Genomic DNA, 144,179 nt, shown 5'->3' with positions numbered 1-144,179 from the left:
GTTTTACAACAAATTTTATATGTAGGCCCACAATATAAACAGGACAGAGTACGACTAAAGAACCGTAGTGCTACTTTAAAAATTGAAATATTACATTTCTATAATAAGCGATTAAGAAACAAAGCAGAGCTAGTTAATGATTTTGCTCAAATCAAACCAAGGTACTACCCATTATTACATTAGTGATTTTTACGTATATTGCGGATCTTTAGGAAAATTAATAACTTTTCTGTTTATGACTTATAGCTTTAGGACTTAGTAGGCCTACTTACATGTTTCATGTACATTAATGCTTAAAAATGCCATTTGAGAGTGCCTAAAAGAGCCTATTTTGACATTTTTGCCTATTTCAAACTAAGCAGCGAAATTTTATTTTCTTTTCTCCTATTTTGAAGTACTATTTAAAAAAAATCGAATTCTACATTATAGGAGTTACAAGAGTGAGTTTTCTCTTTTTCTATTTCTCTCTCTTTTCCTCTCTATCTTTATCTCTGTGTGAGTAAAGAAACGTTTCTATTACTGATTGTTTAAATCTAGCTAACTTTACTGACAAAAATGGGCTCAACCAACAGCTTGGAAATTTAAATACTCTAAGGATTTCGAAATTCAGTAGGCGTATTCAACTGTATGTAACAGTTTTTTCTTTAGTTGAGTTCAGTTTTCATGTCAGTGCAGTGGTAACAATGTCAAAAGTAGCGAGTTTCAAAGCAAACCTTATAAGGCAGTGGCTTCAAACAATTTCCGAAGTTTTCGACAGATGGAAAAATTATATTCTGCCAAGCAATGACAAAGAGGTTATAGTGAGGATCACATAAAAACAGTTCCTAAACAGCAAATATTGCCGTCTTGTCAGTGTTGCCAACTATTACCAGATATCACCATATGAAGTAAAATCACGATTCTACGTGCTGAATGATTTATTTACTTACCATACTTTACCATTATGTTGGAAGGATATTCTAAGTAATTCAATGATTTGTAACATATTTTCGTAAGCAAACTATACGAGAAGATCAAAATGTTAGGTATTTTGTCTGTCAATATGAAATTCATTGGTTTGACTAAACAATTGATTCACGAGACCTAACCTAAAAATGTATTTTGTTTGACCACATGAAATTATTAGTACTAACTCCGAAAACCAAATATAACCATGAAATGTAAGCTTCAAATACTTACTCCTAATTATTTTGCTATTCCAGTTATAGTTGCTGTCTCTGTGAGCATAATTTTATTTCTTCTTCATTATCTTCTTTCGGTTAAATCTGAAAAAAAAAAAACAGAACGCCAGTAGGGGAAGTATCCCCACTCTCACAGCACGCTTTACGCTTTCTTGGTGAAGTCGCCATGCTTTTCCTCTTTTTGACATTATTGTAATAAAAATCTAAACGCGAAAGAAATTCATTAAAATGTGAAATGGTATTTCTATCGATTACCCACCTGCATTATCACACCCAAGTATTTTATATTTACTTATACTAACCTGACTATAGTTTTGAATTGTAACCACAATCAACACAAAATAACTGTCTTGTATCAATATTAATACTGATATTAATTAATTGTTAGTAAGTTGAAATTTCACTAGCTTCCAGTAACTAGCTCAGAAATCTAGTACAATTTTAATTTCATGGAACTATAGTCTGTCTCAGCTGCCAACATTAATAGTTATAAAATTACTACCATTTGTAGTATTTGTCAGTATCGAAATTCGAAACGAAGTTGGCAAAAGAAAATTCAACCTGCAAACTAGAAAATCACCACAATGCACTATTATATGTAGTAATGAGGGAAAAATTGTTGGGTTTCCCCCTTACGGCATGAAGTAAGCTGACCCGGACTATAGTTATGTTCTATTTTTTTCTAGTTATTTCTTTACCTTTTTTCAGAGTTACGATATTCTTTTCACGACATTATTAGATGAATGTGTTAAGCCTAATATTAAAGTAAACAAATACCAAAGCGATGATATTAATTTCAAATTATCTTAATTAATTATCAAATAGTTTGCTATCTGCACTCTACATATGAGCCTATTTTTTAGGTTTCGAATTATAAAAGTCCTATTTAATTCAGCATGCAGAAAGAACATTATATGAGGCAAATGTCGACCACAAATCTAAACTTCAGCAAACTCTTTTGACACAATCGTCTGAAGAATATAGTATAAGGAATCAGTTTTAAAGCGACTTATGTCATGTCGTTGTGACAGCTAACATTCCATTCTGGAAACTAGAAAAATCAACATTCCAAGCGTTTCTTGAAAAATATTGCCACCAATCTGTTCCTTGAGACTCTCCAGTGCGCAAAAATTACTTGAATTCAACCTACAATGACGCAATGAATCGAATCCGACAAGTTATTGGAGACTCACATATCTGGATATCAAACGACTGACGCTCTTGACCGATACATTGCGAATTTAGTTGTCCAGATGCGCCATCCCAAGCTTACCTGATATGCACAAAGCAACTTCCAAAGACCAATCAAGAAACAATAACACAATAAGTACTACAGCGAAACCTCTCATTTACAGATATCGAAGGGACGTAACAATCTGTTCGCATCAGGGAGGTGTCCTTAATTGGGAGGGAGGCTCCCCAATCTAACAATAAATTTATAATATGCATTGTGTATCCCTTCACGTTTTAAATGAAATGTATTACTGTAGTTTAATTTTAAATACAATCTACTGTACTACAGTAAATTCTTTGCAACTTTGAACTACAGTAGATAAGACCGAAAAAGGAAAATTTTATTCTAGGTCTACAGTTATGCAGTACTGTAATTTAGAGTTTTCAAATTAACCTTTACGTTCGGGTGCCCTGTCTCTCGAAACAGTACAACTGATTGAAGTGAAAAGAATAATCCCATTAACCCTATCATGTGTCGAATACAATTTCACGATCGCGGAAACCTTAGACCCATCAGACAGGTTAAATTTTATGATTTCGTTTATCCACCCGCTTCCAGCTAACGAGGGGTAGCCGGCTGAGCTAGTGGTAGCCTACGAGACCTTTATTGTCTTCTTTCATGTTAAAGAATTTCTGTACAGTTCTCAAAACTAAATTTTCCATTTTTGTAACACATTAGGTCTTGAAATCCAAGTTTTGTCCGTAGTCAGGAGGTAAAGCAAGCTTTAGTACTTTGAAAAAGCTGTTCGTGTCCGTGTCTGTGTCTGAGAGTGTCCGTAAACAAGAGTTAAATTCATCATTATTTCTATATTATTTCAGTTGGGACATAAAAATCTGTCCGTATATGAGGAGTGTCCGTATCTTGGGGGTGTTCGTAAGGAGAGGTTTCACTGTATATCTAAATAATGTTGACGAAAACTAAGTGCAGCTTTCCTCACAGATGCAGTGGCATACATGGTTGCTTCAATTGTTTTTCTTAGCGTGTTCTACTCTTTTGTTACACGTGACGTGTCTTTCCCATTGTACGAACCATAGACAAATAAATAGAGGTATGAACAGCGTAGCACAGTGATCACCTACTCTACTCGGATGAAAGCGGGCACGGACGCTCATTACCTCATCCTTGGCATTATGCAACCCTACCTACCGTTATGTAGCGCTCTTGGCAGAATCAAGCCGCAATGTTGAATAGAAGTAGCCTACTGTAGTATTTTTTTATATAATTACAGCATGCCCCATTACCTAAGTAATACTACATGCTTTCACTTTCTATATATATATATATATATATATATATATATACAATATTTACAATTTGTCATCCTAATTAACTTAGAATGTCTATGTATGTATGGTCCTTGTGTTCTGTCACATATTTTTAACACTGTAGTAGTGCCTGTTCATGTCACACATTTCTAAACTCACTGTTAGTTGCTGTTTTATCACACATTTTTGTTTTACACTATATTAGTTGCTGTTTTGTCACAAGTTTATAGATTTTATAAATTGATTAAACACTTTGCGGTAACTGTTCACAAGCTGTTGGCAAGCCACTGGCCAATCTCCTCCATTCATCCTGATGTCTCTCATGAGCGATGTCCTCTGCTTTGTGGTGTCTGCACATTCATAAATAAGATGATTCACTGTTTGCTGTCCTCTGCCACATGTACATGTTGGGTCGTCTATGATGTGGAATCTGTGAAGGTATGACTTGGTCCTGCCGTGTCCTGTGATAACTGCTGTGAATTCTGGAGTTGAAGGTATTTGTAATTTTAGTCTCTGCTTAATTGACGGGAAGAAGGACTTCATTGTTGCACCTTTGGTTGTTTTATTCCATCTATCTTGCCATTTCTGTATTCCTATTTCATTTATTTCTGTAGCTATTGTGGATTTTGGGGTTTTTCTGTAAATGATTTCTATAGTGTCGTCGCTAGCAGCTTGCTTTGCTAAATTATCTGCCATTTCATTGCCGGCTCTGCCTATATGGGCTTTAACCCAGCTGAAATGGATTAACCACATGTTTTGTTGAAGGGTACGAACTGTTTTTAGGATGTCAGCTATTAACGTGTTTTGTTTCTTATTGTCATTTACTAAACACAGAGTTATTTTACTGTTTGTGTAGTCTGCTACTCTTTTTTCCGCATTTATACTGTCCTGTATTGCTTCAAGCTCCTGCAAAGCTCTAAGAATTGCTATTTGCTCCGCTTGATTGTTAGAGCATTTTTCATCCAATCGGTATTTAAGCTGGCGAATTGGAGTTTCTTCTATGAATATAGCCGCTGCCGCTCCCACCTTATTTCCCATTTTACTTCCATCGCTGTATATTTTTATGGGATATTCTATGGTTTCGTCTGTTTCTTTAATGTCAACATCTTCTGCTGGGTGAGTCCACTTTGAAGGGTCCAAGGGTGCGTCGTATTGTAGTCCACCGTGCGTTGCGTTAAATGGTTTGATTTTCCGATTATTGTTAGATCTATCGGTTGTATCCCGGCTATAATGCATGATGCATCATATGACACTGTTCTGTAGGCTTTAGCGATTTTAATATTGCACAGCCTTTGAACTCTCTGTAATTTTTCTCTATTTTGTCTGTTCTTTACTGCTTCTTCCCATATTGGTGCTCCGTATGTTAATATTGGTTCTATTGCCCCCTTATATATAGTGCTTAGAGCTTTGTTGCCAAGTCCCCAGTTGAGCTTTGCAGACTTTGATAGAGAGTGTATATGTATCTCAACGGTCGTCGTCTCCATCGGAAGAAATTTCAAGACTTGAACATGTGGAGATTCAAGATTTTCTTAGCCTAGTGTTGGGAAAAGTCGTTCTTTTGCAGGAACATTTCCGAGTATTCCGATTCCAAGAAAGTAGTAATTCCAAAGAACAGTTCCGAAATAATAGCAAGCGTCTGACACAACGTGATAATCACCAAAATATTATATTGTTTCGAAACTAGTTCCGTTTCCAAAAATCTCAGACCATGATGCAATTCGAATGACAGCTGTTATGGCCATGTGTAAGTGCACTAATTTATACAAACTATAAAACATCACAATGGTTTGATTATTCCTTCTGCTAAATAATGGATATTACTAGAGTACTCCGCCTCTGATTGAGGTTCTGGCTGATGTGTAGGCCTACATTTATTATCAGGCAGTACATCTCACTTGACGATATGTATCAGAAGAAGAACAATTGTTTGTATGCATCTGAAATCTGATTAGTGTAATATGTAGCTAATTAGCGATGTATGCAATGGAGAGGGAAAGGAACAGACCACCCTACCACACTATCTCCTGGCCTAGTTGCCTCATAATTGATACCTTCTTTGTATCACTTGTGAGGTTCAGATCTGTTTTCGGACAGTTGGCTAAACAACAACTACAGTACTACGTGATATTAGTCTCTATTAAAGTTTCATTATTTTATTTGTAATAAACATTGAGGTTAGTTTAACACATATTGACATAATTATAATACGAGAAGAAACATATTATTTCATTTTACAGAATCCAAAAGTTCAACGGCTGTTGGTATGAAACATGGCTTCAACTACGGCTTAAAACTTTACAACAAATTAATTTCTCAGTACCCTGTTTTAGCTAACGTAAGTACGATTAAATTTAAACTAAAAATTAAAGAAATTATTAAGGGAACTTAACATAGAGTTAGATAATTAATAATTGCTAAATATTGGTCATATAGTATCATACTTGTGAAACATTTTCAATTGTGATTTTTCTTTATCATATAGGGTCTTGTTTTTGTAATCTGTACTATTTTATTGCTTATATTAGGCATAATTTATTTTGTCTTCTTCTTTCTGCTTATCTACAGTGCAGTTTGAACTCCCGACCACGAGCGTTTGCTCACACGGGGGTAAATTCTTTAATTTGTATTTCTATTTCATATATATATATATATATATATATATATAGTTTTTTAATGTATCTTTGTAAGTTGAGCTACATTTTCACTGTTATGTTACCATAACTTATGCAAATTCTATAACACAGTGCAATACGCTACAAAAATTTGTATAATTTTTCCTTCATTGGATACAATAAAACAGTGACTTTGGAATAATAATAATAATAATAATAATAATAATAATAATAGTAATAATAATAATAATAATAATAGACACAATCTTACAATTTGATTTTTTTATTCTTGTTGCCATATTAATAGAAAACATTACTGAAGCTGATTGGCCAATCAAACTGATTGTTTAATATTGAAACGCGCCCTACAAATTTATTGGAGTTAAATATTTCGCGCTTTCCCCCCATCTTATTCGCCTGTGAAGAAACTACTGTACATCCAAGAAGAACTCTTTGGCTGGAACTGTTTTGGTCTCTGAGAAAGTATCTGGTGTTTTCCAGACAAGATGTTTGACGGTATGTTATACAGTACTCCAATTCCTATGTCAAAAATTGCTACTGTTATTTTTGGAACAGTGAGTTCAGACCTACAGTTCTTTATTTGGAACTGATATTTTCTCGGAACTGTTCCGAAAGTACTACTCCCTCTGTCTCATAATAATTGTGCGGTACGCCGAAATGGTATTACAGTAATTACAGACGACGGGGCAAATGAGAAGTGCACGCATGAGGAGAAGCGCAGTACATCAGTGCACAAGATTATGCAGAGCAATAACGTGATCTTATTGAGACAAGCAACACACTCCACCCCGAAGATTACCGAAAGTGGGTATTGGTTTTCAACTCACCGGTGTGGCACTATATACAAACCAGTGTAGCAAAGCAAGCTGGAAATCGTTAGTAGAGCATACTCCTGCAATGAGTACGTACTTTTGAGCAGACATGGGCATCCTGGGAACACAACTGGCGGTAGTGAGTGACAGGGGTAGCAAGAACCTTACAGACAGTGAACGGCAGGCGGTATAGGAGTTTTTGTTGAAAAACACTATGGCTGACGTAGTGAAGAAAGGTGCATAACAGGTGCGGCCGAGAAATTTCATGTCAGTAAAAGAACAGCACGCTGGATTTGGCAACGGGGGCGGCAATCTTTGGAAAGTGGATCCATGCTCATCACCCCAAATTAATCCCAGCAATAAATGCAAAATGGCCTCCTGGACCGCGCACAGGGAGTATTCAGGTGTCAGTTCAGCAGGACAATGCGCATCCGCATATCGATCCCAATGACCGCACCTGGATGGACGCTGCAGTAGCCAGTGGAATCACTTTGGAACTCGTGTACAAACTGCCAAACCGTCCGGATATGAATGTTTTGGATCTGGGCTTCTTCCGGGGAACTCAGTCTCTCCAGCATCAGTCAGCTCCACAAACTATTGATGAGTTGATCGCCGCCATTGAAACTGCTTCCTCTCAGCTGACACGCGACAAGCTCAACAACGTCTTCCTCACTTTGCAGTCCAATCTCATTGAAATAATGAAAGTCAATGACGGGAACAACAAGATTCCCCATATGCAAAAGGCGCACCTGGACCACCTCAACATCCTGCCATCTCGCTTAGAGTGTCCTCGTGAACATTTAAGGCGAGGTTACAGTAGCACTGCAGCAATAGATCTGTGGTTCTAGGCAAATTGTTAGAATGACAACATTCCCGGTCTAACTAGCAGTTTTTTCGTCTTTACTCGTAGGAGAATGTTTTTCTTTGTTTCACTTCTTGGTCAATTTGTACTACTCCTGGAGTTAATAAAGTTGCACTCCTAGGAGTATTTATTTTCGGCTCAATGACTAGCCAATCTGTACTGATCCTGGAGTCATAAAGTTGTACAAGTAGTATTCATGTTCTTTTTTTGGCTCAATGATTGGCCAATTTATAGAGATCCCGGACTAATATATATATTTTTTTTTTTTTTGCTAATTGAGTGACAATTTTGTGCTGATTCTGGAGTAATAGAGTTTTATTACTCATTCATGTGTTTCATTTTGCTTCTATGTAAACGTCAGTGTAAAATTATGGACGTCGGACAATTATTATGGGACAAGAAATAAAAGCGTACCGGACAATTATTATGGGACAGAGGGAGTATTATGTTATTTTTCCCTATCTCTATCATAAACCGTCGGCCTGGGTAGCGTAATCAGTATAGCGCTGGCCTTCTGTGCTTGAGGTTGCGGGTTCGGTCCCGGCCAAGGTCGATGGCATTTAAGTGTGCTTAAATCGATAGGCTCATGTCAGTAGATTTACTGACGTGTAAAAGAATTCCTGCGGGACAAAATTCCGGCACAACGGCGACGCTGATATAACTTCGGCAGTTGCGAGCGTCGTTAAATAAACCATAATTTAATTTTCTATCGTAGATCCATTCACTGTGGATGTAGAAGGTGCTCCAGTGAGCTTCAGCTAAAAATTACAGACTTTCATTGTGCTAGTGAACTGAAGGTACAATATAAAGTAGGAAAAAGTTTCTGTGATTTTTATTCACATCTTCCACGTGTCGGATTTTTCAGGCTTCATCAGTACGCTTTCAGAATTTGTACTTAAATAGCTTTTGTTGTGCTTAATAGTTTACATACAAAATAAATACAAATTAATTATAATTTTTTACTGCGAATATTTTATGTAATTGAGAATCAACACATGTCCATGAAATTTAGGGCATTCTGGCGCCCTCTAGTATAATTAAAGGTGCTCTAAAATATTTAAAAAATATTGTAATTCAAAGGAAAAATTCACTCTAAAAATCGAGCCCTATGAATAAAACAAGGATTTCCTTCGAAGCAAGAGGTTGAAGTATAAGGTTATGCTTCTAATTGTAAGAATAACCTCTACCTTATCCTTCAACCTTCTGCTTTGTGACGTTTCATGTTGCAATACTGTGTATTTGTCGGCGCTCTTTGTCAACTGAGTGCGGGTGTTCGGTTTCATAAAGGAACGCGATAAGCAGCAACGGTAGGCCTCCCAATGACTCAGCAATTTTCCTTCTGATGCTAATAAACCACACTCATTTCAATCACAACTAGATAAAGATTCCGCGTGGTTAAAACTGTATCTTCTGATTCAGACGACTGTAGCTATGCGCCCCTTGAAAGTACAATGATATTTTTACATTTTTACATTTTTATATTGTAGCTGTACATCCCGGAATATTAGAAAAAAAGTCACAAGTTCCAGAAGTGCAAAGGAAAAGAAAGAGACAGCATTTCATAAAATGATAAAATATTTCGAAGAAAATTCGGCATACTAATAAATTCCTCCTAACATCCCTCTTTGCAGTGGTCATACTAGTATTATTAAATACAATTGCGCCTACTATGAGTGTGAGAAATAATGATAGTTAATTAAAGTTTCTGCATTAACCTGTGTGCATAAATGAAATACGAGTCGAAAAATTATATCAATGCAGTGACGTGAATAGATTTGAAGTCCTTCCAGTGGAAGGTTCCTCTGGTTCTAAAGTATTTTCATCTTCATTTAAATCTTGTATATTTTCTGTAAGTCATAGTCATGATCATGTAGGTACTTCGCTAGCCTACATTGTGCAACACAAAGCAACAAACAATGATTGTTGGGACGTTTGAGGCAGCAATTGTACAGGCGTATTGTAGAATAGAAAACCTACTTCTTGTTGGCCAAATGAAAGTTCTATTATAAAATAACACTCTCTTTATTTTAAAATCCGATTTCGATATGATACCATGAGCCATGCTTCCAAGCCGTCACCCAATAGGACAGTATTTTTAAATCCACTTAACGCTTCACGAACTGGTGAATTTTTCCTTATTCTACAGTCATAAACGGACCCTGACCAACTAGCTGTAACACTCTTAAAGCGTTCTTTTGCATTGCATGTAACCTGAAACATGCTCATCATTTCATGATCATACCAGCATGCTGTGTAGGTTTAGGAATACACACGAGTCCAGTCTAATACACTAATAGCATTCGGAAAATTAAATTTCTATAACATTCAGTTATTGCAACAGTTGTACGTATCTTCTAATGTTGTTGACAGCTTGAGCCAAATGTTCGGTTTTTCCGTTATTTTTTTAGATACACTAATAACAGGTCCAGCGCCGTGTCGTCTTGGTCTAAGGCATCCTGCCTAGGACTCGCGTTATGGAATGCGAGCTGGTTCGAGTCCTCATGGGGAAAGAAATTTTCTCATGAAATTTCGGCCAGTGTATGGAACTGGTGCCCACCCAGTATCGTGATGCACTTGGAGAGCTACGATAGATAGGGAAAATTCGGTTTCGCAAACCAGCTAACCACACGATATCTCCATTCTGGTTGAATGATCGTCCACCTCTGCTTCGGCATGTGGACGTGAGGCCAGCAGCCGGCTGGTCGGTCTTGGCCCTTCATGGGCTGTAGCGCCATGGATTTAGTTTTTACTTTCACTTTTACACTAATAACAGTATTACTCATGATCAGGGAAAGGATTTATATGTAAATACATATTTACTTATAAAGCTAATATAATTTATATTTTGCATTATCTTTATGTTTCACAATGTGTAGGGTTGAAAAATCCTACTTTTATTTTCCATATTTTTCCATATTTTAGAGTTTAGTACATATTTTCGTTAATTTCCATATATTTTCCATATTTCATATAAAACAGTCCATATTATATTAGGTTTAACAATAAAACAAAACAAAATTCCATTAACTTTTAAAAATACATTTCAACAATAGAGATTTAAACACATGTTCAGTAATCCCTTTAACATCAGAGTTATTTGAAAATTAGCAGTCCTATCAACAATGGGAAAGTAAGTTACAAAACTGTATTAATTTAATTTAAAATTTTTAACAGACTTCAGTTGTGCAGCTCAACAGTTAAATGCCAGTCAGAGTACACATAGGTTCAGTTTTGTAAATCATACTATAAAGACGGTAAATATGCCAAAAGTACGTCATTCAGTCAATTTAAAATCAAAACTAACAAGTTACATTTCAGAATTTAAAGAAGATGGTTTATCAACTGACAATAAAATATTATTTTGTAATTTGTGTCAGTGTGCAGTATCATCTACACAAAAGTTCCTGGTGCAACAACACATTACAACTAGTAAACATCAGGCCAACAAACAACTAAATTCCAAGCAGAGACAATTGTTTTTAACACAACCAACAACATCGAATGTAAGATCTGAGTTTAACATCGACCTGTGCCGTTCTCTCATCTCTGCTGATATTCCTCTCTACAAACTAAAGAATAAGGTCTTCAGGGAATTCCTTGAAAAATATACTCAACATACAATCCCGGATGAGTCAACACTTAGGAAGACGTATGCTCCATCCATCTACGATGAGACAATACAGAAGATAAGAGATGAAATTAAAGATAGTTCAATTTGGGTTTCCATTGATGAGACTCCCGACAAAGAAGGTAGACTTGTTGGTAATGTAGTTATCGGTTTGTTAAGTGAACAATATTCTGAACGAATTCTTTTACATTGTGATGTTCTAGAAAAGTGCAATAACAAAACTATAGTTAAACTGTTCAACGAAGCTATGGGTATCCTGTGGCCAAAGGGTATTATGTACGATAATGTGTTATTCTTTATTAGCGATGCTGCCCCTTATATGGTCAAAGCTGGACAAGCATTATCTGTTGTATATCCTAAATTGACTCATTTTACTTGTGTGGCGCATGCATTTCATCGTGTGGCAGAAGTGGTCAGAGACAATTTCCCTAAAGTAGATTTGTTGATTTCATCAGTGAAAAAAGTATTTCTCAAAGCTCCCAGTAGAGTTAACGTGTTGAAAGAAATGTACCCTGAAATTCCATTGCCACCAAAGCCAATTTTAACTAGATGGGGTACATGGCTAGAAGCAGTTGAATATTATGCCGAACATATAGACTCTATTAACAATGTTCTCCTTGCATTGGACTCTGAAGATGCAGTCTCAATTGATACTGCGAAAACAGTTACCTGTGACATAAGTGTGAAGAATGACTTAGCTCACATTCAGCATACATTTTCATGCATCATAAAAACGCTCAAAAGTCTCCAAAATAGGCACCTTTCACTATCTGAAAGTTTTGAAATTATAAATAGTACTGTGGAACAACTGAATCGTGGTAGAGGTAAAGTTGCAGATGCAGTAAGAGCTAAGGTGGACACTGTACTTTCAAAAAACCCTGGATATGAAGAACTACAAAAGGTTGTTGCTGTGATGAGTGGTGAATCAACAGTGAAGATTAACTTGGACTTATCCCCAGCAGACATTGTGAAATTGAATTATGTACCAGTTACTTCTTGTGACGTCGAACGCTCTTTTAGTCAGTATAAATCTATCCTCAGAGACAATAGAAGAAGATTCACTTTTCAGCACTTGAAAGAAATGTTTGTAACCTATTGTTATGGTAACAGACAATAAAAATTGTGTTTTGTTGAAACTACATTGGAAGATAAGGTACGTCCATTATATTTTTTGTTTAGTTTGATTAAAATGTACCAATATTTAACGTACATAGTCATTTTTTTATAATTTTAAGTCCATATTTAATTCCATATTTTGGTAAAAATCCATATTTAATTCCATATTTTGGTAAAAATAACTACATATATATTTACATATTTCATATATTTTTAGTCCATATAAATCCGTTCCCTGCTCATGATGATGCCATGTATATCCATCTCTTCTGCAATATCTGATTAGAATCTCGGATCGACCATAAACTGAAAAAAAAAAAACTAAATAATAAAATAAAATCATCACCTTCATTTCCGAGGATGTGTGGCTGGCTTTAAGAGGGCTGCATTCGATACAAGTCCGTACACTTAGGGACGGTTTGGTCCACTGTGAGCTCTATAGGCCTATATTCGATAATTGTCCAAGTCCGACGGTGGCTTCGGTGGCATCCGTGAATCCGACGCTGATAAATTGGCCACGACGAGTAGCCTGATAAACCCCAGGAGCTACAGCCCCAAGCCCTTCCTATATCAGCATCGGAAACTCCCAAGACTTTACACTGAAAACAGCAGCTAGCACTTGGGCTAAAGAGGTGGCTATTTCCGAGAATGCCCCTCTTCTTCTCGCCTGTGTTTCTTCCAGAAAATGGGATTAATCCATTGGACATTTTCTAAGTGTACATAACCTCTTATGATACTCCCTAACAGCACACCAACATAATTTGTAGTACTTTTCCCGTCGTAATACGACTGGTAATTCAACCATCACAGAGCTGAGTCTGCTCCTGACCAGACTTCACTTTTTAGAAGGATATGCTTCTGAATCGAAGGATATGCTTCACTTTATTCATACATTTTTTTCTAATTTTGAAGCAAGAGGTTGCGCTCCAAGCAAATGCTTCTTCCTGTGAAGCAAGTGCTCTTTTCCTATTGCGTCATCAGGAGTAGAAGGTTGTGCTCTGCATTTTATTATTAAAATCTGAAGCACATCCTTCAAAATAGTAGAGTAAAAGGATATGCTCACCTTTATTCTTACGGCCCAACGTAACTTATACCCAATATAGAGATAAGCTACAGAGTTTTTACGGTTTTCTCAAAATTTGTAGCAAAACGACATGTGTGACTTCTCACATAAACGATTCATTTGGTACCTTAATTAAACTTTTCGTTGTATCGACAGTGACATATTTTAAAACTATTTATTACTTAATAATAGGCCTACATGGATATATTGAAGATAAGCATTCTTCTTATTAGGAAATGTTACATGAGCCTCTAATAGTAAAAAACATTGGAAGTCGCATTTCTTCGTAAACTTTCTTTCTTTTGCAGCCTAACTTGCATTGAGAAAAACGTGTAGGGTAAGGTTGCTATCAATGGTCCACTTAAAATAAATCTTATATAATATCCTCGGATAAAGTAATATTTATTTCCTTTTTCAAGCAAACTTAAATATTTTCTTCTGTATTTCACTGCGCTACAAATAGATTTTTTTTTTATTTTAGTAGGTTATTTTACGACGCTTTATCAACAGCTTAGGTTATTTAGCGTCTGAATGAGATGAAGGTGATAATGCCGGTGAAATGAGTCCGGGGTCCAGCACCGAAAGTTACCCAGCATTTGCTCATATTGGGTTGAGGGAAAACCCCTGAAAAAACCTCAACCAGGTAACTTGCCCCGACCGGGAATCGAACCTGGGCCACCTGGTTTCGCGGCTAGACGCGCTAACCGTTACTCCACAGGTGTGGACACTACAAATAGAAGTTATAAGTATTCGATGATAATGAAATATTTAGAAAACGAAAATAGAATCGTCGGCCCAATGAAGGAGACTCGTTTCCTTCATTGGGCCAGGTTGTTTCCATGAATGGGCTGCAGAATAATATTGTTAAATAACAACCCACATCTAAATAAATGTCTATACACAATATCTTCGGCATTAATAGGAATACTGTGTTGTCATGTGGAACGACAGAACGTGTTTTCGAACCCAGATAAGACCACTAGTGCAGTTAAAACATCTTCAGATATTTCATTAACACAAGAAAACGAAATAATCATTGTTAGTTTGTAATCAGGCTAAGACCTCCAGCATTTCTATCTTAAATGATTTACGATCTTCCAGAAATAAAAAGAAAAAACTTTAGACCCTATTTGGTCTTGTATACTGTAATTAAACAGAACGAAAACATTTCAGAATAACAAAAGTTTAAGGGCTAATCAAACAAAACAACAATTTATATACACTGAAAGCAAAACTTATCAAGACAATTGAAGTATTAGACTATAAATTCCATTACTTATTGTTAAGTCAATTAAACACTATCCTTCTTCTCTCTTTGCCTGACCAAATAAAAAACTGAAAAAAAAACTAAAAAAAAAGAACGTGCAATGAAAACCATGAATTCAGTTTTGTTTATAGCAGCTAAGATGAGACAAAAACAAAGCTTCTATAAACTATTGTCATACTTTAGTCACAGTTTTCGCAATAGAACACTTTGGCTCCTTTTGTAACACCAGCACAATTCTCATGAACCCACTAGTTACATGACAGTTAGTGAATGATATCTTCTTCTATGTAATTGCAACAGATGCCACAATACCATGATTCCTTGTTAGAATTACACCTCGTTGAACCATTTGAAGAAAACGAGAGTTCCAGTCTGTGCTTGTACGGACTACTCGTGATCACTATCATTTTCTGAGCTTTATTTCACTTCTTTCGAGAGAATGGTATAGGAGAGATTTAACCCAAGGAAACTTGGAATTTTGGTGCCAATGTTGCTGCATCAGCTGGAAGAGATTCTAAACTATCTTGACTTCCAGATGCTATTGCTCCTTTTTCTGGAATCACGGTATTAGACCTATTTGGTTCTTGAATTTCCTCATTGACAGGCTCAATTGTAGAAGCTTGCATAACGGGAACATCATCTGTCTCAAATTGCATCGTTGACACAAAATGACAATCATGGAAGACATCCCTCTTAACTGGCCAAACTCCGGTTTTTGCAAATTCATTCACTGCAGTCCCTATTGTTGCCGCCAGACCATACGCTTAACTAAACAATCGTGGAGTATGAAATTGGGTAACAACTTCAGGTTTGCGTACTCAAATGCTTAAAAAACGACACGTCCAGTGGCTGCAACATATGAGTAATGTGTCCTGGAAGTGCTAGCATGATGACTCCACTCTCTCGGGGAATATCTAGGGCATCGAGATTTCTGGTGTGAGTTAAATGCCCATCGAGAAGAAGCAAGACTTCTCTTTCCTTTGAAGGACGGACAGTGTCGATGCAATGCCTTAACAACCTCACAAAATTTTTTTGTTAATGTATCCACTTTCAGGATTAAAAGCAAAAATTGTTCCCGGTGGAGCTCCATCTTCTAACCCTACCGCAGAACGCGAAAGTTTGTAGATGATCAGTGGTGGAACATACTAACACGCAGCACTTGTGCAGCAAACTGGAGTAGTAGTGGAACTTCTTTCTCCACTGGCTGTCGAACCTACTGCTCTTTCACCTTTCTAGGTTTCTTTTACACAGTTGATAAACCAGTCTCATCAACGCTGAATACTCGCGTTGAATCGAGCTGGTTTTCATCAACAATTTTCTGAAAGGTGTCAAAAAGTGACTTACGTTTTCTTTATTAAACCCCTTAGCTCGAGCGAAAGAGGTCGACTCTGGTTGACGCAAGTTAAGTTCGGGATGTCTTCTCATAAATGCATAATACCATTTCTTTCCGCGATTCTCTTTTCTTTACTGATTCACTGAGGGATTTCGTTTCTTTATGCTATATCAAAAACTAGCAAGCGTAGTTCCCTTGTTGTAATACTAACATAAAAAGTCTGAGAATATGAGCATCAAGTTCATTTTCCACTTCTGCGGGAAGATTACCTATGCTATCTATAATTTTTTTATGTTCAACAGCAAAACAATTCTTGCCCGCTAAATATTTTTGTAATGCTACCCTGGGCACACTATATGTTCTGGCAGCCTCAATGACAGCCTTGTCACCATTTCGTACTGCAGGTAAAGCACGACTTATGTCTTCTTCCTGCCAGTAACCATATTTCATTTTTGACGACATCTAGGAAAGAAAACATACATATTTATAATATATGCATTTATAACTAATCATTCGTTTACATTATACATGTATTAAATCAGCTAGCACGGCTCTTTATTAACTAATTCGAAACAGTAATAACGAAAGTGCGTGCGGGTACGGTTTCCATCATTGGGCCACTAGCCCATTCATAGCAACTCGGAGTGGCTCATTGAAGGCAACTAGCACTGCATCGTTTAACATGTCCCTATCTCCGTCGACAGTAACTAAATTTATAATGTAAATAAGACTAAATAATGAGAATTCATCTTACTTTCAGACACTGCCTGTAGAAATTTTTAAAGGATTAATATTTGACAGAAATGCTTCCTTCATTACATTAGTAAATTGGAATAAAAACGTAAAAATCGTACTTTCTTTCACTACTGCTTTGTGTCTGCGTCGAGTAACTCACAACTAATATGGCGACAGTTTGACAACCCGAAGTACACTGAACAGCCACCATAGTGTGGATATTGTCAATACCTATGGATAAATTGAGCCGGCCCATCGAAGGAACCGGCCCGTTGATAGCAACCTTACCTTACAGCAATTTTTCTTCCGTTATTAAATAAAACAATTTTAAAAATGTGTTTTGGATATTCATATATTTCATCACTGGCATATAAAGTAAAATGGATTTTCTACGTGGTGGGAGGTTTTTAGGTAATGACATCTCGCGTTTCAAATATACATATCTGCCGCATCACCCGGCAAACGTAAGGATGTGGGACAAGCTGCTACTTGGATCTCTTACTACACTAATGAGGGCAGCATTTGGCACCATACGCATATCCTCTTCTCTGCCTTCCTTTCAAGATAAAGCCAATTTATAACTGCGAAACATTGCATGTTCGTAAATCTATGACGCTGTACAAATACTGAGAAATCTCTTATCACGCTGAACGACGCGATAATATCATAAACAGTTCGACTTAGTGCATTTCGTCACTAGTAAACATGGTTTTTGGTACAGGTACACAGAATGTTGATTATTACCAAGTCTGATTACGAATATAGTCAGATTTTGTCCACCATGTCAGGTTTCTGAGTACTTCAATGACCTTATATTTTATCAATAGCCATATAGGATAAAGGCTGGTAATATTGCGATACTTATGATAGTTCTTTTTGAGAATTTTTTACAATTTTACTGAGCGAGAGAAAGATCGGTTTTTTGCGTCAACGTATTAAGGGAATGTTCGTGGACAAGTTTCTGCACAAAACCGGTCCTTCTTTCGCTCAGTAAAATTGTGAAAATTTCTCAAAAAGTACTATCATAATATTATTAGTATCACAATTTACCAGCCTTTGCCCTATACATACAGCGCTTCTTTGGTTTCTATCCATTATATCAAGAATCTCTCCACTTGACTTACCTGATTTGCAGTTGTTGACATCGCAAAAGTTAAGATGATGACTGGTAATGAAAAATAATGCATTCTGTCTGCATTTTGTTCCGTTGGGATTCTGAGTTCGATAGTAATATGAGCTGTTCTGTGTGAAATTATGAAGAAACAAAGGCGTAGGTGTAAGATCTCTCCGAATACATTTTTATTATACACGTGTCACAAAAGTCATGATGGGATTTCAGAGGATTCTATTTTTTGAAGGAATAGAGGTAAAGATGTAATATTGGTGCCAGATGAAAATAAAACTCTCAAAGTTTTTTGTCTGTAATTTTGAGGCACTGACGGTAACAATCGAACAAATGCAATAATTTTCATTGGTATTACTAATTACACAAAATGGATGTCCAATGTGTTTTGTGAATGCCAAAATTTGAATCTGTGAGTCTTGTAAGACGTGATTTTCATGGCGTATTTAACGAAGAACCAGTGAGAATAACATTCATAAGGAATAAATTTAATAAAAAGTAGAATATTACTAAACGAAAATGTGAGCATGGAAAAGAATGTTGTAACTGTAATTGATATTGATTTACGTAATTAATATGACAAGTATGTTTACACGTATGATGCAAGATGTATAAATAAGCAAATAACTTGCTGACAAGCATGTAGCAGGAATTTAGACTGACCTACTGTACTCACTGAGAAATACCGATTCAGTTATTGCAGTGTGCTGGCTATATGTCAACAACTGCTAACCTGGCTGCAGTATGACGACATGGAAGAATTAGTTAATAGGCATAAGTGAACCTATAATTAAACATAAATATGAAAGTTGTAGAATAAATTTAATGTTTAAAATAAAAAAATAGAAATTAATTTTAAAATGTTCATGGTAGAAAATTATGAAAAGGAGCAGATAAATAAGTTTTAAAGTTTTAATAGTTATCACGATTGGTTTAAACATGCACTAAAACTAGACTGCGATAAATTAATTAGTTTAGGAAATTGTATATTTATTATGTATAACTACTTTTGTATATAGATCATTTTTTTTAATTATTAAGTTTGTACTTTTGTGAACTAATATCAATAAATCTATCACTATCACTAACATTCATAGTGCTTTAAAGAAACGTCTTCGTCTGACTCCTTTATAAATTTCAATTGTTACATGCACTTCATTCAGATGATTATCACACAAGGTATGAGTTTGCTCTATGAACTGTTGTTTCCGGATGTCCTAATTGTTGGGCATATTTACGATCTTATTTCTTTGGACTCTGAATAAATGCTCTTCGGATGGCTTCTACTGTTTCATCATTTGTCGATGATCTTCTAGTACGCTTTTTCTCTAATACGCCTCCAGTTTCTTTTAACTGTCTATCCCAACGACGAATCTTATTTTCGTGTGGTTCTTCGTTAAATACGCCTCGAAATTCACGTCGTACAAGAGCAGTGTTGCCAACCTTGAGACTTGACTGGACCGCACATTTGGTTCCAAATTATCGTACTTTTGGAGGATCGTACACTACATACAAAATAGGCCTATATTGATTATTTTACCTAAACTTCCTCCACAGTGTTTTATTTAAACGATTTTTTAAAATTCTTACAAGAAAATAATTGTTAAAAATTAAATATCAGCGTATAAAATGATTTTTAAACATTTTGTTGTCTCCATACCTTGGGAGGATCCTCAGAAGAATCAACAACAGCAGGAACAGAAGAGCCAGAACCTACATCTAGCTATTTTACGGTTTGTTTAATCAGATTAAAAACAAGTTTTAAATTTTGGAATTGTTTACCATAGTTTTCTACAATTTTGTTTCAGTTCTGTACATTTAAGTACACCGAATATAGACTTTTTGGGAGTAGGACCTACTAGGAACACTATCACTATCTTCTCATTCCATGGCCACTATTTCACGACAGAATCTATGACGCAAGATTTCTTACTGCCCATGTACTACCACGAAACACCCCTGGCACAAGCAAGTAGGGTCTACTATAACAGGCTGTTCCTTGTTCCTTTGTAGGACAAAATAGGCCCAAAATATGTTTAGTTCCTTTTTCTGTTGTGAGGTTCTTAAAACATTATATCCAACTTATTAGTTATTACGTGCTTACGTGGCAACAGTAATTATGTTTAGACTATTGAGAGGATTGGAGAGACCATTTCTCTGAGACATTTGGAAATAAACAAAGGAATGTTAATCGGTATCATTTTTGAATAGCCACAAGTAATGGACACTACGTGATTTCTTGTCGCTATAATAATGTTTGCCAAAATCGAGCTGTCATGTCGCCTGGACCTGGAGACATGGGGAACAATGTTTGTAGAAATATGTTTTCGAAAGTCGATTGTATAATACTTGTAACGCAGAAGTGCTACATGCAGAAACTACTATACATGTATAAGTGAAATATACTCGTAATACTGCAGAAATGTACATATATAAAATTTCAAATGCCCTAAATTGTAATAGATGTTTAAAATCCTCTCTTTTTAACATGTTTTACCATATTTGTCGACAGGATCGTACATTTTGCGTACTATCCGCGGGTTGGATCTACGATGGTAGCCTACATGATACCAAAATATCGCATTTGTACGATCCAGATCGTACGGTTGGCAACACTGTACAAGAGTCACAGATTCAACATTTGCCACACAATGCATTTTTTTTCACATCCATCTTTTATAGTAACGATGAACATTATTGAATTTGTTAGATTGTTACAGTCTTTTGTTTCCTTCAGTGCTTCAAAATTATATACGAAAAACTTTGAGAGTTTTATTTCCATCTAGCACCAATATTACAATTCTGCTCTATCCATTCAAAAAATCGAATCCTCTGAAACCCCACCATGACTTTTGGGGCACAGTGTATATGTGGCGAGCCTACTACGAAATTTCAGAGGCGGCCAAATTTTCGGACTCTTAAAACAGCCTATAGATTTTATTTCAGTTTCGGTCTTAGGGAACAGGACCGTTTCTGGACGCCTTATGTAAGTTGTACAAGATGTAATGCAAGACTGTAGATCAGTGATCAACTCGATGCCCTGTGACGTCACCTCAGCTTGCCCTGTTGACCATTGCACTCTTGTTTCGCTTCAGCGGGCAGACTCTCGGAGGTTTGCAGTGGCAGCTCCTTTTTATGATATTCTTTCTCATATTGATCAAATTAAACTTAAATTAATGTGAATGCCTAATACTGGTATTTACGTGTATGAAATCAATTGACTGATAGGTTAGGGATGAAATGAAGGTTGAATAAATCTGAATACTGCATTTTAGATTTCTACTTTTTCCTTTCAGTTTGTTATGTTATAAAATATAATACACCTTAACTTTAGTTAATGTACGAGTATTTACACACATGTGTTTCAGTGCAAAATATTTCGTGGAAAAGTTCCAAACATAACTGAAAACGTTACAGTGAATTGTACTGCGTCTTCCATTAAATGAGGGCTGGGCACATTACGTGATTCTGAGAAATGAGCGCTGTGTGCTTTAAAGAGCGCGTCTTGCGAGCGCTGTGACATAAGCATACTGTACGTCATTCAGTGTCGGTGCAGTGGTGACTCTGCAGTATGAGACGAACTTTGAAGACGGAGCTTCCGCTCATACACTAAAGCGGCCCGCTACTCCCAATGGTTTTAATGCATCATGGGAGGAGGAGTTCTTTTTGGTAGAGAGCAGTGGATTAGCAAAGTGTTTAATTTGGCATAAAACACTCCAACCGATTAAGAAGTTCAATATCCAACGACATTATTCTTTACAGTATGCTACTGAATATGACAAATATGTTGGTAATGAACGCCATAAATTAATACAACTTAAAGAAAATGTTTCTCAGGTACATTATATTAGAGTATCTATTTGATATTTACATTGCATTATAAGTTATTATACATTTAGTAATATAATATAATATAATATAATATAATATAATATAATTTTAAATTATACAAGTATATTATATATATTACTAAATGTACTATAACAATTTATAATGCAATATAAATATCGAATAGATACTCTAATATAATGTACCTGAGAAACATGCTTTTTAAGTTGTATTAATTTATGGTCATATCATATCATATCATATCATATCATATCATATCATATCATATCATATCATATCATATCATATCCTATCACATCATATCACATCATATCATACCATATATTATATTATATTATATTATATTATATATTATGTATTAACAGGATGACAATAATGCACTTAGTGAATCGGCTATGAGAATTAGCTACAAAATTTGCAACGAAATTGCAAAGGAATTGAAAACATTCAACGAAGGTGAATTCATCAAGCGATGTTTAATTATATTGGCAGATGAACTCAGTCCACAGCAAGTAGGGGAAGTGGAAGCCAAACGCCTGTCTCGTAGAACCGTGGTGAGGAGATTGCAGTATGTGCGTATGTGTTATGTAAATAAGCCTAATGATTTGTGTGTGCATAGAGCGAAGTTTATTTCATTAAATTAATGAGTGTTATAAATTCTGTAATGTACAATGGATTGATGTAATATTCTTATACTCTATTATGTACTGACAGACTGAATGAATAGAACAACCGTGGCTCTTGTTATATTAATGCAGGGAAGGTAGCTGTAATGTGAGTCCGCCACTGCGTGAGCGTTCTGCTCTGGCTTGGAATTGAAGTGCCTTGCGGAGCGAGAGCAGCTCTGGCCGGCTAGACTGAGCCTCTCTCATGCCCGGCCCTGCATTAAATTATATTAACTTAGTACTTAAAATGAAACAGACTCAAATGAATTAATTAACAATTAGTGACAATATTTAATCATCTGCTGTAATATTATTTTACGGGATTACCTATCTATCTATCTATCTGCCTGTCTGTCTGTGTCTATTTATTTATCTATTTTTGACTGGTGGAGTTAAGACCAACAGGCCTTCTCTTCCACACCACCAGCAGTGCGATACAACTACATGCAAGAAAAATTAAACTGCAATGCAATTAATCTACTGTAATAACGAGTCACCTTTCTTGAGTAAGTTACTAATTGCCCAATATTATACACTAAGATCTGGGCAGTGCATGAAACTTTGCAGATTTTAGCCAGATGAATTACATCTGTGATTGAATTTATTTATTTTCATAACTTTAATTGCATCCCCACCGCTACAGTACCCACTGATAGCTCGTTGCCCTGTCCACGCTGTCCTGATAGTCGATACTTGCCCTGACGTCATTTCGTTTCTTAATGACGGATGCTGCTGTAGATGTAATCCCTTGATGTAGAAGGCTGCATATCATCAGATGACTTTTGTCAGATTCCGATTCTTCTTGCCATGTAGCAGGTGGGATGGGAAAAGGTAAATTTTCTCTAATAGCTATAGGTCTTAGAGCTAAAGGAAGATTAGGATACTCACTGACTCAATTTTTTTTACAAAATCCTATTACATTAGTTAGGTAGAAATAACAGTCATCTTCATGGTTTCTTGTTCACGCCACACCACTGGCACACTGAAAAGGAAGTAATCTTGCTCGCTCTTTAACCACTAAGAAAGGATGCTACAACACGTAAGAGACAAAACGTTTTAAAGTAATTCCTGCCTTCTATTACGTAAATATAAAGTAGCCATTTATGAAGAACATTTCATTTCCAGCTTTAACACCATTATAATATTTAAGCATTTTATATTAGATATCAACAATATGAAACAGTTTCGTTAGTATCAAAATTTTCATAAGTGTAATAAGTGCAATAACTGAAAATCTGAGGGTGCTTCTGAAAAATGGGTTACACTTTCGAATTCTCACTTACTTACAAATGGCTTTTAAGGAACCCGAAGTTCATTGCCGCCCTCACATAAGTCTGCCATCGGTCCCTATCCTGTGCAAGATTAATCCACTCTCTATCATCATAACCCATCTCCCTCAAATCCATTTTAATATTATCCTCCCATCTACGTGTCGGCCTCCCCAAAGGTCTTATTCCCTCCGGGCTTCCAACTAACATTCTATATGCATTTCTGGATTCGCCCATACGTGCTACATGCCCTGCCCATCTCAAACGTCTGGATTTAATGTTCCTAATTATGTCAGGTGAAGAATACAATGCGTGAAGTTCTGTGTTGTGTAACTTTCTCCATTCTCCTGTAACTTCATCCCTCTTAGCCCCAAATATTTTCCTAAGAACCTTATTCTCGAACACCCTTAATCTCTCATTTTCGAATTCAGCATGGCAAATATATGGATAATCACAATGTTTCATTTCTGTACTATTTAAAAGTTTTATTTTGTTGGCTAGTGTAATCATTATTGCGATTTGCCTACAGTGATGTGAAGGACAGACGTACTGTGATGTTCAAATTAGCATAGCTTACTAACATTTTATAATGTTTATATCTAGTCCACATTTAAGTTGACATCCTTCCAAGTAAAATTCTTCTCTGCATAAATGTTTCGAAACCTAAGTCGTAAAAAAATGAAATGCTTGTAAGAAACTGACATAACATTGTTAACCTATTTACAGATTTCGGATTTTACCTCTACCGGTGAATGGCAATTGGGATTCGAGCGCTTGTCATGATTGAGGGTGTTGAGTACTAGTACAGCAAAACAAGACATCTGATCGCTTTGCTTCCAACAAAATTGTTTTCCTGTTAGTAATGTATGTGTCGGAAATCAGTTCGAGTCTGCATAATTTGCCAGAGTTACAGTTATTTATTAATAATAATAATAATAATAATAATAATATATTTTATTATTATTATTATTATTATTGTTACAAAAGTCTAGCTTATAGTAGTCAGTGCTTTAGTTTCGTAATTACTAATAGTTCAGATGTTATAAACTGTGTACTAGTAGTCATTTTCATTTTCAATTTTTCACTGATCATGTCCAAAGTTAAAAACAAAAAACTGAATGATCAAAGTCGGGAGCTGGTGGCGAATGTATTAAAGTTTATGAAGAATTAAACAGATCATAGTGAATTCAGTATTCCTGTCGCTAAATCACAAGAGAGGACAGCGGCTGCCACAGGCATATCAGAGAGAACGGTGCGTGAGATAAAACAAGAACTATCCGCCACTGAGAAAGGAGAAGCTAGTTCGTTCACAACACCAGATAAAAATCGCGAACGTTGTAAGATTGTTACGAATTTGAACGAAGAGCAAGAGAGTGATGGTGAGGATGGAGTTGAACGTTTGCAATAATCCTGAAAGGAGACGTACAGGTATGCTTCACTCCAATTTATTTATTTAGTAGGCCTACAATGAGTAATTTTCATATTGCGAAAACCATAATAATGCTTCGTAACACTGAGCTTATACAGTTAATGTTAAAACAATTGTAAAAATACTTAGGTACTCAGGGTTAAGCACTTGGGCGAACTTTTTTTCACAGACTAGTACAACCGCTGCTTTCCCTCTACCTCTCTGCCACAAACTATGACGTCGCCCACCGACAGAGATAAAATCCGAGATCTGTAACATACGAATATGATTTTTTTCCCAGAGGAGTTCAATTCGTGTTATCACTTTGTATTACGTATGTCCTGGATTTTACTTGGGCTTCACTAATTCAAATTTAACAAAGTAAACAATGTTCGCCACTAAAATGGACACTTTTAAGGTAACGTCCACGTAACACTGATACTTCATTAGTTACGAAGCTTCAGATAGTTTGTTGGCAGACTTGAAGTAAGGTGGCGAACCGTAGTGTGAATGGATTAGACACTGCTGGACATATAAATGCTACAAATTAGAGGTGGGATATAACAGTATTTTGTCGTCACAGCTCTAAACTGTGACAGCTCCGAAAAAATCACTGTGATAGATAATAGCGATTTTGTCACAGTGTGATTTTGTGTTCGGATGATTCTTGGCGATTGCGAATGTTGTAACGCTCTGCCATTCAGAATCATTTATTAAAGATGATGGCAGGTATAGCTCGCGCAAGGAACGATTACCGAAAAGCAATGGTGGCGTTGCTCTCTGTTTTGACGTGTGTATGTAGGCACGCCGAGGGGCGAGAGGTGCGGGCCAATGGAAGTACTGTCTCTATCAAGAAGATGAACAGACATCGCTGTGGAAATAAAGAACGTAGCAAGAGAAAAATTTGAAGCTAATTAAACATGCAACATATGTTTACGAATGAAATAATAATACCGTGCGATACAGGACACGTATTCACATGCAGTGGAACAAACCAAAGTCGTAATGTAACTATCACAACGCAAGACTGATTCCATCGATGTCATTTCTCTTCCGACTGTACTCTTGAATATCAATCATTCAAGTTATGTCGTGACCTTTCCTGTCGCCCGCTCTTCCTTATCACATTGTTTCATTCGCATTCCTTCTGTCGGTATTTCCTGCTTGCGAGATCTATAATACATGCCACATTCCAACGGGAATGTCGTCATCAGTCGTAGAAGTTTGTTGTTGCTGCAAGTCCCAGCTTGTCTGGGTTCTTCAAATCTTCAATTTCGCGGTCATTTTACAAAATTAAGGAATAGGCCCTATAACTGTTCTTTACAAAGGGGTATTTATATCGGAACAAAACCGGAGTGAATCAGAACATTACGATCAAAAGGCATAGTAGGGCCTACAGCCCGTAATGTACCGAACACGAATCTTCCTTTTGAGACCCAAACCATTACTTCTAACTTGTGACCAGTGATGTGATCAGTATTCTATTTCACATAGTCTATTTCATAACATTCAATTATTGAGATTTTACAGATATCAGTAATGAACGTTTTAAATTGTTAAATTCATCTAAATTAATCGCCTTTAGCAATATGGACTATAAATTAGGATTATACTTAATCAAAACATTTCAAAACATAACTCAATTTCAGAACATACACTATTTGACTCCACATTATACTACAAAAACGCACCTCCAAAGGAAACGGAAACAGAAGGCGCGAAAGCTACTCAGTTCTGAAGATGGTCCCCCAGGCCGAAACTAGTCAACACGGTAACCTAGTTAATTAACACGAGAAAGTATATACACACACGGTGATTCCAAAAGAACTATACAACTTTGTAAGCTTAACTTATAGAAATTTATTTAGAAAACAGATTTGGTTTTAATGCCATGTAATAGCAAAACTCACCGAGTTTTCACTCATTGTGGTTTATTGTGGCTTCCGTTGGTCATGCGGCAGAATTCCACCTGAACTCAATTTCTTGTCAAACTCCCTCAGCATATTCGGCCGGAGTCAGTAACTCAACTGCGGCGGTGATTCGGTTTCTGAGCTCAGCGACATTGGCTGGTAAGGGTGGAACGTACTCTTGATTTTTAAGGAACCCCCAGAAGAAGAAATCAAGCGGTGTCAAGTTGGGTGACCGAGGTGGTCATGACGTCGGTCCTCCACGACCAATCCACCGACCAGGAAACCTCAAGTCGAGAAAATCGCGGACGTTTTGTAGGTAGTGTGGAGGTGCATCATCCTGCTGAAATTGAATTTCCCCTTCTTGATCATCATCCATCTGCGGGATGAGAAAATTTTGTAGCACATCCAGATAGACAAAACCATTGATAGTTTTTTCCTGGAAGAAGGGGCCGTACACTTTAGTTTCACTTAAGGCACAAACACATTCACTTTTGGGCTGTCACGAACATGTTGCAGATGGAGATGTGGAGGTTCAGAGCCCCAAATCCTCCAGTTATGGGTATTTACTTTACCAGTGATGTGGAATGTCGACTCGTCGCTAAAGATCACGTGGTTCAATCCTACCAAGAATTTCTACACAGAAATCCGGTCGACTCATCTTACCTTCTTCAGTAATGTGTTGCACCGTCGTAAATCGGTATGGTTTTAAGTGCAAACGTCTCCTTAAAATGCGCTGAACGGTTGCTAGGTACTACAAAGCTACTATCAGTGAAAACTTTATGAGTTTTGCTATCAGATGGCATTGCAACCAGCTTCGTATGTTTTCTAAATACATTTCTATAAGCTTACAGAGCTGCAGTCCTTTTGGAATCATCATGTATCCAAATCATTTCAATATTTCCCATCACGAGCTGAGATATATTCATGTCCATCGTTCTTCTGCGAATTTAATTTGATATAGCCTACCTCTGCTATGTCGTAATATCAACAATAGTGATAAATGCGGCGAGTACACTAAAAACAAAAACAAAAAAAACACACTGACTTGCGTTACCACGATGCGTCCCAAGAATGTTTACGAAGGTGAGTCATTACAGCTACAGTGTCAAAGGGTTGCCTGTGTTAACCTCTGGAGTGAGACGATAGTTTAACCTTCTGACTTGCAACTGTCTGGAATCTGGAACTGTCATATACGTACATCAATCGCCATAGCTATGAATCACATATCGCTCGGAGATGATTTCCTGGAGCTACGGACCAAGTTTTCGAGCAGGCAACCCCACTCCTCCCAGGGACAGCCCCTTCCTTGCGTCGCCAGCCAGTGTTCGGGGAATACTATGGCATGATGGCAGAATGGAGAGATTTTAACGGAATGTAGATTTCTAATTTGTGGAAACGGTAGAATTCCGATAAAAAAAAATGCAACTTCGACCTTGTCCGCCGCATGAGTCACTGTGGATCTTTAATGAAAAACATCCAAGACCAGACCGGGACTCGAAACGGACACCCGCGTGACAGAAGTCTTAAGGAAAAAGGTTTAACTGCACACGAAAATGTCTTTGGCATCTCACAAGAGGTACCCTGTTGACAAATTGACATGCTTGCCATTGGACCAGGCTCTACATCCGCCTAAATTATCGACTTGGGACTCTGGTTCGAGGGACAGGAGCAGAACCCCACAGAAGTTCACGCAAAAAAAAAATGCAGTATTTATGAGCCCAAATTCCCTTGCTATTTCGAGAAGTATCACCTCACCTCCATTGAATTTGTCTGTTTATTTACTATGTTTATTTTATTTTATTGCATTTCCTGTTCTTCATTTCACTTCTTTTTTCTTATATTTATTTGTTGTGAACTTTCCTTTTTCCTTCTTTTACTTTCGCGTTTATTATGCAATGTTTTGTCCAATGGGACATTTCCGTAGTTGGGAAAACTGAAAGTATTACTTTCTAAATAATAAAATAGACTAATAAAAATGTTTAATTGGTTAATTTACGACGCTTTTTCAACTGCTATGGTTATTTAGCGTCTATTTGAGATGAAGGTGATAAGGGCTAAGGTGAAATGAGTAAAGGGTCCATCGCCGAAAGTTACTCAGTATTTGCTCTTAATGGGTTGAGTAAAAATTCCGTTTATCTTAAAATTTTACTGTTTAACAGTCACTACTCTTTTTGAAATGTTTAAGCATATATTACAACAATTTTGATGTGAAATTTTAACTTAAAATGCCACAGAAAATATCTAAACGAGGTAACTTGCCTCATCTAGAGTTTGAAACCTTTCACGTTCAGATATCTAACCGTTACTTCACAGCACCACAGCAGTGGACAATAATAATGTTCAAAAGAATTGAAGTTTAAAAAAAGGAACCATAGTCTAAAAAATGCAAATATGAGATATTAAGCATGTGGTGAGCGCATTGTAGCGGCCATCTACTGAATTTGCTGTTAGGAGAGAAAACACCATAAGCCTATGTTATAGGAGTGAAAATTTTCAGTGGTTTTCATAAAACAACCATAGTCCAAAAACATTTTTTAACAGCTATTGTCCAGCTAGGACGATGGTAGCATTTACAAATATCCCATTCATATCATCTTGAAACATTTATTCATACAATTTTAAACTGTAGTAGATTGGTAGTACTGCTTCTTACGTACGCGGCAAAAACCACCTCAGAGAAAAATATTTTAGCACGTGAATTGTTGCATTAGTTATGGAGCCATCCTTAAGTGCTGAAGTAACCCATGGAAGAAACTTACGCAACGAAAGGACAAGAAGCAGGATATAATAAATAAAAAGAAGATTAAAAGAAAGGCACACTTCAGCCACAACAGAGTATTTTTTTCTTAAAACAACCATTGTCCACAGTTACCTACATTTACACATGCATTTCTATCAGCCATTTCAAGTTATAAATGTACTTCAGGTTTCACACGTTTCTACAACACCTTAAGAAATGGCATGATGAATTTTATATTTGAAGTGTCAAGAACACCCACGCCAGATAGTTTTTTGTTTCTCCCGAAAATTAAGAGCCTTAGCAGTGAAGTAATTATCGTATATATATTTTGCTACCAATATCAAGAAAATAACTATTGCGAATATATCTAAAAATATTTACTCAAAATCATTATCTTTATCACAATTATCAGTACCAACACCAATATCATCGGATGTCTTCGTCTGTCTTGACACTTTTAAGGTATAGGCTACTTATATTCTAATAAGCCGTTAAAATAATTGCACTTGCTGGGATTAATCATTATTGACATTTTTGGTGTATTTGAAACTGCTATGTGAAAATTATTTCATTCTAAAACTTTGAGAAGATTGCAGGAATTTTCTCTGTAATTTTCTGCAGTAGTTGTACCTTAGAGTTACGTGTTGTACAGGGTGTAAGGGGTATAAGTGCCATTATTTTAGCTATGATTATTTATGTCATAAGGAAGAAAAGGTGTAATTACCATTTTTCTTTCTAATTGCAATATTTAACAAATTATTGAAGTTTACAATATTAGACGTTTAGCAACATTGCTGGATGGGAAGGAGGGAGTTTAAGTCCACAGTACAGCTCAAGCGGGGAGGAGGGGGTTTAGAAAACGAGCCGCAAATAAAAACTTTCAATCCCATTAATAGAACATTTTGGTAATTTACATTTTATGTAACAATATTGCTCCATTTTTATTGTACGTCTAAAAAATAAATGATAATGGTTTTCAACACAAAATCACACGAACTTTCTTTTTAATGCAACATTTTAATCCCTCCCGCTTCCGTAATGTAGTATCATTTTTAAACAAATTTCTGGTTGTGTGATTTTCGAAACGGGGTAAAAGACTTCTAGTTTCTAATAATCGTTGAGAAAATGCTGTAAAGTTAGTCGATTAGGTGACCTTCTTTGAGGAAAACGTTGACGGTACATCCTTCTTGCCTCACTTGAATTGCGACGACATTCTCCATAAATTAAGAACATATGGTATTCCTAAACTCAGAATGACATTGTCAGTTGTTTATCGAATACCCTATACTGAACTGCCATCCGCACGGCAGGAGAGGAGCTTGAACTCAGCTAATTCGTACTTACGTCTGTGCAGAGTACTGTCTGCTGAACGTTGCCACGTTTCTCATGCCAAAATATTAACAAATTTAAGCATGCATTTTTATTTAATTTCACGAAAACGTAATAGAACACACAAATATTTATTTACACTAATATTAATTCTTTGCTTGATATATCTATTGATGTACCGACAATTGTTTTCGTAATTTTACTAACGGTATAAGCAGTATAACGCAAATAAAATAAGAAAATAATTTTTTCTGGGAAAACTATCGAGTTTTGACCCTATGTTGTATGGACATTTTTTGATCATGTAGACCATCCCCGACAACTGTTAAAAGGACGGCACTTACACCCCTTACACCTTGTATAATGCTTCTTTGTCGTCAGTTTCCGAAATGGAGTTTAGTTTAAATAGAAACGGGAATCTGTACTGATTATCCCAAATAGGGTAAGTGGTGGTATTAACGCCATCAAATCAAAAAATGAGTTACAACTAACCAGAAATACGGAAATAATATTGAGCTTTTAGATATTAGCTTTTAGATAGTAATCACTTGCAGCCTTTCCTATGGAATGCACATTTCAAAAGTTGTAATTGTGACAAGGTTTTACAACAGTAAAAGTTGGTTCCAGATGTTAGGAAAGGTTCCTCTAAACACCATATTTCTCTGACTAGGGCTGTTAACGCAGATTTTCACGTAACTAATTATAAAATATTAGATGGCGTTATAACCTGGATGGCGTTAATACATACCTTCACTTATCCTACTTTCTGAAAAAATCTATGAAGGTCAAAGAAATATAAAAATATTTCGAAGATAAAATGCCCCATATAGTAGAAGATATAGGCCTATTCTTCGCTCTGCAAAGGAAGTTTAGAATCCAAAACACTCTGACGACACTGTAAAGGAGAGAGGCAGATACGTAGACCTAGGGACTCTGAACGCCTCCTATGTGCGTCTGTGAAAGGGATGGGGAGACAACGAGAAATGTAAACATAAAACAAACAATTGTGTTTAAAGACAGTTATTGAAATTTTATTTCTTGTGTGTAAGTTTACTCTGACAAATGAAACACGTTTCAACTTAACTCCTCACCGAACCGCTTCTCTTCGGTTTGACCCTCGCTCACTTGCTCTTCTGGGCAGCAAAGTATCGACGTATCATTGCAACAAGAATTCTGGTCGAATGCTCTGTGTCTCCAGAAGTGCCTGCTGCTGAGGGTCCCGGTTTACAGGGAGATATAAATTCCTTGTAGAGACACACCCTCCCCCACATTCTACCTTCTTCTGCATCTGAATCCTCTTCCGAAGAACTTTCTGGCGCTTGGTATTTAGAGGCTGCAGTTTCTCTAATAACGGGGCCGGAATTTACGACTGCCTTTGGTGATATATCTGTGGCAAAATAATTGATTCAGTGTTCAAATACATACAATACAACGTAACCATATTAACATCACATTATGTGATAAAGATTATTATTATTATTATTATTATTATTATTATTATTATTAATTTTACTTGAATCAAGTAAAGCGATAGGTTTGGAAGTAAATCCCGAAAAGACAAAGAATATGATTATGTCTCGTGGCCAGAATATTGTACGAAATGGAAACATAAAAATTGGAGATTTATCTTTCGAAGAGGTTGAAAAATTCAAATATCTCGGACCAACAGTAACAAATATAAATGACACTGGGGAGGAAATTAAATGCAGGATAAATATGGGAAATGCGTGTTATTATTCGGTTGAGAAGCTCTTGTCATCTAGTCTGCTGTCAAAAAATCTGCAAGTTACAATTTATAAAACAGTTACATTACCGGTTGTTCTGTATGGTTGTGAAACTTGGACTCTCACTTTGAGAAAGGAACAGAGATGAAAGGTGTTTGAAATTAAGGTTCTTAGGAAAATGTTTGGGACTAAATGGGATGAAGTTAAAGGAGAATGGAGATAGTTACACAACGCAGAACTTCACGCATTGTATTCTTCACCTGACTTAATTAGGAATATTAAATCCAGACGTTTGAGATGGGCAGGGCATGTAACACGTATGGGCAAATCCAGAAATGCATATAGAGTGTTAGTTGGGAGACAGGAGAGAAAAAAACTTTTGGGAGGCGGAGACGTAGATGGGAGGATAATATTAAAATGCATTTGAGGAGGTGGGATATGATGATAGAGACTGGATTAATCTTGCACAGAATAGGGACCGATGGCGGGCTTATGTGAGGTCGCCAATGAACCTGCGGGTTCCTTAAAACACATTTGTAAGTAAGTATTGTTATTACTTCGTCGTATTTTAAACCTAACGAAAGGAAGTTTTGATATACTAACAGAGATCTGCAGAACTCGTAAGTAAGGAGAATATTAAGAAAGTAGTGGTGGTGGTGGTGGTGGTGGTATTGGTATTGGTGGTGGTATCGGTATTGGTGGTGGTGGTATTGGTAGTAACAACTTCTTCTTGGTAGTGGTGTTGGCGACGGTACCTTTCATGTTTGCTGCGGCGACATTTGTTGAGGTGGAGATGTCGATTTACAATACACTTAAAAGATTCTCCAGCAATATTCTTCAGTTAAGTTTTAACTACTAGTACATGTTTATCTAAATTGAGATAACACCTATAAGAAAAAGTAATAATTTATGAGCTAATGTAATTCAATTCAGACTATATACAATATGTATACTTACTTACTGGCTTTTAAGGAACCCAGAGGTTCATTGCCGCCCTCACATAAGCCCGCCGTTGGTCCCTATCCTGAGCAAGATTAATCCATTCTCTATCATAATATCCCACCTCCCTCAAATCCATTTTAATATTATTTTCCCATCTACGTCTCGGCCTCCCTAAATGTCTTTTTCCCTCCGGCCTCCCAACTAACACTCTATATGGATTTCTGGATTCACCCATACGTGCTACATGCCCTGCCCATCTCAAACGACTGGATTTAATGTTCCTAATTATGTCAGGTGAAGAATGCAATGCGTGCAGTTCTGTGTTGTGTAACTTTCTCCATTCTCCTGTAACTTCATCCCTCTTAGCCCCAAATATTTTCCTAAACACCTTATTCTCAAACACTCTTAACCTATGTTCCTCTCTCATTCAATATGTATATAATTGTAAATAAGTTGTGAGATAGCTAGTTGGTTAAAATGATGAGAACTAATTTAATAGAAGTTTACTAGATTTACGTTATAGGGAGCAAGATATAAATCTAAAACATATTAATATAATGAGAATACTAGTGTCATGAGATTTTGCTATTAAAAGTTTTGTATTATAATTAGAGAAATTAATTGAGAGTCGGAATCCAAGAGGGGCCCAATATTTAATCACTTTCAAAATTTATTTCTCATGCAAAATAATTAGTAGGAGCTTGTTGCCATGGTTATATGAAAAGATGTAATGGAGATGTACTTACGAAACAAAAAATAATTAGTCAGAGGCATTTTGTAGCAACAGCAAACATTTTTTTTTTCAATTTCCCAAAAGTTTGATGTAATGGACTTGGGCCCCTCTTGGATTCCCGGTCTCAATTGTAATAATAAGAACGGACAGATGTTAGTTTCATTATAAGTAACAAATATTAATCAGTAATTAATCTGTTGAGTAAGAATTTATGTCATTTTGACCTAAATGAAGTTATTGTCCAACAACCCCTTACATCACTCGGAAGCGAGTTCCAATTTCTAGCAACTGAAACTGTGTAGGATGAAGAATATAAAGATGTCTTGTGTTAAGGTATAATGAGTAAATTGTTATGATGAGACCTGGTACTTAGCTGATGATACGCGGATAAATTTTGAAAACGAAAAGTCAAATAGATTTGGGTAGCGGTGCGCAGAATTTGAAATAAGAGAATAAGAGAATGCAGGGCTCGTCGATCGCTTAGTCTTAGCCAAGACAGCTTGTTAACAATTACTTTTGTAAATTTATACCCCGAATGTAATAGAGAAAACCTTTATGTATAATTTTCAGCGATCACCGAAGAAAAACCTTACATACTTGACTAGGTATATTTTCTTTACTAAGTATTGTTGGTAGTGGTGGTATTGGTATTGGTATTGGTGGTAGTGGTGGTATTGGTAGTAGCAATAATAGTAGTTTTGTTAGTAGTAACATTTTCTTGGTAGTGGTGTTGGCGACGGTACCTTTCATGATTCCTGCAGCAACATTTGTGGAGGTGGAGATGTCGCCTGAAGCATCTGTGGCACTGGAGTTTGTGGCAGTTCCATCTGAGGCCGTGGGGGTGACAGCAGCGTCTCCTATCGTGATAATCAATCGAAAATTGTGAAGCCTCATTTGACATGAAATCATATATTAGGTTATAGTTTGGGCTCATTACAACAAAAAGTAAACACTGATACTAAGTGAATAAATGGAATGAATGAAATTAATTAAATATCTATTACAGTTATATTTTAAAGTACAGGGGAGAGAGGGGCAAAGCGAAAGACATCACTAAGTCGTAAATGACAGCTTGTTAATAATTGCTTTGTAAATTTCTAACCCGAATGTAGTAGAGGAAACCTTTCTTTATAATTTGCAGCGATCACCCCAGAAAAACCTTATATACTTGACTAGGTATATTTGCTTTACCAAGTATTCGTGGTAGTGCTATTGGTGTTAGTGGTGGTATTGGCATTGGTGGTAGTGGTGGTATTGGTAGCGGTATTGGTATTGTTAGTAGCAACAGTATTGGTTTTGTTAGTAGCAACATTTTCTTGGTAGTGGTGTTAGCGACGGTACCTTTCACGGTTGCTGCAGCGACATTTGTAGAGTTGGAGATGTCGACGGAGGCATCTGTCGCACTGGAGTTTGTGGCGGTACCATCTGAGGCCGTGGCGGTGCCAGCAGCGTCTCCTATCGTGATAAGCAATAGAAACTTATGAAGCCTCATTTTACATGAAATCTTATATTAGGCTGTAGTTTAGACTAATTGCAACAAAAAATAAACACGGCTCATATAGACGTACATTCATTAGATATAATAATAATAATAATAATAATAATAATAATAATAATAATAATTTTATTTATTTATTTACTTATATTTAATGTGCTGTACAACAGCCAGAGGCCAATTACAGTTCAGCACAAACAATATATCAAAAAGATTAGCAATAATTTACAATAAAAGTACAAAGAAATAATTAAATTAATGGCAATTAATTAAAATGATAATTACAAATGAAATAATGGAATCCTAAATTAAGAATGGAATAATAATAATAATAATAATAATAACAATAATAATAATAATAATAATAATAATAATTTTGTAACACTCCATCCAATTAGTAGCAATCCTCAAATAAATTATCAGTGGGAGAAAAACTGAAATTATTAACGAAAAAGCATGCAAATTTGGTTTCATTCTTGCGCCGAATTCTCTTGCCAACAATCCAGTAACAATAAACCACAATCACAAAATGAATAGAAATAAACGCGAGATCAATATTTTTAACATATCTAGACAATAAAATATGTTTTCCAGAATTGTACATATCAGCTTCTGCCACAACATAACAGTATTATTTGCAATTACTTGCGAGGAAATAATTTGTATACACGGTCGAACTGAAACTACAATTTTTCAACTTTCACTTACACAGCCCATTTTTGGGGTACATCCAGTTGTTGGGCGTACCTCATAGTAACACAGATATTGCATCACTTCAAACCAGTGGTACATATTAATGTTCACAGAAAATCTAAATTTATTTTTTTTCGAAATAATACGGAATAGCAGAAGCTATTGTAATAGTAAATAAACTTTATTCTACCAATCTTCATAAGTGACTTTTCTAAATTTATGTTTCATGAGCAATTTAAGGCGGGATGTAAGTTACAGTTTCGAAGTTATATAACTGTATAGACTGAAGGGACAATAGAATATACAGTGTTAAAGTAAAACCCCGTTACGCCGTTATGCGTTTTGTAATTATAAGCATGGTTAATGAGAAGATTAGGATGAAATTCTGCGTAGTTTTTAGACAGAGCATCGCCAGCTCACCTACGAATACAGATACAAACTCAGGTCTGAATAGCTGCATTCCATCCGATAGTCACAGCAGCAAGGTTGTCAGACTTCCTAATGGCAGGGGAAAATGATTAGACCTGAATTGACCAACGTCCCAAGTACACAGAAGTACATATTTCAGGAGAGACGTTAACGTCTGCCAGTGCGGTAGCCTTCTTCTCAAGAGTAAAGACAGTGACATCGGGAGCGACTGTAAATGGATGCATAGATCGAGACGTATTGGACAGATTTCGAGATACTCTCCAGATATCTGATACGTTTCTGCTGTCCATCGTCTCAACCTTGGATTTCCAAGCAATATTATTATTATTATTATTATTATTATTATTATTATTAGTATTATTATTATTATTATTATTATTATTATGGTAAAAACGTAATACGGCGAACGCTAAGCTCCGCCCACGACCCCTTTCCACTTTTCCCCTACAAGCTCACCACACACTCTACGTGATAGGCTAGTGTTGTGTCGAATGCACATTTCATGTGGGTGGGGATAACTTCCCCTATTGGCGTTCGCCGTATTACGTTTTCGTCATTATTATTATTATTATTGTTATTATTATTATTATAAAAGAAAGCTATATTTAACAATTTATACGAAGCAGAGTACGTGATTTTCTATAAACTACATGATTATTAGATGGAATCTAATACTTTCAAATGAATCGTTTGTTTCAGAAACAACACTTCTCCACTGTTTGACGGTATATGAGTTGTTAGCACAATCGCAATTACCGACTGAAATGCTACAGTTTTGTGCAGAAACAACACTTATCCTGGAGAGGTGCTGTTTCTGTTCTCCACAAGGAGAACTGCTAGTTTCCTCCAATAGTACTATTCCAACATGGCGTCTAGTAGTGATGAGGGAGCTGTTTTGTCCGTAGTGGAAAAACGAAAGAGAGGATTTAGAAGTGTTGAATACAAACGAGGACATGTGAAAAGAGGAAGAGTAAAGGGGTTAGAACATATCAACTATGCTTCTAAGGTGGTCGCAAAGAAGAAAATTGGAAATGATTGCAAGTGAGTATGCCACAGTATTAATGTTTACCTGTTCAATAGCGTTGCTGTTGGTATGAAAATCATACATTGCAATGTAACATGATTCATAATATGTTGAATCCATATTTACTCCTGTTATACTTTTCGTCACATAACATAATCTCTCTTTCCTTCAGGTGTAAATTGAAGTGCTTTGGAAGATTATTGGAGGGGGATCGAGAAGAAATATTTACAAACTTTTATGCCAAAGAAACTAAAGACGAACAGGATTCGTATTTACAAGCATTAGTGGAAGTAGTGCAAGTTAAAAGGAGACGTCCGCAGGGAGATGAACCAAAGAAGCCACGTTCGCGTAATTTCAAGTATTATGTGACATATAGTTCTGGACGACAACAAGTGTGTGCCAAAGCATTTCTAAACTTGCATGGTGTGACAAAGGGTCGCATTCGTGTCGTCTAACATCTTTGTTACTGCTTAGAAGATCTCCAAAGGATTTGAGGAGTAAAAACACTTCTGGAAATGAAAATTCTGGGGAAGTGTGTATATTAGTGGAAGATCACATACGCTCATATCCAACCAAAAATCTCACTACTCATCAAGAGAAATAGAATATATGAGCGAGAGGTTAAATTAATATCACATTAATGCATGCCTCCTTTATGGAGAAGTATCCTGACCAACAGGTATCCTACTGGTTATACCGCAAAATTTTTAAGGAGCGATTCAGTCTATCATTTGGGAAGCCACAAATGGATACCTACTGTACATGCGAACAACTATCGGTAAGGATGAAAAGTCCATCGCTGAATGATAACGCCAAACGTGTAGCAGGAGCAGAGTTTATTGTCCATAAAAGAAGAGCCAACAAGTTCACCAAAAAAATGGAATACTGTTCTAATCTCTGCAAAGAAGACAATGAAACTTCTTCAATATGTATAGATTATAAGCAGAATTTGCATCTGCCAGAGATACCTGTGCAGGAAGCATTCTATCTCAGGCAACTTAATGTTAATGTATTTAATATACATAACTTGAGGGATAACACAGCAAAATTGTACATATATCACGAGGCACTGGTTAAAAAAGGTCCAGATCAAGTCTGTTCATTTATCTTAGGTTACATAAGCAACGAGTTACCAAACACAACAAAGTACCTACACATCTTCTCTGATAGCTGCCCAGGTCAGAATAGGAATAACACAGTTGTTCGATTTCTCCAAACTCTTGTTACTACTGGCAGATTAAAAAAAATATACCATTATTTTCCGATTCGTGGGCATTCCTTCATGCCCTGTGATCGAGATTTTGGTGTTATAAAGAGGAAGATTCGCATATCAGACAGAATCTATTCAATAAAAGAATACATAGAGTTAATAGTTGCATCAAATAAGAACAACAGATTCTCTGTTCAAATGATACAAACTGCAGGCATTTTGGACTTTAACCATTGGTGGAAGACCTATTTCAAGAAGTCTGTTCTGTCCATTGAGTCCATGGGAAGAGGAGTGAAAAGAGATCAGAAAGTAACGTTTCATGTGAATGACTTTATGGAGTTCCAATATGAAGTGGATCATATCTCAGGAAGGAACTTTATTGATGGACTGACTGTTCATACTTTCAAGCACACTTCCTATGCTGCCCAGTGTTCCTGCTTATCCACATGGCTATTATCAGACATTAAGAAATTGGAACCATACATTCCAACAGAATATCATGATTTTTATAATGAACTATATACTTGGCCAACGACATCAACTGATGACTAATCATGGTGATGCAAGAAAACATACTAAGGAAGAGTAATGTTGTGTGTATGCTTTGATGCCATCATGAATTTATTATTGACATAATTAAAAATGTCCTGTTTGACAGAAACTTAGTGAACTTCTTTTTCTTTGCAAGTAACATTTTCTGCATTTTAAGTTGTGATTATTAGGCAGGTTATGCTGTGAAGTTTGAATGAATGGGTTTAAAACATGTTCTCTAACTTATATTAGCATTTCTATATTAATTTAAGTTTATTAACATTGAGAATCTACTTGTTGTTCTTGTTATTCCTACTGTTTGTTTCAGAAACAGCACATCTCCTCCAAATTAAACAAATTCTGTAGTTGTGGGTATTGAACTCATTCAAATAAGCAAGATGTCAGGATGTTTGTATTTAGTAAATGATCAAATGAAAAAAATACCACAAGTGTGAACAATAAAATATGCCTTACAGAACGTTTTTTCAATTTCCTGAAAAATGTTACTGGAGGGAGAAGTGCTGTTTCTGAAACAAATGATTCAAATGTAGAGATCTAAAAGCACTTTTCCTACGCAATGGTACATAGATGGGAAAGTTTTTCTTATTTGTGTTCGAAATAAATACCTCAGTTTAATGTTCCAGAATTCTTCGACTCAAAGCTAAAAATATATTAAACATAAACAATAATGGTGGCGCGCGATTAAAGTGTGACGCTGCAAGCCGGAAGGTCCTGGGTTCGATTCCCAATAGAGTCATAGATTTTCCATTGATCCAAATTTTCCGGTAGAATTTTGACCCTGTGGGTCTACTCATAATCTGACAAAATAGTACCAGGAGCATTTTGTTCGGTTTAAAGGCGGCAGGCAAGTAGGTTCGACACACCTACAGCTATTAAATCACGATTGGAAAGATGAAAGCCTCAAACGCGCCAATTTCGGGGCTAATTTGGCTGTCATGTAGCTGGTTATATCTTTACATTTGTACACATACTATTCTTTTCTTACTCTTCTGCACAGAATTCTCGAGACACAAATCACATATTCTATAATCCATCATCATAATATGGACAGCAAGTGGCGGGAAACCATTGCATCCTAAAAATCTTCGCCCACAATTGTAGCTATTAATACACACGATAACATATAAGTCGCACACGTCACTGAACTTAAAATTCTCAAACTCTCAACACTGCGATGAAAAACAGAAAACTAAATTTTGGTCATTTATGAGTTACATAACACCTTCCAACAGACGACATAAACTTAATCAATGTTAAAACTGAATTTTTCCAAATAGCCTCACGAAAGTGCAATTTAATTTCTTACCGCATACGAGTTACTAAAGGCGAATAAATAAGCAGCTTCAAATGCAGGTGTACGATCGCCCAATTCATGAACTTCACCAGTTTCCAACGTTGATATTTCACTTAGAAAGACAACGGAAATTAAACCTGCCTCATGAATCATTTATTACATGTCGCAGATTAAATTCCCGTCGCCTGCCCCAGAAACATCTGCAACACTTGATTCCATCAATGTTTTCTGATTGATTAGTCTTCATTTCCCTTAAATTATCTCTAAATTATTCTTTGTCATTTGAAAAATCTGAAATTATGAAATAATATTCACGTTGATTTCACTTCCTTTTCTTGTCACCAGTCCAATACTTACTTTTAAACCACTACCATATTATGAAGAGAAACATACAAGGAACCATTGCATACTAGGATAGTTTAGGAAGAGGTCAATAATTCATAGAATGCTACAAATCCTCCTCCAAGGGAGTAGATGTTATAAACCATGAATCGCTTAAGTCTGTCGTCTGAACTTGTAAATATCATAGAAAATGCCTAGGAACTTGTTGAAATAAGAAATGTCCATGTGTTGAAGGAGACTAAATTCTTTTGCAACAAACCAATATTATTCTATAATCCACAAACATGATATGAATAGATATGAATGAGGAAAATCATTACATTCTGATACAGTTACGGAATAGTTAAACAGCTAGACAGCCTGATACGAAATCTTACCATAGAAGATATAGTATTAAAAGACAATGCAAGCCAAAAATCGTCTACATATGTCACATGAACTTGTAATATCATTGAATTTAGTCAGTTAGTTAGTTAGTTAGTTAGTTGGGTTTAAATTGGGTGCGTCAGTTACTATGGCTATTTACGTCCTTATCAGCCTCGGAATGGGACTGATTTTCTGGCATAACCACAGCATAGAAATAATGTTATGTAATTTGGTACGTGGAACATAACTAGTCTTTATAGCACAGGAGGGGTAACATTAGTAAGAAAAGAACTAGCTAGATATAGTATAGACTTACTGGGAGTCAAGTGGTTAGGTTAGATGAGAATGGCATATCACAAATAGGAGATTACTTGTTGTATTACGGGGAACGAAACAATAAACCCCAATTAGGAACAGGATTCTTTTTTTTTATATAAGAATAAAATCAGCAGTAAAAAAAGGTCGAATTTATCAGTGACAGGTTATCATATTTAGTACTTAAGGGTAGATGGAGTTATATCATAGTTATAAATTCTCACGCCCCTACAGAAGAGAAAGAGGATGTCATAGCATCAATAGAAGTCAAGAACTTAAAAAAAAAAAAAAAATACGGACTACACCAGCCCACCTCTGTCTTCACTCTCAGACATGTTCTTCTAACTATAAGACAAAATTGTTTAATATTTAATACATTTTATGCATTCTGAAGCACTTCACTTTAGAACGAAGACTTTAACCATTATTCAGAATATATTATTTAGTCATTCTGTTGTGTTTAAAGCCATCAGATCCTCTCTTTCACACCACCAGAAATAATACCTATACTTTCTTATGGCTTTTAGAGAACCCGGAGGTTCACTGCCGCCCTCACATAATCCAACTATTGGTCCCTATCCTGAGCAAGATTAATCCAGTTTCTACCATCATATCCCACCTCCCTCAAATCCATTTTAGTATTATCATTCCATCTACGTCTCGGGTCCACACCTGTGGAGTAACGGTTAGCGCGTCTGGCCGCGAAACCAGGTGGCCCGGGTTCGATTCCCGGTCGGGGCAAGTTACCTGGTTGAGGTTTTTCCGGGATTTTAACTAAACCCTATATGAGCAAATGCTGGGTAACTTTCGGTGTTGGACCCCGGACTCATTTCACTGGCATTACCACCATCATCTAATTCAGACGCTAAATAACGCTGTTGAAAGCGTCGTAAAATAACCTACTAAAATAAATCTACGTCTCGGTCTCCCCAGAGGTCTTCTTACCTCCGGCCTCAAAACTAACAATCTATCCGGATTCGCGCATTCGTGCTACATGCCCTGCCTACCAGAAATACATATGCAACATAATCAAACTATAAACAAAATACAGTATAAACAGCATGGATTTAATTAATTTATTATACAGGCTACTATCACATAAATATTAAATGACTGAAGCAAAACTTTTAAGTGTCGTAATTATATTCTAGTTAATCTTGTAGTGTACTCTTTCACGGCAGGAGTCTATAGATGTAGATTCATTGTCAGTTGCCTCAGGTACGCCGAGAAGAGTCTTGCGACCTCGGATACCACTCCACTGAAGATGTCTGCTGCAGTTGCAGACGAAACGTCTGGTATAAAACCAATCAATAGACCACGGCCTCTCAGCCCGGGAAATGAATCTACATCTGTATTCTAGTTAATTAAATAGGCTAAAATATTAAACTTGCAGTGTTACACGCAGTGAAGAAATGTAAATCAACATATTTACCAATACTTTAAAATAACTGAATAAGACAAATTATTGCAATTTAATTTTCAATTCCGATAATATCCTGACGTCAGTTTGTATAAATTCCATATGCGAGTTATTTCTACAGACGCACCCAGGAAAATAATTGGAAGGAAGGTGTTACATGGTCAAATTTACGAGTAATGCAGATGAATTGTATGCACATATTATGAACACGTTGTAGTCTCTCTCAGATAAGTTCAGAGTGAACTTGAATTGGTTAACAAGGAATAACAAAAATCTACATCTGAACAAAACTCTTCTTTACACTAAATTGTACAATTTCTTTCATACGAATATGAAACGGGGTGGATTGGAGAAAAAATTTTTTGCAAGTGTCTTACCCGAGTGTTTCAATTTAGATCGCTGTCGGTAAGAATATCAAGGTTTCTAATCGTTTCACTGTATTGAACAAAAATACTAATTAATTATTTATCTGGTATAGTACCATTACCAATAGTGCTACTGGACGATTATGCCCCAATAGGATTGCGTGCGATTTCTTTGGATATAGGGGAGAGTCGGGTAGTATCGGATATCGGGTAGTATCGGACAGTGCGTTTCTTTCATCTACCACCATATGGTAGTACCTGAATGACATGGTTACGTTTCTCTATGCGACATCACAGAAACGTAACCATGTCAATCAGGTACTATCATCGTGTGGTAGATGAAAGAAACTCACTCTCCGATATTACCCGATGTCCGATACTACCCGACTCTCCCCTAAGCTTAATGCAAATTTATGCATCCACAGTGTAATCTACTTCAAGGCTTCATGCAATTTATTTACTGCGTTACTGGGTTGGTCAAGATGAAAATGAAAATAAATGTGATGGTCGACAGCATTGGCAACTTTGTATGTTATCTGCAACACTAAGAAAAGGTGCCAGAGTAATACGATGTGACTATTAATAAATCTACGATGATCAATATTCTCGTGGTTAAAATACATCCGTGTCTACGCAGGGGTCGCTGGTTCGTATCCGGCTGAGGAGGTTACAATTAGAGACTCATCTTTCCAAAGGGAAGCGCTAAAGACAACATTGTGGGTTATTTATTAAACACACGCTGCCAAATGCAAGTTGAGATACTTCAGACATTACATTTGGAACACGAATGAGTCACTTGCAGTTGAGCTACGTCACAGCCCATTTAGTATGGTATTCTCATATAGAAAAATGTTATGTATTATTTAACGACGCTCGCAACTGCCGAGGTTATAACAGCGTCGCCAGTGTGCAGGAATTTTGTCCCGCCGGAGTTGTTTTACATGCCAGTAAATCTACTGAAATGAGCATGTCGCATTTAAACAGACTTAAATGCCATCGACCTGGCCCGGGATCGAACCCGCAACCTCGGACATAAAAGGCCAGCGCTATACCAACTATGCCAACCAGGCCGTATTCTCATACAGATGTACTTAAGTACTTACAAATAGCTTTTAAGGAACCCGCATGTTCACTACCGCCCTCACATAAGCCCGCCATCGGTCCCTATCCTGAGAAAGATTAATCCAGTCTCTATCACCATCATCGTCATCATCATCATATCCCACCTCCTTCAAATCCATTTTAATATTATCCTCCCATCTACATCTCGGCCTCCCCAAAGTTCTTTTTCCCTCCGGTCTCTAGTGTAAGGTTGCGTATATCGCACCACTTTAGCATTTATAATTTTTATTGAACAATACAGTTTTTATTTTCTGCATTCCTTTACAGAAATACATTCCCAGAACATTTACCTTTCATGTAAAAAATAATCCTTGAATTTGATTTAATATTTTTGAAGTAGAATGACATTTTCGAAACACTTGTCAGTGGTGCCATTTAGGCAACTAGTTTCCTAAATAGCACCTGCGGTTCCTTAAATCGCACCTCTTTAACTACAGGAAACAGGATGAAGGAAAGCTTTTAATATTGAACATATTGAACAGTATTTAATATGAATAATGTAATAAATGCAAATTACAAGTTTATTGAAATTAATGTAAGAGAGTAACGCATCTTCAAATGAAATTGAAAAATTAGAGCATAAATTACGTAACATTTAAACTTCCTGAATGCGTATTTTATTGTTACACATTTGCCATGTTCTTCACCAGGCAGTTCAGACTATAAACTGCGTCACCTTTTCTCCACGATTATCTCGAAGCCACCTAAGAACTGCTTCATGATTTAGCTGTCTGAAATGATTTGAAGATAGAAACATCTAAAGGCTGGGCCTCTGAGTATTATGACGAGGAAGCTGAAATAGGAGCACATCATTTTCCTGAGATAATCTAGCTTCTAAATTTTTGGAATGGTTCGTATAGGTGGACATACAGAAGCAGCACTTTTTTCTATGGTAGGTATGAGTGGCAAATAAAATGTTTAAGCTATTCGACAAATAGTTCACTGTTGATGTAACCTGAATCAGAGCAAACAAATAACGATCCTGGAAGAACACCTGCTGATAATGTAGGATGCACTGTTTGACGTTTAAAAATTTTCATAGGTGGCACAAAATATCTGGTGCGCTTGTACAACACACACTTGTTGTATTAACGCCCTTTTTACCACTTGATATTGCACCCACCTGATGCATTCCTCGTTCAGTTAAAATTTTTTGGCCTTCTTTTGTACGGCTAGAATTGCTACGGTTGCTCATATCGCACCGGTGCGAATTAGGCACCTACAAATTGGTGCGAATTAAGAAACTACGTCATAAGTAATTATTTCCTTCATTCTAATCTATAATCACCACATGTTCGAAAATCGTACTAAGTTAAATGTTCTTTAATATTTCTTTTAACCAATAACATCTTAAGATTATGGATTCCTTTGCATACAAATCCGTTATTTAGTTACAAAATGTTAGCTAAATATACATCCACCGGAGCGATTATATTAAATACTCCATCACCACGTTGCTAGCACAAAGAAGTGGCAAAAATCAAGTGACATGGTGGTAGTTCATATGGTAGATTGTAACAATACCACTAGATGCTACACTACTAAAGTAACTTGTTTTAAACTAGCAGTGGTGCCATTTAGGAAGCGGTGCGATTTATGCTACTCTACCCTATATGCATTTCTGAATTCGCCCATACGTACTACAGAGCGTTCACCTATGGTTGGGGCCAAGAAAGCGTCATGTGCTGATACGCCGCTTTGTGCGCGCAGTTGTTGATTCACGTCGACAATCAAGGTCGACAAGTTATCAGTTATGAGCCAGCTGTTGCAGTGTTTTTACGTACAGTGCAGTTTCTTAACACAGTTGCTTAAATTGTGTGTAAAATTTGTGAACAATGCAAAACGCAAAATTCACGCTTGAACAGAGAGTTTTTATGTATGATGCATATGTGAAAACAGAGTCATGCAGAGAGGTGCGTAGGCAATTTGAAGTGAAATATCCGGGTGCTCCAATTCCGGGTAGAGAAACTGTTAGACGTCTTGTTAACAAATTAAGGACAAGAGGGTCGCTAAATGCTACAATTCCTAAGCGAAAACGAGGAGTATTGACGGAAGAAAAAATTGATGAAATCAGATGAATTGAAGGCGAATATAACAAGAGAGATTAGGAAAATTACCGAAGACGAGCTGATTCATGTGAATGATAATTTTATTAAAAGATGCCAGAAATGTGTGGATTCAGATGACATCACTTCCAACATCGCTTATAACAAAGTTAGTACTACGTAGAAAATTTCTTGTGTGCATGCTATTAGTATAGAAAGCGGAAGCTTACTGATAGACGATTACCGCAAGCGACACCGCAGGCAGTCCGCTTTCCTGGCCCCACCTGTAGGCGAACGCTCTGTACATGCCCAGCCCAGCCCATCTCAAACGTCTGGATTTAATGTTCCTAATTATGTTGGGTGAAGAATACATTGCGTGTAGTTCTGCTTTGTGTAACTTTCTCCATTCTCCTGTAACTTCATCCCTCTTAGCCCCAAATATTTTCCTAAGAACCTTATTCTCAAACACCCTTAATATCTGTTTCTCTCTCAAACTGAGTCCAAATTTCACACCCATACAGAACAACCAGTAATATAACTATTTTCAAAATTATAACTTTAAAGTTTTTTACAGCAGTGGCTACGGACTGGAAGGTCCGGGGTTCGATCCCAGGTGGTGACAGGATTTTTTTCTCGTTGCCAAACTTTCAGAACGGCCCCGAGGTTCACTCAGCCTCCTATAAAATTGAGTACCGGGTCGTTCCCGGGGGTAAAAGGCGGTCAGAGCGTGGTGCCGACCACACCACCTCATTCTAGTGCCGAGGTCATGGAAAGCATAGGGCTCTACCTCCATGCCCCCCAAGTGCCTTCATGGCATGTTATGGGGATACCTTTTTACTATATGACAAAAGCTTCTCAACTGAATAATAACAGGCATTTCCCATATTTATTCTGCGTTTAATTTCCTCCCTAGTGTCATATGAGCCGTTCAGAGCAGAATTGGTGTAAGTCAAAAATGGGTAATGAGAGTTAAAGTGAACATTATCTTATTTTACAGGATTTTTACTTTAAACCTCATTACCCAATTTTAACTTACAACACTTCTGCTCTGGACGGTTCATATAGATGTACATTCATTAGAATGTATACAATTAAATTTAATGTCTTTGCACTTAACCTCGTTGGAAAGAAAATTCAATTTAAAGGCGGCTTAAATAGGGATGGACTGAATCCGGACGATATGTGTCCTAGACTTATTTAACTTGTCTGAAATCATACAGTATATATTTGAGAGAGAAAGTAAATCAGAGTATTTAATCTTCATATTCAGGAATTTGCATTAAAACGAAAAACTCTTCATAAAACTTCAGCAATTACCCTCAAATGGACTCTCTTATATACAGCAGCACAGCTGGAGGGATAGCATCTTGCTGTTAGTTTTAACAGTTTGGTTCTACTTTAGTTTTAATTCTACTTATTGTACATATTACAAATAATCACATAAAGACATTAAGCCACTCTCATCATGAAGAGTGTCCCGAAAATGCAGTCTCATGAGAATCCCTCATGTTAAAAGACAATATTAAGAAATTAGTGGTGGTGGTATTGTTTGTGGTGTTGGTATTGGTTGTGGTATTGGTAGTGAGGTGGTATTGGTGTTGGTAGTAGCAACAGTAGTAGTTTTGGTAGTAGTAACATTTTCTTGGTAGTAGTGTTGGCGACGGTATCTTTCATGGTTGCTGCGGCGACATTTGTGGAGGTGGAGATGTCGACGGAGGCATCTGTGGCACTGGAGCTTGTGGCGGTACCATCTGAGGCCGTGGCGATGACAGCAGCGTCCCCTATCGTGGTAATCAATCGAAACTTATGAAGCCTTATTTTACATGAAATCCTATGAAGCCTCATTTTACATTAACTCCTATATTAGGCTACAGTTTCGACTAATTGCAACAAAAAATAAACACGGCTCATATAGATCCACAGCTGGGGGGGGGGGGGGGAAATGGCCGCACTCGTGAACAGCGAATATTTTCTAATAGAAGTATTCCATATCTGCTTCTCGTAGACCAGCGGTAGGGTCTTGCTTAATGATTCTAAGGTTGTTGGTTCCGGCCTTTTTCAAGGTTTCATTTTATTTTTTAATCCTTCTTTAGCGATATAAATTATACTCAAATTATCATTTATATTCTGTTATCGTTCTTTATCGATATCAAGTTATTTATATTTTGTTATCGTTCTTTTAGCGATACAAATAATATTCAAGTTATAATTTTTTGTATTCTTTTATCGTTCTTTAGAGATATAAATAAATATTTCAAGCCATCATTTTTATTCTGTTATCGTTTTTTACGATATGAATAATATTCACGTTTTTATATTCTGTTATCGTTTTTTAGCGATATAAATAATATTCAATTTATCATTTATATTCTGTTTTCGTTGTTTAGCGTCATAAATAATATGGAAGATATTTACTTTCCGTTATTGTTCTTTCGCGATGTAAATAATCTGTATTTTATGTAAGTAATTATTAAAATAGGCCCTACCAATAACCATTTTTATTTGTAAAATAGGTTACTTTACTTAAATAATTAAATATATATTATATAATATCTCATATTTATTAAACAAACCGATATTTATCATTTATATTCTGTTATTGTTCTTTAGTGATACTGTATAAATAATATTCAAGTTATTTATATTGTTATCGTTCTTTAGCGACATAAATAATATTCAATTCATAATTGAGGAGCGTTTTTGCAAAAGTCGATAGATGCAGAAATTAATATTTTACAAAAATTACACTAAGTGACAGGATCTATCGAGTTTTGAAAAAATCCTGGACGGTTTGGTAGTCTCTACACACGGTATGAATCAAGTTTTGGTAAATCTGATTTCATAGATCGATTCCGGAGGTAGAAAACATACAATATCCATATGTAACTCACTTTCGAAAATTTCTGCATCTATCGACTTTTGCAAAAATGTTCCTCAATTTATATTCAGTTATCGTTTTTAGCGATATAAATAACATAAATTTAATATTAGGTTTGGAACAATACAGTTGCATAATACTGGTGTTAGTTTTTCTTTTTATATTATTACATTATACTATCTTGAACCACAATAAAATGAAAAGGAGTTACGAGGAATTGATCCTGGGACGTTGACATTTAATTCCGACGTTTTTCCGCCGAGTTACGAAGGCACAAGTGTGGAAACATTTGCGGAAAAATTGGCCCAATCTCCCGCCAAGATTTTCTGATGATTTGTAGAAGCTAGCCCAGGATGCGGGGGGGGGGGGCAAAGGCTAATTGGGATTTCCCGGTCTCTGGTCGGGTCAAACATCCTGATAGAACTAATATTTAACCCTTGCGGTGAATTTCGATGAAGTCCGGAGGGCCCAATTAGTCAAATCCACTCTTCTCATTTCCATGCTTGGGCCCCCTGGGATCTAATAAGATGCGAAAGAAACAGTGGTTTGCGGAAAGCAAAGGGAAGTTACAGCATTTATCCTTCCCAAGAAAAACTGCAAACATGAGCAAAGGAAGCTTTTAATAGAAAAAGGAGCACCTTCTGCGGACATCTGGATAAAGAACTAAGGAAGAGACTAGTGAAGTGCTTTGTGTGGAGTGTGGCATTGTATGGGGAAGAACCATGGACATTACGACGAAATGAAGAGAAACGAATAGAAGCATTTGAAATTTGGATGTGGAGAACGAAGCGTGTGAAGTGGACAGACAGAATAAGAAATGAAGTTGTGTTGGAAAAAATGGGTGAAGAATGGTGCTGAAACTGATTAGAAAGAGAAAAAGGAATTTGTTGGGTCTCTGGTTGAGAAGAATAGACGACATTAGGATATGTGGATCATATGCGCGGACTTAGAGGAAGGCAGAAAATAGAAAAGATTGGAAAATGCTGGGTTTGCAATGAAAGACCTGGCCATGGGCAGAACACTTATGTATGTTCAGAATGCCTGGAATGTCGTGTCTAAGAACAGTCGTTATTTGCAAAGACTAGTCGATTCCATGCCCACTTGACTGCAAGATGTGATCGAGATAAGGGGAAGATAGACTAAATATTGAATCGTGACTTTTCGTTTTGTTTTTTGAACGCTTAATTGTTTGAATGTTCTAAGGCAGACGCCAGTAAGTTTGTTTTGCTTATGCCACGAAAAATATTTTTGTTGAGAATAAAATCTTTTCTCTTTCCATTTGCAGCCACAATGTCGTAATGATAAAGCCATGGCATAATACATTAATAAACCTGATGTTAATTAGTAAAATAATCGTAGAAGAGAAAGGAGCAATTATGTATATTTTGTCTCTCTCTTAAAAACAAAACAAAAAGAACATAAAAAGTACGAGGTTGTTTTCCAACGCAGGACATCATGAATAAGAGGCAGGAACACTACCATTACGCAATCATTTAACACACAAAACACTTTAATTATAACTGTAGATATCAGGCAACGTGATCCAACAACATGTAACATCGCCTGTCTCCGAATTGTAGCGAAGATACCAGAAGGGAACTTTGCTTCAAGATTGCGGCCACTTTTTCTTTTGACAACTGTACATTCATTAGAAATAATAATAATAATAATAATAATAATAATAATAATAATAATAATAATAATAATTTTGTAACATATTTCAACCAATTAGTAGAAATCCTCAAATATCAGTGGGAGGAAAACTGAAATTATTAACGAAAAAGCATGTTAATTTGGCTTCATTCTTGCACCGAATTCTCTTGCCAACAATCCAGTAACAATAACCCACAATCACAAAATGAACAGAAATAAATGCGAGATCAATATTTTTAACACATGTACACAATAAAATATTTTTTTCCAGAATTGTACAGTAGTGGCAAAAAAAAACCGGACCGACCCTTGTAGCTGATTTCAGAGCCTTGTTCACTCCAGAGCGTGATAGACTGGTAACTAAGACTTTCGTGGTTCGAATCCTGCCTGGCAAGGAAACTTTTTTTGTTCCTTATTCAAATTCATTCCCAATACTTTTCGATTGCAGCGATATTTTACCAGAACATGCATTTTACCAGCTTATTTTCTAATGGCTTTCGAAATGGACTACATCAGCAGTCGAAAATACAATAATTTCAATAGATTACTCGCTATCTTGTGAATGCGGGCGTGGCAAGCGCAGTGGATAATTTCGGGCATTTTGATTATTCCGTCGGTCCGGTTTTTTTGCCACTACTCTACATATCACCTTATGCCATAACACTACAGTATAATTTGCAGTTACTGCAAGGAAATAATACACTGTCGAACTAAAACTACAATTTTTCAACTTTCATTTACACAGCCTGTTTTTGGGGTACTACCACTTGATGGGCCTACCTGATAGTAACATAGATAATGCATCACTTCAAAGCCCTGGTACATGTTAATATTCACAACAAATCTATTTTTTTTTCGAAATAATACGGAATAGTAGAATCTATTGTAATAGTAAATAAACTTTATTTTACCAATTTTCATAAGTGACTTTTCGAAATATAGGTTTCATGAGCAATTTAAGGTGGAATGTAAGTTACAAGTTCGAAGTTATACAGAGTGTTTCCGAGGTGGTGTTACAAACTTTCAGGGGTGATGGCGAAGGGTACATGTATCAATTTGAGATAAGGAACCATGGTCCGGAAATGACTGAGTCGAAAGTTACAATAAAAAATAGTTGTGTGAAAATGGAATTATAATTTGGCACCACGTGCCCTTCTTCCCTTAACCTTTGGAACGGTCGTGGAAAGATGGTATGGGCCGGATATCTCCTACTTGGATACTTGGCCCGGTACAATCTGTGAGCTTGTCTAATGTTCCCATTGGCTCATCCGTATTCGAAAATCAGGTCTGCATATTCAGCTCACGTGTACTCCTCCATTTTACTAGAACTGGTTAACTGGACACTGCAACTTGTACACATACACTGCTGTCAACAGACGTGCATATCAGGACCGACCATGTCCGTTACACATTACGCTATCTGCATTCATTTAGTGTAGTTTTCTGTCCCCATCTCTCAGACAGCGCACTGAATGGAATACTGTAAGTAGACAACGTAAACAACGTCAGATGAAAACAGTATGTGTAAGATGTACAGAATACACATAAATAAGGTGTACAGAGGAATAATATTATTTCATTTCCACAGAACTATTGTTGCTTCTAACTTTCGACTCGGTCATTTCCGGACCAGGGTTCCTTATCTCAAATTGATACATGTGCCCTTCGCCATCATCCCCGAAAGTTTGTAACACCACCTCGGAAACACCCTGTATAACTGTATAGACTGAAGTAACAATAGGATATACAGTATTAAAGTAAAAACCCCTTATTCCTTTTGTAATTATATGCATGGTTGATGAGAAAATTAGAACGAAATTCTGCGTAGTTTTTATACAGAGCATCGCCAGCTCAAATACGAATACACATATACAAACTCAGGTCTGAATAGCTGCATTCCATCCGATAGCCACAGCAGCATGGTTGTCAGACTTCCTAATGACAGGGAAAAATGATTAGACCTGAATTGACCAACGATCCAAGTACACAGAAGTAAACAATTCAGGAGAGAAAGAAAACTATATAGGCCAGGAGCACGTAGAAGAGCATTGAAATGAATATTTGTATGATTCAAGAATATGGCTTAAGGATCCGATTTGAGATATTCTATTTTTACAGGATGCCACCCTATGCAAAACACAACGTGTGTCAGGAAAAGGTCAAATTCGGTCAACATTTTCGACTTAGGAAACCTGTCAATTTACGTATTCAATTTAAATTCTTCTGATTTTCGTGTACGACCAGTTAATCCTGATACTGAAATAATTAGTGTATCATTTCTAACCACTACTAACTTAACTCTTAACACTCCCTGTCAATGCAAAATATTTTTTTTCGCAATCGATAACAAATATTATAATATTTTAATAGTAGTAATAATAATAATATTAATAATAATAAAAATAATAATAATATCCTGTGATTGAAGTTGTGACCTATTGTAGACATATTATCAGGCAGTACACCTCATTCACAGTATGTGTCAGACGAAGAACAATAATTCTTTGTATACATCTGATGTTTGATTATAGTGAATGTCACTAGTCTCGACGATGTACTGTATGCTATGGAGTGGAAAAGAACTGGCCACCATACCCCATTATCTCCTAGCCTATTTGCCTCATAAGTGGTGTCTTCTTGGTATCACATATTAGGTTCAGACTTGTTTTGGGAAGTTGATAAATCAATAATAATAATAATAATAATAATAATAATAATAATAATACAAGAAAAGTATATTTAGCACTTTATACACAGCAGAGTACGTCATTTTCTATTAACTACATGATTATTAGATAGGGCAGAATACTTTAAAAAGTAGAGATCTAAAAGCACTTTTCCTACACAATGGTACATAGATGGGAAAGATTTTGAGTTCGAAATAAATACCTGAGTTTAATTCCCTAAATCCTTCGACTCAAAGCTAAAAAAATAAACATAAACAATAATTTTGGCACGCGATTATAGCATGACGCTGCAAGCCGGAAGGTCCTGGGTTCGATTCCCAATGGGGACATAGATTTTCCATTGATCCAAATCTTCCGGTAGAATTTTGACTCTGTGGGTCTACTCATAATCTGACAAAATAGTACCAGGAGCATTTCCTTCGGGTTAAAGGCGGCGGACAAGTAGGATCGACACACTTACTGCTATTAAATGTCGATTGGAAAGATGAAAGCCTCAAACTCGCCAATTTCGGGGCTAATTTGGCTGTCATGTAGCTGGTTATATCTTTACATTTGTACACATACTATTCTTTTCTTACTCTTCTGCACAGAATTCTCGAGACACAAATCACATATTCTATAATCCATTATCATAATATGGACAGCAATTGGCGGGAAACCATTACATCCTAAAAATCTTCGCCCACAATTGTAGCTATTAATACACACGATAACATATAAGTCGCACACGTCACTGAACTTAAAATTCTCAAACTCTCAACACTGCGATGAAAAACAGAAAACTAAATTTTGGTCATTTATGAGTTACATAACACCTTCCAACAGACGACATAAACTTAATCAATGTTAAAACTGAATTTTTCCAAATAGCCTCACGAAAGTGCAATTTAATTTCTTACCGCATACGAGTTACTAAAGGCGAATAAATAAGCAGCTTCAAATGCAGGTGTACGATCGCCCAATTCATGAACTTCACCAGTTTCCAACGTTGATATTTCACTTAGAAAGACAACGGAAATTAAACCTGCCTCATGAATCATGTATTACATGTCGCAGATTAAATTCCCGTCGCCTGCCCCAGAAACATCTGCAACACTTGATTCCATCAATGTTTTCTGATTGATTAGTCTTCATTTCCCTTAAATTCTCTCTAAATTCTTCTTTTTCATTTGAAAAACCTGAAATTATGAAATAATCTTCACGTTGATTACACTTCGTTTTCTTGTCACCAGTCCAATACTTACTTTTAAACCATTACCATATTATGAAGAGAAAGATACAAGAAACCATTGCATACTAGGATAGTTTAGGAAGAGGTCAATAATTCATAGAATGCTACAAATCCTCCTCCAAGGGAGTAGCTATTATAAACCATGAAACTCTTAAGTCTGTCGTCTGAACTTGTAAATATCACAGACAATGCCTAGGAACTTGTTGAAATAAGAAATGTACATGTGTCGAAGGAGACTAAATTCTTTTGAAACAAGCCAATACTATTTTATAATCCACAAACCTAATATGAACAGGTATGAATGGGGAAAATCATTACATTCTGACACGGTTACACAATGGTTAAACAGCTAGGCAGCCTGAGACGAAATCTTAACACGAAAGATATATTATTAAAAGACAATGCAAGCCTTAAATCGTCTACATATGTCACATGAACGTCTAATCTCATTGAAGTAAGTAAGTTAGTTAGTTTAAAGTTGGTGCGTCAGTTACTAGTTGTGTCCTTATCAGCATCGGAATGGGACTGATTCTCTGGCACGACAGGAGCAAAGAAATAAGGTTATGAGATTTGGTACGTGGAACGTAACTAGTCTCTAAAAAACAGGAGGAGTAACATTAGTAGCAAGAGAACAAGCTAGATATAGAATAGAATTAGTGGGAATACAAGAGGTTAGGTTAGATGAGAATGGCATAGGTTAAACTAGGGTCTGTTGAACAGTCGGGCATGTTGGACACTCCGTAATTAGCGTGTTATAGGGAAGACCAGGTAACTTGATACCCTAAGGGTGAAACCTAACCATTTTTCCCCCATTACTACAAATGCTAGTGGATTATGGTGATTTTCTAGTTTGAAGGTTGAATTTTCTTTTGCCAACTTCGTTTCGAATTTCGATACTGACAAATACTATAAATGGTAGTGATTTTGTAACCGGTATGTTGGCAGCTGAGGCAAATATCGACAATATTTGCCGGTACTGGAGTTCCATGAAATTAAAATTGTACTAGATTTCTCAGCCGGTTACTGGAAGATAGTGAAATTCGAACTTATTAATAATTAATTAATATTAGTATTAATATTAATACATTATAGTTATGTTATGTGTTGCGTTGTGGTTATAATTCAAGAATAGTCAGATAAGTACGAATGAATATAATATACTTGGGCGTGATAATGCACGTGGGTAATGGATAGAAATATTATTTCAAATTTTAATGAATTTCTTTCGTGTTTAGATTTTTATTACTATGTCAAAAAAATGAAATAGTGTTGCAGTGACTCCTCCAAGGAAGAAAATGTGTGGCATTCAGAGTGCGCTTCAGAAATCTGTAGTTCACGTGTATAATGAGTTGAAGAAAGAAGGTAATGAAGAAGGAATTATGCTAACGGAGACAGCAATTACAACCAGAATAGGACAATTATTAGGAGTAAGTATTCTTAAGCATACATTTCAAAGTGGTATTCAGTTTTAGGAGTTTGCACTAATAATTTCATGATTGTGGTCAAACAAAACAAATTTTTAGGTTAGGCCTAATGTTTAATCAAGTCAGTGATTTTCATATTGCCAAACTAAATACATTTAAGATACTGTAATACTGCAGTAGGTGATAGCTTAAATACATTTACAAATTAGACGAACAAGTAATCAAACAGCACGAAAGTAAATTTCCAGTTTTCTCTTTTGGTATTAAATTAACCGTTCAGATCACAATTTACATGCCACATCGGCCGAAGAAAATACAAGTCATATTGTAATTATTAACTTGATATTGCAGCAAATATTACATGAATGTTGGCCTGTTATGGTGCTTAAAAATAATTCAGTTTTATATAATAACTATATAACATACTCTATAAAGCATAGGAACGTTGACTCTGGCTGAATAATTTATTCATGACTGGTCTAAGTAATATTAAATATGGTGTTTCTTCAGAAAAGCTACCCCACCCAAAGTACTTGTTAAGATATAACACTCGAGAGGATGAGGACGCACTACTGGGAAACTAACCATTTCTCTTCGTCCTGGACCTCTCGCATGTTATATTGGTAATTAGCAACAAGTTTGAGGGAGGGACTACAACAATGCATTAGAATATACAGGTAAGTGTCAAAGGATTTTTGTGCTGAAAGTATTTGTGGCTGTGCACTAAAACCACGTGTTCATCACTATGTAAATATCACAGAAATCAATTAAACAAAATAAAATTATGCCTTCTTTGGTGTAGCTTTTCTGGAGAATTACCTAAATATTAGCCTACTTAAACCTATCGTAGACCCAACCTAACATGTTGATCATTTTCTATTCATATAGCTGTAAATGTTGGTATTATGCATGAATTTTATGATATAACAATTTTTAGAAGTATTATGTTATTGTTTGTTATTACAGCTTGGCTTAACTACAGCCACGAAAGTGATCAATTCACACAAGGGGACCCCACTCGTGACACTAGGAAAACATAGACTACGTAAACATCCAGTGACTGATGCTGATGATTTTACGGAAGATGCAATTGCGAGATTTATTTATGACAAGTTACATAAAGGTAGGGAAGTTACAGGAATTATTGTGTTGATTTATGCAATGTAATTCTGATATTAGTCATAGGCCTATGTATAAAAATATGGCATAATTTTCATTTACTGTTACAGGGGAAGTACTAACAGCAGCAAAAGTTCTGGAACATATGAATGATGATTATGAAACATATTTATTTAGAGTATCCTTATCATCGGTGAAAAAAAATTTTGAAAGAGATGAAATTTCTATGGAGCAAAGGGGATCCTTATACACATGTATGAGAAAGTGATGTTATTCGTTTTTAAGAGAATATATAAGAAATGTGGAGCGTGAGAACCCTAAACCCGTAGTATTCTTGGATGAGACTTGGATTTTTATGAATGGTAAATTTCAATGTATTGTGAGACATTGAGTGATTGAATTTTTTACTAACAAATAGATTAACACTTATGTGGAATATGAAATTGCAATTAATATAGGCTACTAGTAATGAATTCAGGTGGGAACAACATGTTTTGCAATTAATAGTTTCATATTATAACTAGAGGTTAGTTATAAAATTCTTGAACGGTTTTCCTGTCTTTAAAATTTTTGTGTCTCTTAGAGTGTCAATGTGAATTGCTTTTCTCTCTCTGTTTTTTTAAGTATGATCACCCACTTATTCATGAAATAAACCAGGTGAAGTTTCCAGTGACATGAATGGTGTTATTCATAGACCAACAAATGAGGGTGGAAGATTAGATGCCGGAACGAAAGGTGGATTTATACTCGGTAAGTTATATTGATTTATATTTTACGTAAATTTGGCAAGAGTAATTTTTTAAATCAGGGTACAAAAATATAAAAATTGGTGACTAAATAAAAACGTGGGAAAGCCTTTCACCAAAGAGGATCTCATGTCATGTCATGTTATGTTATGTTATGTTTTATTTTCTTTATTTAAATGCTGTGAATTCATGTGACGTAATTATATGCCCAGGTATAATTTTTATTGCAGGTGCTGATTTAATTTTTTCATGCAATTGAAAGAAAAGTCAGGACTACCATAGTGCTATGAATAGCCCTGTAGTTGAGAAGTGGGTGCAAACACAGTTGTTGACCTGAGAACATTAGGGCAATGCGTTATTGTCATGGATAGTGCTGCATATCATAGCAGACTTGTGAAAAATCAGCCAACAACAAAATGGAGGAAAGAACAGCTACTGGTGATTGCAACTGAATATAATAGATTTGTTGTACTAAATGATAAGAGTTGTACTAAATGATAAGAGTTGATGGTGTGAAATCACCTTTTGATATTACATTGCAATATTAATTTCCATACTTTACAGTCATTATTATTATTATTATTATTATTATTATCTTTACTACTACTACTACTACTTATAGATGCTACTTTTTTCTTTCAGGTGAAATTGAATCTACATAAGAATCCTAAAACAACAGAGCCTTGCCAATTACTGTTCTGAAGCTGCCTTGTCTTATGTGTTGTGTCTATATACAATTAATTCTTTCAGTTTTTTTTCCCCTTTAATGTAATGAAGTTGTTGGTTGATTGATACCAAGTGTTCAGCAGTTGATGTCATTTGTTATCTTGCACTCCAATATTTAACCAGATGATTGAAAGCTGTGTAAAGTTAAACAGTCAAGACAATGATCCATATCTTCATTGAGATTTCAGAAATGGCATGGGGAGATTCTGAAATATCAGTTCTTTGTAAATATTTGAGACAATCATGGCCTGTGATAATATGAGTACTGCCACTGTAGATTTTCATAGAAGTTCAGTTATTAAATTAGGTGTATTATTTTTACTATGTATTGTACTATATTTTTGTTTCGCTTAATTGATGAATTATATATGCTGTAAATTGAATAGTAGACTGTAGGTCTATAGCTTAACTGATGAATTGTATGTGCTGTAAATTAAATAGTAGGCTGTATACCACAAGTGATGAATTGTTTATGCTTGTAATGTGAAGTAATTTGCATGATATTTATTATCAGTTTCTGTATATTTCAACTGATTGAATTGTTTATACTTTTAAATTGAATTAACTTGCTTGCTATGTATTATATTTTATAGCTTAACTGATGAATAATTGTTTAGGTTTGTCAATTTAATAATCTGAGTGCCATGTACTTCATATTTTTAGTGGAGCCACCAATGTAGCTTAGTCAGTAGACTCGTTGGCCTGCAAATTCAGAGCTGCACTCGAGGGTAGTTTGGATCCCCCATTTGGTCTGATTAGTTGGTTTCTTCTGAGGATTTTCCTCCATCGTGGAGCAGACGCCGGATGGCCTATTGCAATTTTTTCATTTGCTTTAGAATCATTCCGATTTTTGTTACCACATTGTCATGTTCTGATCTTGTTATTCTTTTAACAGTGTGGTAAGATGCAGGTATAGATAACCTTACAGTAATTTTGCTACCTTTCAGCTACCTCATTACCTCCCACTCCATAAAGTTCATGGATCCACGGAAGTACCAGTCGTCGATGTAATTCGACCATTTTGCTTAAAATATTAAAACACTGTAAAATATTGAGATTTCATGCTGTTACGTCCATTACTGCAGCAAGAACATCTGATTTTGAATCTGATAGTATGACAGCCTTCTCAGATTTATGAAGTCGATACTGGAGATTTTGTAAGCTTAAAAGTGTATCTAAATTTTCACTATCAAAATTAGTCAGTGTTTGAAGTTAGTTAGTTAGTTAGTTAGTTAGTTAGTTAGTTAGTTAGTTAGTGGCGTTTAAAAAGGGCGCGTCAGCTACTATGGCTATTTGCGCCCTTATCTAAAATCTTTCACTAAACACAAACACAATACAATAACCAGAATGTTTAAAAAGCTAAAAAGCGTTGTCACGGTTAAAATGGGGCAAACAAGTGTTTGAATATAATTCCCTGTAAAAGGGAATATACTGGTATTGTACTACAACACCACTACATCTATGGCTTGGTAAACAGGATCCATCTATAAAAAATACTGTATGTAGTCACTCACTGACCAGATCATTTATCGTTTCTAATGATTTTTAAAATGTCTGGAGAAGTATCACATTTCTTAACATCATCTGTTAAAGTTAACTTATATACTATTCATTTTGAAATAACTTGGGATTGTGTTTTATTAGTAAAGTTTCCCTTAATTGAGCAAGTTTGAGTTCTCCAAGTAGAGTCAAAAAGTCTGTTGGGATTTTGGCTCAGTTTATTAATATTTGTGGACTGTGATTTTTTGTTCTAGACAACCATATTATCTGCAAATGATGAGATTATCATAAGATCTATTTCTTTAGTTAGACCATCGACATTAATATTGGAAAATGTATTCCTGAAAACAACAATGTGGGAAGCCCAGATGAATCTGTCTCTATTTACATATTTGTGACAATGAATCAAATAATCAAGTCACTGACCCAGTGTAACACTTTATCATGGACACCCTAAGTTTGCAATTTCTTAAGTGATTTATATCTACAGAGCCATATGATCCTTGAAAATAAATTAAAATTGTTAAGTTGTTTTGTTTTCTGTTTAAAATATCTTTAATATCTTGACTAAAATTTAAAATCTGTCCATTTGTTGAATGCAATTCTCTAAAGTCAACCCAATAAAATGAAAGTTAGTTACTAGATTCCAGGAACCAATTCAATCTATGAAATCATCTCTTCCATAATTTTGGCTATCATACTAGTAAGTGGTATCTGTCGATAACTCGAAAAGATATTAGTTGAATAATTGCTTTTCAAAATTGATGTTATGATAGATTTTCTCCAGACAGATATTGTATTTTAGATGAGATTACAAGATAAAAAAGTAGTGAGTTTGCTTGTTTGCCAACATGTTTAAGAAAATCAGCATGAGTATTGTCTGGACTTGGAGATGTTTTGGGTCTTATGTTATTAAATTAATAGTAATATTCAGTTCTTGATTAAATATTGTTATATAAAGTAGATAGTAGATTTAATATTTCTTTCAGTTTTTCCTTAATAGTCTGACGTACACAGATAAAACTAACAACCACACCACCAACTAATCTAATAGAAATTAAAATATAATTAAATGTAGTAAAAGTAATTAAAATTATAAATACACGTAATAAACCATAACCCCCTAATTTCAACAATATACTATTTTATTCCCTTTCACAGCTTGTAGATAATTATTAATTATAGTTATTACTTATTAGCATAATATTTATTGAACTTATTGGCTATTTCACTTCGTTTGAAAGATGTTATTGTGTACAAAAAGCATTTTTTGATGATCGTTTCATGCTGTATGTTGTGTATAAATCTATGATTTCTGGCCATCTGTTCTGTGTAATCCATCTTTTGTATAGAATTAATAAAATATTCTTTTGGTAGTAATTATTTTATTAATTGAGTATTTAATTTTCACCAGCTCACATTTCTTGAATCATTTGCTTTTTCTTATTTAAATTTAGGACACAAGAGCCAAAAAGAGACTTCACAGTTATGTATCATACATTTTTTCAATGACAGACGTGGAGTTGCAGAAATAATAAGTGTAAGTGTAGCATTATTAAGCAATTTACAAACAAATGAAATCTTTAAAAAGGTATCTAGAAGTGAAATTACTTATGGCTTTTAAGGACCAAAATTATTTTTGTAAGTTGATTTATTATTATTTCAGTTTTAGCATAGTTGTATTATCCATTTCCTTACTAATTTCAAAAGATAATCAGAAGTTCATTCGAATTCCAACCAAAAGTCAATTGGTTATTAATTTATCTACCTTTAGGAAGTACAGTATATGTACGCTGGAATCTTTGAAGTGAAGTGACAATAATTTAATTGGTCTTGGAACAGATTTGATTCTTGAATATTATATACTATACTTTGTTGTATATTTACGTCTAGTAACCTATTAATGCTAATACTAATAATAATGTAAAGGAATAAAAGAATAGAACATAGCAATACATTTCTCATTATTATTGAAACTATTTAGAATAACCTTCCAACATTAAGGTAAAGTACGGTGAGTAAAGAAGTCATTCAGTACATAGGATCGTGATTTTACTACATGTGGTGATATCTGGTAACAGTTGGCAACACTGACAAGGCGGAAATATTTGCTGTTTGGGAACTGAACTTACGTGATCCTCACTATACCACGCCACTTGTGAGCACCACATTCAGCTAGAAGTCAATGACGGAAGTAGCCACGAGTGGGGCTACTTCCGTCATTGACTTCTAGCAAAATGTGGTGCCCACAAGTGGCGTGGTAACACGTTAAAGTACGAAGTGTCCAACATGCCCGACTGTCCAACAGACCCTAGTTTACCCTATCACAAGTAGGAGATTACTTGCTGTATTACGGGGAAGGAAACAATAATCACCAATTAGGAACAGGATTCGTTGTTCATAAAAGTATAAAATCAGCAGTAAAAAAGGTCGAATTTATCAGTGACAGGTTATATTTAATACATAAGGGTACATGGTATGATATCATAGGTAATAAATGTTCACGCCCCTAGGAAGAGAAAGAGGATGATATAAAGGATAGCTTCTATGAGGAATTGGAACATAATTTTGATCAGTTATCTAGATATCACATGAAAATTTTATTGGGGATTTCAACGCTAAAGTAGGACGGGAGGGTATTTTTAAACCAGCTATTAGAAAAAGAGAGCCTACATGTAACTAGTAATGACAATGGAGTTAGGTTAGTCAACTTCGTGACACAAAAAATTTAATTGTCAAAAGTACATTTCCCCATAAGGATAGGCCTCTACATAAATATACTCGGACTTCTTCAGATGGATTGACACACAACCAAATAGATCACATCTTGATAGCTAAACGGAGACATACTAGTATAGTAGACATTCGAACTTTCAGGGGGGCAGACTGTAATTCTGACCATTATTTGGTAATTGGAGAATTATGAGGAAGACTATCATAGCGAAGCGAGTAGAGCAACAAGTTAATATTAGTAAATTCAATATTCTGAAATTAAAGCACGAGGAAACTAAGCAACATTATCAGGTCGAAATTTCGAATAAGTTTGCCAATCTAGAAAGTTCCGACGAAGTTGAGAAAGAGTTAGATGTTAATAACGTGTGGTAAGATATCAGAGTTAGTATCAAAATTGTAGCTGAGCAGAGCATAGGCTATTATGAAGCTAAGAAAAAGAAACCGTGGTTGGATGAAAACTGTTGCATTGTAGTAGAAAGAAGGAAACAGGCAAAATTGAAATTCTTGCAGGATCCAGTTGAGGAGAATAGAGATAATTATTTCAATGAAAGCCGGGAAGCAAGTCGTACACTTAGGTATAAAAAGAGAGGTTACTTGAAGGAAAAACTGAATGAGGTGGAAGCAAATAGAATAAAAACATTCGAGATTTATATAAGGGTATATGGGATTTAAGAACGGATATCAGGCAAGGGTAAAGTGATCAAGGATGAGAATGGTGACTTGCTTGCAGACTTTCCATCAATCCTAAACAGATGGAAAAACTATTTTGCGCAACTACTAAATGTACATAGGCCAAATTGAAATGACCAAGACGAAATTGAAATACAAACTGATGAGCCATTTATACCGGAACCCACACTTTCTGAATTCGAAATTGCGATAGAAAATCCGAAAAAATACAAGTCTCTAGGTATCGATCAAATTCCAGCAGAATTAATACAAGAGGGTGCAAGCGCTTTATCTAGCGAAATTTATAAAAATGATCTTGCTATTTGCGAAAAGGAATTTGTACCAGAACAATGGAAGGAGACCATAACACTGAAAAAAAAAAAACATTTTCGGTGGATATCTTGGTACCCAACAGGCGTTCGAAGACAACTGAAACATGCCGATTCCAAATATGCAAACCATTTGTCTCTATTACCCACCGTTCTTGAGATATACGACATCAACCAATATGTATGACAACTCACGGACAGGAGTTTCAGTAGAGCATTTATTGCTATATGGAGTACTAATGAGCATGACTTTAGCTAGGAAAATGGTGCAATTGCGCCACATGACACATAATTATAGTAATATTATTTCAGTACCATCCTGTAAGTCTTGGAAGTGGCTGTCTGCAATGGTTTTCCTCATTAGTGGACCTATGAACACACCTTCTTTCACTTTCGCGTAACTCAACTCTGGAAACTTGTTACACAGGTACCAAAAAGCATCTGAGTCGGTGTCTAGTGCCTTCACGAAATTCTTCATGAGCCCCAGCTGTATATGAAACGGTGACATGATAACTTTGTCATGCTCAACCCACGGCACACGAAGGCTGCGTTCTATTTCTGAACGGCCAATTCTTCTTTATATGATGGTTCTTTCTATCTCTGATATCCCACTCGCAGATGAAGCACCAGTACTTGGTGTACTCTGTCTGCATTTCCATGGGAATAGTGATAACGTTTAAATCACCACAGATACGCCAATTGCACTCGCGATAACATATTTTTTCAAGAAATAGCGACATGGTTTTGTACGTATCTTTCAGGTGCGTAGAATATGCAACCTGTACTGACGCATATCTGTTTCTATTGTGTAATAATATTATTTACTACCTTCAAACTTGTCTTAGGTGAGTCTATGAACAGTCGCTATGCTTCAATGCTGTGTTCCACACCGAAGCTGGACATAAGATCTTAATGTCCATGCATTATCAAACAGTATCACTTATTGCAAAGAACGTCACAAGTTCTTTATGTCTGTGCCGAAACTGTGAAGTCGTTGTAACCGGTGCAAGGAAATTAAATTGTTTAAGACGTGAACCGAGCAGTTCAGCTTGGCCTTTAGTTTATGCCAGGTCGCGTACTAACCGCAAAGTAGAGCACTATTCATTAAATGAATATCTTCTCCAGGTTGGTGGTAGGCAGAGTCTGGGTCGTTGGTAGGAGATGAAAGAGTACTTTCTTCTTGCGTTTCTTCATTAACTGTGTATTCTGCAGGTGCTGTTGGTATTGGACAAGTGACGGGGTCATGTGAAAATTGTTTAGAAACTAAAGGAACATCTGGATACTTTACAGATACACTAGTTTTGTAGGAGAATTCGGTACCGTTTGACAAAAAGAAATAACAGTCCGTGGTGTGGTTGTTTGACTTACGCCAATCACAGGAACTCCAAATGTCAGATGGTTGTTGTTCTTCGCCTTCCTTATGCAACCGCACATGTCAGATGGTTGTTGTTCTCCGCCTTCCTTATGCAACCGCACAAGTTGCATGCATAGATCAAACAGATGAACTTGGTGCCACACGACTTATCACTATCCACTTTCGAATCAAAAGTATAGTTCATATTATTATTATGTTTGCTTAAGAAACGGTGTAAAATTTTCCGATGGAATTTGTCTGTTACATAGCCGCACACGTATCAAAACAAATCTGGTGAAATTCTACATCATCTGGAAAAACGACAAAAAAAATTCGACGAAGCGTGTTCCACGTAAAAATAAAATTTCGTCGATAATTTCAAAACCTGACGTGATAGCGCAAAATGGTTTTCAGATTTGAAATCGGCATGAAAAACTACATTAGAAATAGTAAACGTCATGTCAGATATCTACCACTTGTTTATCAGCGTAATTGTACCTATTTTTAAGAAGGGGGGACAAGACTAGTTGTGGTAACTTTCGAGGAATATTACTTTAGCTGACGTCGTACAAAATTTTGTCCAAAATACTTTTGAGAAGATATGAAGATGAAATTATTGGGGATCATCAGTGCGGTTTTAAGCGTAATAGATCGACTATTAATCAATTTTTTTGTATTCGACGAATATTGGAGAAAATGCGAGTATAAGGGTACAGTACATCAGTTATTCATAGACTTAAAAAGGCGTATGACTCGGTTAAGAGAGAAGTTTTATATAACATTCTTATTGAATTTGGTATTCCCAAGAAACTAGTTCGATTAATTAAAATGTGTCTCAGTGAAACTTACAGCAGAGTTCGTATTGGCCAGTTTCTATCTGATGCTTTTCCAATTCACAGCGGTCTAAAGCAAGGAGATGCACTATCACCTTTCATTTTTAACTTGGCTCTAGAATATGCCATCAGGAATGTTCAGGATAACAGACAGGGGTTGGAATTTAACGGGTTACATCAGTTTCTTGTCTGTGCGGATGACGTGAATATGTTCGGAGAAACCCACAAATGATTAGGGAAAACACGGAAATTTTACTTGAAGCATGTAAAGCTATAGGTTTGGAAGTAAATCCCGAAACGAAAAAGTATATGATTATGTCTCGTGGCCAGAATATTGTACGAAATGAAAACATAAAAATTGAAGATTTATCCTTCGAAGAGGTGGAAAAATTCAAATATCTTGCAGCTACAGTAACAAATATAGATGATACTCGGGAGGAAATTAAACGCAGAATAAATATAGGAAATGCCTTTTATTATTCGGTGCAGAAGCTTTTGTTATCTAGTCTGCTGTAAAAAAAATCTGAAAGTTAGAATTTATAAAACAGTTATATTACCGATTGTTCTATATGGTTGTGAAACTTGGACTCTCACTTTGAGAGAGGAACAGAGATTAAGGCTGTTCGAGAATAAGGTTCTTAGGAAAATATTTGGAGCTAAGAGGGATGAAGTTACAGGAGAATGGAGAAAGTTACATAACGCAGAACTGCACACATTGTATTCTTCACCTGACATAATTAGGTACATCAAATCGCGACGTTTGAGATGGGCAGGACATGTGACACGTATGCGCGAATCCAGAAATGCATATAGAGTGTTAGTTGGCAGACCGGAGGGGAAAAGACCTTTGGGGAGGCCGAGACGCAAGTGGGAGGATAATATTAAAACGCACTTGAGGGAGATGTGATATAATCATAGACACTGGATTAATCTTGCACAGAATAGGGACCGATGGCGGGCTTATGTGAGAGAGGCAATGAACCTGCGGGTTCCTTAAAAGCCCTTTGTAAGTAAGTGAGTAAATAATTTGCGCCCTTATCTAAAATTCTTCACAAAACAAAGACACAAACAATTCAACAAACAGAATGCTTAAAAAGAAGTAAAAAACGTCACGATGATAACGATGTACACAAAAATGTATTTGAACGTGTATTGGGCTTAATAAATGAGAGAAATAGAGATAAAAATCACACCTAGAAGTAGAGAAGTGTACTGACATTGTGAATTTTACCTACGCAACACTTTCCAAAGGACATAATAATAATAATAATAATAATAATAATAATAATAATAATCATCATCATCATCATCATCATCATCCAAACAATTATAAGCCCCAAGGCCTCTTACGGTCTCAGTGAGTCATCCTCGGTCCACTTTTTTTTTTTGATCCACCCAAAAATCTCGTATTGAAACATGGCTTTCGGAAGAATATTACCATTCACTCGTTGGACATGGTTTCTCCACTGCACATGGTACATGTTTATAAAGTATGAGTCTGGAAATAATAGGTGTTCTTGCATGATATCCTCATTTCTTTTGCAGTCCAAGCAACTATATCCTAGTGTACCGAATAATGTTAATTTATATTGTACCTGATTCCTCCCACAATGCTAAAAGATGTGAATTTACCTACCTTATTCCACACGAGCTATGTAAAGTGCATAACTAGTCAGATTCATATGAAGAGATATGGACTTAAATAGCATTTAATTCACAAGGAAATTTGCAGTATCGTATACAAAGTTGACATTTCATCAAAAAAGAAGAGGAATATTAAATGCGCCACACTAACAATACATTCTGTATGCCTACTGCATTGTCCATAAATTCTCGTTGCCTGCCTGAGCAAGCTGTGATTTTTTTGATGATGATGCCTCATAATAATAATTTTGTCACATACTCCTTCCAATTAGTAGAAATCCTCAATACGTGGGAGAAAACCTGATATGATTAAAGAAAAAATACGGTAATTAGGTTTTATTTTCGCAACAAATTCTCTTCCCAACAATCTAATAATATTCTATAACCCACAATCACAAAATCAACTGAAAGAAATGCGAAATCAATGTTTACCCCCACAATCACAAAATCAACTGAAAGAAAAGCAGCTTCTGCCATAACACCACAGTATAATTTGCAATTACTGCGTGAAAATACTGTAATTTGTATACATGGCACAAATAACAATACAGTTTCTCAACTTACATTTACACAGCTTGTTTTTAGCGTACTACCAGTTGTTAGGCCTACCTGATAATAACATCCTCAATAGAAATCCTCAATACGTGGGAGAAAACCTGATATGATTAAAGAAAAAATACGGTAATTAGGTTTTATTTTCGCAACAAATTCTCTTCCCAACAATCTAATAATATTCTATAACCCACAATCACAAAATCAACTGAAAGAAATGCGAAATCAATGTTTACCCCCACAATCACAAAATCAACTGAAAGAAAAGCAGCTTCTGCCATAACACCACAGTATAATTTGCAATTACTGCGTGAAAATACTGTAATTTGTATACATGGCACAAATAACAATACAGTTTCTCAACTTACATTTACACAGCTTGTTTTTAGCGTACTACCAGTTGTTAGGCCTACCTGATAATAACATAAATAATGCATCACTTCAAAGCACTGGTACATGTTAATATTCGCAGAAAATTTGAATTTATTTTTTTGAAATAATACGGAATACTAGACTCAATTGTAACAGTAAACACAGTAAACTGCATTTTACCAATATTCATAAGCGACTTACCGAAATTTAGGTTTCATGAGCTATTTAAGACGGAATGTATGTTAGCCTACAGTTTGGATGTTATATGACTGTGCAGATTGAAGGAATAATAGAGTACATAAAAGTGAAAACCAACGATGTGTTTTGTAATTAGGAGCCTGGTTAACGAGAAAATTAGGATGAAATTCTGCTTAAATTTTAAACAGAGCTTCGCCGGCTCACATACGAATACACATACCAACTCAAGTCTGAATAGCTGCATTCCGTTCGATAGTCACAGCAGCAAGGTTGCCGGGCTTCTTACTGGCACGAAATAATGATGACACCTGAATTGACCAAAGTCCCAAGTACACTGAAGTACATATTTCTGGAGAGAAAGAAAACTATATAGGTCAGCAGTACGACAAGAGCATTGAAATAAACATTTCTATGATTCAAGAACAAGATTTAGAGTCAGATTTGAGATTTATATTTTTACAGGATTTCAGCATATGCAAAATATAACGTGTATCGGATGAAAATTCAAATTCGGTGCAATTTTAGACTTGGGATATCTATCAATTTAGGTACTCAAATTAAACCCTTTGATTCTGGTGTGCGACCAATTATTCCTGATAATAAAATAATTAATGTATAATTTATAACCACTACTAACTTACACCCTAACTTTACCTGTAAATGCAATTCTTTTTCCCGGATTCGAAAAGAGATAACGGAAATCTTCATAATAACAATAGTAATAGCAGCAGTAGTAGTATTATTATTTTTTTTTATTTTAGTAGGTCATTTTACGACGCTTTATCAACATCTAAGGTTATTTAGCGTCTGAATGAGATGAGGGTGATAATGCCGGTGAAATGAGTCCGGAGTCCAACACCGAAAGTTACCCAGCATTTGCTCATATTGGGTTGAGGAAAACCCCGGAAAAAACCTCAACCAGGTAACTTGCCCCTACCGGGAATCGAACCCGGGCCACCTGGTTCGCAGCCAGACGCGCTGACCGTTACTCCACAGGTGTGAACAGTATTATTAATAATAATAATAATAATAATAATAATAATAATAATAATATCCTCTGACTGAAGTTCGGGCTGATAGTACATATATTATCAGGCAATACACCTCACTTGACAATGTGTGTCAGATGAAGAAATATTATTTATATACATCTGATGTTTTTGATTAGTGTACGTAATTAAATTAGTCTCGGCGATGTTTGCTGTGGAGGGAAAAGAACTGGCCACCTTACCACAGTATCATCTGTCCTAGATTCCTCATAAGTGGTGCCTTCTTGGTGTCACTTGTTAGGTTCAGACATGTCTTGCGACAGTTGACTGAACAACAACAACAACAACAATAATAATAATAATAATAATAATAATAATAATAATAATAATAAGGCCAGAAATCTATATTTACCACTTTACACAAAGTAGATTAGGTCATTTTTCATAAACTACATGAATATTAAATGGAGTAGAATACTTTGGAATGTAGGGATCTAGAAGGATATTTCCTACGCAGTGGTGTCACAGATGGGAAAATTTATTTTCATGTTTGGGTTCGAAATAAATACCTCAGGTTGATGTTCGTAGATCCTTCGATTAACTGCAAAAGAAATATTAAACAAACAACAATGATGACGCAGATTAAGGTGTAAGGAAGTTCGTGAGTTCGATTTCCGATGAGGTAATAGATTTTACATTCAATATATCCCGTCGCAATATCTCCCAGGTGTCTACTCAAATTCCGACTGAAATTAGTACTACGAACATGTTCTTTGGAATAAAGCTGTTGGGCACAGAGGATTAACAAACCTACTGCTATTAAATGACGGTTGTCTGTAAATATGGAAGCTTCAATCCCTTGCCAACTTCTGGGCCAATTTGACCTGTCATGTGGTTGGCTTCATCTTTACATTTATACACATATTATTCTTTGCTTACTCCTCTGCACAGAATTCTCTTGGCACCAATCCCATACTCGAAAATCAATTATCATATTTTCAACAATAAGAGGCGGGAACCATTGCATCCTAGAAAGTCTTCGTCCACAATTGTAACTATTAAAACACACGATAACGTATAAATCGCAAGCATGTCATCTAAACTTACAACTCTCAAACAGCCAACACTGCGATGAAGAGCAGAAAACTAAATTTGGGTCACTTATTAGCTACATAACACCTTCCGACAGACGATCACGTTAATTAATATTAAAATTGACTTTTTGCAAGTACTGCAATTTAATTCCTTACCGCATACCAAGTAATAAATTTAGATTACTAAGGAATTTAAAATGCAGCTGTACGATCGTGCATTGGATATTCTTCACCAGTAAATTTTCTGTTGCCATCTTTGATATTTCACTTGGAAAGACGACGGAAATTAACACTGCCACATGAATCATTTATTACATGTCGCAGATTTAATTCCCGTTGCCTGCCCGAGAAACATATGCAAAACTTGTTTTCCTCCATGTTTTATGATTATTGATAAGCATTATTTGTATAAATCTGATTTTTTTACTAGTGTAAGTAATTAAATTAGTGACGGGGATGTATGCTGTAGAAGCGAACAGAATTGGCCACCCTACCGCTTTATCTTCTGTCCTAGAACCCTCATAAGTGGTGCCTTCTTGGTATGACTTGCTAGATTCAGACATGTTTTGCGACAGTTGATTAATAATAATAATAATAATAATAATAATAATAATAATAATAATAATAATAATAATAACAATATTAATAATACAAGAATTCCATATTTACCAATTTACACAGTGTAGTGAAGGTCATATTTCATAAACTACATGCTTATTAAATGGAGTACAATAATTTGAAAGTTAAGGATCTAAAAGCAGTGGTGCATAGATGAGAAAATTGTTTTTCTTATTTGGGTTAGAATTAATACCTCAGTTTAATCTTCGTACATCCTTCGACTGACTACAAAAGAAATATTAAATGAACAACATTTGTGACGCACGATTAAGGCGTGACTTTGCAAGCCAGAAGTTCGTGAGTTCGATTTCCGATGGGGTCATGGATTTCCCATTGATCCAAAACTTCCGGTCGCAATATGTCCAAGGTGTCTACACAAATTCTGACTGAAATTAGTAGTAGGAGCATTTCCTTTGCGATAAATGTGGCGGGCAAAGAGGATTAACACACCTACTGCAATTAAATGACGGTTGTTGTAAATCTGGAAGCTTCAATTTTTCGCCAAATTCGGGGCCAATGTGGCCTGTCATGTGGTTGGCTTTATTTCTATATTTTTACACATATTATTCTTTGTTTTCCCTTCTGCACAGAATTCTCTTGCCAGCAATCCCATACTCTAAATTAAATTATCATATTGTCAACAGCAAGAGGCGGGAACCATTGCACCTTGGAAAGTCTTCGTCCACAATTGTATCTAAGAAAACACACGATAACGTATAAATCGCAAGCATGTCATTAGAACTTACAACTCTCAAACTGCCAACACTGCGATGAAGAGCAGAAAACTAAATCTGGGTCACTTATTAGCCACATAACACCTTCCAACAAACATCAAGTTAAATAATATTAAAATTGATTTCTTCCAAGTAGCTTAACGAAAGTGCAATTCAATTTCTCTTCGCATAACAGATACTAACTTTGTATAACTAAGGAATTTCAAATGCAGCTGTACGATCGTACATTGCATGATCTTCACCAGTAAATTTTCTGTTTCCATCTTTGATATTTCACTTGGAAAGACGACGGAAATTAACTCTGCCACAAGAATCATTTATTACATGTCGCAGAATTAATTCCCGCCGCCTGCCCGAGGAACATATGCAACACTTGATTTCTTCCACGTTTCCTAGTAACTGATTAGTTTCCCTTTCGCATAAATTCTCTCATAATTTTCGTTTTTCACTTGAAAAATGTGAAATATGAACAAAATTTCACGTTGATTTCACTTCCTTTTTTTGTTACCAGTCCAATAGTAGTCTTTAAAACAGAGGTCTCCAAAAAGCGTATCGTCATTCGTGTTCTCGATGCTGCCCGCCGAACACAGTGTGCTGTAAGCCTAGAAAAGGGGAAGAGACTCGTATCTGAACAGATGGAAGCGATCAGTGGGGCATGGCGGCAACGATTTGCTTATATTTACAAATAATAACATCAAAAGAATAATAAATATCATACTTTTGTATATTGTTTTGACATACTATGAAGCTGGAGCCCCTTTTGTTGCTATTGACACAAGCCATTGGAAATTCATCCTCTTCTGTCCTATGGTGCCTTTCAGTGCCTGGAAAAGATCTTCTCCAGTTGTATTTTGTAATTACATCTAGAAGACATTCAGACACAGTAAAATGTTCATTAACTCCTCGGATGAAAATGCTAGGTGAGCTTTGTCATTTCTATCTGTGCTTTCGTCCAATGCGAGTAAGCTACAAACTGGTTAGTTGTGGTTTCGACTTCAGATTCAATTACATTTACAATCTTGAAATTCCTTCTCTGAACTGTAATTGGAAACAATTCAATTTTCTTAAACTTTGACTTTGTTCTGGACACAGTATTTTAGTAACGTTCTGTATGCACGATTTTATAAATGATGCTTCTGTACAGGGATTCATTGATTTTCCAATATTCCAAGCGAGAACATAGCTAGCAAGAAGCTTTTTTGTTTAAGACTGAGGACACATGTGTGATTTGTATTTCTATTTTCTTGTTTTATATTTATCAAAATATTTGAAGGCCTACGCATTTCACCTAGATTAAACGAAAAAATATATGTTCGTCATCCGGAACTGAGTGTAAACGTATTGTAATATACTGATTATTATGTATAACCAACAGTTATACATATGTCCCTAAATAAATTATTTTCACTTGTCCAACATGCCTGTAATTGTATGATATTCTTTGTGAAGAGTCGAATATTGTCGTCGCATGTTGAATTTTAACACACCCTTAAGAATTTTCGAACAAATTAGGCATTTCACATTCTCCCCACTAACACAAAAAATTTCTGTTCCTATTCATCCTTGAATGTATTACGTCCATGATTAGAAGACGTTGTGAAACGGTGGAACACTCCGACCAACACAATGATAATGGCAGTCCGCCACTGCTCTTCGTTTGCGCATAAACTTTGAGTACAGCACAGGTGGAGATGGGTTTGCATACTAGGATTGTTTAGGAAGTGCACAATAATTCATAGTGTGCTAGAAATCCTGCTCCAGGGGAGTAACTGTTATAGCCCGTGAATACCTTAAGTTCTTCTCATCTCTCATCTGAACTTGTAAATGTGATAGAGAATGCCTAGCAACTTGTTGAATTAAGAAATCTCTATTGATAAAGGAGACTCAATTCTTTTGTAACAAACCAATACTATTCTATAATCCACAATCATAATATGAAAAGAAATGAATGGTTAGTATCACTGCATTTTGAAACACTCGTGTATCACTGCATTTTGAAACACTCGTGTAATGGTCAAACAGATAAGACAGTCGGAGACGAAATCTTACCACAGAAAATCAAGGCATAAATCAATACAGATATCACATAACCGTGTAATCTCTTCGAAGTTAGTTAGTTTGTTTGTTTGTTTGTTAGGTGTTAGTCAGACAGTCAGTCAATAAGTTAGATAGTGGGGTTTAAATTGGGTTCGTCAGTTTGCGCGATAATCTAAAATTCTTCACAAAACAAACACACAAACAATTCAATAAGCAGAATAATGAAAGAACTAAATAAAACGTTGTCACAGTAATAACGAAATACATCAAAATTTCACTAAACGTGTATTGGGCTTAGTAAACGAGTGAAATATTAAAAAAAAAAAAAAAAACACTGAGATGGAGTGATGTGCACTGACATTGCGACTTTTACTTACGCAACATCTTCCAACAGAAATAATAATAATAATAATAATAATAATAATAATAATAATAATAATAATAATAATAATAAAAATCACCTTCACCATTCAAAAAAAGTATGAGGCCCAAGGCCTCTTAATGACTCAGTGAGGCATTCTCGGTCCACTCCCTTTTTTTGGTCGACCCAAAAATCTCGTATTGAAGCATGGCTTTTGGAAGACCATTACCATTCACTCGTTGGACATGGTTTCTCCACTGCAGATGGTACATGTTTATAAACTGTGAGACTGGTTGTAATTGATGTTCTTGCATGATATCCTCATTTCTTTGCAGTCCAAGCGACTATATCCTAGTGTACCGAATAATGTTAATTTATATTGTACCTGATTCCTTCCAAAATGCTACTAAAAGATGTGAATTTACATATCTTACTCCACAGGAGCTATGTAAAGTGCATAACTATTCAGATTCATATGAAGAGATATGGAATTAAATAGCATGTAATTCACAAGGGAATTCGCAGTATCGTATACATTGTTGACATTTTATCAAAACAGAAGAGAAATATTAAACGCGCCACACTAACAATAAATTCTGTAGGCCTATTGTCCATATAACTCTCGTTGCCTGCCTGAGTAAAGTCTGTGATTTTTTTATGATGCCTCATAATAATAATTTTGTCACATAATCCTTTCAATTAGAAGAAATCCTCAATATACGTGGGGAAAACTGAAATTATTAACGAAATAACATGGTAATTTCGTGTTATTTTCGCAACAAAATCTCTTGTAAAACTATAAAATAAAATTCTATAACCCACAATCACAAAATCAACAGAAAGAAAACCGAAATCAATATTTTTAACATATCTACACAATAAAACATTTTTGCAAGATTTGTACACATCAGCTTCTACCATAACACCACAGTATAATTTGCAATTACTGCGTACAATGACTGCGTACTGCGTACTGACGGTACAATTTCTCAACTTTCATTTAAACAGCTTGTTTTTAGGGTACTATCATTTCTTGGGCCTACCTGATAGTAAAATTGATCATGCATCACTTCAAAGCACTGGCACATGTTAATATTCACAGCAAATATGAATTTCTTTTTTTCGAAATACGGAATAGTAGACTCTATTGTATTAAAACTGTATTTCACCATTATTCATAAGCGATTTATGGAAATTTGGGGTTCATGAGCTATTTAAGACGGAATGTAAGTTACAGGTTGTATATTATGTAACTGTGCACATTGAAGGATCAATAGAATACATCAAAGTTAATAGCAACGATACGGTTTTAATTAGGTGCATAGTTGGTTAACAAGAAAATTAGGATGAAATTCTGCTTAGATCGCCCGCTCACATAAGATTACATATACTAACTCAGGTCTGAATAGCTGCATTCCGTTCGATATTCACAGCAGCAAGGTTGCCGGACTTCTTACTGGCACGAAATAATGATGAGACCTGAATTGACCAACGTCCCAAGTACACTGAAGTACATATTTTAGGAGAGAAAGAAAACTATAGAGGTCAGCAGTACGTAAAGGAGCATTCAAATAAACATTTCTATGATTAAAGAACAACACTTAAGAGTCCGATTTGAGATATTCTATTTCTACAGGTTTTCAGAATATGCAAAACATAACGTGTATTGGATGAAAAATCAAATTCGGTCAAATTTTAGACTTGGGATATCTGTCAATATAAGTATCCAATTTAAACCCTTCTGTTTTTGGTATGCGACCAATTACACCTGATAGTGAAATAATTAATGTATAATTTCTAACCACTACTAACTTACACGTTAACATGATCTGTAAATCCAATATATATATATATATTTCCGAAATCGAAGACAACTATTGGAAAACATAATAATAATAATAATAATAATAATAATAATAATAATAATAATAATAATAATGGTAATGGTAATAATAATAACAATAATAATAATAATAATAATATTTTCTGATTGAAGTTCTGGCTGATGGTACATATATTATCAGGCAATACACCTCATTTGACTATATGTGTCAGAGGAAGAAATATTATTAATTGTATACATCTGATGTTTTTGAATAGTGTATGTAATTAAATTAGTCTCGGTGATGTATGCTATGGAGGGAAAAAACTGGCCACCTTACCACATTATCTTCTGTTCTAGATCCCTCATAACTGGTGCCTTCTTGGTATCACTTGTTAGGTTCAGACATGGCTTGCGACAGTTGACTAAAAACTACAATAATAATAATAATAATAATAATAATAATAATAATAATAATAATAATAATAATAATATTAATAATAATAATACAATAAATCTATATTTGCCACTTTACACAAAGTAGAGTAGGTCATTTTGCATCAACTAAATGATTATTAAATGGAGTAGATTACTTTGAAATGTAGAGATCTAAAAGTATATTTCCTACGCAGTGGTGCATAGATGGGAAAATTTATTTTCTTATTTGGTTTCGCAATAAATACCTCACTTATATGTTGGTAAATCCTTCGACTGACTGCAAAAGAAATATTAAATAAACAACTTTGCTCACGCACGATTAAGTTGTGACGTTGCATCCCGTAAGTTCGTGGGTACGATTTCCGATGAGGTCATGGATTTTACAATTTTACAATATTTCCGTCGAAATATCTCCCAGGTGTCTACTCAAATTCTGACTGAAATTAGTACTAGGCATATTTCCTTTGGAATAAAGACGGTGGGCACAGAGGATTAACACACCTACTGCTACTAAATGACGTTTGTATGTAAATCTGGAAGCTTCAATCTCTTGCCAATTTCTGGGCCAATTTGAACTGTGAAGTGGTTGGCTTTTTCTTTACATTTATACACATAATATTCTTTGCTTACTCTTCTGCACAGAATTCTCTCGCCACCAATCCCATACTCTAAATTCAATTATCATACATTCAAGAGCAAGAGGCGGGAACCATTGCATCCTAGGAAGACTTCGTCCACAATTGTAGCTATTGAAACACACGATAACGTATAAATCGGAAGCATGTCATCTGAACATACAACTCTCAAACTGCCAACATTGCAATTAAGAGCAGAAAACTAAATCTTTGTCACTTATTAGCCACATAACACCTTCCAACAAACAACATCAAGTTAATATTAAGATTGCTTTTTTGCAAATAGTTAACGAAAGTGCGATTTAATTCCTTATCGCATACCAGTTACTGAATTTAGATAACTAAGGAATTTCAATTGCAGCTGTACGATCATGCAATGCATGATCTTCACCGTTAAATTTTCTGTTACCATTGTTGATATTTCACTTGGAAAGACGACGGAAATTAACACTGCCACATGAATCATTTATTACATGTCGCAGATTTAATTCCCGTCGCCTGCCCCAGAAATATATGCAAAACTTCATTTCTTCCATGTTCTCTGATAATTGATTAGTTTTTTTCCCCCTAATTTCGCTCAAAATTCTCCTTCTTCATTTGAAAAATCTGAAATTATGAACGAAATTTTACGTTGATTTCACTTCCTTTTCTTGTCACCAGTCCAATACTAGCCTTTAAGCCACTACCATGTTATGAACAGAAAGATAGATGAAACCATTGCATACTAAGATAGTTTCGGAAGAGCACAATAATTCATAGTGTGCTACAAATCCTGCTCCAGCTGAGTAGCTATTATAGTCCACGAATCGCTTATGTTGTTCTCATCTCTCATCTGAACTTGTAAATGTGATAAAGAATGCCTAACAACTTGTTGAATTAACAAATATTCATTTGACATAGGGGACTCAATTCTTTTGTTTCAAACCAATACTATTCTATATTCCACAATCATAATATGAACAGAAATGATTGGGGAAAATCACTGCATTCTGAAACACTCGTGTAATGGCCAAACAGAAAGACAGTCTGAACCGAAATGTTACCACAGAAGATAAATAAGTTATTAATACGAAATGCAAGGCATAAATCGTCTACAAATGACACATAAACGTCTACTCTCATTGAATTTATTTAGTTAGTAATGAGTTATTCTCGGTACACTTCTTTTTTTGATCGAACCAAAATTCTCGTATTGAAGCATGGCTTTTGGAAGACTATTACCATTCGCTCGTTGGACATGTTTTCTCCACTGCTGATGGTACAGGTTTATAAATTGTGAGATTGGTTGTAATTGATGTAAAATGCATAACTATTCAGATTCATATGAAGAGATATGGGCTTAATTGCATGTAATTCACAAGGAAATTTGCAGTATCATATACATCGTTGACATTTCATCAAAAAAGAAGAGCAATATTAAATGCGCCATACTAACAATAAATTAGGTAGGCCTATTGTCCATAGAACTCTCGTTGCCTGCCTCAGCGAGCTCTGTGATTTTTTTCTGATGATGCCTCATAATAATAATTTGGTCACATACTCCTTCCAATTAGTAGAAAGCCTGAATATGTGGGGAATAACCTGAAATTATTAACGAAAAGACATAGTAATTAGGTTTCACTATCGCAACAAATTCTTTTGCCAACAATATAATAATATTCTATAACACACAATCACAAAATCAACTGAAAGAAATGTGAAATCAATATTTTTAACATATCTAGAAAATAAAACATTTTTGCCACATTTGTACAAATCAGCTTCTGTTATAACACTACGGTATAATTTGCAATTACTGCGTGAAAATAATTTGTATACACGGTCGAACTAAAGGTACAATTCCTCAACTTTCATTTATACAGCTTGCTTTTAGAGTACTTTCTCTTCTTGGGCTTACCTGAAAGTAACATTGATAATGCATCACTTCAAAGCACTGGTATATGTTAATAATCAGAGCAAATTTAAATTCCTTTTTTCGAAATAATACGGAATAATGGGTTCTATTGTACTAAAACTGTATTTTACCAATATTCATAAGCGACTTACCGAAATTTCGGATTCATGAGCTATTAAAGACGGAATGTAATTTAGCCTACAGGTTGGATGTTATACTGCAGTGCAGATTGAAGAAACAATAGAATACATCAACGACTGTGCAGATTGAAGAAACAATAGAATACATCAAAATAAGAACAAACGATGTGCTTTGTAATTCGGTGCATGGTTAACAAAAAAATTAGGATGAAATTCTGCGTAGATGTTAAACAGATCATCGCCGGCTCACATAGGAATTAACACATACCAACACAGGTCTGAATAGCTGCATTCCGTTCGATACACACAGCAGCAAGATTGCCGGACTTCTTAATGGTACGAAATAATGATGAGACCTGAACTGACTAATGTCCCACGTACACTGAAGTATATATTTCAAGAGGGAAAGAAAACTATATAGATAAGCTCTACGTAAAGAGGATTGAAAAAAAATATTTCAATTATTCAAGGACAAGACTTAGAATCTGATTTGAGATATTCTATTTTACAGGATTTCAACATATCAAAACATAACGTGTGTCCGATGAAAATTCAAATTCGGTCCAAATTAGACTTGGGATACCTGTCAATATAGGTATTCAATTTAAACCCTTCTCTTTTTGTTGTACGACCAAATACACCTGGTAGTAAATTAATTAATGTATAATTTCTAACCACTATCAAATTACACGTTAACAATCCAGGTAAATCCAAAATAATTTTTTTCTGGAATCTATAACAATTATTGTAAAATATTTTGATAATAATGATGATAATAATAATAATAATAATAATAATAATAATAAAATTAATAATAATGATAATAATATAATAATAAACAATATCCTCTAATTGAAATTCTGGTTGATTGTACATATATTAGCAGGCAATACACCTCAGCTGACGATGTATGTCAGAGGAAGAACCATTGTTTGTATACATCTGATGTTTGACTAATGTATGTAATTAGTAGAGACAGGATTTTGAAGGGAAAATTTTTCACCAAAAAATGGACAAAAAAGGAAAAGTTATAGCCACAAAAAGGACTTGAAAAAGCAATATATTATTCCTCGAAACACACTTCAGCAACATTCATGCATGTACATGGCACACACATTCTTACATTTATCTCTTCACAACATAAGGAAAGTGTTCTATTTGATATAGTCAAGAAAGGACTTCAAAAATGATTATATTACTCCCTCAAAAAGGTGCTATTTTAACACACTTCAGCACATTCATGGATACACACACCACACACAAGCTTATATTTATCGCTTCACAACATAAGGAATGTGTTGTATTTAATCACATTCAACATTTCAGTATGTTTCAATATGATTTTGCCTCTTTGAATGCAGAATGACTTTCAAAACAGAAAATGATCGCTCATCATCAACTGAAACCAGATGTGAAAATTTTATTTTTATCCTGAACTCTAAAACAGCACACTTTATTAGTTTTTCAATGTCTGGAATCAGAAGAACGATATCAATTTTCCCTTGCTCAGTAAGTTATAGGCCTATCGGAAAAAAATATAGGAAAATTATCTAAATGTTTGCGACATTCTGTCAACAAGGACCAAAATAAGAGATGTTTTAAAAAAGGGGGGAAGAGGAATATGGACTAAAAAGGGGGGGAAAAAAAAGTCAAAACCACATAATTTGGTCGGTGGAAGATCGTTTTGAACATCGAAATTAATTATATCATGTTTCGTGTTGAAAAAAAAAACGAATACCCTTTAAAATACTTTCTGTAACAATTAGTCTCGGCGATGTATGCTACGGAGGGGAAAACAACTCGTCACCCTACGACATTATCTTCTGTCCTAGATCCCTCATACGTGGTACCTTCTTGGTATCACTTTTTAGGTTCAGACATATCTTGCGACAGTTGACTAAATAATAATAATAATAATAATAATAATAATAATAATAATAATAATAATAATAATAATAATAATAAAAATGATAATAATACAAGAAATCTATATTTACCACTTTACACAAAGTGCAGTATGTCATTTTTCATAAAATGCATGACCATTAAATGAACTAGAATACTTCGAAATGTAGGGATCTAAATGCATTTTTCCTACGCAGTGGTGTATTGATGGCAAATTTTATTTTCTTATTTGTGTTCGAAATAAATACCTATGTTTAATGTTCGTAAATCCTTCGATTGACTGCAAAAAAATATTAAATAAACAACAATGGTGACGCACAATTAAGGCGTGACGTTGCAAGCCGGAAGTTCTTGGGATCGATTTCCGATGAAATCATGGATTTTACAATGATTTCTTATTTCCGGTCGCAATATCTCCCAGGTGTCTACTCAAATTCCGACTGAAATTAGTACTAGTAACATTTCCTTTGGAATAAAGGTGGTGGGCACAGAGGATTAACACACCTACTTCTATTAAATGACGGTTGTCTGTAAATCTGGAAGCTTCAATCTCTTGCCAAACTGGGCCAATTTGACCTGTTATGTGGTTGGCTTTATCTTCATATTTATATACATATTATTATTTGCTTACTCTTCTGCACAGAATTCTCTTGCCACCAATCCCATACTCTAAAATCAAGTATCATATTTTCAACAGCAAGAGGCGGGAACTATTGCATCCTAGAAAGTCTTCGTCCACAATTGTAGCTACTATAACACACGATAATGTATAAACCCCAAGTATGTCATCTGAACTTACAACTCTCAAACTGAAAACACTGCAATGAAAAGCACAAAATTATACTTGTCTCACCTATTAGCTACATAACACCTTCCAACAGACGACATAAATTTAATTAATATTAAAATTGATTTCTTCCAAGTAGTGTAACGAAAGTGCAATTTAATTCCTTACCGCATACCAATTACTAAATTTATATAACTAAAGAATTCCAAATGCAGCTGTACGATCGTGCATTGCATGATCTTCACCAGTCAATTTGCTGTTTCCATCGTTGATATTTCACTTGGAAAGACGACGGAAATTAACTCTGCGACATGAATCATTTTTTACATGCCGCAGAATCAATTCCCGTCGCCTGCCCGAGAAATATATGCAAAACTTGATTTCTTTTATGTTTTCTGATAATTGATTAGTCTTATTTTCGCATAAATTCTCTCAAAAGTCTCATTTTTCTTTTGAAAAAACCTGAAATTATAAACGAAATTTCACATTGATTTCAATTTCTTTTCTTGTCACCAGTCCAATAATAACTTTTAAACCACTACCATATAATGAACAGAAAGTCAAGTAGGTCAAAAGAAACCATTGCATACTAGGATATTTTAGGAAGAGCACAGTAATTGAGTGCTAGAAATTCTCCTCCAGGGGAGTAGCTATTATAACCCATGGATCGCTTAAGTTCTTCTAATCTGTCATCTGAACTATTAAATATCATAGAGAATGCCTAGAAAGTTGTTTAAATAAAATATATCCCTGTGAAGAAGGAGAATCGATTCTTTTGCAACAAACCAAACTATTCTGTGATCTACAATCATAATATGAATAGATATGAATGGGAAAAATCATTGCATTCTGACACAATTATGTAATGGTCAAAAAATGTACAGAATTTGACGAAATCTTACCACAGAAGATAAATTATTCAAAGAAAATGCAAGGCATAAATCGTCTACATATGTCGCATGAACGTATAATCTCATTGAAGTTAGCTAGTTAGTTGATTTGTTAGTTGGTTATTTAGTCAGACAGTCAGACAATCAGCCAGTGAGTTAGTCAGTAGGTTAGGAGGTTAGTGGGGTTTAAATTGGGTGCGTTATTTACTATGGCTATTTGCGCGCTCATCTAAAATTCTTCACAAAACAAACATACAAACAATTCAATACGCAGAATAATAAAAAGAACTAAATAAAACTTTGTCACGGTAATAACGAGGTACACAAAATTTCACTGAACGTGTATTGGGTTGAGTAACCGAGTGAAATAGAAAAAAACTCACACTGAGAAATAGTGAATTTTACTGACATTGCGACTTTTACTTACGCAACATCTTCCAATAGAAATAGAAATAACAATAATAATAATAATAATAATAATAATAATAATAATAATAATAATAAGAAGAAGAAGAAGAAGAAAAATCATCTTCATCATTCAAACAAGCATAAGGCCCAAGGCCTCTTACGAACTCGGTGAGTCATTCTCGGTCACTTTCCCCCCCACCCCCCAAAAATCTCGTATTGAAGCATAGCATTTGGAAGACTATTACCAGTCACTCGTTGGCCATGGTATCTCCACTGCAGATAGTACATGTTTATAAATTCTTAGACTGGTTGTAATTGAAGTACTAGCATGGCACCCTCATTACTTTTGCAGTCCAAGCGGCTATGTCATATTGTACTGAATAGTGTTAAATTATATTGTACCTCATACCTTCCAAATATGTTAATAGACGTCAATTTACATATCTTACTCCACACGAGCTATTTAAAGTGCATAACTATTCAGTTTCATATGAAGAGATATCGACTTGAAAACATTTAATTCACAAATAAATTTTCAGTATCATATACATCGTTGACATTTCATAAAAAATGGATAGGAATATTAAATGCATCACACTAACAATAAATTCTGTAGGCCTATTGTCCACATAATTCTCGTTGCCTGCTTGAGTAGATCTGTGAATTTTTTTTCTTTTATGATGCCTCATAATAAAAAAAATTGACGTACTCCTTTCAATTGACAGAAAGCCTCAATCTACGTGGGGATAAACATTAAATTATTATCGAAAAATCATGGAAATTTGGTTTCACATTCGTAACAAATTCTTTTGCGATCAATCTAATAATATTCTACAACCCACTATCACAAATCAACTGAAAGAAACGCGAAACCAATACTTTTAACATATCTAGACAATAAAACATTGCCAGATTTGTACACATCGGGTAGTGCCATAACACCACAGTAGAATTTGCAATAACTACGTGAATACGGTCGAGCTAACGTTACAATTCAACTTTCAATTACACAGCCTACCTGATAGCAACATTAATAGTGCATTACTTCAAAGCACTGGTACATGTTAATACTTACTTACTTACAAATGACTTTTAAGGAACCCGAAATTTCATTGCCGCCCTCACATAAGCCTGCCAGCGGTCCCTATCCTGTGCAAGATTAATCCAGTCTCTATCATCATACCCCACCTCCCTCAAATCCATTTTAATATCATCCTCCCAATTACGTCTGGGCCTCCCTAAAGGTCTTTTTCCCTCCGGTCTCCCAACTAACACTCTATATGCATTTCTGGATTCGCCCATACGTGCTAAATGCCCTGCCCATCTCAAACGTCTGGATTTAATGTTCCTATTATGTCAGGTGAAAAATACAATGCGTGCAGTTCTGCGTTGTGTAACTTTCTCCATTCTCCTGTAACTTCATCCCGCTTAGCCCCAAATATTTTCCTAAGCACCTTATTCTCAAACACCCTTAACCTATGTTCCTCTCTCAGAGTGAGAGTCCAAGTTTCACAACCATACAGAAGAACCGGTAATATAACTTTTATAAATTCTAACTTTCAGATTTTTTGACAGCAGACTAGATGACAAAAGCTTCTCAACCGAATAATAACACGCATTTCCCATATTTATTCTGTGTTTAATTTCCTCCAGAGTGTCATTTATATTTGTTACTGTTTCTCCAAGATATTTGAATTTTTCCACCTCTTGGAAGGATAAATCTCCAGTTTTTATGTTTCCATTTCGTACAATATTCTGGTCAGAAAACATAATCATATACTTAGTCTTTTCGGGATTTACTTCCAAACAAATCGCTTTACTTTCTTCAAGTAAAATTTCCGTGTTTTCAATAATCGTTTGTGGATTTTCTCCTAACATTTTCACGTGATTTGCATACACAAGAAAGTAATGTAATCCGTTGAATTCCAAACCCTGCCTGTTATCCTGAACTTTCCTAATGGCATATTCTAGAGCGAAGTTAAAAAGTAAAGGTGATAGTGCATCTCCCTGCTTTAGCCCGCAGTGAATTGGAAAAGCATCAGATAGAAACTGACCTATACGGACACTGCTATATGTTTCACTGAGACACATTTTAATTAATCGAACTAGTTTCTTGGGAATACCAAATTCAATAAGAATATCATATAATACTTCCCTCTTTACCGAGTCATATGCCTTTTTGAAATCCATGAATAACTAATGCACTGTACCCTTATACTCCCATTTTTTCTCCATTATCTGTCGAATACAAAAAATCTGATCAATAGTCGACCTATTACGCCGAAAACCGCACTGATGATCCCCAATAATTTCATCTACGTACAGCGTTAACCTTCTCAAAAGAATATTAGACAAAATTTTGTACGACGTCAACAAAAGTGATATTCCTCGAAAGTTACCACAGTTGGTTTTGTCCCCCTTTTTAAAATAGGTACAATTATGGACTCCTTCCATTGTTCTGGTACAATTTCCTGTTCCCAAATAGCAACTACAAGTTTATAAATTTCGCTATATAATGCACTTCCACCCTCTTGTATTAATTCTGCTGGAATTTGATCGATACCTGGAGACTTGTACTTTTTCAGATTTTCTATCGCAATTTCGACTTCTGAAAGCGTGGGTTCGGGTATAAATGGCTCAGCAGTTTGTATTTCAATTTCTTCCCGATCATTTCTATTTGGCCTATGTACATTTAGTAGTTGCGCAAAATAGTTTTTCCATCTGTTTAGGATTGATGGAGAGTCTGCAAGCAAGACACCATTCTCATCCTTGATCACGTTTACCCTTGGCTGATATCCGTTCTTAAATTCCTTTATACCCTTATATAAATCTCTAATGTTTTTATTCTTACTATTTGTTTCTACCTCATTCAGTTTTTCCTTCAAGTAACCTCTCTTTTTATTCCTAAGTGTACGACTTGCTTCCCATCTTTCATTGAAATAATTATCTCTCTTCTCCTCAACTGGATCCTGTAAGAATTTCAATTTTGCCTGTATCCTTCTTTCTACTACCATGCAACAATCTTCATCAAACCACGGTTTCTTTTTCTTAGTTTCATAATAACCTATGCTCTGCTGAGCTGCAATTTTGATACTATCTCTGATATTTTCCCACACGCTATTAACATCTAATTCTTTCTCAACTTCGTCGGAACTTTCTAAAGTGGCAAACCTATTCGAAATTTCGACCTGATAATTTTGCTTAGCTTCCTCGTCCTTTAATCTCAAAATATTGAATTTAGTTATATTAACTTGTTGCTCTACTCGCTTGGCTACTGATAATGTTTCTCTTAATTCTCCAATCACCAAATAATGGTCAGAATTACAGTCTGCACCCCTGAAAATTCGAATATCTACTATACTAGTATGTCTCCGTTTATCTATCAAGATGTGATCTATTTGGTTGTGTGTCAATCCATCTGGAGAAGTCCAAGTATATTTATGTATATCCTTATGGGGGAATGTTGTACTTTTGACAATTACATTTTTCGATGTGGCAAAGTTGACTAACCTAACTCCATTGTCACTACTAATTGCGTGTAGGCTCTCTTTTCCAATAGTTGGTCTAAAAATATCCTCCCGTCCTACTTTAGCGTTGAAATCCCCCAATAAAATTTTCATGTGATATCTAGGGAACTGATCAAAAGTATGTTCCAATTCCTCATAGAAGCTATCCTTTATATGGTCGTCTTTCTCTTCTGTAGGGGCGTGAGCATTTATAACTATGATGTCGCACCATCTACCCTTAAGTACTAAATATGATAACCTGTCACTGATAAATTCGACCTTTTTTACTGCTGACTTTATTCTTTTATGAACAAAGAATCCTGTTCCTAATTTGTGATTATTGTTTCCTTTCCCATAATACAACAAGTAATCTCCTATTTGTGATATGCCATTCCCATCTAACCTAACCTCTTGTACTCCCACGAAGTCTATTCTATATCTAGCTAGTTCTTTTACTACTAATGTTACCCCTCTTATTCTATAAAGACTAGTTACGTTCCAAGTGCCAAATCTCAAAACCTTATTCCTTTGCTGTGGTCGTGCCAGAGAATGTCCTATTCCGAGGCTTATTGTAGGGATTCATAACAAGCTGTTTTTTACGGTGATGGGTTGTTAGCCCTTCGCCCAACCCCCAAACTGGAGGACCATCCCTTATCGGCTGTCCACGACTGCTTATTCAATATATTCGCAGCTACCCTCCATATCTGGAGGCCGTCTCCTCTATCCGCAACCTGAGGACGCGCCATGCCGTGGTGATGGTACATGTTAATATTCACAATAAATTTAAATTCCTTTTTTCGCTATAATACAGAATATTAGGCTCTATTGCAGGCATGTCAATTGATGCCCACAGGAGCAAGCGCGCACTTTAGAGCCCAGGAGAGCCTGAGCGCTTTACAGCGGAAAGGAAAGAGACAGATGAAAGAGATGGTATATGCCGCTTGGTCGAGCTATATTCAGGGATGATCAGCACTGACTCAATAGATAAAGGGAAGAGAACTTATTAAAACTGTATCCATGTTAATTTTTAGATTTGCCTGAGAAGTATAAGCGCATTATAAGAATGTAAGTTTTTATTTTATTGCTCATTTGCACAAGTTTGATTTTTTCATTCAAAAGAAATATTTTCTCAAATTTTCGTATAGAAAAGTGAAATTTTCAGGTATAGGCCTATTTATTTAGTAGCCTTACAGAATGTTTTCGTAAATCTAATATAAGTCTTACGGTATATACGTATTACTAAAGATAGTGTATTGAACATTTTGAAAATATTCGCATGGAAATTGTTTGTAAGGAAATGAATTAACAAAGCAACTACTGTTACATCATAAGGAAAAGATACGTGCCCATGTAAAAATGTCAGCTCTATAGCTTCAGCAGATTTCGAGAAAATAATTTAATATTCTCATGATAGGAAGTTGCTCACAAATATCACTTTAAAAGCATAATGCGATAATAGTTTTGTTATGTAATATCAGTTGCAATTAAAACAGATACAGTACCTAGATAACATTCCTTTGTACTGTAATATTGTTTTGATTAGTTTATTGATTACTTTTGTAAGGCTAAAGATACCATCAATATAAATTCCAAATTATCATGTCATACTCAATCTCTTTCTTTGGAATATAACTATCTTTATGAATGATGTGTTTCTTCCACTTAATATAGTATAATATACTACTATGGAATTTAAATGAATATTCCTTCTTAACTCTCTATTATGTTATTAAGATTTAAAACAGAAGTACAATATGAAGAAATCAGTGTTAGTACTTTTGTTTTACAGACAATATAGATCAGCGATGCCCAACCTTAACCGCAAGAGGAGTCGGCGGATTTACCTCCACCCTCTCTTTACGAAGCTACTACGCATTCATGTACTCATGACGTCACAAACTTCTCTTATTACAGTGGCGGCTTCAGTTAATTTCAATGTCATTATTTTGTGATGGAAAGAAAATCAAATAAGCATCTTGAACACCTTTTCTGTTAGTGGCTTTGTTGGCACTGTTTACTTCCAACCAGTTCGTCAATGTTTGCCGCAAAGGATGAACAACAGAGTCTTAAAAGGTGGACCAAATGTTCGCGCCCTACTCTATTACGAGATTGGCTTTTTATTTGATTCATTCTCGAGAACATCTGCTCGCAGATATATGTAGAACCAAAGATTGTCATTAAATTCGCAGCAAACATTCGCAATCTGGGAAATGTTTCCCTGGGTAAAGATTTAAACAAATCCCAACCTTCTTTCTGAGAACATTTCGTGGCTGTAGAATTCTGCAAAGCAACTAGTTCCATTTGCAGATCATGCGGAGCATCTTTGCAAGCAAAATTGAATCATTTGTTTCAGAAACAGCACTTCTCCCTCCAGTAACATTTTTCAGGAAATTGAAAAAACGTTCTGTAAGGCATATTTTATTGTTCACACTTGTGGTATTTTTTTCATTTGATCATTTACTAAATACAAACATCCTGACATCTTGCTTATTTGAATGAGTTCAATACCCACAACTACAGAATTTGTTTAATTTGGAGGAGATGTGCTGTTTCTGAAACAAACAGTAGGAATAACAAGAACAACAAGTAGATTCTCAATGTTAATAAACTTAAATTAATATAGAAATGCTAATATAAGTTAGAGAACATGTTTTAAACCCATTCATTCAAACTTCACAGCATAACCTGCCTAATAATCACAACTTAAAATGCAGAAAATGTTACTTGCAAAGAAAAAGAAGTTCACTAAGTTTCTGTCAAACAGGACATTTTTAATTATGTCAATAATAAATTCATGATGGCATCAAAGCATACACACAACATTACTCTTCCTTAGTATGTTTTCTTGCATCACCATGATTAGTCATCAGTTGATGTCGTTGGCCAAGTATATAGTTCATTATAAAAATCATGATATTCTGTTGGAATGTATGGTTCCAATTTCTTAATGTCTGATAATAGCCATGTGGATAAGCAGGAACACTGGGCAGCATAGGAAGTGTGCTTGAAAGTATGAACAGTCAGTCCATCAATAAAGTTCCTTCCTGAGATATGATCCACTTCATATTGGAACTCCATAAAGTCATTCACATGAAACGTTACTTTCTGATCTCTTTTCACTCCTCTTCCCATGGACTCAATGGACAGAACAGACTTCTTGAAATAGGTCTTCCACCAATGGTTAAAGTCCAAAATGCCTGCAGTTTGTATCATTTGAACAGAGAATCTGTTGTTCTTATTTGATGCAACTATTAACTCTATGTATTCTTTTATTGAATAGATTCTGTCTGATATGCGAATCTTCCTCTTTATAACACCAAAATCTCGATCACAGGGCATGAAGGAATGCCCACGAATCGGAAAATAATGGTATATTTTTTTTTAATCTGCCAGTAGTAACAAGAGTTTGGAGAAATCGAACAACTGTGTTATTCCTATTCTGACCTGGGCAGCTATCAGAGAAGATGTGTAGGTACTTTGTTGTGTTTGGTAACTCGTTGCTTATGTAACCTAAGATAAATGAACAGACTTCATCTGGACCTTTTTTAACCAGTCCCTCGTGATATATGTACAATTTTGCTGTGTTATCCCTCAAGTTATGTATATTAAATACATTAACATTAAGTTGCCTGAGATAGAATGCTTCCTGCACAGGTATCTCTGGCAGATGCAAATTCTGCTTATAATCTATACATATTGAAGAAGTTTCATTGTCTTCTTTGCAGAGATTAGAACAGTATTCCATTTTTTTGGTGAACTTGTTGGCTCTTCTTTTATGGACAATAAACTCTGCTCCTGCTACACGTTTGGCGTTATCATTCAGCGATGGACTTTTCATCCTTACCGATAGTTGTTCGCATGTACAGTAGGTATCCATTTGTGGCTTCCCAAATGATAGACTGAATCGCTCCTTAAAAATTTTGCGGTATAACCAGTAGGATACCTGTTGGTCAGGATACTTCTCCATAAAGGAGGCATGCATTAATGTGATATTAATTTAACCTCTCGCTCATATATTCTATTTCTCTTGATGAGTAGTGAGATTTTTGGTTGGATATGAGCGTATGTGATCTTCCACTAATATACACACTTCCCCAGAATTTTCATTTCCAGAAGTGTTTTTACTCCTCAAATCCTTTGGAGATCTTCTAAGCAGTAACAAAGATGTTAGACGACACGAATGCGACCCTTTGTCACACCATGCAAGTTTAGAAATGCTTTGGCACACACTTGTTGTCGTCCAGAACTATATGTCACATAATACTTGAAATTACGCGAACGTGGCTTCTTTGGTTCATCTCCCTGCGGACGTCTCCTTTTAACTTGCACTACTTCCACTAATGCTTGTAAATACGAATCCTGTTCGTCTTTAGTTTCTTTGGCATAAAAGTTTGTAAATATTTCTTCTCGATCCCCCTCCAATAATCTTCCAAAGCACTTCAATTTACACCTGAAGGAAAGAGAGATTATGTTATGTGACGAAAAGTATAACAGGAGTAAATATGGATTCAACATATTATGAATCATGTTACATTGCAATGTATGATTTTCATACCAACAGCAACGCTATTGAACAGGTAAACATTAATACTGTGGCATACTCACTTGCAATCATTTCCAATTTTCTTCTTTGCGACCACCTTAGAAGCATAGTTGATATGTTCTAACCCCTTTACTCTTCCTCTTTTCACATGTCCTCGTTTGTATTCAACACTTCTAAATCCTCTCTTTCGTTTTTCCACTACGGACAAAACAGCTCCCTCATCACTACTAGACGCCATGTTGGAATAGTACTATTGGAGGAAACTAGCAGTTCTCCTTGTGGAGAACAGAAACAGCACCTCTCCAGGATAAGTGTTGTTACTGCACAAAACGGAAACTTTCGATTAAGTTTGCAAGCAGCAGTTATGTGATGGAAGTGTTGTTTCTGCACAAAACTGTAGCATTTCAGTCGGTAATTGCGATTGTGCTAACAACTCATATACCGTCAAACAGTGGAGAAGTGTTGTTTCTGAAACAAACGATTCAATTGAACGGGTTGTTAAAAAGACTAATTTTCGCCTCTATTGTTTTCAAGTCTCGAAATTTGGACTCGAAAGTGTCATATAGTTCCTTTATAATTGTTACATATTTTTCTAACAGAGTGACATTTATTGTAAAAATTGATTCCAAGGAATGAAAATGATATAAGTCGCCAGTTTCCAGTTGACTTTGCCATAGTGTTAATTTTGTCATAAATGTATTCACTGCGTCAGATAAACTAATTACGTTTTTATCTTTCCCCTGCAAACTCTTATTTAGGATATCAGGGTGATGAAATAGATCGGTCGAAAAAGCCAGGTCACACAGCCATTCTTCTTGAGTTAGTTCTGGAACTTCATGGCCCTACAAATAATAAATATTATAAATTTTAACAAACCAGTTATATTTTAGGGGTACGTTATAATGGATACTAAATATGAGTATTTTACATTTTTATGCTTACTTGTTTTTTCATGAAGTTATTTTTGAAGTGCCGTTTAATATTATATCGTGAAACCCACGATAAATGAGTTTTGCAAATAAGACACTTGACCGTCGTTTCCTCTGCAACACAAAAATATTCTTCCTCCCACTCTTTCTGGAAAATGGTATGTTTGGTTGCCTTGGAACCTGCCATTACAGTCAGCCGCCCCTGAGTGAATAAAAGTAGGGGAAGTGGTTCATCCACGGTCATGCCTCCAAACGAAGGAGGTGGGGTAAAGCCACGCTGTGACGTCATTAGCTCTTATGAGAAGGGGTTGGGCATCGCTGATACAGATAATATTAAACGAAAAGAAGCCATATAAATATAACGACAAAATTTCACGTTCCGTTTGAAGTTTGTGCACCACTGTTTTCTTAATCCAACAGGTTGCTTATTCATATACACAACCCTTCCTCTTTCCATACTTAGCGCTTGCTGCCCGCGCACGACGTCAAGGTCAGAAAAATGCGCTTGCTTTGACATCACTGCTCTATTGTATTAAACTGTACTTTACCAATATTCATAAGCGACTTACCGAAATTTCGGATTCATGAGCTATTTAAGTTAGCTTACAGGTTGGATGCACCACGACTATGCAGACTGAAGGAAGACTAGAATACATCAAAGTAAAAACCAACGATGCGCTTTATAATCAGGTGCATGGTTAACGGGAAAATTAGGACGAAATTCTGCGTAGATATTAAACAGAAGATCGCCGGCTTACATACGAAATAACACATACCAACTCAGGTCTGAATAACTGCATTCCGTTCGATACACACAGCAGCAAGGTTGCCGGGCTTCTTAATGGCACGAAATAATGATGAGACCTGAATTGACCAATGTCCCAAGTACACTGAAGTACATATATTAGGAAAGAAAGAAAATTATAGAGGTCAGCAGTACGTAAAAGAACATTGAAATAAACATTTGTGCGAGATCGTGCGTATTTGCTTATTTTTCCGCACAGAACCAATACGCGGTAAGTGTGAAATACCACATTCAATATTCCCAACGTAACACTCATAACAATTTCCCTCTTCTTACCGCTTAAGCGCGACATTCATTTTACTGCTTTAGGCTTTTAACATATTATATTTAGAGACGTTTAACATAGTAATAATTATAAATTGGAAACTTACCACTGCAATTTCACCTAAATTGCAATATTAATTGTTGTTTTTAAATATTTGCAAAAATTAAGTAAAGTCTACTACTCCACGAAACTTATTGCATTCTTGATACAAGTAACATTAAGGAAGCCGTGAAAAAATCAACAAGATTCCAGATGCCGATGTTATTACTGCAATACGTTATATAAATAATATTGTTAAAATATTAAAATGAAAAATAAATCATTACATAACCTTACCGTTTGTTTTAAGTTCGCATTTATAGACTGGGGGAAAAAAAGACAGACGTATATCACGGCCTGCTGGAGTATAGTAATCACAGAAAACATTTAATAGCAACAATGTTGAAGAAAGATATTTTGGTTTTCCGAAGTTGCCGTCATTAAACAGAAACCAACATGGAGATTTCATTGCAACTAATTAGAAATTAGTCTTTCAGGTATGTAATAAACGATCTTCGCACAAAATAATGTACGATACACGAGCGGTATGTTTGTTTTCATGTTCTCGGAAATTAAAAAAGCTCAACTAAGTTTCGCTTTTTCAATCTTTTCCTCGACCATGAAAACGTCAACATACCGCTCTTGTAACGTATATTACTATTCTATGATTTAAAAAAAAAAGATTTAGACTCCAATTTAAGATATTCTATTTTTTACAGGATTTCAATATATGCAAAACATAACGTGACGGATGAAAATGCAAATTCAATCAAATTTTAGATATGGGATATGTCAATTTATGTATTCAATTTAAACCCTTCTCTTTTTGGTGTGCGACCAGTTACTCCTGATAGTAAAGTAATATATATAATTACTAACCGCTACTAACTTCCACGTTAACATTACCTGTAAATCCATTTTTTTTTTCCGGATTCGAAAACAAATACTGGAAAACTTAATAATAATAATAATAATAATAATAATAATAATAATAATAATAATAATAATATCCCCTGACTGAAGTTCCGGCTGAGAGTACATATATTATTATGCAATACACCTCATTGACGATGTGTGTCAGAGGGAGAAACATTACTGTATATGTATGCATCTGATGTTTTTGATTAGTGTATATATTTAAATTAGTCTCGGCGATGTATGCTATGTAGGAAAAAAAACTGGCCACCCTACCACATTATCTTCTGCCTTAGATCCCTCGTAAGTACTGCCTTCTTGGTATCAATTGTTAGGTTCAGACATGACTTGCGACAGTTGACTGAATAATAATAATAATAATAATAATAATAATAATAATAATAATAATAATAATAATAATAATAATAATACTAGAAATCTCTATTTACCAATTTACACAAAGTAGAATAGGTCATTTTTCATAAACAACATGATTATTAAATGGAGTAGAATACTTTGAAATGTAGGGATCTAACAGCATATTTCCTACACAGTGGTGCATAAATGGGAAAATTTATTTTCTTGTTTGGGTTCGAAATAAATATCCCAGGTTAATGTTCGCAAATCCTTTGCCCAACTGAAAAATAAATGTTAAACATTCAACCATGATGATGCACGATTAACGTGTGACGTTGCAAGCCGGAAGTTCGTGGGTTCGATCTCCGATGAGGTATTGGATTTTACATTGATTCAATATATCCCGTCGCAATATCTCTCAGGTGTCTGTTAACATTCTGACTTGGAATTAGTACTAGTAACATTCCCTTTGCAATAGAGGTGGTGGGCACAGAGGATTAACACACCTACTGCTACTAAATGACGGTTGTCTGTAAATCTGGAAGCTTCAAACTTTCGCCAATTTCGGGGCCAATGTTGGCATGTCATATGCTTGGCTTTATCTTTAAATTTATACACATATTATTCTTTGCTTACTCTTCTCCATAGAGTTCTCTTGCCACCAATCCTATACTCTAAAGTCAATTATATTTTCAACAGAAAGAGGCGGGAACCATTGCATCTTAGAAAGCCTTCATCCACAATTGTAGCTATCAAAACACTCGATAACGTATAAATCGCAGGCATGTCATCTGAACTTACAACTCTCAAACTGACATCACTGCGATGAAGAGCAGAAAACTAAATCTGGTTCAATTATTAGCCACATAACACTTTCCAACATATGACATCAAGTTAAATAATATTAAAATTTATTTCTTCGAAGTGGTCTAACGAAAGTGCAATTTAATTACTTACCGCATACCAGTTACTAAATTTACATAACTAAGGAATTTCAAATGCAGCTGTACGATCACTCATCGTATGATCTTCACCAGTAAATTTTATGTTTCCATCTTTGATATTTCACTTGGAAAGACGACGGAAATTAACTCTGCCACATGAATCATTTATTACATGTCGCAGAATTAATTCCCGCCGCCTGCCCCAGGAACGTCTGCAACACTTGATTTTTTCCTTGTTTTCTGATAATTGATTAGTCTTCTTCTCGCATAAATTCTCTCAAAATTCTTATTTTTCTGTTGAAAAACCTAAAATTATGAACGAAATTTCACGTTGATTTCACTTCCTTTTCTTGTCCCCAGTCCAATATTAGCATTTAAACCACTACCATATTATGAACAAAAAGATAGATGACACCATTGCATACTAAGATAGTTTCGGAAGAGCACAATAATTCATAGTGTGCTAGAAATCCCGCTCCACTGAGTAGCAATTATAGCCCATGAATCGTTTAAAGTTTAAGGTGTTCTCATCTGTCATCTCAACTTGTAAATGTGACCGAGAATGCCTAGCAACTTGTTGAATTAAGAAATGTCCATCTGACAAAGGAGATTCAATTCTTTTGTAACAAACCAATACTATTCTATAATCCACAATCATAATATGAACAGAAATGAATGGGGAAAATCACTGTATTCTGAAACACTCGTGTAATGGTCAAACAGCCTGAGACGAAATCTTACCACAGGAGATAAATAAATATTAATAGAAAATGCATGGCATAAATCGTCTACAAATGTCACATAAACGTCTAATCTAATCGAAGTTAGTTAGTTACTTAGTTAGTTAGCTAGTTAGTTAGTTAGTCAGTCAGTCAGTCAGTCAGTCAGTCAGTTAGTTATTGGGGCTTAAATTGGGTGCGTCAGTTACTATGGCTATTTGCGCGCTCATCTAAAATTTTTCTCAAAACAATCACACAAACAATTCAATAAGCAGCATAATAAAAAGAGCTAAATACAACATTGTCACGGTAATAACGAGGTACACAAAATTTCACTGAACGTGTATTGGGGTTAGTAAACGAGTGAAATAAAAAAAAAAACTCACACTGAGGAGTAGTGAATTTTACTAACATTGTGACTTTTACTTACGCAACATCTTCCAACAGAAATAGAAATAATGATAATAATAATAATAATAATAATAGTAATAAAAATAATAATAATAATCCTCATCATTCAAACAAATATAAGGCCCAACGCCTCTTACGGCCTCAGGGAGTCATTCTCGGTCCACTTCTTTTTTTGGTCGACTCAAAAATCTCGTATTGATGCATGGCATTTGGAAGACTATTACCATTCACTCGTTGGACATGGTTTCTCCACTGCAGATGGTACATGTTTTTAAATTGTGAGATTGGTTGTAATTGGAGTTCTTGCATGGCACCCTTATTTCTTTTGCAGTCCAAGCGGCTATATCCTATTGTACCGAATAATGTTAAATTATATTGTACCGCATTCCTTCCAGACATGTTAATGGGTGTAAATTTACATATCTTACTCCAGACGAGCTATGCAAATTGCATAATTATTCAGTTTCATATGAAGAGATGTGGACTTAAAAGCATTTAATTCACAAGCAAATTTGCACTATCGTATATGTACTTGACATTTCATCAAAAATGAAGAATATTAAATGCGTCACACTAACAATAAATTCCGTAGGCCTATTGTCCATATAACTCTCGTTGTGTGCTTGAGTAGCTCTCCGAAATGTTTTTTCTTTCATGATGCCACATAATAAAAAATCTTTTGACGTACTCTTTTCAATTGGTAGAAAGCCTCAATTTATGTGGTGATAAACCTGAAATTATTAACAAAAAAGCATGGTAATTCATTTTCGCAACAAATTCTCTTGCCAACAATTTAATAATATTCAATAACCCACAATCACAAAATCAACAGAAGGAAACGCGAAATCAATATTTTTAGCATATCTAGGCAATAAAACATTTTTCTCAGTTTGTACACATCACCTCCTGCTATAACACCACAGTATAATTTGCAATTAGGCCTACTGCGTGAAAATAATTTGTATACACTGTCTAACGGTACAATTCCTCAACTTTCATTTACACAGTTTGTTTTTAGAGTACTATCACTTCTTGGGATTACCTGATAGTAACATTTATAATACATCACTTCAAACACTGGTACATGTTAAAATTCACAGAAAATTTAAATTTATTTTTCGAAATAATATGGAATACTAGACTCAATTATAATAGTAAATACAGTAGGCCTAAACTCTATTTTACCAATATTCATAAGCGACATATCGAAATTTAGGTTTCATGAGCTATTTATTCTGAATGTAAGTTAGCCTACTGGTTGGATGCTATACGACTGTGTTGATTGAAGGAACAATAGAATACATAAAAGTGAAAACCAACGATTCTTTTGTAATTAGGAGACTGGTTAACGAGAAAGTTAGGATGAAATTCGGCCTAGCTTTTAAACAGATCATCGCCGGCTCACATACGAATACACATAATTAACTCAGGTCTGAATAGTTGCATTCCGTTCGATAGCCACAGCACCTGAATTGACCAATGTCCCAAGTACACTGAAGTACATATGTTAGTAGAGAAAGAAAACTATAGAGGTCAGCATTGCGTAAAATATCATTGAAATAAACATTTCTATGATTCAAGAACAAGATTTAGAGTCCGATTTAAGATATTCTATTTTTACAGGATTTCACCACTATCAAAACATAACGTGTATCGGATGAAAATTCAAATTCGGTCATATTTTAGACTTGGGATATCTGTTAATATAGGTATTCAATTTAAACCCTTCTGTTTTTGGTGTGCGACAAGTTACTCCTATGTATACTAACACAAATAACTTAAACGTTAACATTCCCTGTATATTAAAAAAAAAAAAAATCCGAAATCGCTAACAAATATTGGAATACATAATAATAATAATAATAATAATAATAATAATAATAATAATAATAATAATAATAATAATAATATCCTCTGATTGAAGTCCTGACTGATTGTAAGTCTACATGTATTGTCAGGCAATACAACTCATTTGACGATGTGTCAGAAGAAGAACCATTGTTTTTATACATCTGATGTTCGACTAGTGTATTTAATTAGTCTCGGCAATGTATACTATGGAGGGTAAAACAAATGGCCACTGTACACATTAGCTTGTCCTAAATTCCTCATGAGTGGTGCCTTCTTGATATAACTGGTTAGGTTCAGACATATCTTGCAACAGTTGATTAAACAATAACAACAACAACAATAATAATAATAATAATAATTATTATTATTATTATTATTATATTAACAATAATACAAGAAATCCATATTTACCAATTTACACAGTGTAGAGTAGGTCATTTTTCATAAACTGCATGATCATTAAATGGAGTAGAATGCTTTGAAATCTAGGGATCAAAAAGCATTTTTCCTAAGCAGTGTTTGATAGATGGGAAAATTTATTTTCTTATTTGGGTTCCAAATAAATACCTCAGTTTAATGTTCGTAAATCCATCGACTGTCTGCAAAATAAATAGTAAACAAACAACAATGGTGACGCACGATAAAGGCGTGACGTTGCAAGCCGGAACTTCGTGAGTTCGATTTCCGTTGGGGTCATGGATTTTCCATTTATCCAATACTTCCGGTCGCAATATGTCCCAGGTGTCTACTTAAATTCTGATTGAAATTAGTACTAGGAGAATTTCCTTTGGGATAAAGATGGCGGGCAAAGAGGATTAACTCACCTACTGCTGTTAAATGACGGTTGTCTGTAAATCTGGAAGATTCAATCCCTTGCAGTGTTGCCAACTCTGAATTCCATTTACCGCTGCACGAGCTTAAAAAAAACCGCTAAACTGTAGTCGAAAAACTCCAGATTTTTCTTAACACATCACATCCAAATTTGAAATACAAACTATGCAGTTTTAGGAACTGGAGAATTTTATAAAAATGTAGACTAAATTATGGAAAGTGTGTATCATTTTGTAGGCTTTATGTTCTATGCAAAATCGTATGGACAACTACATCTGAATATTTTGCATTCAGTATACCTATCACTTTACACCATTTACATCGAGCTTTCCAGCTATCACCGGCAACGTCTCCCACCCTATCTTTCAACACGTTTTTTTTTCTTTCTTTTTTTCACACATCTCTAAACTTCAGAACGTATGGAGTTTTACGGGGAATATTTCTTTAAAATTTAACGAAATAGCTCAAGAATATACTGGACACTTCGGAAACTATCACACTCACAATCACACCAGTCGGTTCATAATCTGATTTCACACTGAGCTGGAGACGTGCCTGCCAATATGAGTTTTGTTTTAAATTTTAAGTATGTCTGTGTTACGTAAACTATAATGCGGAATGATAAATTAAATAATATATGATAATATAAGTTATCATAAATGAAAATAATAATTCAGTTCATTATCTATTGTTTATGATTAAATATATGAATTAATTTACAAAAACAATGCATAGGTCTACATGATTAGACTAAGAGTTTAACAAATGTGGCATACCTTATTTGTAACAACAATAGATGAGGCAGAAAATGGACGTGGTTGTATCAAATCGAGTTAACATAAAACTTTTATACTCTCACAACGAAAACTTGTGATAATAACATATTAATCTCTGGTTTATGATTAACTAATATTGTTGTCCGCAAGTACATATAAAAGCAATTATATCTTTACAGAAAAAAAATGCTTAAAAATATCGTCTCCTTCTGTCGGAATCATCAAAAAACGCCAAATAAATAGCTAGCCGCTGACGGTAAAATTCTGTACCTGACCACAGTCCTGAAAACACCAGATTTAGCTACAATACCGCTGACTTGGCAACACTGATCTCTTGCCAATTTCTGGGTCAATTTGGTCTGTCATGTGGTTGGCTTTATCTTTACATTTATATACATATTATTCTTGGCTTACTCTTCTGCACAGAATTCTCTTGCCATTAATCACCGGTCAGCCTTACCTCTGTGGTTTGCAAACAGATGGAACACTTGATTTCAGCTTATCTAAGGCAGCATTGGGATGACTCAAATTGGTTACATAACTGTCAGCATGGATTTCGGGGGGGCTATTCATGTGAGAGTCAATTAGTAACGGTATGTCAGGATTTAGAAGACGGAATAGATTCCAATAGCCAAGTAGATGCAGTGATTATTGACTTTTCACGCGCATTCGATGTAGTCCCACACGATATATTGTTGGTTAAACTACAATCAACGGGGATTGACTTCAGAGTGCTCCAGTGGATCAAGGAATTTTTAACTTGTCGCACTCAGAGAGTACGGGTAGGGGAGGAATTATCGAACCCAATTGAAATTACTTCCGGGGTCCCGCAGGGGAGTGTCTTGGGGCCTCTTCTATTCTTGGCTTTTGTAAATGATCTGCCAGTTAATATCTTATCTAGGATTCGCTTATTCGCGGATGATTGTATGTTATACAGGGAAATAAAAAGTCATGAAGATACTACTCTTCTCCAGAATGACCTCAATAGAATAAATGATTGGGCAATAGCCAACAAAATGAAAATAAATTCTCTAAAGAGCAAAGCCATCAGCTTTACAAGGAAAAGAAATAAAATAGTCGCATCGTATACGTTAGGGGGTGAAACCATTCCGGAAGTTAACAAATGTAAATACCTCGGAATAACATTTAGCAGCGATCTCGGCTGGGGGGAACACGTTACAGACACCGCGGGAAAAGCATGGAGAGCGTTACACTTTGTGATGAGGGTACTAAGAAAAGGTTCTGATAAATCCAAAGAGATTGCATATAAATCACTAGTACGTCCAGTAATGGAATATGGTGCTGCATGTTGGGATCCTTACAGATTAGAACATATTAAGACACTGGAAAAGATTCAAAAACGGGCTCTTAAGTGTTGTCGGAAAAATTCACAATTAAAATGGGACACACTCACGGACAGGAGAACGCGAATTCGATTATGCGCACTGTTCAAAACATACAGAGGTGAGCCTGCCTGGAAAGAAATAAAAAATAGGTTGCAGCCGCCAAATTACTCTTCAAGGAACGACCACTCATATAAATTGAGGGAAAGAAGGCAGAGGACGGACACTGGAAAGTTTTCTTTTCTCAATCGTACTATCAGGGACCGGAATGCTTTACCTGCAGACTTACTAAAGGCTTTAGCAACAACCAAAAATGTATTTAAAAATAGGCTTAAGGACCTTACTAATAGACGGTAATTATACACAGTACTTAAAGGGTGTAAATGATATGTTGTTATTGAAGTGTTGTATCAGTGAAGAATTATGTTGTGTCAGTGAAGTGTGTTGTATCAGTGAAGAAGTATGTCGTGTCAGTGAAGTGTGCTGTGTAAGTGAAACGTGTTCCTGTCAGTGAAGCTGTATAGGTTATAGTGGCAGTGCAAAGTATTTGAACAGTGAAATGTTTTTGAAGTGTTAGTGAAATCAGGATAGAATCAGTGAAATGTGTCGTAGTTCCAGTGCAGTGAGTGAGTTGACAGCGAAATGAGTGTAATGTTGAAAGGTACTTGTGCAGATATGAACATATACTCGTGGGTTTTAGTTCGATCTTAGTTTTAAGATACAAATTAGAATATTTCAAATGTTATGTTAAGTGATCGTTTCATTTAATTTAGTATATACCCTGTTTTTGTTATTATTATTATTATTATTATTATTATTATTATTAGTATTAATTATTAGTATTATCATTAATTGTATTTTTAATTAATAAGTTTATTATTGTCATTATTGAGTGTAATTAGTTACCACTGCCACCGGGTATATACCCATTGCAGTGTGAATAAATACATACACATACTCTAAAATCAATTATCGTATTTTCAACAGCAAGAGGCAGGAACCATTGCATCCTATAAAGTAGCTATTAAAACACACGATAACGTATAAATCGCAAGCATGTCATCTGAACTTACAACTCTCAAACTGCCAACACTGCGATGAAGAGCAGAAAACTAAATTTGGGTCAATTATTAGCTACATAACACCTTCCAACAGACGACATAATGTTAAGTAATATTAAAATTGATTTCTTCCAAGTAGTCTAACGAAAGTGTAATTTAATTCCTACCGCATATCAGTTACTAAATGTAGATAACTAAGGAATTTCAAATGCAGCTGTACGATCGTGCATTGCATGATCTTCAGTAGTCAATTTGCTGTTTCCATCTTTGATATTTCACTTGGAAAGACGACGGAAATTAACTCTGCCACATGAATCATTTATTACATGTCGCAGAATTAATTCCCGTCGCCTGCCCGAGAAACATATGCAAAACTTTATTTCTTCCATATTTTTTTGATAATTGATTAGTCTTCTTTTCCTTTAATTTCTCTCAAAATTCTACCTCTTCATTTGAAAAATCTGAAATTGTGGACGAAATTTCACGTTGATTTCAATTCCTTCTCTTGTCACCAGTCCAATACGAACTTTTAAATCACTATCATATTAGGAACAGAAAGATGCAAGAAACTATTGTATACTAGGATAATTTAGGAAAAGCTGAATAATTCATAGAATGCTAGAAATCCACGGCCAGGGGAGTTGCTATTACAGCTCATGGATCGCTTAAGTTATTCTTATCTGTCATCTGAGCTTGAAAATATAATAAAGAAAGCCTAGCAACTTGTTGAAATAAGAAGTGTCCATGAGACGCAACAGATTCAATTTATTCGAAACAAGCCAATACTATTCTATAACCCACAATCATAATATGAACTGAATTGAATGGGGAAAAGCATTGCATTCTAGGACACTTATGTAGTGGTCAAACAGATAAATTATAGAGCCTGAGGCGATATTTTACCACAGAAGAGAAATTATTAAAAGATAATGCAAGGCATAAATCGTAGGGAAGACTGTTGCACCTTTGACATAGTGTACCTTTGAACACTTGGAACTTTTTTGTACTAACAATGCCATTCTGTGGTTGCCGTTGATACTAGTTTGTCAAGTAAATTCCAGAGTGCACTAGTGTTGTAATTAGAGGTTTTTCCTCACAGCCATTTTGTCTTCGTCATCAAGTTTATGTTTTGAGCACTGAAAACGAACATTTTGTTGCCTCAGTTTTTATTTATTTGTGTTCATGCTTAGTTTAATTTCAAATATTTGATATCACAGCTTGGTTGTTTACAATATTGTGAGCAATACATTGTAATAAATATTATTGTTGAACCTAACCTAAACCTAGCAGTATGCTTTTTTCTAAAGAAGGCATAGTCTTGTACCTTTGAACACTATTACGTAATGTACCTCTGAACACTATTCATAGGTACAAGATGTTAGTAAATAATTATATAGACTGTACCATCGTATCATAATAAGTTCTTAACTGAAAAAGTAATATGCAAAATTATTCGTCACTTGAATTTTTATCAAATTTTAAGTTATTTTTATTATTGTGTATTCCACTTCAACAATGCCAAGAAGTAAAACTGACAAAACGAGGTATCATATTGCAATGAATGCTGTAATTGCTGCAATTACCAAGCAAACGAATATCATTGCGCAAAGCCTGCAAAATTCATAAAGTTAAATTGGGGACTCTTGATAAACATGTTAAAAATTACAAAAACTCGGGGTCAACCACTTTCATACAATTTTCCCTGTGATACACAGAAAGTTTTCTCTGTAGTGGAGGAGGAAGTATTGGTTGGTTATTTAAAAACCTGTGCTAAAATGAATTTTGGCTTGAGTAAGAAATCTGCTAGAGAATTGGCATACAATTGCAAATAAAAAGAAAGCTGCATGTCAGTGGGATGTTAATGAAATAGCTGGGAAGGAGTGAAGGCGTCTATTCGTGAAGCGACACAAAAACAAAATCTTTTTAACAAAACCAGAGGATGTTTTGTAACATACGTCCACTCCCAGTTAATGCAATTCCAAATGAAAATGTGCCTAACACATCAGAAGCTACTCTGTCTGTTTAGTCAACACTAAAAACACACTATACGACTAATTCGTTATTGCAAGTTGAATTATACCGCACACATCCATCAACACCAGTGGGAGAGGCATTAAATAGGCAAACTAGCTCTATTTCTCCAGTGGAAATTCGGTCCTACCCCAAAGCTGCCCCAAGAAGTTCTAGTAACAGAGAAAGAAAACCATGAAGAACAAGGATTAAGATAAATAGTCCTGAAATGAAGAAATAAGAATTAGGTATGAGCAACAACAACTTTAAACAAAAGCAAAGTCAATAAACCAAAAAAAAAAAAGTAAGAAAGTTACGAAAAAGGTTCTACAGAGTAATTCAGAAAATGACGATTTAGGAGTTATGGTTTTATAAAATAGCAGCGATGGAGATGATGAAATGGTGGCTGACATTTTGCAAGGTGTAAATGAATTTGAAAACGAAAGGAGGATTTCAAAGTTATAATTACGAGGTTGGTGACTTTGTGTTTGTCCAGTTTTTAAAGATAAGACTATTCCTGATCATTACGTAGGAGAAATATTAGAATCTGATAATGTGGATACTGAATATCAGCTTAAATATTTGAAAAGGATAAAGGAAATAAATTTATCTATGGCAGTGAGGGCATTTTTGACGTTAATGAAGTAGACATCGTTATGAGACTACCAAAACCAGTGAAATACGGTACTTCCTGACGACAGGATGGGCAACCTATTTTTGAAGTTGATATCTGCAACAGCCCTGAATTTAATTTAAAGTGATTATATGACACTGGAGATGTTATTAATTATTTCATTTCATTTTTCAAATTAAATTACGATGACAATGGACAGACTGATACTTTGTAGAACTTTTCCATTAATATAAACTTGTATTATGATATGTGATAAACAATTTTCTTAAGTTTCCTTAAAAATTCACTTTAGTAACGATCTGTTCAAAGGTACACGAGGGTGTGTTCAATGGTACATGATCATCGTGTACCTGTGAACAAATTTTCAAATTTTTGTTTTTCTTTGAAAGTTGAAAATGTGCTGTCTAACATGGATATTAGAGACATGGTTTGATAAAGACTATGCTTTTTGTCTTATTGTATGTATTTGTAACTTGAAATAAATAAATAAATATAAATGATTTGTGTTCAAAATAAACAAAATTGTTCAAAGGTACAACGGTCTCCCCTACACATCTGTCACATGAACTTATATTCTATATGTACATTGGGTTTAATAAATGACTGACATAAAGAAAATTACACCGAGAAGTAGAGAAACCTGCTGACATTGTGACATTTTTACCTATGCAAACTTCTTCCAACGGACTGAATAATAATAATAATAATAATAATAATAATAATAATAATAATAATAATAATAAAACAAAGCTATATTTACCACTTTATACAAAGTAGAGCATGATCATTTTTTATAAACTACATGATTATTAAATGGAGTCGAATACTTTGAAATGTAGGGCTCTGAAAGCATGTTTCCTGCGTAATGATAGGGCAACATAGATGGGAAAATTTATTTTATTTGGGTTCGAAATAAATGCCTCAGTTTAATGTTCGTAAATTTTTCGTCTGACTGCAAAAGATTATTAAACATAACAGCAATGTTGGCGCACGATTAATGCGTGACGCTGCAAGCTTAAAGCTCGTGGCTTCGATTCCCAATGAGGTCGTGAATTTTTCATTTATCCAATAATTCTGGCAATATGACCCTGGTGTCTACTCAAACTCAGACAGAAATTAATACTACTCGACCGAGGATAGTGGAGTTTTGCAGCCCGACCGCCACTTGTACTGCTCCTGCGTTCGTTATAAATGGCGATATTTCACATTACGCCCGCAGCTCCACTCGCCTCGTTCGAGTAATTTCAGGAGAATTTCCTTCGTGTTAAATGCGGTGCTCAAGTAGCATTGACATCCCTACTGCTATTAAATGTCGATTGTCTGTAAAGGTAGAAGCCTCAATCTCTCGCCACACTTTGAGCCAATTTGTTCTGTCACACGGTTGTCTTTACATTTACTCACATAATATTCTTTACTTACTCTCCTGCACAGAATTCTCTTGCCACAATCCCATATTCTACAATCAATAATTACAATATGGACACAAAGAGGCGGGAAACCATTGCATCCTAGAATAATTATAAAGCGCTCAGACCATACACTGCCTCAGAACAAGTCTTCGTCCAGAATTGTAGCTATTAAAACACACGATAACTTATAAATAGCACACGTCACCTCAACTTATAACTCTCGAACTGCCATCACTGCGATGAAAAAGGGGAAACTAAATTTGCGTCATGTATTAGCTACATAACACCTTCCAACCGACGACATAAAGTTAATTTAAAATTAAAATTAATTTCTTCCTAATAGCCTAATGAAAGTGAAATTTAATTACTTACCGCATACAAGTTACAAAAGGTGCATAACTAAGCAGTTTCAAATGCACCTGTACGATAGTGCAATGCGTGAACTTCACCAGTAAATATGCAGTTTCTATCGTTGATATTTCACTTGGAAAGACAACGGAAATGAAACCCTCCACATGTATCATTTATTACATGTCGCAGATTTCATTCCCGTCCCCTGCCCAAGGAACATCTGCAAAACTTGGTTTCTTCCTTTTCTTGTCACCAGTCCAATAGAAGAGCACGTTGTCCTGTGGTTTGCCTGTTACCTTAAAGGCCGCCAACAAAGTGTGATAGCTGGAAATCGTTCTTCCTCTTGGCAGGCCGTGAGGTCAGGGATCCCACAGGGATCAGTTCTTGGCCCTTTACTATTTACAATTTATATCAACGACATATCAGAATCTCTAGAGTACTGCCGACACCATCTCTTTGCAGACGACCTTCAAATATATATAAAATTCCACACTGACGAAATAAATGATGCAATAACTAAAATTAATGACAATATGGACTCAATCTGGACATGGACACGGAAATTCCGACTTAAACTAAATCCAGAAAAATCACAGTCAATCACTGAGGGTCATTCACGTTTGTTAAGCACTATTACCATACCAAATTTGTCCCCGATTAAAATACACGGCACCGAAATTCCGTTCAGTGAATCGGTAAAGAATCTAGGTATTTATATGGATAAAAGTTTAAATTGGAACATTCAAGTTGCAGAAACCTGCAAAAAAGTATTCTCATTAATCCACTCATTTAGACGATTGAAGAATTTTCTACCCTTTTCCATGAAAAAAATGTTATTGCAAACACTTTTGATGCCCCACTTCGATTACTGTGATATTCTGCTTACTGACCTAAGCGTTACTTCGGCGCAGAGACAACAACGTATTCATAATATGTGCGTCCGTTTCGTCTGCAATATTCGCCGGGCTGATCACGTAACACCATCCCTCGAAATGTTGTCCTGGCTTCGTCTAGAAGATCGTAGGAAAATCCACTGTCTTTGTCTTCTCTTTCACATATTGAATTTCTCCATTCCTGTCTATCTTGCGTCTCGTTTTCAAAATTTATCCACCCATCATAACCTAGACACACGATCACAACACTCCTCAATATTATCCATTCCCTCCCACCGAACATCCTCATATTCATCTTCTTTCACTGTGGCTATTCCTCGACTTTGGAATTCCCTACCGAGTAATGTCAGGGACTGTCAGACATCAAACCAATTTAAGAATAGGCTAACGAAATATTTTTCTAACAATTCTTGTTAACAATAAGAGCTGTTTCAGGTTTCTCAATGTTTAATGGTTATATATATCACAGATAAATTTCTAAATTATCTCATTATTATTATTATTATTATTATTATTATTATTATTACAATTTCTTACCAATGTTTATTATTGTCACACTAACATTAGTTATCCAATTTTCATTATTTACTTTCATGTTGTTTTATGATCTAGATATTAATGTAATAACTATGTAAGCAATTGTATTCAATTAGAATTAGAGTCTCGTTGGGCGGAAGAGAAGGCCTACTGGCCTTAGCTCTGCCAGATTAAATAAATAAATAATTAATTATTATACTAACCTTCAAACCACAATCATACTATGAACAGAGCGATGCAAGAAACCATTGCATATTAGGATAGTTTAGGAAGAGCTCAATAATTCATAGATTGCTAGAAACACTCCTCCAAGGAAGTAGCTATTAAAGCCCACGAAAACGCTTAAGTTGTTCTCTGAATTTGTAAATATCACTGAGAATGCCTAGCAACTTGTTGAAATAAGTGTCCATACGACGAAGGAAACTAGGTTCTTTTGAAACAAACCAATACTATGTTATAACCCACAATAATTAACATGAAACAGAATTTAATGGAAAAAAAATCATTGCATTCTAACACACTTTTGATGTGGTCAAACAGATAGCCTGAGACGAAATCTTAACACAGAAGAGAACTTACTAAAAACAATACAAGGCATAAATCGTACACAACTATGAAATGAATTTCTAATCTCTTTGAATGTGTATTGGTTCTAATAAATGAGTGACATAGAAAATAAATCACACAGAGAAGTAGAGTGATATTTTTATCTACACAACACCTTCCAACCGGCCGAATAATAAAAATGATGATGATGATGATAATAATGATGATAATAATAATAATAATAGTAACAACCATCATAATCATCCAAACAAGTAAGATAAAGCCCAAGACCTATTACAGTCTCATTGTGTCATTCCCTGTCAATATTTTTTTTCGGACAAACCAAAGATCTCGTATTGAAGCGTGGCTTTTGGAAGTCTATTACGATTCATTCATTGAACATGTTTTCTCCACTGCAGCTGGTACGTGTTTATAAACTATGAGAATAGTTGTAATTGAAGTTCTTGCATGGTATCCCAATTTCTTTTGCGGTCCAAGCGACTATATCCTAGTGTACCGAATAATGTTAATTTATATTGTACCTGAATCCTTCCAAATATGCTAAACGAAGTAAATTTAGATATCTTACTCCACATGAGCTACTTAAAGTGCATAACTATTCACTTTCATATGCAGAGGTATGGACTTAAAATGCATTTAATTGACAAGCAAACTTGCAGCATACATCGTTGACATTTCATGTGGAAAAAGAGGAATATTAAATGCACCACACTAATAAAAAATTACGTTGGTCGTTTATCCATACAACTCTCGTTGCCTGCCCGAGTACGCTCTGTGAAATTTCTTTTGTTTGATGATGTCTCATAATAATAATAATAATAATAATAATAATAATAATAATAATAATAATAATAATAATAATAATTTATTTAGTCACATAATTCTTCCAATTACTAGAAAGACTCAAATATCAGTAGGGCAAAAATATTATTAACGAGAAAGCATGTTAATTTGGCTTTATTTTTACACTAAGTTCTCCTGCCAACAATCCAATAATATTCTATAATCCACATTCACAAAATGAATAGAAAGGAATGCGAAACCAATATTTCTAATATAATATATAGAAAATACATAATTTTTGGCAAAATTGTACATATCAGCTTCTGCCATAACACCACAGTATAATTTACAATTACTGGCGGAAATAATTTGTGTACACGGTCGCACTAACGCTACAATTTTTCAACTTTCATTTACACAGCCTGTTTTTAGGATACTACCATGTTAGTAACATAGATAATGAATCACTTCAAAGCACTGGTACATGTTAATATTCAAAGCAAATAAGTTTATTTTTTCCTAAATAATACGAAAATAGTAGAATCTATAGTAATTGCCTAGTAGATAATCTGTATTATTTTGTCAATATACATAAGTGAGTTTTCGAAATTTAGGTTTCATAAGCAATTAAAGAGGGAATGTAAGTTACAGTTTGGAAGTTATACAACTGTGCAGACCCATTACTGCATAAAGTTATTAAAGACTTGAAAAATGCGTTTCTGAGTTTAAGTTTGCTAGTTGGTGACTTAAGAATGCTTTCTTAACATTTTTATCTTTATTTACTTTCTGAGATAAAAATTAAGGACCGTCCCATAAATAGGACGCTATGCATAACGGTCAGTTATACAGTACAGTAGTTGAATAGAATAACTTCTTTTTGTGGTTCAAATAGTATTTATGTATTTATTATGTAGCAAATACATATACATATTAGAATCAGTTATTGAACTGCCCTTCTCACACAAACCTACGCATTGTACAACACTATTTTGTGTGGTAAGGGTGGAAACATTTAGGGTGGAGTCCAATTTGACACTTGCTGCAGATGAACTTTGCTTTCCCTGTACAATTAGCACACCTTCGCTGAGCTTCATTTTCAACTGGCCAGTGGTGTTGACCGTCAAATCTTATGTCTCCTGATGGAATGGGAACAATTTTTCCTTAATGGGAACTCACCCCATGCCTTTTCAGTACTGTAAAAGCCAGGAGACGGCAAAAGTTGGGGAGCGGTTCTGAAGGGTTTTGAGGCTCCATTTTTCTGTACAGAAGCCAAGCATTTACAACTGCAACATCAAGAAAATAAGCGAAGATGGATCACCACTCTGTTGTTGCCGCTGTTGCTAACATTGGTACTGCCAACGCTGGTGCTGCTGTTTCTGTGCTAAGCGCTGGTACTGCTGTTGCTGCTAGTGAAGGTGCTGCTATTACTGCTGCTAGCGCTGGCGCTGATGGTGGTGATTGTAAAAAAATCCGTAGCACTACAGTCCATGAAGGGCCAAGACCGACCAGCCGGCTGCTGGTCTCACGTCCACATGCCGAAACAGAGGTGGACAATCATCCAACTAGAATGGCAGTATCGTGCGGTTAGCATGATGATTCCCCCCAGCCATTATAGCTGGTTTCTGAAACCGGATTTTCGTTACCTATCGTAGCTCAAGTGCATGATGATGTTGGATGAGCACCGGTGCCATACACTGGCAGAAATTTCATGAGAAAATTTCTTCTCCCATGAGGACTCGAACCTGCGCGCATTTTGTAACGCGAGTTCGAGGCAGGATGCCTTAGACCACGATGCCACGGCGCGGTACATTGATGGTTGTAGTGGTAATAATAGTACTTGTAGTTGTAGTAGTACGATGGCCTTCTAGCCTGGAATTACCTTTCCTGTCTTGGAAATTTTCATATATTAGCTTCCTTCTCTTCGGACGCCAATAACTTGTGCGAGAAACCTCAGCTTCATTTTTTGTCTAATGTACTTTCAAAATCATTTGTTGCAGCTTTTATGTTAGAAGACTCTGGCATACTTTCATCAACAATGTCATCTTCGTTTATCATCAGTACATGTTTTTTTTTTAATTCCGCTTTACTAAGTAGCATGTTACTGCCATGATTATTCAAATTAGCCTCATGCTCGTCATCCGACTTATCACTGTCTTTATCTGTATCATGGGAAACTTCTGGAGGGGTCACATATGAAGAGTTCGCGGGAAAAACGATGAATGTCACAGTTTTGTTAAGGTTGATGTCATTATCTAATTCAATGGTTCACTACGAAATTTAATGTTGTTCTTATGAAAAATGGTAAAAAGGAGAATTATCACCAAGAATACAGTAATCCTTTCCTTTATTTTCTATAGAAACAGCAATACATCTTGCAGTTTTAGACTCAATTAGATCATTATCTAATCCTTAAGAGAAATGTGACATTCATCGTTTTTCCCGCGAACTCTTCATATATTAGACTCTCACTATTATTATTTTGATTTTCCATTAAATCCAGAATTTCACTCACGGTTAGAATGGAAATAAAACAATGTAATGGAAACCATATACATATTATAAAGAATACTACAGGAGTGCACACGGCATGGTGTCCTATTTTTAGTACGGCACTTTATTTCACCTTGTACCTAGCAACATATAAGAAAATTTTACTGTTGTTATATACCACATGAAAACTGAAGTATTCAACTCGTTATGTGAAAATAAAAATCAGATTTCTGTATCACCATTACAGAGTAACTAAGAATGAACTTACCCGCGGTGCGTCACAAAGTACTGTTATCCTGCAATCTTGTAAAATATTAGCTGGTATGAACAAATGTTCGCGCGGAATTCGAACACTGCAACACCATAATACAATGTAATAATTTACCTTCTAAACAATGCCTCCAACTATACTAAACAAGAAAAAGTTCCATAGAAATCAGTATTTTATGCAAGTCCTATTTTTGGGACGCTATGCAGTAATGGGTTAGGGGCAATGGAATACATTAACGTAAAAACCTATGATACGTTTTACAATCTACCCATTTATTCCCAAACACTTTTCTTTGGTATAAATTTGACGAAAACCGAATATTTGTAAGCTCTTATACCAAAATTAATGGCAAATGTTGTTTTAGACTTTTTCAAGGCATGGACACTTAGATACAGGTTGGGTCAAAAACCCCTGTGTGCAAATCAGGTACAGTAACGCCAGTATAATACTTAATTTATTAATTTATTTTCAGAACCTCATAGCGGTAATTATAATTCATGCAATATAGTGAATAATGCGATGTACCATGACATATATATTACAAAAGAAGAAGAGCGTATAACTTATTTCTTAACCACATGGAATTCAGATTAACTCTTGTTATGTAGGGATATTTCAAATCAAGTGCATGCCTTTATTCTTTTATTGCGACATCCTGCACATCGGTAACGAAGTTGCCATGGCAATCATATATCCTCTACGATCAACCTCCACAGATAGAGAAATATGTTATTTGACTTTTATCAGTCTCATTGCACTGCAGAAAACATCGTGTAATTATTTCTAACCTAGGGACATATAGTCTTACATGCCTTAGCTCAAAATGTGTGTACTAATTTGAACGAAATGTGTAATGTTTTATTACCAACCTTAGATTATTTGGGTTCATCTGTAGCGCTAAATGCAACGTATAATCACAGTCTAGTATATACAGTCACGAAGCTCAATACGTAGTAAATATACAAACATTAGATAGTTGCTCACCACTAGGATCGCTAATATCGCCTCATTACAGACAATGCGAAATAGTACCGGCACAGTCTATTGTTTCTAGCATCCTCAAAACTCAAGCTTTGTGACTGTATATAGTAGACTGTGGTATAATTGTATGTCAGCCACAACAACGCTCATCTAAATTGCGCGAGAAGAAAGAAATGATTCGCAGTAGTGTAAATAACAATAACAATAAAAGAAAAAACATAGTTTTGATAATGGAAATGAAACTAAAATTTCTGGGTGGATCGAAAATGGCTCAGTGGGCATAAATGAGTGGTTAATGAGAAGGTTAGGGTGAAATTCTGCGTAATTTGTAAACAGAGTATCGCAGGCTCACCTACAAATACAAGTACAAACTCAGGTCTGAGTAGATGCATTCCGTCCGATTGTCACAGCAGCAAGTTTGATAGACATTCCTAATGGCAGGAAATAATGATGAGATCTGAATTGACCAATGTCCCAAGTCCATTGAAGTACAATTTTTAGGAGAGCAAGAAAACTATATAGGCTAGCAAAAACATACAAGTAAGCTCAAACAATATAATTTATTATAAACAATAACAAATAATGCATATCTTATTTCATTAGGACCTAACAGTATGTATGTGTGTATATGTGTACATACTGGGTGTTCAGTTCAAAGTGTGTCATGGCTCGCTGTATGCCGTCACGTGGCTAGTCGATGAGCCTAGAGAATTCAATCTTCCTACACTTCCGCAGAGGTGTATTACTTATCTGCCAGAGAAGTTGCCTACCAAGTACGGCGTTCATTCAGAAGAGTACTTACCGATACGTACGGTAACGCCGATAGTGGCAGGAATGTGAACTGTTTCGAAACATGTACTGAGGTGAGTTTTTTCTTACTGTCGGGATATGGGGAGAGGGTTAAGACGATTACTTACGTATTTGTTGACATTAACGTCGACGGTCAACATGGACACGGAGCATTTGATTTGTATTGTGGAATGTTGCCGTACGCAACCGATGAGAACAAATACTCTGCTTACGACTTGGCCGCGCAAAACACAGTTCGAAAGAGGTTATGGTAGCACACAGACCATACAGACCGCCATCTGTTGCTACGACGTTCAAGTTATACCATACACGTTCTCAAGTTCAGATTGAACGGCTTGATTAATAGGCAACTTCTCTGACACAAAAGCTGAAACTCGCTTCAAATCGCTGACTCATCAACAGTGACGTCATGACACACTTTGAAATGAACATCCAGTATATGTATACACACAACGAGAGCTCGGAAAAACATGTAAACAAACATTTTTAGTTTCCTAGTAAACTGTATGCTCATTCAAAATTATTTGCAAATTTGGTAATTTTGAGTACCTGGTAGATTTTTGAAGCACGTATCTTTACATATTTTGATATTCAAGATACTTCAATAAAAATTTTAGCACATATTTTCTTTATTTTTTTTAGAAACCGTCGGTATTCGTGAATTCCCACATTGTGTATTGTTATGACGTCATTGATTTTGTATTTGTTTGGAACTTGTTTAAGTCATGTTGTAGTGAATGTATTAAAAGTATTCCAGATTATATAATAATGTTTCAACACGAACTCGGACCGATATGTTTCATTTATTGAAGTTTGCGTTCAGTTAAATTTGAGCATTATATTTCAACACGATTTAAAATTACAACATTAAACTTAATAGGTTGACCATATGTCCTTTCCTTCCCTAACATGTCTCCTTTTTTAAGCCAATTATAGTGTCCGCGGATTAAAAAATTCAGAAATGTTCTCTTTTCTTTAGGGTTTCGTCAAAGGCTTAACCAATTTTGTAATTATCTGAAATTTGTGAAATCTCATCACATTGATATTTCCAAGACAAGTGAGAATTTTTTTCGAAATGATGGTGTAAATATTTTAAGGATTCACCAGCTTTTAAATTTGGCAGAACTTTTCTCCTGCATCCAAGCCATAAGTTAATACTATTGGTGAGAAAGTATTTTCTTTGATAAATTATCAGTGAATAAAAGAGAAGCAATTACATAAAATACAGAAACCACGAAAAAATCATCACTTTACAGTATAATTTCAGGCATTTAAATTGCGTTGAATTTCATAGTTATTTATTAGAAAACAAACAATTGCATGAAACAGGGTCTTCCGAGAAATACTACTCATTGTATTTAAAAAAATCATATTTAGTTTATTTTGTAGTAACAATAAAAAATAACGTTAATTTGGACTTGGACTATGATGATAATGGTGATGTTTAATGTATGCAAGGTTTTATGCAAGACAAGCCTCAGAATTGAATAAAGATATTTTGTAATATCATAACATTTTTAACGCAGCATTTTAACACAAATGCTACTGTATTTTGGCTTTCATGTTTCTGTCATCTGAAGTCAAAAAGTTTCCTTGCTCGCCACCTGACGAGTGAAATTCTAACTACTTACTTAAGTGGAAGCTTTTGATGCCAAGCATCTCACAGATCTAAACCTAAAGCAAATAGTGGTAGGTCTACGTAGTTCACGATTAGCCCAATATGTGGCAGTTATTTTCGACAAACACTGTGACAAGTGCCTCTGCCTTCAGGTCCATTACGAAACTACTACCTGCTAAATGTCTCCGAATGCAGTTTGGAATCGCATGCAGCAAGACTTTTCACGCCCACATTTTACCCAGTCTTAGATTTCCTGCAATTACTCCTATGTGATATATTTATCGATTTTCAGATTTTTGCTCTATTAAATAACTTAAATAGGCCAGGGTGGCGTGGGTCGTGTAAATGTACCTAGAAGGGAGAGGTTAAACTGAGAGAAAGAAAAAAAAGAAAAGAACTTAAATAGTGATACAGCAAATAATAAAATCTCCAATATGTAATCATATTTCTTTGTTTCGAAAATGTAAGGATTCACAGTCTCCTATGTACGGCTGCCATAGGATGAATAAAATCTATTTTTTCTTCCTACTGAAAAATTGTATATTTTGCACATAGAAGTTATTGCAGGAACGACGACGATATATTGTTAACATGTGTCAAGACAGATTGGAGTGAACGCAGTTTTAGGAAAAGAGAGTGGCTACATTTTAGTAATGAAATTGAAGGGTCCAGGGGAAAAACCTGTTAAGTCCAAAATTATCAATTTTTTGTTTTGGATGCTATGTAATGCCTCAGGCAGTAGAGACGTCTGTGGTTTAATTGTACAGAGTAAAAACTTGATTAAGCCAGAAATATTTGAAGAATGATACCTCAGAGACAATAGAATGTAATGGACCTTGAAACTTTTAACTTGCACTCCTGTAAAAACAGTAAAATGTGACTTGACAGGTTCTTGAACCCTACAATTGTTTTAGCCAAACTATCAAGAATTACAAATGAACAGATAACAAAATCCTTAGGAACATAATTCTGGAAAGTAAGAGAAAAGCGAATGAGGGAAATACATAAGTTAAAAAACTTGTTAAATGAATTTTAAAATGTGTGGGCATATAATGTAACAAGGTCTATCTATGTATAATTATATAAACGTTACATGTTGTTAAGTGAGTGATGGCTATATGACCGTAGGTCAATGCTGTCATTCGTCATTGTAACGCACTGAAGCCAAATAATAATAATAATAATAATAATAATAATAATAATAATAATAATAATAATAATAATAATAACACTCATAGTGATAAAAATAAGTTATTTTAAAATTCAACTGTAGAAAGTCTATTATACTAACTCTGCCATGTAGGCCTATTAACATTTAAGTAGTCGCGTGGGGTCATGTTGACCCCCAGTGTTATATGTTGGTTTGTATTATTTTTACGCTGTTGCCTACATTGTTGCTTACCAGTACCTTCCTGAAAGGATGTCGGCAATACGACTGCATGATAACTTCCAGTTTGTCGCTGTCATTTGTTGCGTTAATTTAAATTTTCTAGGCTGTGGGTCCTGTTGACCCCCACGCGACTACTAATGTCATAAATTACTCCACAAGTAGTATAGTATTATTTTTGTGATTCTATACGTGAAATCTCTAATCTAGACGATTGTGGCAAGTAATGATGCATATAAGCTAGACGATTCACATAGAACCAGGATATTTCATATTTTAATTCGTGTTTTTAATTGGGGGTCAATCTAATCCCACGCAACTACTGTTATAAATCAGTCCACAAGTATTACAATGTTACTTTTGTGGTGTATATACATGCAAATTATTACTTACGAACGTTCTGGCAAGTAATGACCCATATGAGCTAGAAAGTTTACGTGAAACTATGAATTTTATATTTTAATTCGATTTTTTAGCTTGGGGGTCACGCAACCAATAGTAACGTCTGACTAACAGTGTTGCAGCATGTATTTCTATCACTAGTCATTTCCTGAGATCCCTATAGTAGAGCACACCTGAGGAAGACGTCCCAATCAAATGAGATGAATATGCATTTACCGCTAGCCGAAAAAGTAGAGCAGTGATGTCAAAGCAAGCGCATTTTTCTGAACTTGACGTCGTGCGAAAGCATCAAGCGCTGGGTATGGAAGGAGCAAGGATTAATTATGTATATGAATAAGGAGCCTGTTGGATTAAGAAAAGAGTGGTGTACAAACTTCAACCAGAACGTGAAATTTTATGTCGTCACTTTATATGGCATTTTGCTGTTTGATGTTATCTATATTCTCTGTAAAACAAAGTACTAACGCCAGTTTCTTAATATTGCAGTTGTGTTTTAAACGTTAATAACACAATAAAGAGTTAAGAAGGAATATTCACATAAATTTCATAGTAGTACGTACAAGTATATTATACCTACATTCATATATATGAGGTCTCGCCATCCACATTGAATAATCACGACTACTATTTCCAATTCACTGCGGGCTAAAGCAAGGAGATGCACTATCACCTTTACTTTTTAACTTCGCTCTAGAATATGCAATTAAGAAAGTTCAGGACAACAGAGAGGGTTTGGAATTGAACGGGTTACATCAGCTTCTTGTCTATAGGGATCACGTGAATATGTTAGGAGAAAATACACAAACGATTAGGGAAAACACGGAAATTTTACTTGAAGCAAGTAAAGCGATAGGTTTGGAAGTAAATCCCGAAAAGACGAAGTATATGATTATGTCTCGTGACCAGAATATTGTACCAAATGGAAATATAAAAATTGGAGATTTATCCTTCCAAGACGTGGAAAAATTCAAATATTTTGGAGCAACAGTAACAAATATAAATGACACTCGGGAGGACATTAAACGCAGAATAAATACGGGAAATGCGTGTTATTATTTGGTTGAGAAGCTTTTGTCATCTAGTCTGCTGTCAAAAAATCTGAAATTTAGAATTAATAAAACAGTTATATTACCGGTTGTTCTGTATGCTTGTGAAACTTGGACTCTTACATTGAGAGAGGAACAGAGATTGAGGGTGTTTGAGAATAAGGTTCTTAGGAAAATACTTGGGGCTAAGAGGGATGATGTTGCAGGAGAGTGGAGAAAGTTACACAACGCAGAACTTTACGCATTATATTCTTCACCTGACATAATTAGGAACATTAAATCCAGACGTTTGAGATGCACAGGGCATGTAGCACGTATGCGTGAATCCAGAAATGCATATAGATTGTTAGTTCGGAGGCCGGAGAGAAAAAGATCTTTGGGGAGGCCGAGACGTAGATGGGAGGATAATATTAAAATGGATTTGAGGGAGATGTGATATGATGATAGGGAGTGAATTAATCTTGCACAGGATAGGGACCGATGGCGGGCTTATGTGAGGGCGGCAATGAACCTTCGGGTTCGTTAAAAGCCATTTGTAAGTAAGTCAAGATTTATATACCTAATAATTTTAGAAAAATTCGTTCCGGCACCGAGAAACAAACCCGGGACCTCTCACCTCTGCTCGCTGAGCGCTCTTTCCAGCTGAGCTATGCCGAGACATGATCCACGGTGCCGGCCGTATACTATATTAAGTAAATGAAACATCTTTTATAAAGAAAGTGATAGCCCAAAAAAGAGATTAAGTATGCCATAAAGTTTGAATTGATGTTGATGGTATCTTTAGCCTGATAAAATAATCAATAAACTAATCAAAACAATATTGTAGTATAAAGCAAAGTTACCTAGGTATATGTTTCAACTGTAACTAATATTACATAACAAGACCCTTAACGCATTATGCGTTTAGGGTGATATTGGTGCGCAACTTCCTATCATCAGAATATTAAATTATTTTCTCGAAATCTGCTGAAGCTATAGAGCTGACGTTTTTACAACACACAGGCACATATCTTTGATGTAACAGTAGGTCCTTTGTTAATTCATTTTCTTACAAACATTTTCCATGCGAATATTTTCAAAATTTTCAATACGTATCTTCGGTAATAGGCCTACATATTTATGATATATTAGATTTACAAAAACATTGTTTGACCTGTAAGGCTACTAAATAAATTTATCTGAAAATTTCACCTTTCTGTAAAATGTTGAGAAAATACAGTACTGCCTTTGAATAAAAAGGAAACTCGTGAAAAATGAGCATTAGAAATGAAACTTAAATTCTTATAATACACTTACACTTCTCAGACAAATCTAAAAATTAACATGGATATAGTTTTAATAATTTCTCTCCCCTTCATCCCAGGCATGCCAAAACCCTGCACATAGTGCAGTCGCGGACATTGTGCAGTAGTCTATGCGCGATGTGCAATTTCTATTCCCCCTACCTGGAGGGAGTGAATCGCCTTGGAGGGGAACGCGACAGAGCTAAACAGACCTGCAACAGCATATCAGCTTTTGTTTCAGTAACGCAGTTTCAGAACGGGGACTGATTTGGCTGTGTCTGTGAATGAATTATGATAAATAAAGTGAGGAGTTCACAGATAATGAAGAAGAGAAATTACGAATCATATAACATAATTGCTATAATGTCTTCCTCGGCCAGTAATTATTTTAAAATGAAAGGCTTTCATCACCCCATGTCGAGGTAATAGTCTTGTGACAGTTTAGATCAGATTAGTATATTTCTCAAAATATGATACTGCCAGCGCTTATTTCTTAATCAGTACTCTCACGCCAAAACGAACTTGACAATGGCGTTGTTTTGGAGTCTGTACTAACACAGCCATCTAAGAATAGACGACTTACGACTTTCATTCCATAAGCTGGTAAGTGATGAGAATATAGTGAGGAATACATATGAGGCTCTTGAGGTTGTAAGGAGCGAAGAAAGCAACTATTTGCAAGGCGGAAAATTTTTCTGGAAAAAATATATAGGCCTAATGGCAAATTTTCCATCTCACGTCAGTATATTATGCGAATATAGGATCTTTAAACCTGACATAAATAGAATATCGTCGCTTCACAGCCTGTGAAATACATTTTAATTTCTCTCAGTAACGCTTCCAACTTGTCGATACTTGCTCTCGACGTTTTCCAAATAAACTAGATATGAATTTAAATTCTAAGCTTAATTTATATAATTTATTAATATTAATGTTAATTCATATTGATATGCAGCAAGGAAATTATTTCAGTGTAAAAACTTCACAATGTCCTACCGCATGTAATTAATTGGGAATATTATATTTTCTTCAACATTTGTACCAATGGTCCCTATAAATAATAATGCTCGACGAACAATGAAAGAGTAGAGTCTATTACTTTAAAATAATTAGTACTTACTACGTAAAATGAAATACTTCTTCGTTTTTTGTTGTTTCGAAATTACTGCAATATTTTTTTCTTCAAATACTATATAAAAATCATATTAATAAATTATGCTTTACAAGCCACTACTTTGTGAATATAACTAAGTAAGCCTAAAGTTTCTTGTATTACAAATTGTCAGGTATAGACACTGATAAAACCGTGTTTTTTTTTCTTCTGCTAAGTGTGTTTATAATGTCCAAATGCCTATTTAATCCAACCCTCGAAGCGCAGAAGATTATTGTACACCTCTCCAGCTAAGAAAGGGTAAGAGCAACGCTCGAATGATGCAGTCTGCACAGACCGACGATCCGGGCACAAAACTACACATTTAGAGTCTGATTTCTGGCATGCCTGCTTCATCCATTGAATCAGTGCTGGCCATCCCTGTATACTGGGTGTTCAGTTCAAAGTGTGTCATGACTCGCTATATGCCGTCATGTGGCTAGCCGATGAGCCTAGAGAATTCAATCTTCCTACACTTCCGCAGAGGCGTATTATCTATGAGCCAGAGAAGTTGCCTAGCAAGTACGGCGTTCATTCTGAAGAGTACGTATCGATACGTACGGTAACGCCGGTAGTGGCAGGAATGTGAACTGTTTGGAAACACGTACTGTCGGGATATGGGGAGAGGGTTAAGACGATTACTTACGTATTTGTTGACATTAACTTCGACAGTCAACATGGACACGGAGCATTTGATTTGTATTGTGGAATGTTGCCGTACGCAACCGATGAGAACAAATACTCTGCTTACGACTTGGCCGCGCAAAACACAGTTCGAAAGAGGTTATGGTAGCACACAGACCATACAGACCGCCATCTGTTGCTACGCCGTTCAAGTTATATCGTACACGTTCTCAAGTTCAGATTGAACGCCTTGAATAATAGACAACTTCTCTGACATATAAGATGAAACTCGCTTCAAATCGGTGACTCAACAACAGTGACGTCATGACACATTTTGAAATGAACACCCAGTATAGCTCGACCAAGCGGTATATACTACCTCTCTCGTCAGTCTCTTTCCTTTCCGCTGTAAAACGCTCAGGCTCTCCTGAGCTCTAAAGCGCGCGCTTGCACATATGGACATCGGTTGACATGACTGGAGTAAAGCGTCGATTTTTCACGCTGGTAAGATATTTATTTTGTTTTTACAGACACAATGAATTTTAATTCTTCATAAATTTCATTTCAGCATCATACATTGCCTCAATTGTATTCATGTTCCAATAGAATGTAACTTGTTTCGTTGCTTGAATTCAATTCAGCAAGATATTGACGTTAGACAAAGTTTTGAAATTAGCAGATTATTTTTAAAAAGTTGCTTGTATAGGCCTACTGCTTAAAACAATCAAGTTACTATTTGCACATCTTCCTTGCTATTATAATTTGATTCCATTTATAGTATCAACTACCTACGCTTGAATGATTCAAAATAAAGTTAGAAATTATATTTTCGTGAATCCGCGATCCGCTACGCACCATAGACGGGAAGAGAAAGTTTATGTAAATAATTGAAAAAATCTAAAATTGTAGCACATTAACCCTAAATACACGATGTGATCACTGCGAAAGCACACAACCCGCCCGAAATACCTTCGTTTCTTAATGATTCTCATATACCAGACCAATGATTTTCTCAGCCATTTTTACAAGAAATCGTCACCTAACCTAGTGTTTTTTTTTTTTTTGCAAATTTATTTACAATTTATATTTGAAATGAATATATGAATAGTAGGCGCGTTCTTACAATACCCAGTCGGAAGTCTTTGTGTTGTGATATATCTTTTTGCACGCATCAACACTTGCAATGTCAAGCTTTGTTGTCACCTTTCCGCTGTGAAAATCGTTCCTAGTCACAATTACCCTTAAGCCTCGTTCACAGTTTTCAAGTAACTTGAATTCAAGTCACTTGATTCGACGAACTTGAAAAGTGTGAACTATGTTTCAAGTTGACTCCAAGTCAAGCACCAGCTTGAATTCAAGTTTCAAGTAAGTTGAATCCCTTTCTACTTTTTACTTGACTTGAAAGGACACTTGAAACAACTTCAAGAGTGTGAACGTCACTTGAGAACTTAAATTCTAGGGAAAAAAACGCGGGAATTTTAATTAGCAGCTGTTTTAAGGGCGTAAAAGTAACATCTGGTTGTTTTTCTGTTGTACTGGGAACGTAAAAAATAATAGGAAACAATAGTAAGTGAAATAATGACCAAATATTTGAGTTGCTGGAGTTGTATAAACTCACGAAGGCCTGTGGATTAGAGTAACTGCAAAGTATCGTGACAGAAATGCAAAGGAAGCTGCCAAGGAAGATTTTATTAAGGAATTAAACAGCAGAGATTTTTACGTGGACATAGATGAGGTACGAAAGACAAATGAAAACCATTAAACCACAGTCTAGTATATACAGTCACGAAGCTCAATACGTAGTAAATATGCATCCGTAGATAGTTGCTAGCCACTAGGATCGTTACTATCGTCTCATCACAGACAAAGGGAAATAGTACCGGTACAGTCTATTGTTCCTAGTACCCTCAACAACTCGAACTTCGTGACTAGACTGTGATTAAACTGTTGATAGAGAACAAGTGAGGAAGACAGGAGGACTTAAGAAGAGTGTTGCTTGAAGGGATGACATTTATCGGCCGAAACTGGAATGTTTCAATGTGGCTGATTGATTTGGGGGGGGGGAACTGTAACAGCTTCAACAAAATCATTTTCGATTATGGTAAATCAGACCTCTTTATTTTATTATATTTACATCAAGAATTATTAAATCTCCTTTAAAATTTCACTTATTCTATTTGTAATGTTCATATATTTCTCTTACTAAACCAATTCCTAACCCATACTGAACAACGCTTCTTCCAATTTTTTTAATATCTCATCATTTCCCTGGCACGGAGGCTTGCTACTACAGAAATTCCTATTTGCACAACCTCTATCGAAACTATTTTATTCTACTTGAAAACAAAATAACTTGAATATGTCTGGACTGCGACTTGAATTCAGGTTACTTGAAATCACGTGACTTGAATTCAAGTTACTTGAAAAGTGTGAACGAGGCTTGTTTTGCCCTTCTTTTTTATTTTTATTTAAGACGCTGACAACTGCCGAGTTTATATCATTGTTGCCGGTGTGCCGGAATTTGGTCCCGCTGGAGTTCTTTTACATGCCACTAAATCTAGTGATATGAGCCTGTCGAATTTAAGCACACTTAAATGCCATCGACCTGGATCGGGATCGAACCCGCAACCTAGGGCACAGAAGACCAGCGCTATACCGACTGTGCCACCCAGGGCGACGTGAACGAGGCTTTAGCGATATATTTATTTCAACTCGCGTCAATAAACTCGAGATACGGCAACGGTATTCCGTACTCCACGTGGAGTTGATATCGGCACGTCAATTAAAAATGCTAACGTATCATTGGTAATCGTCAGAGCAGTGTATAATGCAGAGTACCGCATTCTTTTGATCCGACAAATGCCGACGCGGCGGCCATATTTACTCCTGCGGAGACTCTTTGCACCGCAAGACTTGCGTAGGAACATAGGTTTCTAGTGTGATATTCCATCACTAGCTTGAAGAATACCGTGTTGTTGTGCAGTTAATCAATGTGTAATCAATTGCTGTTGTACTGAATTAGCATTACAGCTTATTGTCTATGCGAGTGACGTGAATATATTAGGAGAAAATACACAAACTATTAGGGAAAACACGGGAACTTTACTGAAGCAAGTAAAGCGATAGGTTTGGAAGTAAATCCCGAAAAGACAAAGTACCTATATGATTATGTCTCGTGACCAGAATATTATATGAAATGGAAATATAAAAATTAGAAATTTATCCTTCAAAAATGTAGAAAAATTAATATATCTTGGAGCAACAGTAACAAATATAAATGAGACTCGGGAGGAAATTAAACGCAGAATAAATAAGGGAAATGCCTGTTATTATTCGGTTGAGAAGATTTTGTCATCCAGTCTGCTGTCAAAAAATCTGAAAATTAGAATTTATAAAACAGTTATATTACTGGTTGTTCTGTATGATTATAAAACTTGGACTCTCACTTTGAGAGAGGAACAGAGGTTAAGAGTGTTTGAGAATAAGGTTCTTAGGAAAATATTTGGGGCTAAGAGGGATGAAGTTACAGGAGAATGGAGAAAGCTACACAACGCACAACACACAATCCATATAGAGTATTGTTGGGAAGCCGGAGGGAAAAAGACCTTAGGGGAGGCCGAAACGTAAATGGGAGGACAGTATTAAAATGGATTTGAAGTAGGTGGAATATGATGGTAGAGACTGTAATAATCTTGCTCAAGATAGGGAACGATGGCGAGCTTATGTGAGGGCGGCAATGAACCTCCGGGTTCTTTAAAAGCCATAAGTATAATGACGTAATATTTATAATTGAAAATATCAAGGTGGGCAAAATTGGACGTTGGAAACTATTCCAAACTGGTATAATACTGGTAATAAAAACAGTTCTTGATTTTCAAGAAATTGTCTTAATAAAGGGAACTTCAAATAAAAATATTATGCTAGATAGATGCACTCAGGATGCGTTAGAAAATTTATTTTATACTGTCCATTCCTTAAATCCTATCCCGGATGCAATAGAATTCAAACACTGCATTACGATTCATCAGTTTTTCTATATAAAAAAAACGAAGCATGAAAATTACGCAGTTTGCGATTCTAAACAATTAGTTGAGTTTCTAGGTACAGATGTAAGTAAACCCGAAATAGAAAGGTCTAGTGAAGATGAATGAGCAAAAGAAATTGATATAGGCTAAATTGTAATAATTTAACTGAAAATAGAGATATTGACTTGAGTGAACAACAGCTCTTTACTATTTGTTGGGATCAGTTTTGTTCAAAATGAAACAAAATAAGTTATATAGTATTTGTGAAAACTGTATTTCATATCTAATAACTGATAACAGGGATGAATCTATAAATATTATTCGCATATTAATGACTCTCAAGTCGTAGCTACAAGGAAAAGTCACTTGTATACCCTTGTAAATTCGTGTTTGGTATAATTCTAAATGCAGGAAAATGTAAAACGTTGGTAGAAAATGTATTGACACTAAAGGATTTGAAATCTTTATTCATTAACACTTCAACTCATACGTTCCCAATTCGTTATAATATATTTGAAAAAGTCTTATCACTATTTTAGGACTAGAATACATTTATTGTTAAGAAAATTGTCTGTTATAGCAAATGCACGACAACAATTTGCTAAATGTGGCGGTCGAAATGTTGGTGTAAGAATTGCAGTAGAAAATTGCTGATATTATCCCTATTGAAATGGACATAAATAATAAAGTGTTATCTCTCATGAGTCATTTCACTATGACGATAATGTTTCTTAATTCTTGTCTCCTGTGTTCAATAAACTACAACAACATGTATGATATCGCCTTTAATCACCATCGTTCTAGCATTACTGCTTACGCTTCTGTGGCGAGCAAGGAGTAAATATTTAATAATTTATTTATTTATTTAATCTGGCAGAGCTAAGGCCAGTAGGCCTTCTCTTCCGCCCAGCCAGACTCTAATTCTAATTAAATACATTTGCTTACATAGTTATTACATTAATATCTAGATCATAAAACAACATGAAAGTAAATGATGAAAATTGGATAACTAATGTTAGTGTGACAATAATAAACACTGGTAAGAAATAGTTATAATAATAATGATAATAATAATAATAATAACAATAATAATAATAATAATGGTAATTATAATAGTAATAATAATAATAATGAGATAATTTATATATTTATCTGTGATATATATAACCATTAAACACTGAGAAACCTGAAACAGCTATTATTGTTGACAATAATTGTTAGAAAAATATCTCGTTAACCTATTCTTAAATTGATTTGATGTCTGACAGTCCCTGACATTACTCGGTAGGGAATTCCAAAGTCGAGGAACAGTCACAGTGAAAGAAGATGAATATGAGGATGTTCGGTGGGAGGGAATGGATAATATTGAGGAGTGTTGTGATCGTGTGTCTAGGTTATGATGGCCGCCGCCGTCGAGAATGCGGTACTCTCTAATATACACTGCTCTGGTAATCGTATGTTACCGCTTCTTGTGGCTGCAGCGGCATCTGAGAAGACCCAATCAATAAACGAAATTCTTATCTTATCTTATCTCTTCAAAGGAAAGCGTCGTCTTTGATGATGATGATGATGATGATGATAGTAATAGTAATAATAATAATAACAATAATAATAATAATAAAAATAAATAATAATAATATATTTATTCTGGCGAGGTTAAGGCCATCAGGCCTTGTCTTCCACTTAGCCAGAAACAAAAGAAGCTGATACAATGCTATTAATATTTAAAGAACACTAATAAAAATTTACACAGTCATACAAGCACAAGTTGAGTAAATTAATGCAATCATACTGAATAATAATTACAAAATAATATAAGGCTAGAAGATACATTCAATGAATATGCAAGTGGTAAGTGAATCAATATTGAAAATTACAAGAATAACAAATTCAAAATAAATTATAATGATACAAAAAAACACACACACACACGCGCGAGAATTAAACATGAATCCTGGTCATGTGTTTAAACAATTTACTTTCAAATTGCAATATCGTTCTACAGTTCCTGAGGGAGCTAGGTAGGGAGTTCCAGAAACGAATTGCTGATACTGTGAAAGAGGAAGAATAGTGATTGTTTTATGGCAAGGCATAGATAATAAAGGGTCATTTTTAGAACGAGCACCCAGGCTGTCATAAGAGAACAGGAAATTAAAACGCACCGAGAGATAGGCGAAGAAGTATTGATGATGCGATATAGGAAAATTATTGAATGGATATATCTTCGGTCCTGTAATCTTACCCATCGGAGCGTTTCAAGGGAAAGGTGTAATGTGGTCGTGTTTGCGGATGTTGCAAATGAAACGTATGCAGGCATTATGAACGCGCTGCGATCTTTGGGCTAAGTTAGAATTTAAATCTGTAGAATGTAGCAATAGTCAAAATGTGGCAGCACCAATATTTGTATGAGAATTATTTTTAATTGAAAGGGTAGAATTTTTCAGGCAATTTAATGAATGAAGAATGGAGAAGACGGTCTTGTGCGTGTGCGTGTGTGTGTGTGTGTGTGTGTGTGTGTGTGTGTGTGACTTATACATTTCACTTGTGGCTCTCGTCCATGTACACACCTAGATATTTGACAAAGAGACTGAATAGGATTATAGTTTCATTCAATTTTACAGAATCTATAATAGAGGATTTTGAAATGCGTAAGAGTCGTTGTTGCCCGATTAGAATTGCCTGCGACTTATTTGGATTTAAGATTAAGTCGAATTTTGTAGACCATGCTGATATTAAGTTCAAGTCACTGTTCAATTGGTCTATTGTGTCATTTAGAGTTTCAGGTCGCGTATGTGCATATATAACGGTATCATCAGTATAGAGCGTGTATTTACTGTGCTTTAGATATCAGATATGTCGTTTATGTAGACTGCAAATACAACATTCGTATAAGCTCTCGCTAATTTATAATTATAATTCTCTTGTGATACAGAGTGGGTAGTAATAAAACGCGGGCACTATACCAACATCACGTTGCACTACGAGAGAAAATATTACATTTCTGGTCCAGGGTAAATTAGTTTGTGTAGACTACCTAAATACTGAAGCCATACTGAAAGCCTAAACAAGCCAAACCTAAGCTGTCACTGATTCTCCACCTTACGAAAATTCGTTTAATTATTTTTTTTCTGACACGTATATCATACTATCTCTCAGTTCCATTTCATTATGAAATAACGCAACACAAATTACACGTTAGTCCCGTGTGGGGTGCGTAGCGAGATGGAAGGTTAAGAAAAGTATCAGATATGTCGTTTATGTAGACTGCAAATACAACATTCGTATAAGCTCTCGCTAATTTATAATTATAATTCTCTTGTGATACAGAGTGGGTAGTAATAAAACGCGGGCACTGTATACCAACATCACGCTGCACTACGCGAGAAAATATTACATTTCCGGTACCTAAATACTTAAAAACATATATGCAAGTCATACTGAAAGCCTAAACAAGCCAAACCTAAGCTGTCACTGATTCTCCACCTTACGAAAATTCGTTTAATTATTTTTTTCTGACACGTGTATCACATACTATCTCTCAGTTCCATTTCATTATAAAATAACGCAACACAAATTACACTTTAGTCCCGTGTGGGGTGCGTAGCGAGATGGAAGGTTAAGAAAAGTTATTTAATGCATAAATATAAAGTAAGTTACTAAAAACCAGTAAAATAGAATTGTATAGTAAGTTCTAATGATTACTTACCAAGGGCAGTCACCTCGTGAAACGGATCTGATGTTGACACTGCACAACCGCCATCACTGCTAGGAAGAGGGGGTGTCTCCATACTGCTGCTGAACTGACTGCGATGTTGCAGATTTTTCTAGAAACAAGGTCAGGATGTTCAGTTTTTCTAGAAACAAAGTCAGATTTCCGCTAAATGAAAAGAAACAACGCAAAATGGCAGACGAAATGTATGTACCTTATTATCTTATGAAACAAAGAGTCAAAGTCAGGATAGGAGAAAAAAAATGTCAGAAGGAATTGCAATAGGGAGAGGAGTACGTCAAGGATGCCCTTAGTCACCTACCCTGTTCAACATCTACGACTTGGAGGATTTAGTGAAGAAGTTTTTTTTTTAATTGGAGTAACAGTAGGATTAAGAAGAATAAAGTGCACAAGATTTACTGACAATATGGCGTTGTTATCAGAAGAGGAGATGATGCAAAGGGATATGTTACTGGAGCTAAATTACAGCTGTGAGAGGTATGGGATGAAGATAAATGCAAATAAGACGAAGATCATGATCATAGGAAGAAAAATAACGAAGGTAAACTTGCGAATTCTAAATAAGGCAGTAGAGCAAGTGGATAGCTTCAAATACCTGGGGTGTACTAGAAGCAGTAATATTACCTGCTGCCAGGAAATCAAAAGAAGAATAGCAAATGCCCAAAGAAGCTTTTAATAGAAAAAGGAGCATCTTCTGCGGACCTCTGGACAAAGAACTGAGGAAGAGACTAGTGAAGTGATTTATATGGAGTGTGGCATTTTATGGGGCAGAAACATGGACATTACGATGAAGTGAAGAGAAGCGACTAGAAACATTTGAAATGTGGACTTGGAAAGGAATGGAACGTGTGAAGTGGACAAACAGAATAATAAATAATGCTGTGTTCGAAAGAGTGGGTGAGGAAATAATGATGCTGAAACTGATCAGGAAGGGGAGCAGGAACAGATTGGGTCACTGAGAAGAAACTACCAACTGAAGGATGCACTGGAAGGAATAGTGAACGAGAGAAGAGATCGGCGCAGAAGATCAGATAATAGACGACATTATGATATATGGGTCATATGCGGAGACAAAGATGAAGGCAGAAAATAGGAATAATAAAATGTGAGTTTCCAGTGAAAGATCTGCCCTTGCGTAGAACACTATGAATGAATATCTAAAGAATTTATCCTGTGAAGTTACAGTCATTAGACACCTTCCATTTTGTATATTATCCTAAATTATATTATGTGTGCGTAAGTTATTCTTAAAATACTAAATTCTTGAGTAATATGCCATGGGCTCGAAATGAACGAGAGAGAACAGGAACGGAATTCCAGTTCGTGAATTTCAGGAAATTTTCCGTTCCGTCTCGCAAGAAATGGCTTTGATTCGTTCAGGTTCATTTTAATTTGGCATATATTAATTAGGTTTATTCCAAAACATTTTTCAGTTAAACGTGAACTAAATTTTAAAAAATAATAACAATGACATTGTCGACACTGCTTTATTGCATTGCTGCATTCGTATAAGCTCTCGCTAATTTATAACTTACTATAATTCTCTTGTGGCATATTTATGATACGTTTGATTCTGCATTGAGTATAGTTGAGGTTTTGAAAAATGAAATTAAAAAGGACCGGAACTCGGCAACACTTTGTCACTCAATTTTGAGCTAATAATCAAACGAGCCGTTCAGAGCAGAAGTGGTGTAAGTCAAGAATGGGTAATGAGGGTTAAAGTGAACATTCTGTAAAATACAGCGCAAAGTAACAATTAATATTCAATTTATTTAAACTATTAGTAGTCAGTGGATAGCAAGAAGGACATATTAATTGCTACTTTGCGCTGTATTTTACAGAATTCTTACTTTAAACCTCATTACTCAATCTTGACTTACACCACTTTTGCTCTGAACGGCTCAAATGTTGTAGGCGACTGTTGGCCAACGAGTCGAATTTATTTAAACTGCGGCACGAGTATCCATTTCAAAGACTTCGCGAAACAAAGGATCCATTCATGAGTGTAGGGTTGGGAATCATTCTCTTTCGCTTGTAATAATATACTCGTTGAAGTAAATTATTAAAGATGTGAGCATTTTATTGAATTCTTCTTTTCGTCTGAATGGACTACACTTCGTGGTTGCAGTCGGAGTACAGCTTGATTCAGGGATTTTGGCGCCTGCAAAAATAAGTAGATGGGCTAAGAGGAGTTACTGATCAGTCATCAGAACTGGAGGGTTGGGTCACATAGGTCAGGCTGCGCAGTCGTAACACCAAACACTTCCTTCTCATCATGTCACGGTACACTCCGTCTTGAAACACAATATTCTTCCACACGTGGCGTTACTAACCACTACGTCTGTTGACTAAACAATGTCATGATGACTTATATTTTCTTGACATGAGTGTCCCTCAACTTCGAGCATAGATATTATTTTCATTCTTCCTCTTTCCTCTTCCCCTCCTATGCACATTTGTGATTAAATTTCTTTCTTATGACGCAACACACACCTCGCTCTCTAGCCAAACAACCAGGGAAAGGCGCCAATAACGCTGAATCGAAGTGTAAATGCGATGAAAATTTCTGAAAATGCAGGATTTGTCCGAAATTTGTATATTAATTTATGTCTATATAAACATTTCTATAATAATTACAGTACATATACCTTATATATTTCACGATAATACTCGACGTCACCTCACTGATCATAAATTCCGTCGCCGTAGTCTTCATTAACAGCGAAGATAATAAGAGCGTTCCGGTTAGTGAAAACGTCCATTTCGAGCCCTGAATTTATCGTAATAAAATTAAGTAGGCCTAAACAAATGGTTAGAAAATTGTATAATAATGATTCTCGTAATAAGAATTAGTTACGATACTTCAAAATTCAACTCTTAAAACTTCATTATATTAAACTTACGTGTGCATTAATATTTTCGGGACGAGTAGTCCATACGTGATTTTCGGCTAGCTTTATGATGCTGTGTAATGCATTCCTAACACTAGGCCTATCTCATGACTCCCAAGCAATGTTAGCAACTTAGCGAGTTTTTAGCTAGTCCTAAATATATATTATTTAATGTACCGAAGTACATATGATGTTTCCATGCAGATATTCTGCGTCATGGTACAATGAAAGAGTAGTAGAACGGAGAAAAATTCTCTCCGGCACCGGGATTTGAACCCGGGTTTTCAGCTCTACGTGCTGATGCTTTATCCACTAAGCCAGCGTTTCTCAAACTTTTTTGAAGTGGGGACCACTTTTTTAAGTCAGAACAGTTCCGCGGACCACCTTAGTCTTGTTCTCTTCGAAAGCAAATTTATAATTTTGTAGTAGCCTATATTTTAATATAAATATACCTTATATTTTTAAATGGAATTAATTAAATTTAATTAATTTTATATTAGTATTAACTAATTAAGCTAATGTTAATAGATGAAAATTCATGTATGTTTCTTTAATAAGGCTATTAGAGTTTGGATAATCTTTAACTTATTAACTAAAAAAAAGAAATAAATTTTGATACTCACATTAATGAGATGGATGAGCTGACGATTCTTGCACAGTTGTTCTATATTTGAATGTATGCTGGTAAGGTTAAGTCTGAGATTGTCACATACATCGAGTCGATTTCGACAGCCTACTTTGTTTTTATTAGAGTTAGTGATGAAAACCATTTCTCGCACAGATACGTAGAAACAATCTGCTTTATAATCTCTAAAGCACCATTGTACAGTTCACTGTATTCTCTTTTCACTTGTGATGCGGTCCAGAAATTAACCATACCTTCCGCTTGGAATTTCATTTTAAGTCCGGTCTCATTCGAGAGTTCAATTAACTATTCTCTTTCACTCAATGAAAGTTTGTTAGTTTCAATATTGCAATGAAAGTTATCACAAACCCATGAAAATTCGTCATATTTACTTGGAAATTAAGTTTCAAATTGTGACCTCAGAGTTGTATTATTGGTGTACGACGTACAGTACGTGACCATTTCAATGTGCAGCCTGAGTGTAGGCAAAATTATGACTTTCATAAATACATGAAACGATTCGGGCCTCTGTTATGAATTTGAGTGGTCCCTGGCTGGGTTACAGGAGTGGCGCCAGATGTGCAGGGAAAAGATGGCGAGAAACACCACGTTCATAGTACTTTAAATCCCTCTTTTGTTGTTGAGAGTAGAGTGGGATGTCATTAGACGGAGAGAGTACTAAATTTCATAAAATGTCAGTACTGAGAGAAAAAGTGAAAGGTGATTGCCATGTGTCATTTCCAAATTCTGAGACTTTCAGCTATAGAGTGATACGCAATTCGTTTGAATTTTATTTTTTCTTCTGCCTTTTTTGAAGGACCAGAAGGGCAAACCTCGAGGACCACAGGAGGTCCGCGGACCATAGTTTGAGAAACGCTGCACTAAGCCACACCGGATACCCATCCCGGTGTCGGATCGAATCGTCTCAGTGTAAGTTCCACCTCTTGGGTTCCCTCTAGTGGCCTGCCCTCTGCACTACGTCATAGATGTCTATGACTTAAACTGAGCCGTTCCACTACTCTTTCATTGTATGATGACGCAGAATATCTGCATGGAAACATTATATGTACTTCGGTACATTAAATAATATATATGATATGCGTAAATCACTTTGTGATTTAAGACGGCGCTTATTCCGTCGGGTCCCGGCCAATCAGTCACTCATACGAGTGCACCTCCGCACATATGTGGACATTGTCCTTAGAGATGGCCGATATTTCACAAACCGATATTTTGTCACAGGTATTTTTTTGTCACAGATAAACCTGTGACTGATGACGCGAAATATCTGTGACAAAATATCGCTATCGAAATCTGCTCCGTATTCAGTACTCTGTGACTGTTGCAACGTCTGCGACTGATATTTTCTCCTCTACGTCGTGGGTTTGCGCATGCGCATGATACAATAACAGCAATCTGGCGGTGGTATTTGATTATTTTTTCGTGATATTTTGTTCAATATTATTTTTTTCAAAGTGATGATGTGTTGCAAAGTTATTAGCGGCATTATAATAATATAATCATGAATCTGACATTTTGTTTTCATATTAAGTCTGAATATATGTTAATATTTTATATATTCCCCCGAGATCTTCACATTTTCATATTACTGTGAATATATATTAATGTATAAGTATTTTCCACTCAATTTTTACGCAGTAACAATATTTTTTTTAGTTATACTATTAATTACAAACAGAATAGTTACAGGAGCCTACATTATTTTAATAACTTTACATGTACTTCTCTCATTTATGTATGATCCAGTTTTAATGTATAGCTCTAACACGAACAGTGCAGGGTAGTATTAATTAAAATAATTAAACTTAAAATAAAATTATTTGTAATAAGTTCAGTACCGGTATGTTGTTTATGGTTATTAACTCTTAGGAAATCGCACAGTGCTTTCAAACATTGGTACTCGTGTGGGGTGTTATTTCACCCAATTAATAGGCCTAATCAATGTTCTAAACTTGATATTTAGTGATATTTATCTAGATATTGTTAAAATCATCAACTTGCAAGTAATTTTCAACTTTTAAATATAATAATATGGGGTAGTTAGCAAAAATTGTCAATTTTATAAGTTCCAAAAAGATCTGACATCTAGCAGACACTGCTCCAACAAATCGTTCTCATTGCCCTTGCACACTTTTAAAATATACCTACACTTACACATAAATGGGATAATTAATTACATTTGAAAATAAGGGGTATCAAACGTAAATCATGTTAGTTCACTCCGTGTCACTGAACATTATGCTCTTCCGAACTTTCGAAGCATTTCTCACAAGCCGACAACAGCACCTATAGAATTAAAACCGAACGAGATAAAACTTATTTAGCTAAACTAACCTTGAGGTAGTTTCCTTCGTATTCCCCTTATACACCTTGCATATACGAATCTGTGACAGGTTAGGTTTGGTTAGTTTAGGCTTTGTTATGCCTTGGATATACGATCAACTGCATCTCCACAAACAATCAAATTCAACGATTTTCACTTCCGACATCACCAAAACTACCTCAGCGCTAGTTTAACCTAAGGAACTGTCTCTCCACAAAAAAATTCCTTATAAATGCAATGATTTTCACATCCGAAATTGCCGAAACTACTTCAGCGCTAGTTTCACCATCTTATTATAAATGATATAGTGATTACACGATTTAAATAATAATAATAATAATAATAATAATAATAATAATGATAATACCATTGGTTACCAATACTTTATCTTGTGTAAAATCCTGTCTGAACAACTGTCTTGTTCTGTAATTATTTTCTATTGTTTTTCCGAATATTTATGTTTCGTTAATTTTTATTCTGACTCAATATTATAATGTTAATGCACGACTTAAAATAATTTATCGATTATATTATATGCAATAAAAAGGATCAATTTTTAAAACGATTAGGATAATCACATAACCTCAATTTCTCCGTACCCAACTACATTAAAAATTATCAACTGATTCCATATCTACAATCAACTACGATATAATCTCTTGGTATATAAGGTTAACTTTTTACATGTTACTGTTCAGTTAGATTAGTATTTATTTGTTAATGGTACATGTACATAATTTATTTGTTGGATTTTCCCATATAAACCACTGAAGTGTGGCGTTTATATAGAGAAATCGTATTCACATTGCACTGCTCTTCAATATTTCCTGTTAATTTTTATCGGTGTGACAAAATATCGGTATAATTCATGCATATTGTGCTTACTTAGCGATATAAAATATCGGTGTGACAAAATCACAGATAAAAGTCACAGATATTTAATTGTCACAGCCACAGTTGTCACAGATACTTGAAAATATCGTTTAAGCTCAACTCTAATTGTCCTACGTTCATAGACATCTATGACGTGGTGCAGAGGGCAGGCCACTAGAGGGAACCCAAGAGGTGGAACTTAAACTGAGACGATTCGATCCGACACCGGGATGGATATCCGGTGTGGCTTAGTGGATAAAGCATCAGCACGTAGAGCTGAAAACCCGGGTTCAAATTCCGGTGCCGGAGAGAATTTTTCTCCGTTCCACTACTCTTTCATTGTAGTCCTAAATACTTTTCGAGCTATGTTGGCGACAGATTTGGTGTTCTATATAACAAATATAACGATATTTTAAGTTTAAAGCAGCAATATTCTATAAATTATGTCACTGAAATCCTTAATTTTAGGCAATTTTATGAGAAGTTCAAACTGCTTTCAAAATATTTCGAAGTGATAGTGCAGACCAAACAAAACTTCTAAACACACTAATTCAACTTCTAAAGTAATTCCTAAAAAAACTATTTCAGCAGTCAAAATATAATTATGCGATTGTGTCTTTTGATCAGTACTTATATCCATCACCATACCTTGATGGTGACGTGTATATATATATCTGTGTGTGTTAATATATTTGAGATATTATAAATGAAACTGGTACAGATTTTGCATGTTTATAGTTGTGTAGGCCTATAATATTAATACAAAATATTACAGTAGTCTACCTATTAAACCTCAGAACATTTTAATGCTTTAATATGTTGACTAACAAACTTTATTTTCTTAGTTGTTCCTTTCTCAGTCGGTTGAACGTCCCCTTACACGCCTCTGCGTATAGGGCAAAGAGAACCACTGAAACACACACTAGACATATCAAAAGTGCGGGCCTCATAGTCACGGGATTAGCATGGCACAGGACCACAGCAGGGACATCATAGGACAATAACAAGGCAATGGACAAACACTCGGTCCTGTGGGCGGAAGTTAAATTTCTTCCATTACCCACGCCGGGAATCGAACATCGGACCGCTTGATCGGGAAGCACACGCGCAATCCACAGTTACAATGGCGGACCATTTTCTTACTTAGTCAGTGATAATCAACTCAACAATACAAGCAATAATCATCCCCAAGAATGGTGATTTATTTTATCTTCTCTGACAGCGAATAGGTGTGTACAGGGGTCTGTTTCACGAAACTAATAAATTATTATTGTTAGTAAAAAGTTAATAATAGCCTAGTAACTAACATTATTTGTATTCTAATTCATAAAATTATTAAATTATTAGTTGATATTTATTACCGTAAGAACTAATAATATTGGTAAAATGAATAGTAATATTAGTGGTTTCATAAAGCAGCAACGGTAATAAAATTTATTAATATTATTAGCGTTAGTTCAATGAGAGTATTTAGATAACGAGGGTGCAAGTTTCATACATATGCACACGCTTCTGTGACTGATATACTGTTTTTAGGATTGCGAACTTTGCAAGATACGGAACCAGTAGAGACGTGAACAATTAGCAATGACAAAAAAGTCTGTTCACAATATTTTACATTTATCAAATTGTTTCTTTTAACTAGATCAACTGTATCAAATAACATAAACAATAACTTCGAGATGCACTGATTTACAATCCTACCTGAAATGAAATCTCTCTCAAACATTTATACATATTACGATTTACTCTTTTGTTATCGAACGAGTTGGCTCATGCGTATCGCATAGGACTCGCATTCGGGAGGTCCATTTCGATTCCCGGAACGACCAACTTGACTGTGGTTTTTTCGTGCTTCTCCACAGTTACTTAGGCAAATGCCCAGTGGCGGTTCTAGATGCTTAAAACTGGGGGGACCCGGATTGGAACAGAAAGCAAAGGATGTCCAAGTGCAAGAAAAATTTAAAGGCTGTCCGAAGTACATGCAAAAATTAAAAAAAAAAAATCATGAAATTATAATTTGCATTTATTCGCAGCAACTCTTATATTTCGCATTTTGTACTCAATTTCGCATTTTACCGCGGATCAGAAAAACACCATAAGTTATGAAATTTCCTCTGTAAGGCACAATTACGTGATTATGTAGGATTTGGAAACTTTCCACATTTATCGAGACTGCAAAAGTCTAGTCTCTAATAATTAACGACAAACGTTCTTGGGGTCAAAAATATCCCAGATAAGTAGCATGAAATTCTTGAGCAGCTAAGTTGTGAGGGTTAATAAGTTGTAAAATTTCAACAAAATTCGCTTCATTATTATCTATCATTATCGTCATCTGAAACAGTTTCGCGATGACCTTCAAGCCCAACTTCTTGTCGATCACAAAGTAACGCGACCCTGGCCATTGCTGCCACAGCTGAGCGGTTACGCAATATGTCATCTTTGTGTTTCTCGCTTAGATTTGACATCACTTTGCTACTACCTTTATTTTCCAGAAAACTGTTCTATTTTACTATTGAAGATTTATGACATTCACTATCAACATGTCTTGCAAGTTTTTCTCCTATTTTTTTTCCAATTGCAATATCCAGATTTAGTGAAAACATGTTCAGCATTGCTTGAATCAGATTGAACGAAATGACAGCAAGTAAAACAGAAAACTTCGTATTTCTGTTCACAGTATTCAGTGAATTTATACCTATTAAATTGTTTACTGTTAAAACATCTGTTCTTACTATATAATAACGTTAGTTTGTAAACTGACTTACGTGGTTGTGCATGGACCATCGTAGATCGATGCACTGGTTGGTCTATATTAGAAACATTTGCACTCACATTTACGTCACGGAGCTGGGGAGATACCGATGCATTTATACCACATGGAGGTGCGCCTACATTGGAAACATTTGAACTTTCATTTAAGTCTCAAATTTGGAGGTAGAGTTTAAGACATTTCGGTTCACTTGCGCTTTTCACGGGGGAAAATCCCCAAATATTACATTGTTTAGACGAAACGCAACTAATGTAAGAATACTACTAGCATCAGCGACTAATCATTTGCTAGGTACTGAAAACGTTTGGAAACCACGAATTCTTTATGTGATTGTTAGAGTAACCGACAGTCGACACTGTCAGATATAGCATATTTTGAATGCAGACAGCATTGTTGGTTGTATAGAACTATCTAAAAATGTTGATTATGGTGTGCATATACTGAATGTACTGTGCTTGTTAAAAATATTACGTTTAATCTTTATTTCATTTATTATATTTCTTAAATAGAATAAAGAAACTCTATGTTAAAAATAGCATACCGTTATCTTAATTTCAAAACCTCGTAACTTGGGTCGATTTTCACTTTTTCCGCGTTTTTGATAATAGTCTATATCCACAGATTCATCTACTCACAAAGCAGTGAAGCTTATTTTAAAATACTAGCGCTAATATTGGGCCACTATGAAACTACTTGCCACCGGAGTAGCTCAGTCGGCTAAGGCGCTTGCCTGCCGATCTGGAGTTGCGTTCGGGCGCGGGTTCGATTCCCACTTGGGCTGATTACCTGGTTGGGTTTTTTCCGAGGTTTTCCCCAACCATAAGGCAAATGTCAGGTAATCTATGGCGAATCCTCGGCCTCATCTCGCCAAATATCATCTCGCTATCACCAATCCCATCGACGCCAAATAACCTCGTAGTTGATACAGCGTCGTTAAATAACAAAGTAAAATAAAAAAAAAAACGAAACTATGTGTGAATACACCTTCGAAACGCGCAAAAAGTGATAATCGACATTCGAGCGAGTTACGAGGTTTTGAAGTTAAGGTATTTATTCAGCAATAATTAAGGAATTTTAAAATAACTATTCCATTAAAACTGGGGGGGGGGGGGGCCGGGCCCCACCGGCCTCGGGCTAGAACCGCCTCGGCAAATGCCGGGTTGGAATTTTCATTGCCGCGGTCCATCTCCCTTCCCCTCCCATGTAGAAAAAGAATTTAGATTTCATATCATATCATTCATCTTCAACTCATTCAATAGACATATTCAAGACAGATCAAGACGCATATCTTCATCCGCTTATGGGAGGGGGCGTCCTCTCCGCAACCGTTTCTGGGTTCCCAGCCTTCCGCAATATCTCTGCCAGGATTCAAACATTAAGAGCAATTCCAAGGACGCTTCGACACCTTGGAAGGGCCGTTGGAATGGATCCTGTGCTGCTTGGTCACCTTGAACTTAGAGCGGGAGAGGGTAGGAGGCCCCCATTGTGTGAGCGGGTGAGGGGTCACATGCGGCCGGTGGGCTGGTACACCATCATCCTCATTCATCTCATACAATTCGGGATCCACAATAGGCCTCAGTACGGCCGAAGTGCAAAGGGTCGTCGTAACCCGCCCGTAGCCACCTTGACCTAACCTACACTGTTGTTGCTATTAAACACAGTACATAGAAACCTATTTCATTCAACATTTGCAACTGTTAATAGAGAGGATAGAAAATGCTGTAGACCAATATCACCTACTTGTTTATGTTTGTCAGCCTTGAACTCTAATCATTTCTTTCGGCTGCAAACGATATAAACACACTATAACCACTGTTTACCAAGCATAACCAGCCGCGACTTAAAATCATATGGAATGCGCTCATTAATAAATTAATAATATTCCTGTACAGAAAAGTTTTGTCGCACAGATACTTTAAAAGTCCCAGAAAGGAGACGGTACGCATGAACAGACATAACAACGAAACAAAATTAATTTTATTACCGCAACTAGTTTTTTGTGAACCATGTCGCTCGTCCTCTGATCATGAGCACTGCCTCCTTTCTGGTACTTATACAATATCTGTGCGATATTTTTTTTCTATGCAGGTATTTTTTGTCTTTCATTTCCTTTCGTGACATTTTTAGCAACTTTCGTACGTTTCTTAGCGATTTTCTAATGACTTTAAGGGGTTAGGTACAGCTTAAAGCACTAAAATTTTGTAAATATTAAACATTTTTTTCCTCAATTACTGTATTTTGTACAATAATGAAAATTAGTATGTGTAAAACACTCTCCTTCTATGTAAAAACAATTTACGATAAAAAATATTTATTTTTTCAAAATTCAAAATGGTGGCAGTTCACTGTGCAGTGATGAAGCGTTTCCCTCATAACTAAAAAAAAACTTTCCAACATTCTGTGATGAAAATTTTTGTGTGTATTTATGCATGTCATATCTACAATATGATGCAAAATTACATCTCTACCTTTGATAGATTGTCTGATAAAAATAAATTCATTTGAAAGAATGGTCAAATATCAGTATTTTATTCTAACACAAAATAAAAAAAAAATATATTAAGGAATATAGTTGAAAGGGCATGATATTGTAAACTTGAGTTTCAGCAATAAAATAAAAGAGAACACGAAAAGTTAACAAGTTTATGAGTTATGAGAGAAACGCTTCATAACTGCACAGTGAACTACCACCATTTTGAATTAAAAGAAATACATATATAACATTTTTAATCGAATTTTTTTTCACATAGCAAAAGGACAGTGTTTTACACACACCACTTTCCATTATTGTACAAGATACAGTAATGGAGGAGAATATGTTGAATATTTCCAAAACTTTTACTGCTGTAAGCTGTACCTAACCACTTAAGGTATCGGAATAGCGACTTATCCAATTCACTTATTGGCAACACTAGTCCCAGGTGATAGTTCTTAATCATTGAAATGCTATTAAACGGGTAGTATATTTATGTAGTATGTTTATGCTTTGTCAGGTAATTATTATGATGTACCGAAGTACATATGATATTTCCGTACAGAAATTCTGCGTCATCATATGATGAAAGATGAGTGGAACAGAGAAAAATTCTCTCCGACACCGGGAGTTGAACCCGGGTTTGCAGGTCTACGTGCTGACGCTCTATCCACTAAGCCACACAGGATTCCCACCACGATGTCGGATTGAATCCTCTCAGTTTGTTCCATCTCTTGGGTTCCCTCTAGTGGCCTACCCTCATGCACTGCGTCATATACGTATATGTATGACAATGGCACAATGTCCACACAGTGCAGCGGTGCACTCGTTATGAGTGACTAAGTGGCCGGGATCCGACGGAGTAAGCACCGTCTTAAATTACAAAGTTGTTATTTTTCGCATATCATATATTATTATGATGTACCGAAGTACATATGACATTTCCGTGCAGAAATTCTACGTCATCATATGATGAAAGATGAGTGGAACAGAGAAAAATTCTCTCCGACAC

At 35.5% G+C, this 144,179-nt stretch overlaps 1 protein-coding gene, 1 long non-coding RNA gene and 1 other non-coding gene across 4 annotated transcripts; 1 reads left to right on the top strand and 2 right to left on the bottom strand.

Annotated features, from left to right (window-relative positions):
• Nucleotides 1–32,450: 32,450 nt before the first annotated feature.
• On the bottom strand, nt 32,451–131,277 carry LOC138707340 (mucin-21-like). The gene is made up of 4 exons (XM_069836627.1): nt 131,165–131,277; nt 36,162–36,275; nt 35,564–35,677; nt 32,451–32,808 (listed from the first exon to the last, which is right to left on the bottom strand). Exons 1-4 carry the CDS (start codon nt 131,244–131,246, stop codon nt 32,543–32,545), a joined length of 576 nt encoding a protein of 191 aa, XP_069692728.1. The 5' UTR covers nt 131,247–131,277; the 3' UTR covers nt 32,451–32,542.
• Nucleotides 56,701–62,848, top strand: LOC138708013 (uncharacterized). Of its 2 annotated transcripts, XR_011334529.1 has the most exons (7): nt 56,701–57,081; nt 57,209–57,368; nt 58,332–58,488; nt 58,595–58,846; nt 59,109–59,234; nt 59,461–59,668; nt 59,873–62,848. It is a non-coding gene; the product is annotated as an uncharacterized lncRNA (long non-coding RNA). The 2 variants fall into 2 exon arrangements; XR_011334528.1 differs by having other exon boundaries at nt 56,703–57,368.
• Nucleotides 71,069–71,140, bottom strand: TRNAR-GCG (transfer RNA arginine (anticodon GCG)). The gene has a single exon. It is a non-coding gene; the product is annotated as a tRNA-Arg (tRNA).
• Nucleotides 131,278–144,179: the final 12,902 nt, after the last annotated feature.

The sequence above is a fragment of the Periplaneta americana genome, chromosome 10 (assembly GCF_040183065.1).
Source record: "Periplaneta americana isolate PAMFEO1 chromosome 10, P.americana_PAMFEO1_priV1, whole genome shotgun sequence".
NCBI classification, from domain to species: Eukaryota; Metazoa; Arthropoda; class Insecta; order Blattodea; family Blattidae; genus Periplaneta; species Periplaneta americana.
This window is presented reverse-complemented; position numbering and strand designations above follow the sequence as displayed.

What these genes read in the sequence shown, in the direction of transcription:
- LOC138707340 (XM_069836627.1), bottom strand. Translation starts at nt 131,246, where the DNA reads ATGGAGACACCCCCTCTTCCTAGCAGTGATGGCGGTTGTGCAGTGTCA. An exon ending in TCACGAGGTGACTGCCCTTG is followed by an intron (nt 36,276 to 131,164) that starts GTAAGTAATCAT and finishes TTATCACGATAG; the next exon opens with GAGACGCTGCTGGCACCGCC. An exon ending in CGCTGCAGCAACCGTGAAAG is followed by an intron (nt 35,678 to 36,161) that starts GTACCGTCGCTA and finishes TTATCACGATAG; the next exon opens with GAGACGCTGCTGTCACCCCC.